Source organism: Narcine bancroftii, chromosome 5, assembly GCF_036971445.1.
Source record: "Narcine bancroftii isolate sNarBan1 chromosome 5, sNarBan1.hap1, whole genome shotgun sequence".
NCBI classification, from domain to species: domain Eukaryota; kingdom Metazoa; phylum Chordata; class Chondrichthyes; order Torpediniformes; family Narcinidae; genus Narcine; species Narcine bancroftii.
Window position 1 is genome coordinate 209,657,124 of NC_091473.1, and position 144,179 is coordinate 209,801,302.

The 144,179-nt window shown below is 45.5% G+C and overlaps 1 protein-coding gene and 1 long non-coding RNA gene across 2 annotated transcripts; both read left to right on the top strand.

Moving 5' to 3' along the window:
* Positions 1 to 9,473: 9,473 nt before the first annotated feature.
* On the top strand, positions 9,474 to 19,103 carry LOC138762903 (uncharacterized). The gene is made up of 3 exons (XR_011357231.1): positions 9,474 to 9,562; positions 16,422 to 16,492; positions 18,770 to 19,103. It is a non-coding gene; the product is annotated as an uncharacterized lncRNA (long non-coding RNA).
* A 10,422-nt stretch (positions 19,104 to 29,525) lies between these two features.
* On the top strand, positions 29,526 to 71,651 carry LOC138765502 (uncharacterized). Its single transcript, XM_069942531.1, has 5 exons — positions 29,526 to 29,676; positions 67,728 to 67,986; positions 69,755 to 69,759; positions 70,435 to 70,556; positions 71,415 to 71,651. The coding sequence occupies exons 1-5, from the start codon at positions 29,526 to 29,528 to the stop codon at positions 71,649 to 71,651; spliced, it is 774 nt and encodes a 257-aa protein (XP_069798632.1).
* Positions 71,652 to 144,179: the final 72,528 nt, after the last annotated feature.

Consider the following 144,179-nt stretch of genomic DNA (forward strand, 5'->3'; position numbering starts at 1 on the left):
AATTGGGTGCAATTGGGCGGCACGGACTCGTGGGCTGAAATGGTCTGTTGCCGCGTTGAATGTCTAGATTTTTAAAAAATTATAAAGGTGAGGGGAGGCAGGAAGAAGGGGCATGGGGAGGAGCTTAGGTCAACAGCCAAGAGGTCACAGGTGGGGCAGGGGGGCAGGTGAGAAAAGCTGGGAATTGATTGGGGAGGGGTGGGTGGGTTAATCCTGTGAATGCAGAGCTGGAGGAAAGCAGACAGAGGCATAGAGAACGAGAGAGATGGTGGGGTGGTGGCAGGGGGAGAACATCAGCTGGAGAGGGCCCAGACGGAACAAAAGGCATTGTTCCTCCAATATGCGGACAGTCTCGGCTGGGCAGTTCATGAGCTCTCCTTGCGAAACCCCCTGCTGCACTGAGATCATTGGTGATGTGGACTCATCCGTTTGGAACAGTCACACAAGCCAAAGGGTTAAGGCCAACTGTACAGAAGCAGGATTGAAGGCTCTTGCCAGTTGCTGGCCGGGACCAGGGCGGTTAGCCGTCAAGCTAAACAAAAGCAAATGATCTGGTCATATCCCTGAGTGCACTCCCACATCCAAACAAGAAATCCTGTTTCTGAAACAAAAACAAAACCAATACAGAGAGGAGTCATATGACATAGTGTGAGCGGGTTTTTTCATCATGTATTTTGGCCATGAGCATTCCTGACAGAGAGCGGGAAGAAACACGCCTTGCTTTTGTTCTACCTGGAACAAATCCAAGAGAGATTGTTCCAGAAAAGAGAGAAAATGAACGATTGTTCTCAGTGTGTGTGTCTGTAGGTATTTATATGCGTCTGTCTGTGTGTGGGTGTGTATGTTTTTGTATGTATACATGTGTAGATGTATATGTGCGGATATTATGCGTGTGTTTGTGTACGTGAGTAGTCATATGTGTGTCTGTGTGTTGCCTGTGTGTATGTGTGTGTGTGTTTGTGTGTATGTCTGTGCGCGTGCATGTGAGTGAGTGTGTATGTGTTCATATGGCTGTATGTCTGTGTGCATGTGTGAGTGAGTGTGTATGTCTATGTGTTTGTATGTCCATGTGTGTGTTTGTGTGTATGTCTGTGTGCATGTGTGTGAGTGAGTGTGTATGTGTGTGTGTGTGTGTGTGTGTGTGTGTATGGGGGTGAATGTGTGTGTGTGAGTGAGTGTGTGTGTGGGTGTGTGTGAATGTGTGTGTGTGTGTGTGTGTGTGTGTGTATGTCTGTATGTGTATGCCTATGTGTGTGAGTGAGTGTGTATGTCTGTGTTTGTAGGTCTGAATGTGTGTGCTCTCTCTCTCTCTCTCTCTCTCTCTCTGCCTGCAGACTCAGAACTGACGGAAACAGAAGCAGATATAGACATCTGTGACACTGAGCTTCCTGAAAAAACAACTTCACTCTCTCCATCCTCTTCCCAGCCTTAACACTTTACTTACCACTGAGCTTTCCCCTTGAATCCGCAGGCTGCTGAACCAATCCATCCATCTTACCTCCTCATTCCTCGTCAACTCTTCTATTGCTGGTATATATGAAGGGAACAACCTTTAACCTCTCCCTTGCCTCTCCTCCCCCAGCATCAAGCCCTGCTGTACCCCTTGGCTGATGGACCGATGCTCCACTGGGAAGACAGTCAGGTACTTCCACCTGAGCTCAAGGTCTGGTCCTGATGGGGAATAATTGGGTCAGCATGCTCACCCTGGCTCCACCCTGCCCATGGTTTTTGAATCTCCTGAGGTTCCCTCTTTCCGTGCCAACTCTTGCTAGGAAGGACAGGGGGTGTTTCTACAGTGGAGAGGTACTGAGACTCGGGATCCAGTCGAGGGACAACTGATCCTCATATCCCTGAGTGCACTCCCACATCCAAACAAGAAATCCTGTTTCTGAAACAAAAACAAAACCAATACAGAGAGGAGTCATGGCACAGTCTGAGCGGTATTGTCCAGTGCATTTTGGCTGGGAGCTGGTGAAGGCAGGTCCCCAAGAGCTCTCCTCCCAACCTCCATGGTCAGACGCAGGATGACCTGACGTTATTGGACGATGCAGGAAGTGTGCCAGGCCAGAAGGCTGAGGGAAATGATGAGGTAGTGAGGGGTTTGGGAGAGTTCAGGAGAGGGAGAGGGTGAAAGGGAAAAGGAGAAAGGAAAGAGGGAAGTATAGAGAGGGAAAAAGATCTAGGGAGAGGGAGAGAGGGAGGAGGATAATGGGGAGAAAGTGGAGAAAGGGAATGGAGAGGGTGAACAAGAGGAGGGAGAGAGAGAGAGAGAAAGGAAGGGAGTGAGAGAGAGATAGAGAGTGTGAACAAAGGGAGGGAGAGAGGGGGGAGAAAGGGGAGGTGGTGAGAAATGGAGAGGAACATTGAGAGATCAGAAGAGAGAAATGAAGAGACAGAAAATGAGAGAGAGAAGGAATGGAGGGATGGAGGGAGATACAGAGAGAAAGAGGGAGTGGGAAAGAGTGAGATAGAGAGAGAGAAAATGTTCTGAAAATAATTGTGGTGGGAGAGTTTAGGGGAGATGTTGAAGGGAAGGCATTTCAAATCCCAGCTTCTGGAGGTGATCACCATTGTTGGGTCAGATTAATGAGCGGACTGAGGAGAATCTGATTAAGTGGAAGCCAGTGACAGGGGAAAGGCTCAGAAGTTGCTGACCAGAAAATAAGACCTATGTATCTATAGCGACTTTCAGGATTCCCCAAAGTATTTCATTCAGAGTCAAGGTGTGCAGCCAAAGTTGTAAAGCGTGGGGGTTGGGGAGGGGGAAGGTGGGGGATGTCAACACAGGAGAATTCATCAAAGAATGTTTCTGATAAAAGGTTCAAGATGGAGGAGAGAGATGGAATGGAAGAGAGATAGACAGAATGGAGCAAGAGAAGCTTCATAGAGCAAGCAGGGAACAGCTGTGGAAGAGAGGGAAGGAGAGCAGGAAGAGAGAAGGGAACAGGGTTTGGATGGAGCCCAGGGCTGCAGTTCCCACAGATGCTGTGGGATGAGCAGTCCTGGCAGCAGTAACAAAGAGTCCAGTGTGGGCGTCAGGATGCAGCAGAGCTGTGGCTTGACTTGGCAGGACTGAAAGCAGATGCAGCTGTGTCCTGTGACCCTGCATTCTGCTAGCTGGGGACAAGCCAGCTCCTCACTGCTTGAATGAGGCACCAGGACCAGGCCAGCGTGCCACAATGAAGGAAGCAGTCAGCCACTTCATCGAATACCCTTAGGCAGGGAGCGACAGGTCCTGATGCGCCTTGCAGCTGGAAAAACCCCTCCCTCCTCCGCCGACACCCAGAAGTTGGGTCCACTGCGGTTACTCAGCCTGCCTACCCCACTACCAACGCCCAGACCCACCATCTCCACCACTGAGAAAGGCCACCCCAGGTTACACACCCGCTTCTTCATCATCTCTGTGCTGAAATCTTGGATCAAGGTTTATTGATTTTAGGGCAGTTGGGAAATAACTTCTAAATTCAAACTCAAGTTTAGTGTCGAGTGCGCTGAGACACAGTGGAGATGTTAATTCTGCATGTTCGCCACTGAGTCTATCCATAGAGACATGGGACACAGAGAGAGAGAGAGAGAGAGAGAGAGAGAGAGAGAGAGAGAGAGAGAGAGAGAGAAGAGAGAGAGAGAGAGAGAGAGAGAGAGAGAGAAAGGGAGAGAGGAAGATGGAGGGAGGGAGAGAGTGAGAGATGGGGAGAGTGTGAGGGAGGGGAGAGCGTGGAGGGGAGAGAGAGATGGGAGAGTGTGAGGAGGGGGAGAGAGAGGGAGAAAGATGGGGAGAGTGCAAGGAAGGGTAAAGAATGAAGGAGAAGGCAAAATGGGGAGAGTGTGAGGAAGGGGAAAGAGTGGAGGGGAGGGAGAGAAAGAGAGAACAGTTACTCTGCAGCAAGGACAACTTTCTTTTACTGGTGTGAAGTTCATTCAGGAGTTTGATTGGAGCAGGATAGAAGGATAAGGCTGAACACAGGTAAATCGGATAAGGTCAGGTAGACACCTTGATCAGCATTGATGAGTTGGGCCAAATGAACTGCTCCTGTGCAGTGTAACTATGACTGGATAGCTCACTGCAGGCTGGTCTGATGCAGGGTGGCCTGCAGGGAACTGGGCGAGCTCTGAGAGAACCTTATTCTACGGGCTACACTAGAAGTTAACAGTGGCCATGCCCATCCACTCAGGGTGGGCCCCAGCCACCAATGAAGACACTGCCCCAAACACTCCTCTTCCTCAGCTGGGGACCTCTCCAACCCATCAGAGGTCAGGTGGGCACTACGACTGTGGAGAAACAAGCTCATGTTGAACTGATTTCATCTGGCATCTTGGGCACTGAGGTTTGCCAGCATCTCCCGCTTGCCCACAGGACAACTGAAGAATCTGTTTGCCCTGCGTCCAGTCTCATCTCCCAGCTGAGTAGAGGAGACTGGCACTGACTGATCAGGGTAAAGGGAACTCCCTGATAAAGAGATGCTTCTCATAAAATAATGTTCCCTAAATACTAGCCATCAAGAAGAGTTACATTTTACTAGAAGATTGAGAACAGAATCAGGATTTATTGCCATGAACAAGTCACGAGATTTGTTGTTTTGTGGCAGCATCACCGTACAAACATTTATATAGACCACCTTGTAAAATAAATAAAAATAGCACAAGAAAAAGTCAAAATAAAGTAGTGCCAGTGGTTCATTGTTCATTCAGGAATCTGAAGGCAGTTGGAATATGACACCTCTGTGGTGGTACACCACTGGCCTACTTCAGGGGGCAACCTCTGTACCTGCAGGAGTGTAAGGGGACAGGACAACACCAGGCCGGCTGTCAATCAGTTGGCCTGAATGGATCAAGCCCCACCCAGTCGGGTGTCAATCACCCTCCAGGATATAAGCCTGCGCTGGCCTCCCGAGGCCTCACTCAGAGTTGTTGCAGCCACAGCCAGCCTGGCTCTGTGGAAATCCTTGTGGATTAAAGCCTGTTGTACAGTCTTTATCTTTGTGGGTGTCTGATTCTGGCTAACAGTTCACCACAACTTCCATCCCCCATACAGAGGGTCTCAAAGCCCTTTGTTTCTTTCTTGACAAGAGACCTAACCAGCCCCCCTCCACCACCACCACCCTCCTCGGTCTGGCAGAACTTGTTCTCACTCTTAATAACATCTCCTTTAACATCCCACTCTCTCCAAATCAAAGGAGTAGCTATGGGTACCTGCATGGGCCCTAGCTGCGCCTGCCTGTTTGTGGGGTTTGTGGAGCGATCCACACTGCAAGCACATACAGGCAAGACCCCTCAACCCTTCCTCTGATATATCAATGACTACATCGCGGTTGCCTCATGCACCCGTGCCCTCGTCAACTTCATTCACTTTGCTTCTAACTCCCACCCTGGTCTCAAATTCACCTGGTCCATCTCCAGAGACACTCTCCCCTTTCTTGATCTCTCTGTTTGATCTCAGGAGACAAGCTTTCCACAGACAGATTTTACAATCCCACTAACTCCCACAACTACACTCCATCACACCCAGTCCCCTGCAAGGTTTCTATTCCCTTCTACCAATTTCTCCATCTCCACCACATCTGTTCCCAAGATGAGATCTTCCAGTCCAAATCATCTGAAATGTCCTCCTTCTTCCATAAACGTCGCTTCTCCATACCACCATCAACTCAGCCCTCACCCGCGTTTCCTCAATTTCACGCTCATCTGCCCCAGCCCCATCTGCCCCCAGACACAACAAAAACAGGATTCCCCTTGTCCTCACCTACCACTCTATCAGCCTCTGCATCCAACACTGTAATACATAGGTCGGCCTAATGTCGAGGGCTGAAGGGCCTGAATTGTGCTAAAACGCTCTATGTTCTATGCAATTTCCGCCACCTACATCATGATCCCATCTTCTCCTCTCCTCCCCTCTCTGCCTTCCATAGGGTCGCACCCTCCAAGACTCTCTTGTCCACTCATCTCTCCCCACCCATCACCCCCTTGGTGCCACACGTGCCCACACCTCCTCCCTCACCACTGTTCAGGGCCCCAGGCAGTCTTTCCAGGTGAAGAACATGAGGGGGCAGCACAGTTGGTGTAGTGGGTAGTGCAACACAGTTAAAACGCCAGAGATCCGGACTAGGGTTCAAATCCTGTGCTGTCTGTAAGGAGTTTGTACGTCCTCCCCGTGTCTGCATGGGTTTTCCCCGGGACATCCAGTTTCTTCCCATCGTTCAAAACGTACAGACGATTGAAGGTCAATTAGATATAATTGGGTGGCACGGGCTATTGGGCCGAAATGGCCTGTTACCGTGCTGTATGTCTAAATTTAAATTTAAGATTCACTTGTGCATCCATGGGAGTCATATGCTGCATCCAGTGCTCCCTTCTTGGCCTTCTCTACATCGGAAAGACTGGGCATAGACTGGGAGATTGCTTCACTGAGCACCTTCGTTCAGTCTGCACCAGTGGCAGGGATCTGCCAAAGGCCAACCACTCCGATAATCATATGTCTGGCCATGGCCTCATTTACTATCCCACCAAGACCACCCGTAAATTTTCCATCTGGGCACTCTCCAGCCGGATGGCATTAATATTGACCTCTAGTTTCTGGTAGCTTGCTCTCCATTCTCCTTCCCTTCCGCTGTCTTCTTTCCCTCAAATCTCCACCCCTTCTCTCTCTATTCACAGAGCCATCCCTCCTCCTCCTCCTCCTTGCTGGTGTGCCTTCCCTTCCTTATCCACATATTACCTTCTGCCTGCGGGACTTGTGGTAAACCACTGTCTGTATATTTAACTGTCTGGACACACCCATTGGCTGACTGTACCTGTGGCCCCTCCCACAGACTCCTGAATAAAGTTGCCTGTTGCAAAGCCCCCTCCCCAGTTCAGGACAGTCGACCAGCATGGATGTGCCTCCATTCTATTGCTAATAAAAGCCTGTCTGTTTTACATAACTTCAGTCTTTTGGAGTTATTGATGGTGCATCAATTTAATTCGCAATATATTTTTTGACAATGGGCCAGATCCTGAAGCTAGAGAAGTTGGAATCGACCCTCAATCACCTGAAGCCTCCACCAACTTCGAACTCTGGCTGTGCTGCTTCGGAGCGTTCCTGCATCATCTGCCATTGTCCGATCAGAGGATGACAAGCTGCAGTTACTATACTCCCAGGTAGGGGCCCGTTATACTCAATGATCAGGAATGCTGCGTCGTACCCAGAGGTGATGAACATTCTGAAAGGCCAGTACCTGAAGAAGGTAAATGAGGTCTATGTGAGACACCTCCTGGCCACTCGAAAACAGCAACCCGGGGAATCGAGCGCTGAGTACAACTCTCGGACGGGCCTGTGTGTGATGGCCGCATAGAACACGGAGGACCGGATTAGAGATGTGTTCGTCACAGGCATCAGGTCCCACTATATCTGTCAGAGACCATTGGAGCAAGGTGAGCTCAATTTGAAGAGGACGGTTGAACTGCTTCCCCAGTTCAGGGAAGGACTGTTCTCCTCCCCCTGCCCCTCCCCACCATTTTGTTCAGGCGCCTGCCAACATTTTCTCATACATTGATGAAGGGCTCAACCCCGAAACGTCGGTTATGTATCTTTATCTTTGCTATATGAAGGACACTGTTTGATCAGCTGAGTTTCTCCAGCAATGTGTTCTTACTTCAACCACAGTGCCTGCAGAATTTTGTGTTTTAATCGTGCAGACAGGTCTATTTGTGATCTTCATGCAGATTATGATTAGGGTACCAGGTGAGGTTCAAAACCCAATAGCATTTAAAACAGACTTATAGTCAGAATACATACATGACATCACATACGACCCTGAGATTCTTTTTTCCTGTGGGCCGGGCAGAATTACCACTAATGGGCAGTGTAAAACATGTAAACAAATAAAGAACTGTAAACAGATAATGAATGTAAACAATGTAATAGAGAGAGAACAAAAAAAATCAATGAAGTGCTCAAGTAAGAGTCCTTATATGGGTCTCTGATTGAGTTTATTGTTGAGGAGTCTGACGGTGGAGGGTAGCAGCTGTTCCTGAACCTGGTGGTGTGGGTCTTGTGGCACCGATACTTCTTTCCTGACAGCAGCAGTGAGAACAGAGCGTGTGCTGGGTGGTGAGGGTCTTTGATGATCGCTGCTGCTCTCCAACAGCAGCATTCCCTGTAGATGTTCTCAATAGTGGGGAGGGTTTTGCCTGTGACGTTCTGGGCTGTGTCCACTAACTATTGGAGGGCTTTACACTCAGGGGTATTGGTGTCCCAATACCAGACTGTGCTGCAGCCAGTTAGCACACTTGCCACCACATCTCTGTAGAAATTTGCTAGGGTTTCTGGTGTCATACCGGTCCTCCGCAAACTCCTGAGGAAGTAGAGGTGCTGACATGCTTTCTTCATGATGCCATTAGTGTGTTGGGTCCAGGAAAGATCCTCCAAGATAGTGACTCCCAAGAACCTAAATGCTCCCCCTCTCCACCTCTGATTCCCCCAATGATCACTCAATTGTGAACCTCTGGCTTTCCTTTCCTGAAGTCAACAATCAGCTCCTTAGTTTTGGTGACATTCAGTGTAAGGTTGTTGTTGGGGCACCATTCAGCCAAGTTTTCAATCTCCATCCTGTACGCTGACTCATCCCCTTCCTTTCTACAACCCACTACCGTGGTATCGTCAGCAAATATTTAGATGGTGTTATTGTACCAAGCCACACAGTCGTAGGTGTAAAGTGAGTAGAGCAGAGGGCTAAGAACGCAGCCCTGAAGAGGAGGAGAAGTTCTTACCAATCCTCACTGATTGTAGTCTGGAGGTGAGGAAATCCATGATCCAATTACATATGGGATGTTAACTCCCAGGCCTTGGAATTTGCTGATCAGTTTTGAGGGGATGATGGTGTTAAATGCCAAACGATAGTCGATAAAGAGCATCCTGATGAATGCATCTTTGCTGTCCAGGTGTTCCAGAGCTTTCTATAGAACTGGTGAGATGGCATCTGCCATAGACCTGTTACTATGATAGGTGAACTGGAACGTATCTACGTCACCGCTCAGACAGGAGCTGATATACTTCATCACCAGCCTTTCAAAACACTTCATCACTGTTGATGTAAGTACTACTGGTCGATAGTCATTAAGGCAGGTTACTACAGTTTTCTTGGGCACCGGTATGGTTGACGCCTGTTCGAAACAGGTGGGTACCACGCCCTGCTGGAGTGAGATGTTGAAGATATCCATGAATACCTCGATAGGTTGGTCAGCGCAGATCTTTAATACTCGGCCAGGTACTCCATCCGGGCCAGATGCTTTCCTTGGATTCACTCTCCTGAAGGCAGCAGGCATGTCATCCTCAGATACGGACAGGATGGGATTGTCATGGGACGTGGAGGTGCGGAGCCTTGTTCTTCACTGTTACTGTCGTCAAAAAAACTCCCACTTGTCCATCAGTATACTTCTGTCATTGGTCACTTGACATGTCCACAATAGTGATGCGCTACTCCAACCTTCCTACCATTGGTCATCCTACATGCCCATTATTGTGTCAGCTCTCCCACCCATCCATGGATCAACCTCTGGGACCCTGCCCTCCTGTGATCTTTAGAAAGTGAGCAAACCATTCATTTCCCTTCTGGCTGATTCCTGATTGCAAGAGAAACTGGACTTCCTTGACATCAATCCCAGTGTGTTTTTTTTCCATTACTAAAATTCCTGATTGTGAAAGGCACATTGTATATGATTCACAAATGAAACCTCCCCATCATGTACTTCCTCTGGGAGCCGTGCCAGTCAGAAGGAGCTCGATCCACGTCAAAGCTGCGGAGACGCAGATCTGTGAAGGGCTCTGTTCTCCTCTCTGCCTTGTCAATGGACCTTTCCTGTTGCTCTGTCGGACTGCCAGCCTTGACAGAGTTCAATTTTTAAAAAATAACATTCATCCAGTTGTGAACCACTTGGAAAATAAAGTGTCTTTGGAGGCAGTGCAGAGGAGGTTCACCAGGTTGATTCTGGAAATGAGGGTGTTATCTTCTGAGTAGGGATTGATTAGACTGGGACTATACTCATTGGCTGAGAAGGGATCTTAGAGAAACATATACAATTATGAATTGAATAGATTTATAGTTCACTATTGATTTGCAGTTATTTATTTGTTTACATGTGTATACTGTGTACAGTTTTTTTTTGCACTACCAATTAGTGGTGATTCTGCCACGCCCGCAGGTAAAGGAATCTCAGGGTTGTATGTGATGTCATGTATGTACTCTGGCAATGAATCTGAATGGATAAGATAGATGTTAGCAGATTGTTTCCACTGGCCAGTGAGACTAGAACTAGAGGCAGCACGATTGGTGTGGTGGTTAGCGCAACATCTTTACAGCACCAACGATTGGGTGTGGGGTACGAATCCCGCGCGGAGCTTGTACGTTCTCCCTGTGCCTGCGTGGGTTTTCCTCAGGGGGGGGTTCTGGTTTCCTCCTCCCATTCAAAAACGTACCGGGGGTGTCGGTTAATGGGGCATAAATTGGGCGGCATAGTGTCAACATTATTTAAATTTTAAATTTAAACTAGGGGACAGGGGTTCAAGATTCAAGGTGTAGATTGAGGACGGAGGAGGAACTGCTTCTCCCAGAAAGGAGTGAGTCTGTGGAAATCTCTGCCCAAGGAAGCAGGAGAGGCTGCCTCATTAAATGTATTTTTGAAAAATTGGGAAATTAAGGTTATAGGGAAAAGGTAGGTACGTAGAGCTGAGACATGGCACAGTTGGCCTAGTTGTCAGTGCTATGACTTTACAGCGCCAGCGATCGGGACCGGGGTTTGAATCCAGCGCTGTCTATAAGGACTTTGCACATTCTCCCCATGTCTCCGTGGGTTTTCCCCGGGAGCTCCAGTTTCCACCCACTGTACAAAAAAGCGTACCGAGGTGTAGGTTAATTGGGTGTAATTGGCCGGCATGGACTCGTGGACCGAAATGACCTGTTACCTTGCTGTATGTCTACATTTTAAATTTTAATTAAAAAAATACCCGGCACTGGATCATGAAGAACTGGAGCGCGAGAATGACAAGGGGTGCCTGCTGTGGCCAAGATCAGGAGCACCAGTCTAGGCAGTCTTCCAGTCAATGTGAGTCCAATTTCCGGTCTTTCAACATGTACCTTTGCTGTACAAAGTCTGGCCAAAGTAGGTCAAGCTGAGCTTAATCTGAACAAACATTGGTATGGCCAGGCCTAGCAACAAGAAAGCTTTCTACATGGGAAATAAAAAAACCCTTTAGTGTGCACTTCTTGTTTGTTTTTCATTTGCAAAAAAAAATGTCTTCCTGGCAGTGATGACTGCCGATTCACATCTCAAAATATTTAGTCACTGCTCCCAATTGTGAAGGAAGTGTGTTGGAAAAGGCTTCTTTTTATTCTGTTTTTTTTTGCCAGTGCTTGTGGGTTGGATAATGAAACAGGAGCCTCTTTTGTTGGGCTTCTGATGAAGTTTCCGGATGCCAGGTTTCTACCATTACTGATGACTAAGAGAGCTGTCAATGTCATGGCACTGAGAGAGCCTCTGGTTAATGAGCGCCAAGTCCAAAAATTGGAGCTCAGCTCTTAACCCCTGACTTGCCAAGGTGTGCGCATGTCTTGTTCGCTTGTAATAGAGATGGCGGTGCATAAAGGGGTAGGAAACAACACAGGACAGAACATGATTCTTCTCCACGCTGCCCCCTTGATCAATCTTCCAGACATGCAATTTCCATGCCCTGTCCCTGCGGACTCCTGCTCATTGGGCCATGCTGCACTGAGCAGGCCTTTCAGCCCATCTTGTTCATGCTGCTCTCATTTCTCTGAATTTAGGCATGTTCTCTTGAATCCTTCCTATCCAGATATCTGTCCATTGAATGCTGTAGTTGTGCCAGACTCTATAGCAGCTCGTTCCAGATACGCACACCCCTGTGAGAAAGTTGATCCTCAGCGTCGCTCTTAAATCTCTCCTCTCTCACCCTGCAAAACGTCTGTGAGCATTTACTTTATCCATGCCCCCACTCACCCCAATGCATGTATAAGCCTCTGTCAGATCACCCCTCATTCTCTTTCACTCTAGGGAATAAAGTCCGTGCCTATCCGCCCTCTTCCTATATATCACCCCTCCAGTCCAAGCAACATCCTGGTGAATCACCTTGGCACCGCTCCCAGTTTATTGATGTCCTTCTGTTGCTGGGTGACCAGAACTGCACACTGTACTCCAAGTGTGGCCTCACCGACACCTTGAACAGATGTATCATGAGGTTCCAAATTTTGTGCCAATGGCCCGCACAATGAAGGCCAATGTGTCAAACACTGCCTCCGTCGCCCTGTATGTCCGTATCGCCTTTCTCAGGGAATTATGCACCAGTACCACTAGGTCTCTTTCTTCGACCACACATTCCAGGTCTCTACCATTTACTGTGTAAGTCCGGCCCTAGTTTGACTTAGCACAATGCAAGACCCTTTCATGGGTTACCAGTGAATCTCTCACCAACATCCTCTCAAGCTGATTACAACAAATTGAAGGATTTAAAAAAACACACCTCCAAATTGTCCTTTCCAACAGAAAAACATATCTGTAGGAACAGGTCAGTGGCTGGGGATCCTGGAGGGAATGACTCACCTCTAGTTGCCCCAAGGCTTTCCACCATCAGCAAGGCGCAGGCGATGGAACATTCTCTTTTTTTCACGGATCAGCCCAGATCTCCGGAAACGCCAGACACCCCTGAGAGTTGGCCTTGTCCACCACCGGCGTGTGTTTGTACAGTCGACTTTGCAGCCCGGCATCTCCCGATCCCTGAACCACCCCCACCCCACCACCACCCACAACCAGTAAGAAGGACAAAGAGCAACAAGTGCAAGAGAACACTACCACCTGCAGGTTCTCCTCCAAGCAACGCATCAGTCAAGTAAAGAAACTCGTCACCGTCGCTAGCTCTGAACCTTGGTAGGCCCTCCCCAACAGTGCAGTGGGTCCTCCTCCATCGGGACTGAATCAGCTCAGTAATGCAGCACACGGCCACCTTCTCGAGGGCCGGCGGCAATGAGTTTGGCTCTAATGTGTCTCACAGAAGCCTAATGTTCTAGTTGGAAAAAATACTTAACGTCACTGAAAACATGTTTCTCTCACATAAAGCACTGAACCTGTTGTCTCAGAACGAACTGAGGGTTTCCACTGCAAAGCAGAAAGCAAATACTGAAAATCTGAAAGAAAAACAGTAGCATAGTTGGGGTAGCGGTTAGCGCAATGCTCTTACAGCACCAGTGATCAGTACCGGGGTTCGAATCCCGTGCTGTTTGTAAGGAGTTTGTACGGTCTCCTTGTATCTGTGTGGGTTTTCCCCGGGGGCTTTGGTATCCTCCCACCCTTCAAAACGTACCAGGGGTGTAGGTTAATTGGGTGTAAATTGGGCAGAACAAACTCAATGGGGCAAAATGACCGGTTACTGTGTTGTATGTCTCAATTAAAATTTTTTAAATTAAATATGCTAGAAATATTCAGCAGACCAGGCAGCATCTGTGGAGAGAGAATCAGTTAATATTTCAGATCCAAGACCTTTTACCCTTAATAAACATTCTGACTACTTACTTTCCTGGCTGTTTATGGGGAGGGGAGAGCTACAGACAGAAAGAATTTTCTTGATTGACTTCATTCCACTAAAACAGCTTCCACTGGGTGCTTTTCCTTTCTTTAGGACTTCAGAGCCACTATTCCCCATTTTTCCAAAAGTTATGTAGTCTGGAATATTTAATTTGTCCATTTTTCCAAAAGTTATGTAGTATGGAATATTTAATTTGTGGCCTTGTTCACTTTACACGCCACATGAGCACACACTTAGGGGACACTGGGAATCGGGATCAGAAGCAGGCCATTCGGCCCTTGTACCTGCTCTGCTGGCCAATAAGACCAGAGCTAATTTCTACTTACTTTCCTCAGTCTCCTGACCATTTGTACGAGGCATGGGCAGGAGTACACCACCTGGCCTGTCGAGCCTGCTCCGCCATTCAAGAAGGTCGCGGCTGATCTGGCTGCGGACTTACCTTCACCGACCTGCTGGTTCCCTGAGGCTGTTTATTCCCCAACTGTTCAAAATCTATCCATGCCTTAAATCCATTTGATGAGGCTTCTTCCTTGAGCAGAGAATACCACAGATTCACTGTTCTCTGGGAGAAATAGCTCATCCCCAAATCTGGAGGTGATGTCCCCTGGTTCTAGTCTCACCTGTCAGTGGAAACAGGCTCCCCGGTTCTATGCTAAATTTCTTTCCTTTTCAGTCTTTCTTATTTGTTTTTATAATAAATACAGTAAAGGGAACAAAACAGAAGATACAATATCACATATGTGTATAAATCAAGATAAAACTTCAAACAGGATAAACTCGGTCCCACCTCCACAGCACTGGGTGAAAATGAAAAAAATAATCAAAAGTATTGTATAAAAAAAACCCCTCAACTAATAAAAAAAACTAACAAAATCCATCTGAGCAGTTTGTCCTGAGGGTTACATATATTTTGTAGCTTTTGATTCAAACTGTGAGTCAAAAAAACAAAGGTAAGACTATATCTCATTTGGAAGAGTGAGTGCTTCTAATTACATTAAAAAACTTTTACATCAAATGAAAATAAGGCTTAAAAAGTCACCATGTATCTTTAAATTTCACCGATGGATCAAATATGTATCTATTTTTTTCTAAACTTAAACAGGACATGAGAGAACCATTGAAAGTCTTTACATTTGATTAGGACGGCTTTTCTAGCCAACAATGTAGAGAAGGCCACAACCTGTAGCCCAGGTACAGGCAAACTCCCGATGACTGGGTCAAGAATCCTGAAGAGAGCAGTTACTGGATCATAGCTCCACCTGGAGTATAGATGAAAAGATTTCTTTCCAATAGTTTCTGTGCTATATTTTGATAAGATTCTTCCCCATCCTTCTAAACTCCATTGAGTGTATTCCCAGGCTATTCAGGTTCATGAGATCAGGAGTTGCCGGGCTGCAAAGTTGACTGTACATACACGCGCCAGTGATGGACAAGGCCAACTCTCAGGGCTATCTGGTGCTTCCAGAGAGCTGCGCTGATCCACGAAAAATGGAGAGCGTTCCATCTCCTGCGCCTTGCTAATGGTGGAAAGCCTTGGGCAACTGGAGGTGAGTCATTCCCTCCAGGATCCCCAGCCACTGACCTGTTCCTACAGATATGTTTTTCTGATGGAAAGGACAATTTGGAGGTGTGTTTTTTTAAATCCTTCAATTTGTTGTAATCAGCTTGAAAGGATGTTGGTGAGAGATTCACTGGTAACCCATGAAAGAGTCTTGCATTGTGCTAAATCAAACTAGGGCCGGACTTACACAGTAAATGGTAGAGACCTGGAGTGTGTGGTCGAAGAAAGAGACCTAGTGGTACTGGTGTATAATTCCCTGAGAATGGCGATGCAGACGTACAGGGCGAACGAGGCAGTGTTTGACACATTGGCCTCCATTGGCACAAAATTTGGGACTCATGACACATCTGATCAAGGTGTCAGTGAGGCCACACTTGGAGCTCGGTGTGCAGTTCCTGTCACCCAGCAACAGAAGGACATCAATAAACTGGGAGCGGTGACGAGGAGCTAATCTCTACAACTCTAGAATCAAGGTGGTGAACCTCCTCAGCAGCAGCTCCAAAACCAGTATGTCCTTCCCTCCAGTAAGAAGACTAGAGCCACATGCAGTACTCCAGGTATTGCCCCACCAGTTGTAGCAGAACCTCCCCTCTCTTAAATTCATTCTCTCTAGCAGTGAGGGCCAACATCTCATTGAAATTCTTGACTGCCAGCAGCACCTTCATGGGCTTACCGGATGAAAATAACCCACCGACAAGAACTGAAACGACCTCAATCAGTACTTTTGCAGTAGGCTCATTGTATTCTTGGCAGATAAAAGGGAAACCATGTCTACATGTCCCCAAAATAGTCCGCTGCTTTGACTCCAGTGCATTCTGAGTGCGGACAGAGGAGAACATGTGCATATAAATATATTTACTGTAAATATTTGTAACTGCAGCAAAGTCAGTCATGCACGAGGCTGTACATTTCCTCCAGCGTATCTGAAGTCCTGAAGCACTTGTGCTTCCTGTTTTAACCAGACTTCTCTCCAAGATTTAGGCCGTTCGACTTTGTTATACACTGCAACCACTCCCACCTGAGGAAAAGGATCCCTGATCACTTCAGTGAGCTGTGCTAATGAGTTTCTCATAATTTTTAGACCAGCATTTTTCCCTGGCTTTGGAGATCTCCCCATACCCATTTTGTTAGGAGATGGGTGCTGGTGGAAGAGGGATGTTTTGTGAGCGAGAGATACCCCCGGACTGAGACCTAATGGAGCAGCAGGCCATGCACAAATGCCTGCTATTTGCAATGGGATATTTGTGTTCCTTGCACTGACCCTGTTTTTAGTTTCTGCGCTTGTTTTTTCAGGGTCAGGCACAATGACAAACTCAATCACCAGCCAACCAGGGCAGAGTGTGGAGAATCGCCTTGGAAATGAGGTCAGTTTGAAGCTCACTTTGAAACCAGCTCTCTGCAATTTATTCCACAGAGTTTGACAAACACTTTTGCCACAGATCTTGTATCTTTTCTCTTTCTCTCTCTGAAGGCTTGGGCCATTCAGAACTTTTGTTCTGGAGATGGGATCAAGCCTTGGTGGCTCGGTCAGATTAATAGTTCATATCCATGTATCAAGCTCACAGGATTCACGGGGATGACTTTCAATGAGGTAACCTTCCCCAAAGGCAGGGATCAACACACAGACTTGTTGTCACCAGGGGAATTCCCTTTGTCATAAATGTACAGTTGATCTTCTTTGCATTGTGGGAATAGATACAGTAAGCAATGAACCTGATCCCTCCTCTCTGCATTTGTGCCAGCAGCTCAATTGTTAGAGCTTTCTGGAATGCTACTGGGCCACTACACCAGGTATTCCCAGTTACCACCTGTAGCTGCCTGTACTAGTTTCTTAGCCTGCACACACACACACACACACACACACACACACACACACACACACACACACACACACACACACACGTGCGAGACACACGAGACACGTGTGTGCACAAACACACACAAGCACAGACACATGTGCCCACACACATACAAACATACATGCAAACAAATACACGACACACACATCTCACACACATACACACACACAAGATACACACATGTGCGAGACATACAATACGCATGCACACACTCACACACAGACACATACGCATGCACACACATGCATGTACACAAACATACGGATGCACAAAGACAACATGCACACGGACAACATGCACACATGAGACACACACATGCACGCAAGCACAGACACCTATGGACACACGATATACACACATCTCAGACGTGCGTGCACGCACACAAACACACACACACACACACACACACACACACACACACACACACACACACACACACACACACACACACACACACACACACACACACACACACACACACACACACACACACACACTGGAAAATGAAGTGCCCAGGAACACAGAGCTCTGGAGAAAGTAGTAATCCCAGCTAAGTCCACCACCGGCTCCGACCTCTCATCCATTACAGACATCTACATGAGGCGCTGCATCTGCATCAGGAATGTAGCCAGCATTATAAAGGGCCTCACCACCCTGGTCACAACTTCTTATTTCCACCTTCAGGTCAAAGTTCAGAAGCCTTCAGGTTCCAGAACAGTTTTATCCAACAGCTCTCAGCAGTTTTAACCTCCTCGTGCTACCCTAACTCTAACCAAAAATTAATCTGGGCCCACCAATAGAACTGTCTGTACTATTGAAACATTACTTTTTCTTGGATCTAACTGCAACCGTGATTATATTTCTCCATCTCTCCTTTTATATAAATTCTCTCCTTTCTGCCATGACATAATGTGGTGAAGTAATGCATCCTGTTGGTGTATTTTACGTCCTGTGTGGCTACAATCTTGGAATTTTGCTGAACTCTCATCTGCAATGCTTTCCTCTTTTGTTGACAAAGACAAGTCTTGCTGCTGTGGGTAAATAATCGTGTACTGACCTCCCTCTGCAGGAGAAGTTGGGAACACAAGGTAAAACTCGGCTGCAGAAAAATACCAAGGAGCAAAATTCAGACCAAAACCCAACACCATTTCACCATGTCGCCCTTTGTCCGATTGTTGTTGAAGCAGAATTGGTCCCAACTTGTTAACACACACACACACACACACACAGACACACACATGCGCGGACACACACGTACATACACATACACATGCGCATGCACATGCACATGCACACACACACATAAGCATAGATAAACACACACATGTGCATTCAGACACACACATAAGCACACACAAGCACAGACACATGCACACACACACGTACACACGCACACACACATGCACACACAGACATGAACACATACATAGATGCATATGGACAACGTGCACTCATGCAGGCACTCCCAAACACACACACATGCACATGTATAAATAAACATACACATACATATACACATGCACACAAACAATAACACACAAACACACATACATGCACACATACACACACATAGGCACAGATATGCACACACAGATACCCACGCACACATATAGACACACACAGACAACATACACACATGCAGGCACACACAAAACACACACACATGCACACATGCACATAAATTCATGCACACACATACATAAACATACACATACAAATGCACCCTCATCACCCTCATTTTGGCCCAAGCCCGAAATGTTGGTGACCCTTTACTTCCCACAGATGTCGCGCGACCCTTTCAGAGGTATTGCACTGGGAGAAGCGAGTACGAGATCCCAGAATTGTAAAAGGCCCATCATGTGTAACACTATGCCATGGAAGAAACCAGCATCATAAGTGACGCCATCATGCCAGGTGAAACCTCTTCTCGCTGCTCTTTTCAGGTAGAAGGGCACTGAATCCTGAAGTCCAGCACCTCTGAGTTTTTAATCCCAAACCTACTGGCTCTTCAACCTCCCCATCCTACCCAAACCTTCCCATAAATTACTCCAAGATCAACAAAAGCCCTGTCTTCACCACATGGTTAGTGCAACTGTGACTTCTATAGTCATTTGTTTCTTGTGGCACTTCACCTATCTGTGTGGCTGCAGCAAGGAAGAATGTCAGTGCATCTGTCCACTGTACTTCTGTATATGATAATAAAGTCTCATCATCTTCAATCCAAGCTTCCCCTTCAACTCTTTTGGTCCCCTCCTGTTACAACCCCCTTCTCACACCCCCCCCCCCCCCCCCCAATTCTCTGCAAGCAGTGGTTTCCATTTTCGAACAACAGAGTGACACAGTTGCTGTCATTGTACAAACTTCACTGGAATGCTTTGCACCGAGGCTTCAAGGGAGCGGGGCCACTAAATGCAGTTCGCCAATGTGCTGAACCTCCCCACATCATGCAGGAAGGGGTGACCTGACAAAGGGCCCAAGCCCGAAATGTTGGTGACCCTTTACTTCCCACAGATGTCGCGCGACCTGCTGGGTTTCTCGTCTGCAGATTTCCTTGTTTAACGGGGTCATTGAACAGTTGTCTTGGTGCTGGAGCATGGTAAACAGTGGCTTTGTTGTGGAAAAGGTTTGTGTAGCCTTCTCTGATGCCACTGCCACTGGGAACCTGGATGGGTGGCCTGAGCTGTTTATAGCCACCCCGAGGGAGCTCCACCCTTCCATTCCCTGCTTCTTGCCGCTAAACCAATGGTTATCAACCTTTTACTTCCCACGCACTTACCACTTTAAGTTATTCCTATGCCATCGGGGCTCTGTGATTAGTAAGGGGTTGCTAAAGGTGGGATGTGGGTGGGAAGAAAATGTTTGAAAACCACTGTTTTAATCATCCCTCTTTGACTTGTTCTGTGCACAGTTTCAGAACTCCAAAGGAAATGGGCCGATGACCATTTTTCTCAAGTAAGATATTTCAAAAACAATTTTGTCTGGAGCAATGAATCTCAACCTTCCCTTCCCACTCACATCCCACCTTAAGTCAGGGTCAGCGGCAAGGGGGAGGGCATCTGCGGGCATTGCCCCCCAGCGAGGTGCTGTGCCCCTCCAATGTGGATGTGGCCATCGCTCGCCAGACCCTCCCCACCCCCTCTGGCGTCACTAGCATTTAGTGACACTTGACACCATAAAAGCTGCACCCTCGACACTTACATTGGAGAGGAGTGGATGAAGAGTGAGTTTATGAGCATTGCATTGCACCCCTCCCCCAACACACTAATGCCCCCCCTAACATTAATTGTGGTGCCAACCCTGCCTTAATCACTGATACCTATGGCATAGGTATTACTTAAAGTTAGATGTGAGTGGAAAGAAACAGTTTAAAAACCACTGATCTAAATCAAAGGCCTGTCGTTAAAGCCAGTTGGCATGACCATCCCTGGATGAAGGACTAGTTGCAAAGCGAACCCACCAGCACAAGGGGAGCACTGTTTGTGTCCAGCAGTGAGAGTAGGCCACACTTTCGGGGATGAAGATGATGGGCAATGCTCCAAGTGTCTGAGGTTTGGTTACGGAGCTGATATCCTGTGCATGGCAAGTGGCAGTTCTTCCCTGCCAACACACAGGCAGAACCTCAGTGTTGCTCCATTCAAGAGGCTAACTCCTTTCAAAGGAAGGGACTGTGGGGGCTTTTGTTCTTGAAACAGGGCACCAGCAGAATTAACTTGGGCATCAAATCAACGGAAGGAGAAATCTGACTCCTCTGTGTCCGAAGTGAACACAACTTCTGTTGTGTTGGGGATGAATCGCTCCACATCTGACTTCCTACGTGATTGGTGCTGAGGTGGGCATGGGGTGGGAGAAGTAAAAACACAGTGCTGGAGAAACTCAACAGTGTCCTTTATATGGCGAAGGTAAAAAAATACAGAACTGACATTTCGGGCTGGAGCCCTTTATCAAGGTATGGAAAAATGTCGGCAGGTTGTCTGAGCCAAAGAGTGGCAGGGAGGTGGGTGTGGTAGACCACTGTTGTGCTGCTGGCTGGACACACCTCTTGAGTCCGACCCTACCCATAGCCCCTTGAATGTTCCCCTTTCTCTTTGCTTCAATCAGTTGATGAAGTTGCAGGTAGAACATGTTTGAACCGTGGCTATGCTGCTTCGAAAATTTTTTGGCAGTGGCCACAGTTGGAGGCTAACCAACTGAGACAACTCCTCTCGCGTGTCGGGCCCCAAGTGTTTCCGATGATCAGTAACACCAGCTCGTACCAAGCAGCTATGGAGACCCTCAAGACCCAGTATCGCAGGAAGGTTAATGAGGTCAGCAACCTGGTGAGTCGACTGCCGAGTATCTGCGGGCCTTCTGGATCCTGTGTAGGACGTGTGACTGTAAGGCTGTGTCAGACGCCCAGAATGCAGAAGACCTCGTCAGAAATGCATACGTGGCCGGTATCCGCTCCAGGTACATACAGCAACGACTATTGGAGCAAAAGGTTCTCAATTTGCAAAAGGTGGTTGAATGTACAGAGACACTGGAGGTTGCCCTCCAGAACTCAGATGACTACTCAGCCACTTGGGCGCTGCGGGCGCTGCTATCCTGCTATCCTGGGACGGGGTGTCGTCCCGCCCCTTGAGTAACTGGTCCCCTACACTATCCCACTATTCTAGTGATCTGACCTCAGCCGCCATTGTGCAAGATCTCTCCAAATGCTACTTTTGTAGGCAGGGTCAGCATCTGAGGAAACGCTGCCCTCCCAAGGGTGCTGTGTACTCCAGGTGCCGGAAAAAAGGGGCATTACACCGAAGTTTGGCAGTCCAAACCATCCGCAAAATCTAGCAGCGCAGTGTGCAGACAGTCCCCACTCCGGGCAGCACAATCAGCGCCATCTTCCCTGCACTCCAGTGACGCGAATCATGTGGGCTGCCATTTTGGTCTACACGCCAAACGTTGTCTTCCCAGGCATAAGATACTTCAAGGGGCCAAAGGCAGCCATCTCAGGTGTGGGAGCACCCATCAGACTTGGACAATGAATCGATACTGGCCTCCATCATCCTGAACCGGGGCCCCGCACAAACTTGTCGTCCAGGTAAATGGGCATGGTATCAACTGTTTATTCGATAGCGGGAGTACAGAAAGCTTTATTCATCCCGATACCACTAAACGACTGTCCCTTAAAGTGCGACCCGCCAAACACAGGATATTACTCTCATCCACTCATACACAGCAGACACCCTGGGGTCCTGTGTCGTGACCCTCACTGTTGGAGGCATAGTGTACAAATGCTTCAAACTGCTCGTTATGCCACAACTCTGTGCCTCCTTGCTACTGAGGCTAGATTTCTAATGCCAAGTTCAGAAAGTGACTGCAATTCGATGGGCCCTTCCCCCACTTACTATCTGCAACGAACAGTTCACAGACAGCTCCCTGCAGGCAAAGTGTGGTCTCTTGACCCTCAAGGTCGACCCCCTACACCTGGCCACTGTTGTTGCGAACAGTGTACCAACTCCACACTCCACCACCATCCCACCTGACCTAACAAATGATTAACAGATCCATCTCACAAGCTTCTCAGCACACTACGGTGGCCCCCAACCATTGCCACGTCGCTCGCCTGCGGAAGAGGAGACCCCCTGATAGACTTCACCTGTAAAATGTATATATGTATAGTTGTTTCACCTTTTATTTCTCACCCTGCAGGACTCGCGTGGTAAATCACAATTGTGCCATGATTGGCTGCCGCTGGCTGAGCCTGCCTCCTGAGACCGACCCTACCTGTAGCCCCTTGCATGTTCCCCTTTCTCGTTGTTTCGGTCAGTCGATGAGGTTGATGGCAGTTCCTGTCTTTAGCTAATAAAAGCCTGGTGGTTCATCAGTGTAGTCGTAAAGGCAGGGGGTGGTAGGTGGAGAAGGGAGAGAGGGGGTCAGCAGAATGTGACGCACATGAAATCTTTAACTTTTGTCTACTGTAAGGCAGACAGAGAGTCGCCACTTTGTCCAGCACCCCTCACAGAAACCCATAGCACTTGGTGTTCCGAGGTGGTTTCCCCTCCATGTACTCACCAGTCCTGAGCCGGCTTAGCTTCTGAGATCAGATGATCCCAGGAGTATTCAGGCCATTAGGTTGGCAGAAACCAGAAAAGTCAATATTAATGCCATCTGCCCGGAGAATGCTCAGACAGATCAGGTGTCGTTCCTCCAATTTTTGGGATTAGTACACAAGGCCATGGACAGACATGTGAGTACCGGGAGTGGGACACAGTACTGATATGGCAGGGAGAACCAGCTGCAGATCACAGGGTTGCAATGAGGGAGCGGTGACAAGCTAGAAAGAGGGCGTGTTGGGCGGATGGACTGACACAGTCTGTTTCATGCATTGATGGATTCATGTGACATCATGAAGCCAGGATGACAGAGCTGGGGCTTTTCTCTTTGGAGCCACGAAGGAAGAAGGGTGACAATAGAAGTGTATAAGTTTCTGAGGGGCTTAGATAGGGTGGACAGCCAGCTCCTTTTTCTTGGGACAACAGTAGCAAACACCAGAGGGCATGTTTAAGGTGAGTGGAGGAAAGTTTAGGGGAGATGTTGGAGTTAAGTTTTGTTTACACCTAGAGTGGTGGGTGCCTGGAATGCATTGCCAGGGATGGTGGAGGCTGGTGCAACAGGGGCATTCAGTGGACAGGCTCATGGATGTAAGAAAAATAGAAGGTTATGGATGTGAGGTAGGGTCAGATTAGATTGTGAAGTAGGTGCCCATAGGTTGGCCCAACATTGTGGGCTGAAGGGCCTGTGATGTGCTGTGATGTTCTACAATCTTTGATCCACAAGAAGAAATTCCTCTCCAGGAAAGCACAAGAGGGTGGGACCAGGAGTGGTTCACCTGACCTCTCGAGCCTGCCATGCCTTTCAATGTGCATTGAATTGTGTATCATCAAATGCACAGGGATACAGCAAGAAATCTTGTTCTGTGTGCTATCCAGACAAGCCCACCTTTCCTTACGTACAGGCAACAATGCAAAAATAAGACAAAATCTGGTGTCATAGGGAGAAGTATGGTTAAAGCAAACAGTGCAAGGGGCATGATGTTTGAGCTCAAGGCATCATCTTCAACCAATGAGAGGTCATTTCAAGAGCCTGATAACAGCAGGTAAGAAACTACCCTTGAACATGCCGCTTGTGTTTTCATGTATCTTTAGCATGATGTGGGGAGGGGGGGGGGGTGGGAAGAAGCGGGTGTGATCGGGTTGGGACGGGATTTTCTGAGGCAGTGGATGAGGGAGTGGAGTTTGATGGAAGGGAGCTGCATTCTCTGGAATTTCCTGGGGTCTCGGGCAGAGCAGTTCCTATCCAACCTGCATCTATCCAGACAAGACAAGAGAAGAGGGACGTGGGTGTTGGGGGGGAGGGGCCTTATAGAGAGTGGAGGGGTGTGGGGGTCAGAGGGGGTTAGAGAGAGAGGAAGGGGTGAGGGGAGCATGAGAGGGTCACAGAGAGAGGGAAGGTGTAGGGGTGGAGGGGGTTACAGAGAGAAGGAGGAGTGTGGGGGCTGGAGGGGGGTTACAGAGAGGGAGGGGTGTGGGGGCTGGAGGGGGGTTACAGAGAGAGGGAGGGGTGTGGGGGCTGGAGGGGGGTTACAGAGTGGGAGGGGTGTAGGGATGGAGGGGGTTACAGACAGAGGGAGGGATGTGGGGGATAGAGGGGGTTACAGAGAGAGGGTGGGTGTGGGGAGCTTGAGAGGGTCACAGAGAGAGGGGGGGCGCGGGGAGCTTGAGAGAGAGAGGGAGGGGGTTGCAGAGGGGTGAGATTACCGAGAGGGATGGGTGGAGCTTTTATCTGCCACCGCATTTTGCTATCAGTGTTTCTGCCTTGAGCGCTGTCTCACTGGGATCTTGTGATGTGTCTGGGGATAGCCCAGAGGAACCCAAGCTGCTGCTACCAAACCCCAGTTTTGTTCCTCTCCAGAGCCTCCAGGGTTCAGGTGACACTCTCCATCGGCTCAGCTCTGATTGCCTTGCAAGATTCAAAAGACGTGAGAACGCCACAGTAAAATGCTCTGAAGCTCAGTGATGAAAGCTCATGACTCCCTACTGCTACATTATTCAGTTTCTGTTATTTATAACAACCAATAAACAGCCATGGATATAGCATAGAAAGTGCACAACCATTGCACTGAAACAGGCCATTCGTCCCACAATGCCTGTGCTGAACAAAAGGCCTAAATTAAACTGAAACTCTTCTGCCTCTAGATGAGACATTTCAAAGTTCAAGTGTTCAACAGTCAGATTTATTGACATCACATACAGTCCTGAGATTCTTTTTCCTGCAGGCCAGGCAGAATTACCAATTATCGGTCATGCAAAATCTATACTTTAGAAAGGATAGGCCTACAAAAGAGATAAATATATCTTGTACAAAGAAAGAAATGCCATACAGAAAATAAATATTCAGCAATACAAATATGCAAAGTCAGAGGCCTTAAACAAATCCCTGCTTGAGTTTGTCCTCGAGGAGTCTGATGGTGGAGGGGGAACAGCTGTTCCTGAACCTGGTGGGTGCGAGTTGTGGCACCGAGACCTCTTTCCTGATGGCAGCCGCGGGAACAGAGCGTGCGTTGGGTGGTGAGGGTCCTTGATGATGGCTGCTGCCCTCCGACGGCAGCATTCCCCCGTAGATGTTCTCAATGGTGGGCCTATGATGTCTTGGGCCATGTTCACGACCTTCTGCAGGGCTTTATGTTCTGGGTTATTGGTGTTCCCCATGCCAGTTTTTACAAGGGGTGTCTAAAAGCTCTCGGCCTTACATCCAAGCCCCTCATTATAAACCCAACATTTCTTTAATCTTCTTATTTTTTGTAATCGATCTCAACTCTTTATTGTTCTGTCTACTGAGGTCAACCAAGTCCATTCTCTGATGCTAAGAGTTCATCATGTAAGTACATCTCTGAGCTATACTGTGTGATCCAGGGTACAATCTTACACTTGTCCTACAGTGAAACTCCATCTGACCCTTCGTTAAATTGATTGGCACCTCAAGCATGTGCTGGTCCCACACTGCCCAACCAATCTTTGTGCCAGCAACAAACCCAGATACATGACCCCTTGTTGCCTTATTTATATCATAAATATCGTGAGTAACTGGGACTCCAGCACACCACTCGCCACTGCTTTTGTTGGCAGATAAGATTTTTGGGTGGGCTAGGACTCAGAGCAGCAAAAGAGAGAGTGGAGAGCCACAGCACCTCACTGCAGAGTCTCACCCACACAGGGAATAGCAAATCATTGGTAGCGAACTTTACGCCTCTTTTTTCATAATCAAACATTTTGTCACTCTGCTTCTGGTCTCCTCCCATTGTTCACAACGTACCGGGGGGGGTGTAGGTTAACTGGGTGTAAATTGGGTGGCACCGACTCATGGCCCAAAATGGCCTGTTACCGTGCTGTATGTTTAAATTTAAATATGTAAAGCTAAATCTTCTCCATGTAAAAGTGGACTTGAATTTCCATCGAGCCTCCAACAACCTTAGAGCTTCCGGGCCTTCTGTGCTTTCCAGTGACTGCTGGAACATGGAGATGTCACCCACTAATCCATGCATAGCAAGCTCCCCCAAAAACTCAGGCTGTGATTCCTTTTTTGTCAATGAGGCTGATGGAGTAACCTTGGACCCCACTGAATGGCATTAAAGGTTAATCTGTTAGGAAGAGAGAAGCAGGGCAGAGAGGAGCCTGTACAGAGCAGTCATCGTAAATGCTGTCGATATAAATTCGAGCCACAGTCCCCTTCTACTCGTTGCAGAGTGGGACCTCTTGTGAAGCCACCATTCAGGTGGCTGGGAGGGAGTCAACGGCATGATTTCTGCTCCTGCACATCATCAAATTGGAAGGGAATAACTGGGAGACAGGGTTGGGATATGTGTGTGCCCTGGCAATGTTTCCAGGGGCTGAATCGTGCCTGTGTACATTGCCAAGTTCAGCTTGACTGGCCCACTTCCCTCTCCTGCCTGCTACATCTGCACTGTTCAGGCAGATACTTAAAGGCACCACAAAATAGAATGCAAACCAGGAGGATCTGTTGAAATTTATGTCACATTATACCTGGTACAGGAAGAAGGCATAATTCCACCAACTCGAACATACAAACAGTTGTATAAAGTGGAAGAGCAAACACACAATGAGTCTACAGAATCCATCTGCATCAAAAGGCAGCCAACATACTAAAGGGCCCATCATATCCTAGACGCACGCTCTTATCTCTCCGCTCATCGGGGAGAAAGCTCAAGAGTGCAAAAGGGCGTAGCAACAGGCTTAAAGTGAGGAAAGATCAATCAGCACCAAGCAAGGGCAGCATGGGGTTCACTCAGGAGTCCGATGGCTGCAGGCAAGAAAATGTCTTTAAGCCTGTTGGTGTGCCCTTTCACACTCTCGAGCCTTCTCCCCAATGGAAGGAGGGAGAAGAGAGTGTGCCCGAGGTGTGAAGGATCCTTCAGTGTGTCGGCTCCCTTCCACAGGAGTGGGTGATGCAGGTGGAGTCTGTGAAGGGGAAGGGAAGTTTGCGAGATGTTCTGAGCGGCCTTCACCACTGACTGTAGCTTGAGCAAAGCAGATCCCATCCCACGTTGTGACACATCCAGTAAGAGAGGTTCATTTTGGTAGTTCAGACAGATCCTTTGGTAGTCCTGGAGCAGTTTATGGTTAGGGTTTAGGTAGTAAGGGGAAGTTGAAGACTCTGATAGCTGTTCCTGAACCTGGAGGTGCTGGTCTTCAGGCTTCTGTACCTTCTGTCACATCAAGTCACCTTTATTTATTGTTCATACCATGCTCGCATGGTAAAGACAAATAGCGTCTGTCTAAAGGTAGCAGTAAGATCAGATTGTGACCAGGGTGATGGGGGTCCTTTATGATGTTGGCCGCCTTCTTGAGGCAGCGACTCACATAGATGTCTGCGATGGTGGGAGGTCGGTCCCCATGATGGACTTAGCAAGGTTTGCTATCTTCTGTGTTCCAATTTTCCAAAGCAGGCTGTAATACAACCAGTTGGTGTAATTAATCAATTAATCAATGACACACTGAATCTCCTCAGAATTCTGAGAGAGTGAAGGTTCTGGTGTGCCTTCACGGTTTCCTCAATGCGCTGGCTTCAGTCAAACATGGAGTCCCAGGAACCTGTCCACCAAAACATGAGGGTGGTCTTTCGGCCTCCCCTTCCCAAAGCCCAAAATGAACTCCTGGGTCTTGCTGACGTTGTATTTCTTCAAGGCGTCCTTGGGTTATCCTGGTCATCTCTTCACCTGGCGGAGTTTGGAGCAGAGGGTTTGTTTCAGAGATCTGGTATCAGGCACGCAGGCAACATAACCTGCCCATCATGGCCACTGAGTGGGACTGAGGCCTCAGTGCTGGGGATGTGGACCTGCCAGAGGGCGTTCCTGCCAATCCATTTAGACAAAGGATTTCATGTATGTTACATTCTAAATGTAGTATTACACGACAATAATGTTACCTTCCTCTTTAACTTGGTATGTCAGAGACATCTCTGCAGCGCCATTCAGTCACGACCACTAGAGTGCTTGCTGGATAAGTGGCCAGTTGTCTTATTTCCTTGCTCACCAAATAGCAATAATCCAGGGCTGCTCCACTGTCTGTAAGAGGCTCTGGTATGTCACAGAAGGCATGATGTTGATCTATAGTACTGTAGCACAGTTGGTAGAGCCACTGCCTCAAAAACAAGAGGCCGAGGTTCAATCCTGACCTTGGGTATTGTCTGTGAAGTTTTTATAGGGGTGTCACGCTGTTACAGTGTCAGCAATTGGGACCGGGATTCAAAACCCACGCGTTCTCCCCGTGTCTGCATGGGTTTTACCTGGGAGCTCCGGTTTCCTCCCACCGTTCAAAATATACCAGGGGTGTAGGTCAATCGGGTGTAAATTGGGCATCACGGACTCATGGGCCAAAATGGCCTGTTACCATGCTGTAAGTCTAAATTTTTTTTAAAAATCAAAATTTACATTAGTTTCCCCATGCTCTTACACACACGCTCGCTCTCTCTTCTTTTTTCCAATCTTCCTCCTTCATCTGCTGGTAGCAATAATGGGAGTGTGAGTCACCCAGTTGCTATGTATTTCTGTCTGGAAGCTGCCGGAACAGCTGGCTGAAGAATTCAGTGAAGCTGCTGTTGGAACACACAGCATTCACTGAAGTCTGTCCAAGAGTCTGCTGCCAGTGGGAGGCAGCGCCAGGAGACTGGGAATGATTCATCACAGGAGCTCTAAACAGTTAAGGAGCCTCTGTACCCAGCATGCCCGGACACCTAGCATTCGTGCCAAGCAGACACATCAGCATTAACTTGTTGGGTTCTAGTGTTTGCTGCATCACTGGTTTCTGGAGGCTATTGCACCTCATTGTGCGGCGAGGGGGAGGAAACAGGATGGCAGGAACCTCTGCAGCAGAGGCCTGGTAGGGCAGATGCAAGCCTGCCAATAGCGTTGCATGAATCAAGTCAGGAAGTGATGTCGTGAGTGGGTAGTAGTTGGCCAGGTTGCCCACTTCCAGTCTGAGTACGGAACATGTACTCAGACATGTGGGAACAGGACAGATCTTCCGCTGGCCCAAGATGGTCAGACGTTTCTGTACGGCGAGTCCTTGTTCTATGGGGGATCCCAGCCGAGGGTGCCTCAGTGCAGAGCCGCTGCACTCATACAACAGCCTCAACAGCCGGTAAGGTCCCCCCTCCCCCACACTGACTGAGTCACAGAACATTCATTCCCAAACTTTCAGCAACACCCGTTAAGAAAATGTAATTAAAAAGTAAAAAACAAACTTTCTTGTTTTTTTACATTTAACTCACTGGAAACTCTCAGTCAAAAATTAAAGACATTGAAACTAACTTAAATAATATGAAAGCAGCACTCTTTCTCTTTCTAAGCTCCACCTCTGTCCTTCCTGAATCACCAGTACCCTGCAATTTTGAGCCCCTGGCCCCTTCTTAACCCAGTTTCCTTCATACTGCCATATCCCCATCACATGGGCCTATCTATGCGCCAAGTTCATCCGCCTTACTTCTCTCCCTCCCCTTCTCCTCCGTACTAAATTTCCTCTCTTCACCCTCCATACCAACTTCTAACTCTCACCTGTCCCTTTCCTGCAAAGGAGCCCACCTCCACCCCCCACCCATCAGTGTACCACTAGCAAACCTGCTTGCCAGGATGTTGGACTCTCTGTGTTTCAAGGATAATCTGTTCCTCTTGAAAAGGTCCCAATGACCCAAAAACCTGAATCCATGCTCCCTGCACCAGCTCCTCAGTGTAGTGTTCAGAATAGGTTCGACGGGTTCAAAGAGAGTCAAGGCTGGATACGTGTTATGAACAAACAGTGGTCTTTATTTACACAGAGGGGTATTCACAAAAAAGGGCACACACGGACAGACTGACATACACAGCACACAGTCATGGTATACTGAGAGACAAGGGTTTAACTTGTTCTGCACCCACCACCCACAGGCACGGTATACCGAGAAATGAGGGTTTAACTTCTTAAGCACCCACCACCCACAGTCACGGTATACCGAGAAATGGGGGTTCAGCACCCACCACCCGCAGGCATGATATACTGAGAAACAAGGGTTTAACTTCTTCAGCACCCACCACCCACAGGCACAGTATACCGAGAAACAAGGGTTTAACTTCTTCAGTACCCACCACCCACAGGCATGGTATACCAAGAAACAAAGATTTAACATGTGACTACTTCTTTGTATCAATTTAAAGTCCATGTGTCAATATTGGATTTTCTGAGACTGAACTTTGAACTGCCTTTCCAGAAATGTGCCTGAGCTGTAGTAGCTTGGAATATTACACACACACACACACACACACACACACACACACACACACACACACACACGCACACACAAGTATATTGACACATAATTTGGGGTTAAGTAGATATGTTTAGACAAATTAGGTAAGGTGTTATAATAGTGTTAATTAATAATATTATTTTAAATATAACACATTCTTGACTAATTCTATTGCTGCTGTCTGGGACATAATAATTTACTCTGTTTATCCCCCCCCCCCCCCATGATTTTAAATACCTCTTTCAAATCTCTCCTCAGTCTTCTATGCTCCAGGGATTAAGTCCTAACCTGTTTAACCTTTCCCTGTAATTCAATTCCTGAAGTCCGGGCAATATCCTAGTAAATCTTCTCTGCACTCTTTCTATCTTATTGATATCTTTCCTGTAGTTAAGTGACCAAAACTGCACACAATACTGACCTCACCAATGTCTTATATAAGTTTACCATAACATCCCAGCTCCTATAATCAATACTTTGATTTATGAAGGCCAATATGCCAAAAGCTCACTTTACAATCCTATCCACCGGTGATGTCACTTTCAGGGAATTATGTTTCTCTATTCCCAGATCCCTTTGTCCTACCACACTTCTCAGTGCCCTACCATTCACCATGCATGTCCTTTCTTGGTTTGTCCTTCCAAAATGCAACACCTCTCCTTTGTCTGCATTAAATTCCATCTGCTATTTTTCAGCCCACTTTTTCATCTGATCCAGATCCCTCTGAAAGCTTTGAAAACTTTCTTTGCTGTCCATAACATGTCCAATCAGTGTAATCTGCAAACTTTCCAATCCAATTTACCACATTATCATCCAGATATAGATGACGAACAGCAATGGTCCCAGCACTGATCCCTGAGGCACACCACTAGTCACAGGACTCCAGTCTGAGAAGCCATCCTCCACCACTACTCTCTGGCTTCTCGCATCAAGCCATTGTCGAATCCAGTTCACTTCACCATGAATACATAGCATCTAAACCTTTCTGACTAACCTCCCATGTGGGACCTTATCAAAGGCCTTACTAAAGTCCACATGGACAACATCCACAGCCTTTCCTTCATCAACTTTTCTGGTGACCTCCTCGAAAAACTCTGTAAGATTGGCTAAACGTGACCTACCATGCACAAAGCCATGTTGGCTATCTAAATAATTGTATATCGAATCTCAGAACACCTTCCAATAATTTACCTACAACTGAAGTCAGGCTCACCAGCCTATAATTTCTGTGGTTACTTTTGGAGCCTTTTTAAACAACAGAACAATGTGAACTACCCTCCAATGCTCTGGCATGACACTCGTGGCTAAGGACATTTTAAGTATTTCTGCCAGAGCCCCTGCAATTTCTACACCAGCCTTCCTCAAGCTTCAAGAGAATATCTTGTCAGGCCCTGGGGATTTATCCACCTTTATTTGCTTTAAGACAGTATGCACCTCCTCCTCTTTAATCTGTAGAGGTTCCATGACCAAAGTGCTTGTTTTCCTTACTTCCCACAACTCTGTGACCTTTTCCTGAGTGAATACTGATGATAAAACAAACATTTAAGACCTCTCTCATCTCATTTGTCTCCATACAAAGCCGACTACTCTGATCTTCAAGGGGACTAATTTTGCCCTTTACTATCCTTTTGCTGTTAATATACCTGTAGAAACCCTTAGGACTTTTCTCCACATTGTCTGCCAAAGCAACCTCATATCATCTTTCAGCCTTCCTGATTTCTTTCTTAAGGTTTTCCTTGCATTTTTTATACTCCTCAAGTACCTCATTTGCTCTATTTTGCCTATACCTGTAATATACACCTCTTTTCTTCTAAACCAGATCTCCAATGTCCCTCGAAAACCAAGGTTCCCGATGCCTACTAACTTTGCCTTTAATCCTGACAGGAACATACAAACTCTGTACTTTCAAAATTTCACCATTGAAAGTCCTCCACTTACCTCGCACATCCTTGGTCAAAAACAATTATCCCAATCCACACATTCTAAATCCTTTCTCATTTCCTCACAATTGGCCTTTCTCCAATTTAGAATCTCAACCCAAGGCCCAGACCTATCTTTCTCCATAATTAGCTTGAAACTAATGGCATTATGATCACTGGACCCAAAATATTCCCCTACACAAACTTCTGTCACCTGTCCAGTCTTGTCCCTAATAGGAGATCCAGTATTGCACTCTCTCTAGTTGGTACCTCTATATATTGATTTAGAAAACTTTCCTGAACACATCACAAATTCCAGGCTTTCAGCCCTTTTACAGTATAGGAGTCCCAGTTAATATGTAGAAAATTTAGATCTCCTACTATCACAACTGCTATGTTTCCTGCAGTGTCTGTTATCACTCTATAGATTTTATCCTCCAATTCTTGTTGACTATTAGACACTTTATAATGCAATCCCATAAGGGTGGACATACCTTTCCCGTTCCTAAGCTCCACCACATAGCCTCAGTAGACAAGCCCTCTGGTCTGTCCTGTCTGAGCATAGCTGGGATATTTTCTCTGGCAAGTTATGCCATTCCTCCTCCTTTCATTACCCACCCCCACCCCCTGTTCTATCACGTCTAAAGCAACGGAAGCCTGGAACATCGAGCTGCCAGTCCTGTCCCTCCTGCAACCAAGTTTTGCTAATTGTCACAATATCATAATTCCACATGCCTATCCACCCTCTAAGCTCGTCTGCTTTTCCTCCAATATTCCTTACATTGAAATAGATGGACCTGAGAACATTTCCACCAAGTTCAACCCATTGACTTGTAATGGTGCATGTAATTTTCAAATAATCTTTTCCCTCCTCCATTCCTCTCTTTCTTCGTCTGGTTCCCCTCCCCCTGCAAATCTAGTTTTAAATCCACCGGAGCAGCACTAGCAAACCTTCCTGCAAGGATATTAGTCCCCTCCAGTTCAAGTGTAAACCGTCCCTTGGGAACAGGTCCCAACTTCTCTGGAAGAAAGCCCAATGATCCAGAAACCTGAAGTCCTCCCTTCTAAATCATGTCTTTAGCAACGTGTTAAGCTGCATTCTCCTTCTATCTCTAACCTCACTAGCTTGTGGCACAAGTAACAATCCTGAGATGACCTGGCGACCATCTCCCTGAACTCTCCTTGCATGACCTTCTCATCCTTCCTACTGACATCATTGGTACCTATATGAACCATGTCTTCTGGCTGCTCACCCTCCCTCCTGAGAATGCCATGAACTCGATCTATCTTGGACTCTGGCATCAGGGAGGCAACATACCATCCGGGATATTCGATATCTTCCACAGAACCTCTTATCTGTCCCCCTAACTATGGAATCCCCATCACTACAGTTTGCCTCTTCTCCTCCCTTCCCTTCTTAGCCACAAGACCAGACTCTGTGCCAGAAACCTGATCTCCGTGGCTTGTCCCTGGAAGGTCATCATCCCCCCCAACAGTATCCAAAATGGAGTACACTTGTTATTGAAGGGGACCGGCATGGGGTTGCCCTGCACTGCCTGCCTGGCCCCTTTCCTTCTCCGGGCACGAGGTTGCCCTGCACTGCCTGCCTGGCCTCTTTCCTTCTCCTGACTGTCACCCATCTATCTTTATTCTGCCTGATAGGTGTGTTAGTGTCCTTGGAACTCCTATCTATCACCTCCATATCTCTCAAATGATCTGGAGTTCATCCAGCTCCAGCTCTCTGTCTCCTGCCAATCAGCCAGTGCTCTACCCATGCTGGTATCCTTTCTGTAATTCTATGAGCTCTATCTTGTTCAGCAGCCCCATATGTGGCACCTTGTTGAAAGCCTTTAGGAGGTTCAAGTGCACAACATCCACTGCATCTCCCCAGTTTGATATCTCCTCAAAAAATTGTAGAAGGTTTGTCAGGCATAATTTTCCTTTAATGAAGCCATGCTGACTTGGACCTATCTTGTGATGTAATTGATTCCAACATCTTCCCGACCACCAACGTCAGACTAATAAGTCTCTAGTTTCCTTTCTGCTGTATCCTTATCTTCTTAAACAGCAGTGTCATTCATGATTCTCCAGTCCTTGGAACCATGCCAGAATCCATTGATTCCTGGAGGATAATTGCCAAACCTTCCACAATCTCTGCATCAACCTCCTACACAAGCTGTTGAGTTTCTCCAGCATGTCTGTGCATGACAACAGGAGTACCTGCTCAGATTTTGTGCTTTAGACTCAGTGCTGAAATATGTACCCAGGTCCTTTGAACTCAGAATTTTACCTTAATGTACGATACCATTCGATTGTCACCTTTCTGAAGGGGAAAATTAACTTGGGCAATAATGGCTCTGCGTTGGAGCTTTTTTTTTAGGGGGGGTAAAATAATGATAGATTATGTTCTAACTGAAAGGCAGGATAGGCTCAAGGAGCTGAATAGCATCCTCTGGTTCCAATTAGGAGAAGTGAGGATTCTGTGTTCACCCAGAGTCCCAGCCACCACTAATGTTAGCTCCTCATTGACTCTCAGACCAGCAACTCCTCCATTCCCCTCCCCCCACCTCGATCATATCCAATCCAGTCATTGCCCCACAGCATCTTTGCTTTCTGCTTAATCCGGCTTGGAATTCCTTCCCTAAACCTCATTATTCTCCTTAACACAAAATGGTGCCCTGAGAAAGCCTTTGGTTGCCAGCTGCATTGTCTCTGCGTGCAACTTGGTGGCACGTTTTATTGGAATCCAGTCCCTGTCATATTTTACTATCGTAAGACAACCAGATAATTCCAAGATTTGGAACCTTCCTAACGGGAACTCTGTTGGTGTGGTGCAACAGTGAAGGACTCTGGGTAGGCCAACAGGCCAGATTTCTTGGTTGGACGTCATTATCCAGAAGAATGTTAGTTAAATTGCACTGACTTGTAAATCTATGGAGCTCTCCCACTCCATGACAAATTCTGATACTTCAAAGGAAAAGAAATGACTTCTAACATCTTCATTATGAATTGCTCCCTGGACATTTTAAACACATTCTCTGGGCACAATGAGCTTCTGTCCTTCCACACATTGATGTCACAGAGTTAAGCAGTGTGGTCATCAGCCCTTCAGGAATAGTTGCTAACCAACAACTGTCAGAGTCTTGAACAATAGGCTCATTCAAAGACTCGTTTAAGGACTCATATGGCCCGTTATTTGTTATTTGATACATCTGCATTTGCAACTGTCAGTTTGTTTACAGTTCCTGATGAATTCAGTTTGCAGTTAGCAGACAGAAGTTACTGAGCCTAGCCCACAGATAAAGAAAGAATCTCAGGATTGTATGTATGTACTCTGACAATAAATTTGAACTTTGAATTTCACCCCAACTTGTCCATGCCCAAGTTGTTCACCTAAACTTGTCCGATTTGACCCATATCCCTGTTGAAACACCATTTGTTTTCTTGCACAAACGGCAACTGTGAATATTTATGATTGAATTATCTTTGATATTGACTATCTCTTTATGTACTGGAGTAATTTAATGTTCAGTGTTGGAGTTGTTTTTTCAAGTCAATTTTATTGTCATCTGATTGTACAAGTACAACCTGATAAAAGAGTGTTCTCCGGTCCTTGGAGCAAAAACATGCAGATACCCAACCAGGCATAACACACATACAGACAAATAGTACATGTGCAGGTCAAGTATTCATATATAACAATAAATAAATATTGTTTTGTACAAATGAAAACTTTGGATGATTCATGTGAGCAGTTCCTTGGGTCGTTCAGCATTCTCACTGCCCGAGGGAAGAAGCTGTTCCTCAGCCTGGTGGTGCTGGCTCTGATTCTCCTGTACCTCTTCCCCGACGGAAGCAGCTGAAAGATGCTGAGTGCAGGGTGAAAGGAGTCCTCAATGATTTTGGGTGCCCTCTTCAGACTACGATCCCAGTAGACCATGTCGATGGGGTGGGGGGGCGGGGGGAGAGACTCCAGTGATCCTCTCTGCCACTCTTATGGTCCAGTAGATTGACCTCCAATCCATTTCTCTGCGCAACTGTGCCACAGGAATCTCAGTAGAGCTCCTGTAGAATTTTGACATAATGCTGGGAATATTCTTTTATTGCAGAAGTACCAGTTTGGCTGTAAGTGAGAATTGTGGTGCATATGTACATTTGTATGTAACTGTATGACAATAAACACATTCTCATGAACTAGCCATGTACCTCTCAAAGTGACTTTTAAATGTTGTGATTGTACCTTCCTCTCCCATTGAATCCAGCAGCTGATTCCATCTATCCACTATTGTTAAGATGTTGTCTCTCAGTTCCCTTTCAATCTTTCCCCTTCACTGTAAATCTATGCCCCTCTAGTTTTAGATTCCCCCTGTCCTTGGGTAAAAAGCCAATGACTTTTATTTAACTAGGATTTTATAAATCTCCAGAAAGCCGCCCCTTAGCCTCTTGTGCTGTGAGCAGAAAAATAATCCCAGCCCTTCCCTCCTCTCCTTGTAACACAGACCCACCAGTCCCAGTAATGGGAATTATTCTCTACCCTTTTCATGTTGACAATGAAACTAAATATGGGAGCAGGAGCAGGCCATTTGGGCCTTCAACCCTAATTCTGCATTCAATACAATCATAGATGATGCTCCATCTCCATTCCTAGAAAAGGCTGGTACAATCAAACATTCAAAAGACATAGGAATAGTTGCAGGAATGTTAGAAAAATAGAGGGTGGGAAGGGTTAGATTGTTGAGGAGTAGGTTTACATAGGTCATCACATCGTGGGCAGAAGGACCTGTACTGTGCTGGAATGTTCTAAGTTCCATGTTGTAAAAGGATTAACGTAGTGGCACGGTGGATAGAGGCACCGCCTCACAGCATCGGAGACCCAGTCTCGATCCCAACCTCGGGCGCTGCCAGTGTGGAGTCTGCACATTCTCCCCATGACCATTTGGGTCTCCTCCCACAACCCGAAGTCCTTGCACTAAACTGGCACAGCTTAACATTACAACAGGGCCCAGGGACAGAATGATCTCTGCCCTTGAGTCCTGGTTTGTTTCCCAGTCTGTATGGCATAAGGATGTTATTCTGTGGCATGAATCCCTCTGAGAACCACGGGACGTCTGGGGACCTGGTCACAAACAGAGCCATTATGCGGGGGTCCAAAGGGAGTTTGATGAACAGTATGTTTTCTGTTTTAATGTGTGAAAATACTTTTTATTTAATTAAACAAAAGCACTGAAGCCATTAAGATCCTAATTAGTTTGTGTTGGATTAGTATTTTCCTTTTCACATTGAATTCTCGTTAATTGTTTCCTCTGTGCCTTTATCGGCACCTTGAGAATTACCTCCATTTATCGTATCTCTGACCAAGCATGAAGAAGGCTAGTAGCAAAGCTGGTGATAAGGCACGAACTGGGGACAGACCATGGTGAGGAGAACAGAGTTCTGGGCCCTGCATCTTTAGGCCCTGCTCTGTGGGAAGTAATGAGGCCTGTATACCAAAGGGGTGCAATCCCATATGACACTGGGAAATCCCTAAGAGACTCCCAGCAATGATGAAAATTACCAGTGACCTTGTACAAGTGAGGACACAACGTGTTGCTATCCTTTCATGCGAACAGTGCTTCATCTTCTGACTGGGCACCCTTCAACCGGATGGCATTACATAGATTTCTCTGCCCTCCCCTACTTCTTTCCCCATCACTTTCCCCAAGCTCTCTCTCTTCCTTCCTTGCCTCCTTTCACACTGACATAATAAATTCTTACCTTGTCCCTTATCATATCCAATTAACATCTTTTTGTTGGCTTGGACTCCTTCCCTAGCCATCATTGTCTGTATTCTGAGATTTCCTGTTTCTTGCTCATTCTACTTATTCCTTGAAGAAGGGCTCAGGCTCAATATGTTGGCAATATATCTTTGTCTTCTATGGACGCTAAAAGAACAGCTATCCTTTGGAGTTCATCCCAGGAATGAACAGTGTCAAACACAGAAGAGTACAGCCTTCTCAGCCCATGATGTCTACACCGAGCAGGACTCCCTAATTAAACTAATTCTCTTTGGCCTGTGTAAGAGCCATAAGGTCATTACTTTACCTGTTGTTTGGCCATGGGCGAGAGCAGTGTCCCGAGGCCCGTGGGCTTCTTCCCATGTGATGCATGAGTGCGTTCTGCCACTGCTTAATTGGCAGCCGGCACTGTAGCGTGGCCAGCACATGCACGGTTGGCTTGGTGGCAGTGGCTTCAGCTGGGGCCAGCATGTCCACCACCATGGCAAAACAAAATGAAATTACTGGTTTCTTAATGAGGCAACAAGGTTTCCCTTCCTTACCCAAGAAGGAGATTCAAGTTTTTAAATGGAAATCCACTTCTGTATCAATCTTTCATTAGATCTACTGAATATAATATTGAAAGTAAGAATAAAAGCACCAGAGATCGTCTTCATTACCTAGAAAAGTACACTGGAGAACAGCCAAAGGGAATGGTGAGGAATTGCCTACATATGGACCCAAAAAGGGGTTTCACCCCAACGAAGGCACTACTACAAGATCATTATGTAAAAGAGTATGAAATTGCCAAGGCCTATACCGTAAATGGTTATATGGTTATATGGAGGACCATCGCCTTCCCAAGATCGTGTTATATGGCGAGCTCTCCACTGGCCACCGTGACAGAGGTGCACCAAAGAAAAGGTACAAGGACTGCCTAAAGAAATCTCTTGGTGCCTGCCACATTGACCACCGCCAGTGGGCTGATATCGCCTCAAACCGTGCATCTTGGCGCCTCACAGTTTGGCGGGCAGCAACCTCCTTTAAAGAAGACCGCAGAGCCCACCTCACTGACAAAAGGCAAAGGAGGAAAAACCCAACACCCAACCCCAACCAATCAATTTTCCCCTGCAGCCGCTCCAACCGTGTCTGCCTGTCCCGCATCGGACTTGTCAGCCACAAACGAGCCTGCAGCTGACGTGGACTTTTACCCCCTCCATAAATCTTTGTCCGCGTAGCCAAGCCAAAGAAGAAGAAAGAAGAATATAGATAAGATTCTTTCATGGTCTCAGTAAAATCGTAGGATGCAAAGGCCTTACAAGTATACACCCTCTTTTTACGATTGCTGAAATGCCATGGAAGATATTAGCCACGTAAGTGAGCTTAACTTCGCCTCTAATATGTTAAATCATCACCAGCAAATTGACTTTTAATTTGAATGATTTGTGGAGAATAAGAGTTTGAAAACTTCAGACAAAATATGGAAAGGAAGCTACCTTTGAACATATTGTGGAGTTCCTTGAACGGCACGTGTGGATCGCAACTGCACCAGTATTTGGGAATATCAAGGACACTCCGAAAGCAAGTGAAGATGTAAACAAGTTCAAGCCACAGCCTAGTCCAAAAATGAGAAAGAGTACTTTTGCCACTAATTACCAGTTGGAAGTCAGGAAAAGGATGAAGTAGCTGAAGAAAAGGGGAGTTTGCCTGCTGAGAAAAAAACCTGTCTGTCCTGTAAAGATGAGCCTACTTTGGAAAAGTGCACACAATTAGAAAAGAAGTCACGTGATGAGAAAATTGCTTTCCTAAAGGAAAACGGAATATGTTTTAGCTGCCCCTGTGGTGGGCACATTAGTAAAAACTGGAAGAAGCGACTCGCCTGTGATATATGCAATCGGAAGCATCCTAGAATTCTGCACTATTCACCAAAGGAACAAAAGAACTGGAAAATGAGCAAACAGAAACAAAGGAAGCATGCCACAGTGTTATAGCTTCGGATCAGACAAGTGGTGTTACTGGGGCCAGTAAAGATAACCACAAACTCTGCCTGTACAAGTCAAGGCCAAGGACAGTTATGCAACAGTACATACACACACATTTCTTGACCCAGGCAGTACTTTGCATGGTGGGACTGATGAACAATCTTAATCTTCAAGGAAGAAAGTCGAAGATTATATTTAAATCCATGGGACAAGAAAAAGTTGTTGAAACCACCATTGTTTCAGGATTAGAGGTTGCTGGATTGGATAGAAAGAAATTTTGTGATCTTCCAATTTTTATACACTCAGAAGACTATGCCTGTGGATGAAGAAAACATCCCACATAATGGCAATGACCAACAGTTTTCTTACGCGTGGGACATTTATCTACATGAAATTAATTCTGACGTAGAGATGCTGATTGGTTCAAATGAACCAAAGCCTTTGGAACCTTATGAGACCTTATGCTGTTAGAACTAGACTTAGATGGACAGTTAATGAACCTTTAGAATGAAATAATTATATTGCTCAGGTACAGTTGGAGACAAGAGTCAACAGGATTTTGGTTGTGTAAGTTGTGGGAATAGCAAAAGACTAAATAAGAAATTAGCTTCTGAAGAAAACAGATCAATGTGAAAATAAATCAAAGGGATCTATAACAATACTGAAGGAATTATTTTCATTGGGAATGGATGAAAATGAAGTATTAGAAGATGTTGCAAATCCTGCTGGTGATTATGCCTGTGTAATTAATTGAGAGGCAGGACTTGAACAAAAGACTGAGAACAAATTTAAAAGAAGTTTTTGTAGCTCAGAGATTGCAGCAGACAAGGTCAATGAAGAAATCTTGCAACATGTAAAATTGGCCAATGCAGAAAACTCCAATAATGGAATAAAGGAACATGTAACTGACAATTTAGTGCAATTGCATTCAGAGAACAAAATAATGAAAAAGGACTTGGAAATATTAGATAACCACAAAAACCAGATTTAAACTTTGTACTTGGAAATGAAACTGGATTTCAAAAGGATGAGAATGAATCCAATGATTTTTCAGTTTTGGAAGTGACTGAGGGAAAGGTCCAGAGAGAGGTTGACAGGAATAATAGTTAATTGTTCATTATACTGATATAGTGTGCACTTATTTTTCTCGATGATGTTCATTATGATCATTATAGCCATAGTGTTTCAGGGGCCAGTGTAAGAGCCATAAGCTCATTAACTTAAGCCGCTTTCAGGTGCTTGGACGCAGATAATGCGCCGGCAGAGCCAGCTGGGGGAATGCAGTTGGGACGTTCAGGTGGCCGCGGAGAAGATGCCTTTCTGTCACCTGAACGCGCCAGCTGAAGGACAGCCGTGCCCGAGCGAACGCCAGCTCCTTTGGTCTGTGGCCGTAGTCCCACTGCTGCTTTCGGGTGCAACGGGGGATTCTTGGAGCTGGAGATTATACCTACAGGAGGAGGGTTAGGTAAGTGCTCCTCCTGGCCGGGTTCTCCACTTACAGGTGGCCTCCCGACAGCTGTAAATGGGTAGAATATGCGGCTTTACATCGGGGTATTTTGACCACCTGAAAGTGCCTTTTCCCGTTGTTTGGCCACAGGTGCCAGCAGGTTCCATGGCCCCCCTTCCCGTGCGACACATGCGCGCGGCCCAGCACTGCCGAAGGAGTCCCACCGTGGCCAGCACACCCAAAGGTGCACATGTGCTGTAGCCTGGGTCAACACGCACGCGCGCACACTGGGTTCAGGGCCAGTGGTATGCATACGTGCCGAGGGCTCAGTGGTTGGTACACGCCTGGCAGTTCGACGGCATTGACAAGGAGGAGGGAGAGTTAGGGGGTCTATCATTTCTATTGACCAGTTTCACTACCATTTAATTGTCAGTTCAATATCTTTTAGGCCTCATTAAATGTATTGTTGTTAAGATTAAAGGATTTAAAATATCACTGAATTTGTGTTAGAAATTGTTGGAAACGCCTAATTTAGCCTCCAAGCAGCCTGTTCATGATCCATAGCCCCTTTCCCCCATTCACATTTCCGATTTCTTGTCAGAGTACGGACATATAGCCCTGAGGCTCTTTTCCTGTGGGTCAGGCAGAATTACCACTAATTGGTGCTGTAAAAAATAAACTACACATATAAACAAATAAGAACTTTCAACCTGTGGTTCTCTTTCCACTCACATCCCACTTTAAGTAAATCCCTATGCTGTAGGTGCTCTGTGATTAGTAAAGGATTGCTTAAGGTGGGATGTGGGTGGAAAGATAAAAAAAATTGAAAACCACTGTTTTAATCATTCCTCATTGGCTCGTTATGTGCACGGTTTCAGAACTCCAAAATATTTCACTAACAATTGGGTCTAGAGCATAGGGATTGCTTAAAGTGGTATGTGAGTGGGAAGAAAAAGATTGAGAACCTCTGCCTTAAACAGATAACAAATGTAAACAAACTGACTGTGCAATTTCGAGACAATAGAAAAATCAGTAAAATGCACAAGTAGGAGTCATTAAATAAGTCCCTGATTGAGTTTGTCATTGAGGAGTCTGATGGTGGAGGGGTAGCAGCTGTTCCTGAACCTGGTGGTGCAAGTCTTGTGGCACCGACACCTCTTTCCTGATGGCACCAGCGAGAACAGAGCGTGTGCTGGGTGGTGAGGGTCTTTGATGATTGCTGCTGCTCTCTGATGGCAGGGTTCCCCTTTAGATGTTCTTGACAGTGGGGAGGATTTTGCCTGTGACATCCTGGGCTGTGTCCACTACCTTTCGGGGTATTGGTGTCCTATACCAGAGCATGATGCAGCCAGTCAGCACACTTTCTACACTTGATCTTAGCCAACAGGCCAACAAGCGATGGTCAGTACACTTTTCACCAATATTGAACATGGAAGAGTAGGTGTTCTGTAGAAATTTGCCAGCATTTCCGATGTCATACTAAACCTCAGCAAACTCTTGAGGAAGTAGAGGTGCTGATGTGCTTTCTTCATGATGCCATTAGTGTGTTGGGTAGACAGGAAACCCTTCAAATTGCTGATGGAAGAGGCATCCCATCAATACGGAGCAAGGCTCTGTGCAGGTTCAGTTGATTTCTATGTGTCCAGTTTCATGATTGGCTGCGGCTCGACAGGACAGGGCAACCTGCAAAATGGGAAGGGTGTTGACGGGTGCGCGCAAGGACAAATGACTGGAAGGGCTGCAGAGATTAGGGGGAGTAAGCTTGTTGGCATCGCTGCACTGGGAAAAGGCACAGACCTAGCGACTCCTTTGGTGAGGATGGAAACAAAGCATCTTCTCGCCCAATTCTTACACTTGGAATTTCAGACAAGATGTTGAAGCCTCACAGCTTCCAGTTAATGAGCCGAACAAGGGTATCCAGGGAGGTGTTGATCCCAGATAGTGGAACATACCCCTCTGGGTTGGTAGTGAGCACTCGGGCATGGAGCTCAGCTCAGTAGTGGGGGAAGTGCCATTCCATTCATGGTACCACCTTTGGGCAAGATGTTAAATTGAGACTTCATTTGTCCTCTCGTTAGATGTGTACGACAGCACATGGAAAGGGTAGTGACAGGGCAGCATCACAGCCTGGATTTGGGAACTCGAATGCCCAGGAATGCAGAAGTCCGCAGAAAGTAGTAAACCCAGCCAAGGTCCATCATGGGGTCCACTGAATGCATCTATCTGAGGAGCTGCATCAAGAAGGCAGCAAGCATCATAAAGGACCCCCTTCACCCTGGTCACTACCTCTTCTCCCTGCTACCTTCAGGCAGAAGGTACAAAAGCCTGAAGACCAGAACCTTTAGGTTCAAGAACAGTTTTATCCAACAGTTATCAGGCTCTTGAACCTCCCCTCGTTACACTGATCATGGACTGCTCCGACACCACAAAAGGACTCTCTGCACTATTACGTTATTATTTTTCTTGCTCAACTGTACCTAAAAACATTTATCATCATTTGTTTTGCATATATTTGTCTCTTTTAATTCAATTAAGTAGACCAGTAGTTCTCAACCTTTTTCTTTCCACTCACATCCCACTTTAAGTATTCCCTACACCTTACGTGCTCTGTGATTAGTAAGGGGTTGCCTAAGGTGGTATATGAGTGGAAAGGAAAAAGGTTGAGAACCACCGAAGTAGACCATTGTACTTGGTATTTCATTGTTTTAGTAGTTATTGCGAAGGTACTTGTTCAGATGTAGCAAGTAAGAATTTTACATTTTTAAATTTAAATTCTAAATTTAGACATTCAGCATGATAACAGGTTCTTTTCGCCCATGCCACCCGATTCACACCCACTTAACCTACAACTCCCCCAGTACGAGGGGAGGACCCCAGTCCCAACCACTGGCGATGTAACAGTGTTGCACTAATCACTAAATCAACCATGCTGCCACAGTGCAAGTGTTGGTGTAAATGTACGTCGTACAATGTATAAGATGTAAACTCATTCTAATTCTCATATTATGGCACTGTTCAGGTCATTGTCATTTCTTCAGCCATCAACACTGAAACAGATTATCTGGTAACCATAACTACTGTTTCACGTATAGAATTTAAATATAAAAAATATTCCAAGTGTATTAAACAATCACTGAGCTTTATTTTTTTTGAATGCCAACTTTTTTTCAAGTATCAAACACCGAACTGTTGTTGAGTACTTGGTTTTTTATTCTTGCTGGGGATCTGCAAGGCCAACGTTTGAAGCCCGTTCCGAATTGCCCCTGAGAGACAGGGTGAGCCACTTCCTTGACCTGTGGCAGCCCATCTGGTGAAGGGAGCTCACAGGAGCTGTGAGGGAGGGTGTTCCAACTCAGGGTGATATATTCAGGATGAAACTGCAGGTGGTGATGTTCCTGTGTACTCAGTGTCCTTGTTCTTGGTGACAGGGGGCATAGGTCTGGGATGTGCTATTGCACCTATAGGGTATGTGAGTGGAAAGAGAAAGGTTGAAAACCAATGTGCTATTTGGATGGGCCTGTGGGAGTTACTGATGTGCATTTCACCATGCATAGCGTGCGGTGGGACCATTGGGATGGGTATGAATATTTAAGATGGTGTGTGTGTGGTTACAGCTAAATGAGCTTCACAGCATAGAAATGGGCCCTTCGGCCCAATTCATTCTCGCCAGCCAAGTTGTCTTCCTAAGATAGTTCCATAACACAATAGCGGCAATGCTGTCTCTAAAGAGTCTGAAAGTTCTCACTGTGTCTACATGGATTTTCTCCAGGTGATCTGGTTTCCAACCAGCCTCCAAAAATGTATGGAGTTTATAGGTTAATTGGTCTATGGGCTTGGGCTCGTGGGCCAGAAGGGCCTGTTACTGTGCTGCATCTCTAAATTTAAATGTAACAAAAACATAAACGTGCCTGTGTTTGGCCCAGATCCCTCTAAACCTTTCCTTTCCGCCTCCCTGTTTAAATATCTCTTAAATATGACAAGTGTCCCCACTTCTACCCCTTCTCTGGCAGCTCCCCCACCCACTCCCTCTGTGTGAAAATGGTGCCCCTCAGGTTCATTTGAAATCTTTCCTCTCTGGAAATGTTGGTGAGACCACACTGTAATCTTGTGCCCAGTTCTGGTCTCTCAGGTGTAGTAGGTTTGACATCGTTAAGGTGGAAAGGGTGGAGTAAAGATCCACAAGAATGTGACCAGGACAGCTAAGCTTAAATTATTGGATGAAGCTGGATAGGCTGGGATTTTTCTCCTTGGAGTCTTATCGATTTTAATAAAATCAGATTTCAGGTTTATTGTCAGAATTACGACTAATTGGCAGTGCAAAAAAAACTGTACACAGCTTACACCTGTAAACAAATAAAGAACTGTAAACAGATAACGAATGTAAACAAACTGACTGTGCAATACAGAGAGAATAAAGAAAATCAGTAAAGTGCACATGTAAGAGTCCTTAAATGAGTCCCTGATTGAGTTTGTGGTTGAGGAGTTTGATGGTGAAGGGGTAGCAGTTGTTCCTGAATATGGTGGTGAGAGTCTTGTGGCACCGATACCTCTTTCCTGATGGCAGCAGCGAGAACAGAGCGTGTGCTGTGTGGTGTGGATCATTGATAATTGCTGCTGCTCTGTGACCGTAGCCTTCCCTGTAGATGTTCTCGATAGTGGGAGGGTTTTGCCTGTGATATCCTGAGATGTGTTCAATAGCTTTTAGAGGACTTTACATTCAGGAGTATTGGTGTCCCCATACCAGACTGTGATGCAGCCGGTCAGCACACTTCCCACCACACATCTGTAGAAATTTGCCAGGGTTTCCGATGTCAAACCAAACCTCTGCAAACTCCTGAGAAAGTAGAGGTGCTGACGTGCTTTCTTCACGATGCCATTAGTGTGTTGGGTCCAGGAAAGCTCCTCCGAGATAGTGACTCCCAAGAACCTAAATTTGCTCACCCTCTCCTCCTAAGAGGCGGATGTAAATAGTTCTTGTCTTTATCCTGGGGTAGGGGAGTCTGAATCTAGAGGACAAAGATTTAAGGGAGAGGGGAAAGGTTTAAAAGGCATTAGAGGGTTAGTGCCCTGATGTCCTGAGTCTGGGACCTCCTAGAGTCACATCATCTCCTTCCAGGTGGAGAACAACTCCAACCATTGATGGCACGCATGCTCAGGTGCTGCACTGAGTCGAGGACTGGACTCTCATTCCACCTCCGCAGTTCAGAGTGTGATTATGTCCACAATGTAATGGGAGCACTGCAGCTGGTGTGGACCCATGAAGAGCTGGGAGTGGAGACACAGCGCTCCCTTGGGGTCCAACCACCCTGTCTAATTGTTGTCTGCTCCATACAGGTTTTAAACGGCCATTAAAGGAACTGATGGTGGTTCATTTTAAAATCCCACGACCACGGGGTTTGCGCCCAAAATGCCAGAGCCTATGATTGGCAGCAGCCATGTGGGGTTGCAGACTCCAAGGAAGTGGAGGACTGGTGCAGGGCACCAGAAAATGGGGAGACCACCCCTTTGTCTGAGAAAGAGAAGCAGAGGAGATGACCCACAGGGCAGTAAGCACAGCGGAGGACTCAGTGAGGGTTCTGCGACTGAAGAACACACACAGGTGGTGGGCTTGAGGCAACAAACCCATGGCTGTTGGAGACTGGTTCAAAACTGGCTGAAGGTGTACCAGGTCTCAGAACCAGGATGTGAGAGGGGGCCAAGGGCGCTGAAGGGTTCCTAATCGTATCCAAGGTTCATATCTGGAGTTCGGGTCGTTGGTGGTTTGGACTGGACTCTGTGTGGCTGTGGAGGCTGTGGAAGCACTGGAGGCGAATCCATGGACACTCGGTGACTCTGGGGTGAACTCTCCTTTGCTTCTCTTTCTCTGACTGTAAGGCACTTCAGGCAATTTCTGCCAGTGGTGAATCTGACTGCCTTACAGCAGGCAAAAGACAGTTTTGGGTAATATGGCACTGTTTTTAATTACATTGTCACGCCCACGATACGGTGGCGCTGCGAAAAGGAAAATGTCTGAACCGAGCTGAGAGAACCAGTAACTGACTCTTTATTCAAACAGACTGCGCTACAAAAGCAATGCTGCGAGACATCCACCCACCCTCCCCCCCGCACCCGCCATGCTGGCTCACGGGAGTGAAGTCATGGCACAGTCTCAGGAGCGGCGCTCGCTCCCCGCAGTCCACTGTTTAACCCTGGCACTCCTCCTCAGTGAAGTGTGTGCTGTGGTGATTCGGCCCCTTGAATACGGGGCCGTACCAGACCGCTATAACAATCACCCCAGAATCGCAAACAGTTCTCACAGTCTTTGTTTTAGAGTCCTTTGGAGGATGGCGACATTGCTGCAACCGAGGGGCAGAGAAAGGTTCCATGCCGTCTAAGTGGGCCCATTTCCAATGGTCCATAGCGAACATGTCCTATCTATCCCCAACGTCCAGAGTAAAACCTACTCCATTCCTCTTAAGCACTTTAAAAGGTTCATTGTAAGGGAATTGTAAAGGGGTTCTTGACTGGCCCCTCCTGTCAAAAATGAAATCCACAGTTTTTGAATCTTCTGGGGTGTGGCAGGGTGGCGTACCGTGTGTTGTAGTAGGGATTGAGCTTGGGTTGGCTCTGCTGTCCCTTAAATGCTGCAGGACATCCATGACATTGAGTTGAGGTTCAGTGGAGCTAAAATGGAGGTCACTTGGAATGGCGAGCGGCATCCCGTAGACTATCTCAGCCGATGAGGTGGGGTGGCCTTCTTTGGGTGCTGTGCAGATGCCGAGCAGGACCCTTGAGAGTTCGTCCGTCCAGTTCGGGCCCTGGAGTTGAGCTTTCAGAGATGCTTTCAAATGGCAGTGAAAGTGCTCCACCAGTCCGTTCGCTTGAGGGTGGTAGGCAGTTGTATGGTGTAACTGGTGACCACAGAATTTTGATAGTGTTGACCCACAGGGAGGAGGTGAACTGGGCTCCTCGGTTGGAGGTAATGTGTAAGGGGATGCATGCAAGTCTCTGTGTCACAGGGTGGCATAGGGACTGCCTCTGGCCAGCGTGTGAAACAGTCGATCACAGTGAACAGGTACCTCATCCCTTGGCTGAGTTGCAGTGGTCCTAGCATGTCCACGAGGATATGGTGGAATCTGTTTTCCATAGGGTGGAAGGGTTGTAACAGTGCCTTGGTGTGTCACTGGATTTTGGCACGTTGACATTGTACACAGGTTTTTGCCCAGAGAGATTCTTTGCGGCGTATTCCGTGCTATACGAAGCCATCTGAGATGAGGCAGACCGTTGTTGATCTGATAGAGGGCTGCGAAAGTCCATGCACTTGGTTGAACACCTGGTGGGAAGGATGGGTCTTGGGTGGCCAGTGGACATATCGCAGTGGTCCTCCTGGTTCAGGGGCGAACCCCTGTACCTGCGGTCCTGTGATGGCCATGTGGTAGGCCTGCATGTCTGCATCGATGGCCTGGTCCCTGCTTAGTTGGGTCATGTTGGAGATTGTGGGCATGAGAGTGCTTCTGCTACTACATTGGACGTCCCTGCAGTGTGTCGGATGTCTGTAGTAAACTCTGAGATATAGGAAAGGTGGTGTTGCCGTCTGATCGACCATGGGTCCGAGATCTTCCCCAGCATTTGCACCAGTGGTTTGTGGTCTGTGTGGGCCAAGAAGGTGGCTTCAGACAGTGCTGTTTTGGTTGTGTTGGAGTGCTTCCGTGGCCCAGGTGAAAGTCTTCTCGCCCCTTTTGAGGAGGTGGGATAGTAGTTGCATGATGGCTACTGCTCCTGGGAGGAAGCGATGGTAAAAGTTCACCATACCTACGAATTCCTGCAGTCCCATGAGAGAGGTTGGTTTGGGAAAACTGCAGATGGCTTTTACCTTGACAGGCAGTGGTGTGGCTCCTGTGCTGGTAATATGATGTCCCAGGATATTGATGGTGTCCAAACCAAACTGGCATTTAGCTGGGTTGATCATTAACCCATGAGCCTGAAGCTTGGTGAAGAGCTGCTGAAGGTGTTCCTTGTGTGTTCCTGCATTGGGGCTGGCGATGAGAATATCATCTAGATAAGATGAATATTCTCTCCAGGTCCTGATTCACCAAGTCCATAAGGCACTGGAACATCTGGGCTGCGTTTTTTAGGCCAAAAGGCATACACACAAATTCGAAAAATCCGAGCAGAATAATGATGGCAATGTTTGGGATGTCATTGGGGTGCACTGGGATCTGATGATATCTTTTAACCAAATTGACTTTAGAGAAGATCCAAGTTCCCCAGAGTCAAGCAGTGAAATCTTGCACGTGTGGTATTGAATACTGGTCTGGAACTGTAGTGTCATTTAACCATTGGTAGTCTCCACAAGGGCGCCACCCTCCAGGGTTCTTGGGGGCCATGTGTAGGGGGGAGGCCCAAGGACTGTTCGAGCAGCAGACGATACCCAACTCCTCCATGGTTGCAAACTCGGTTTTGGCCCGGAGGAGCTTATCCTGGGGAAGTTGTCTTGCCCTCGCGTAAACTGGTGGTCCGGTGGTCTCAATGAAGTGCTGCACATCGTGTGCAGGTTCCACGTCATGGATATTCGGGGCTAGCAGTGACAGGAAATTGGCCATTAGGTAAGTGTACTCATTCCGGTTGGAGGCGTGGACTCACATCAGCTGGAAATTTTGTTGGTGTACAGTGAAGTGAAAAGCCTGGAAGGTTGCTGCATTCACTAGGCGGAACCTGGTCAAATCCACCAGCAGTTCGTTGGCCCACAGAAAGTCTGCCCCTAGGAGGGCCTGACCCATGGAGGTGACTGTGCATTCCCATTGCAATACTGTGTCCTTGGTGAGGATAGTCACCAGTTAAGATTCTGTTGCTGAGGATCTAGAACCGTTGGCTGCCTTGGGGGTTGTTTCTCTACTTGAAGAATGTGGGCAGTATGAGGCTGATCTCAGGACCAGTGTCTACGAGGAAAAGTTGCCCAGTCTTCAGGTCCCGTAGATACAGGCCATTAATGATGGCTGGCTTGCTCGTTTCCCAGCGTCCGGTCAGGTGTGAATCTGTGGAAATTACGGGAGGGATGCAACATCAGGCATTGCGGACCCATCAACGGTGGTAGTAGCAGTAACCAGTAGCCTTATCGGGATGGTCACCGCGCTGCATCTGTACCGCTGCCACGGCTGCTGGAGAGGGGGACTGAGTAGTCCCTGCCATTGTGGTAGCACCCACCCCACAAATAGGCTGGACGTGGATTGAGTCCGGCTGAGGGGTTCGGAAAAGCCAGACCACTTCCTTGACCATGAGGTGCAGTTGAGCAAAGTCCATATTGGAGGTGGCTGAGGCAACGTGGACTGGCAACTTCAACAAGAATAGGGGTTCAAACAGGAAAAATCTGCTAATGCCACTAGCTCCTGCATAAGGTCGGAGGAGTTGTGGTCCCCTAGGCCCTGTGAGTTAAGTACACGAATGGCCCATTCGTGCTGGCTGAGTTCGAAAGAGTCGAGTAAGATCCGACGAAAGAGGGTATACGTGTTCCATGGGTGGCTGGTTCACAAAAGAGCTGACTCTTGCTGCTGTGACTGAGTCCAGGGTGCTGACAATGTCCCAGCCAGAATTTAGTGTCTTCAGCCGTTATGTCTTTTAACATGAAGTATGCCTCAGCTAGTTGCAGACAGCTGTGTGGCTGGTTGGCCTAAAATGGCGGCAAGTGGATGCCCACAGTGTTCACCACCATAGCCGGGGCAGGAGCAGAAATGGTCGTGACTGTAGCAGGTTCATCGCCAGCAGCTTCAGGAGCCGCTGAAAAACCGGTAGGGTCCATGCTGCTGCGTGCTCGGTAGGTCTCAAACCATTGAAACCTATGCAGGGTCACCACTGTAGTGTTGTAGCGCCCACAATATGGTGGCGCTGAGAAAAGAAAAGAACACGTCTGCACCGAGCTGAGTGAACCAGAAACGGATTCTTTATTCAAACAGACTGCGCTACAAAAGCAACACTGCAAACCACCCCACCCCCTCCCTCCACACTGGCTCTCCAGAGTGACGTCAGCGCACAATCTCAGGAGCGGTGCTCGCTCCTGCAGTCCGCTCTTTAATCCTGGTGCTTCTCCTCAGTGTGGAGGTGGTCTCTGCGCTGTTGTGTGTAAGCTGTGTGCTGTGGCGATTGTGTACGGGGCTGGACTGTACACTGAATCTTGAATCAACTGGTCCTGGCCAATAATGAGCAAGTGCCACATGACATCACCTGGATTGGGTGGGTTTTAGATAATCCCTGCCCTTTGTAAATGGAACGTAACCTGTGGCCCTTCCCAACACAACCCCCTCACGCTGGCTGTGCCAAGCCTCAATGCACCCCTCAGCACACACTCCTGGAGTCTGGAATGTGCCAGTCGGCTGAATCTCCTCACCGACATCTCCATGTGTTGGAAGACCAGCAAGTTTCAGGCAGATGAAAGGGTTGTGTGTTGGTCTTCCAGCATTTCTGGATGTCTGTATCTGCCTGTGTCCCCGGGAATAGCCCGTAGATCAGAGTCCTCTGTCATTCTGGGACAGGTGAGGTGGTGAATCCAGATCAGCCGTGATCTTACTGAAGGGTGGACCAGGCTCGACGGGCTAGATGGCCGACTCCTGCTCCTGTTTTTTACATCCTTGTGTGACAGGGACTGGAGGGCTCGAGTTTTCAAGGCTGGATGGGCTGTTTCTTTTTGGCCTGGAGCAAGGAGAGTGTGAGGTGAAATCCTGAGGGACGTGGATAATGTGAATGGCTACAGGGTTACAGAGTCTCAAGCCAGAGTGCATTGGTTTAAAGTGAGAGGTGAAAGATTTCAAAGTGACCTGAGGGTCAACTTTTCACACAGAGGGTGGTGGGTGTGTGGAAAGAGCTGTCTGAGGAAGAGGTGGCTACAATCATGGCATTTAAGGGACATTTGGATGTGGGTAGGAAAAATTTGGAGGGATCTGAGACAAATGCAAGCAAATGGAGTTATCTCAGCATGGATGAGTTGGGCAAAGGGCCTGCTTCTGTACAGAAAGACACTCTAACTTTAAATATATCCTTACCTCAGAAAAAGAAACCAAAATAATTTGGCAGGTGCAAACTCACACACTGTGATAATCACACTCCGCATCATCTTAAAAAGTCTGGAATCCCAAATGCATGCGAAAGCTCTGCTCAGTCTTGTGTACAAATACCCCTCAGGGATGCACATTCCTGCACGCCAGCAATGTAATTTACTTGCACTGGTCTCTCCTCCCTCCTCACGGAAATGCACCACCTCACTCTGGTCTGGATGTTCTGAGTCTGCCCAAGTCACCATCCATGTCCGAGGCTGGAACTCATCAACACAGCCTGGGAAACCAGGTCCCAGGTGTGAGAGTGATGACCCTCCAGTGAACCCCACTGCACCATTCACCCCAGTCCACAAAATAATCATTCACCTCTTTTCTAGAAGAGCGCTCCACCTCTGATACTAGGCCCCTTGGCGGAGGAGACACTGAGCGAAATGGACCTGCCAATCCACCTTTTCTGCAAGTGAAGTGTATATAAAGCAGAGGAAAGCTGGTTTGAGTGTTCTATGTAAAAGGGGGTTAATCTTAGTTTCAAAGATCCATGATAACTGTGTAATCCCACTGATATTTTTCACATGTCCTATTATCTCCTCCTTTACAATAGCCTCTTATATTCTCCAGAACCTTGTGTTAGACTAATTGGTCTGCAGTTTCCTGTTTTCTCCTTGCTATCAAAAGCAGAATCAGAATTTATTGTCATGAACAAGTCATGAAATTTGGTGTTTTGCAGCAGTATCACAGTGTAAACATTCATATTATAACCATCTTACAACATTACTATATATTTTAAAAAAACAATAACAGTGCAGTGTCTTTAGTTCATTGATCATTCAGGAATCTGATGGCAGTGGGGAAGAAGCTGTCCTTGTGCTCATCTTTGGGCTCCTGTACCTTTTCCCTGATGGTAGCAGACTGGAAGGGGCATAGCCTAGGTGGTGGTTGGTCTTTGAGGATAGAGGCTGTTTTTTGAAGACATGGCCTCATGCAGATGTCCTCGATGGAGTGAAGTCTAGTGCCTGTGATGTTGCAGGCTGAGTTAACAACCCTCAGGAATTTACTCTTGTCCTGATAGTTGGGTCCTGCATACCAGGCAGTGATGCAACCAGCCAGAATGTTCTCCACATACACCTGTAGAAGTCTACAAGAGTCTTCAGTGACATACCGAATCTCCTCAGACATCTCACAAAGTATAGCCACTGGCGAGCCTTCTTCATGATCGCATCAACGTAGAGGCTCCAGGACAGATCCTCTTGACCCTCTCCATTACTGAGCCCTCGATGAAGACTGGGTCATGTTCCCCTAAACTTCCTTCTGAAGTCCACAATCATCTCCTTGGTTTTGCTGACGTTGAGCACAAGGTTGTTGTTGTTACACCATTCAACGAGCAGATCTATCTCCCTCCTGTACACTTTCTCATTGCTGTTTGTGATTCTGATGACAATTGTGGGGTCATCGGCAAACTTGTAGATAGCATTGGAATTATGCCTGGCCACACAGTCATGGCTGTATAGAGCAGTGGGCTAAGTGCACATCCTTGGGGTGCGCCTGTGTTGGCAATCGGTGAGGAGGAGACGTTGTTTCCAGTTTGTACTGACTGTGGTCTTCCGATGAGAAAGTCAAGGATCCAGTTGCAGAGGGGGGTACAGAGGACCAGAGTTTGTAGCTTCTTGACCCAGACTAAGGGAATAATGGTATTGAAGGCCGAGCTGCAGTCGATGAAGAGCAGCCGTACGTATGAATTGCTGTTTTTGAGGTGATCCAAAGCTGAGTGGAGAGCCAGCAATATAATATCTGCTGTGGAGTGATTGTGATGATAGGTGAATTGCAGTGGGTCCAGATCTTTACTTAGATACGTATTAATTTTGGCCATGACCAGCCTCTCAAGGCATCTCATCACAGTAGAAGATGGTGCTACTGGGCGGTAGTCGTTGAGGCAGCTCATACCACTCTTCTTGGAAACTGGGATGACTGATGCCCTTTTGAAGCTGATGGTAACCTCTGACAATGAGAGGTTGAAAATGTCTATGAACACTCCTGCCAGTTGGTCGGTGCAGATTTTCAGTACTCTGCCATGTACGCCATAAAGGGTAACGTTATCCAACCTCTAGTCTGCAGGGACTGCTCCAGAAACGGCATGAACAGTTCTCAACCATTTCTCACCTAAACTACACCTTCACACAGCGCAGATTAGCAATAAATAAACCCACATGCTATTCGTGGGTGCTGGAGGCTGGCCCGATCTCCCCCTCCCAGGACATCGGCAATATTCTTGTTTAGTTTCGGTGGTAACAGATTGGAGGATATTTTTCTGTAGTCTAACCCTAACCCCTCCCCCTTCCATCACACTCCCTATCCCCACACCCACACCCCTATACCCACACCCTCCCCGTCACACCCACACCCTCCCCCTCACACCCACCCTTCCCCTCACATGCACCCCTTCCCCTCACACCCACCCTTCACACCCACCCCCTCCCCTCACATCCACCCTTCACATCCACCCACCTCACATCCACCTCCTTCAAATCCACCCCCTCACATACCCACCCCTCACATTCACCCCCTCACATCCACCCCTCAAATCCACCCCCCTCACATACCCACCCCTCATATCCACCCCCTCACATCCACCCCCCTCACACCCCCTCCCCTCACACCCACCCCTTCCCCTCACATCCACCCCTTCACATCCACCCACCTCACATCCACCCCCTCTCATCCACCCCCTCACACCGATTCCCTCACACCCACCCCCTCCCCTCACATCCACCACCTTCACTTCCACCCCCCTCACATCCACCACCCTCACACCCATTCTCTCACACCCACCCCCTCCTCTCACCCCCTCACACCCATCCCCCTCCTATCACATCTACCTCTCTCTAACCATCCTCCACCATACATAACTACCCATTTGCACATCCCCAACCAGGGTGCTTGCTGTTGGGAGGGCATGGAACTGCTTGTCAGCGTCACCGGCACCTGCACCAGCCCATCAGTGCCTGCACCAGACTCCCTCCTAATGGCCGTGATCACATTGTCTTGGGCAGCATGGTGAAGAGTGCTCCTCCTCCTAAACTGCTGAAGCTGTTCACACACCACAGATACTCAGCCATTAATGACCAGAACTGGTCATTAATGCCGGTGCATTTCGGCAAATGGAAATAAAGGAAGGGGTGGTGAGGAGAGCAGGAAGAAATAGAACAAGAGGGGGAATCAGAGTGAAAATGAGAAAAAGGGAGAGAGGGTGAGAGATGGAATGAATGAGAGAGAGGAAATGAGTGATAGAAAATAGAGAGGGATAGATAGAAGGAGAATGAGAGGGGAATGAGAGATAGAGAGAAAAACATACTGAAAGAGGGAGAGAGAGGGATGGAGACAGTGATAGAGTGTGGCTAAAGGAGAGAAAGAGCGATGGAGGCAGGAAAGGAAGACAAACAGAGCAGACTTAGGAGTGTGGGGATGAGGAACTGATAGGGAGAGAGGGTTGTAGGGTCTGGATGGATTAGTGAGAAAGGAGGGGTGTAGGGCTCGAGAGGGGCATGAGGGGTGTGAGGTTGCTGGTGGTTACGGAGAGGGGTTTAGATTTGGAAGGGGTACAGAGATTGAGGGGTGTAAGCTTGGAAGGGTTGAGAGAATGAGGGGCGTAGGTTCCAAGGGGTAACAGAATGAGAGGTGTACATTCAGGGGATTAACAATGATTGAGGGATGTAGGTTCAGAGGGGTAACAGAAGGAGGGGTGGATGTTTGGAGTGGTTAACAGACAATGAGGGATGTAGGTTCGGAGGGGTAATAGAGAATGGGGGTGTAGGTATGGAGGGGTAACAGAGAATGAAGGAGTAGGTTCAGAGGGGTAATAGAATGAGGGGATTAGATTTGGAGGGGTAACAGAGAAAGAGGGGTGCACATAAGGAGGGGTAACAGAATGAGGGGTATAGGTTTGGATAAGTAATAGAGAATGAGAGCTGTAGGTTTGGAGGGGAAACAGAATGAGGGGTGTACATTTGGAAGAGTAACAGAATGAGGGGAATAGATTTGGAGGGGTATCAGAATGAGGGATGTAGGTTCGGAGGGGTAACAGAATGAGGGGTGTAGGTTCGGAGGAGTAAGAGAATGAGGGGCGTAGGTTCGGAGGTGTTACAGAGAATGAGGGGTGTAGGTTTGGGGGGTAACAGAATGAGGGCTGTAGGTTTGGAGGGGTAACAGAATGAGGGGCGTAATTTTGGGGCGTAACAGAATGAGGGGTGTAGGTTCGCGGAGTAAGAGAATGATGGGCATAGATTCGGGGTGTAATAGAATGAGGGGTGTAGGTTTGAAGGGGTAACAGAATGAGGGATGTAGGATCAGAGGGGTAACAGAATGAGGGCTGTAGGTTTGGAGGGGTAACAGAATGAGTGGAGAGGTTTGGAGGGGTAAAGGAATGAGGGCTGTAGGTTTGGAGAGGTAACAGAATGAGGCCCATAGGTTTGGAAGGGTAACAGAATGAGGGGTGGTTTGGTGGGTAACGGAATGAGGGGTGTAGGTTTGGAGGGGTAATAGAATGAGGGCTGTAGGTTTGGAGGGGTAACAGAATGAGCGGTGTAGGTTTGGTGGGTAACAGACTGAGGGCTGTTGGTTTGGAGCCGTAACAGAGCTTTGTGGGAGCATGGGTTGGAGTTGTATGAATCGTGGTCCCTCCTGTGGAGGGATTCATGTTATTGAATTGTCCTATCTGAGATGCTGGATCTGACAGGTGGGGGCATGAAGTCCCACCTCTGACCTGAACCCTTCCTTTAGTGTGTGTTGGGTGGGGAGTGGATGTACCTCCTGCTGAGGGAATCCAAGGGTTCGATGCTTGCCCAAACGATTGACAATCTGTTGCCAGCACATGGGGTTCACCAGATTGCATGGGTTGTCCTTAGCAGAGGTCAACCTCTGGCACGGCATCTCTTCCGGACTCAGTTCCTACACCGGGCCAGGGAATGATATTATGACATTCCCAATGGCTCATCCAAGGGAAACCTTTTCTGTGATATCCCAGAAATCATGCCTAGTCACTGAGGGTTCTATCTCTCACCATCACCCAGCAGACACTAACCTTGGGCAGTTCCCAGGACTGCTCTCCAACCAAGGTCTAGTGAGAGGTCAACGATCTGTAGCTTCATGGATATTGCCCAGCCTTGAGAATTTTCTGCTCTTATTTCAAATTCCAGCATTATGGGCTTTATTTTTTTAACTCATATTTTACCAGGTATGAGAGGGTTAAATCCAAGCCAAAGATTTTCTGGTGTGGTTAAATTACAATATCATTGCGGGCATTAATACTGGAGCAGCTCTGAGGCTGCAAGGTGCCCCAAGTGACCTGTCACCCAGACCCCATGGGACCAACCTTCAGCAGGGTTTATCTCTCACCAGAGGTGGACCACCGGTGACTTCAGGCGTTGTTCAGCTGGCCTGTGCAACGCTGGACGTTCCAAACTCCAAGTCCATGCACTGGTGGGGAGGTGGGGGGGGAGGGTGGTGGGAGGCGGGAGAGAGACACTCCACAGTGAAAGTGCAATTTCTCTGAATGGGTGTAGCTTTCACCATGGAGCAGGCCTCACAGCAGACAATCGAGCCCGTGATCACAGCAGTGCCAAGTCTCACAAGGCTCCTGGAGCCGCTCAGCACCTTGTGCTTCTGATGCCAAAGATTCTCGTATCAGTCTGATCAGAAAATAAACACAAGTAGGAATGATGGTAGCCCAATGGCTTGCCTGTGAGCTGTTCAGTTCAATGGTAAATGTTCCTTTGTTGTGATTGGAAATATAACTGCTTTGGAATTGAAGTCTCAAGCTTGGGAGAGAGAAGAATGAAGCAGATCTGCTTGATATCAGAAATACAGTATATTACCCATTCAAATGATCGGCAAGGACTTTCCCTGAAGGAAAACATTTCCTCACAAGACCTGCCCTCAGCCATTGTTCTTTCTATCTGCTCAAAGATGGCAGCATTTGTAGACATTACCTATTCTCATAAGCTCTTTCAAGCTGTTGATCAATTAACACTTCACCAGCCCCCCCGCCCCCCCCACCACTGAAACAATTTGGCACGATGGTGCGACTAAGGAACTTGGTCCCACTCTCCCAATCCACCCGAAGCTTCAATTACTCTGCCCCGCGTCTCCCCCTCCCCTCCCCCAACACCATCAGGTTCCCGCTTAACCTCTGTGCACTTCTCATCTCCAGCATTCGACGCAGGTAAGGCCTGGAGGTTAACCATAGTTCTGGCACTCCTGCAACACAGGAGCTGCAATGAAAGCCCTGGAAACATTTTTTTTTATTTGAAGCACCTTAAACCCTGAAGGAAATACAGATTTGGAGGGACAGACAGAGCAGTTGGACTTGGCCACAGTTCTTCCCCTTCTCTCTCTGAAGTCTTCATTAGCCACTGTAATGTGACCACATCATGCAAAATACAGCAGTGACTGAATATGAGCTGAGGAAGTGGTTGTTACTGGCAAATGATCCAGTGAGGCGTGCATTTCAACTGTCTCGTCTGGGAAACTCTTTCTTGGCGAAGCCCCTTGATCACAGTTCCATGAAGGAGATGAAGAATTTATAAATTGTGGCTCTTTCCAAGTGTGGGTGCTTTCAAAACGTAGGAAACGTAGCAGCCGATTCGACCCCCAGCCACGATTGGACAGCGTGCACTGGGGTTTTGATTTCCAGACAAATCTGGCAGGGACACTGGGTACATTCCCTCACTTTCCTTGAAATAGTTCCACTACTCTTTTTGGCATCAAACCTGAAAAGGTGAAAAGGGATCTCAGCTGATCGTGTGACGGTCCTTCGGCCATCTGTGGGAACTAGATCCTGAAACTTTAATTTTTTAAATAAAAGTTTAGACACACAGCATGGTAACAGGCCTTTCCGACACACAAGGCTGTGCAGCCCAGTTACACCCAATCGACTTAAACCCACCCCGCCACCCCGGTACGTTTTGAACAGTGGGAGGAAACTTGGAGGAAATCCACACAGACACAGGGAAAATGTATAAACTCCTTACAGACATCGCGGGATTTGAACCCAGGTTGCTGGCACTCCAACAAGTGTTGCACGAACTGCTCTGCTAACTGTACCGCCCTGAATGAAAGGGATAGGCAAACAAAGGTGAGATCATTTAGCACCAGGTTCACCTTTAGTTCCCTCCCCATTGCGACCGGACTCCTGAACAATCCTCTTATTTGTAAAATAACTTTGCCCTTGCTTCACTCTAATGAAGTGGTTCTCAACCTTTTTCTTTCCACTCGCATACCACCTTAAATAATCCCTATGCCATCAGTGCTCTGGGATTAGTAGGGAATTGCTTAAGGTGGGATGTGAGGGGAGGGGGAATAAAAGGTTGCGAACCACTGTTCTAGACCCAATTGTTACTGAAATATTTTGCCTGAGAAAAATTGTCATTGGCTCATTTCCTTTGGAGTTCTGAAACCGTGCACATAACGAGTCAATGAGGGACGATTAAAGTAGTGGTTTTCAAACTTTTTCTTTTCACCCACATCCCACCTTAAGCAATCCCTTACAAATCACAGAGCACTGATGGCATCGAGATTACTTCAGGTGGTATGTAAGTGGAAAGCAAAAGGTTAAAAACGTCTGCTCTAATGATCTCTTTCTCTGTAATGCTGCATTCTGTAATGTTTTGCTTGCTGCACTTATATATGGGTTGACTTGCTGGATAGCATGCAAAATGAACCTTTTCACTGCATCTCAGTACTCAGAACTTGCATTATCCAATGATCAATGATTGGTTCTCAATAGAGTGCAATAACCTCATAACAAAAGTGTCTATATTTAAAAACTACCTCAATGACAGTAGGGGTTGCTTGAGAATCCCCAAAGTACAATAAAGTCCTTTTCTTGCTATGCAATAACAGTGATGAGAAAACTCAATAGGTCAGGCAGCATCCTTCGAAAGTGAAAGGCAGTTGACATTTCAGGCTTGCATCCTTCTTCAAGATTGTGGACTTTCACCTTTCAACTTTTTTGCTGTATTCCTGCAGGCATCACAAACCCATCTCACCCGCCCATTCATCATTTTAGAGCTATTCGTGGGGGATTATGCATGATGCTAATCAAAAGCTGCTAACCTGTGGCCTATTAGACCACCCCTTTTTTTAAAAATATACAAACTTTATTTAAAACTACAAAATACACACTTCTTCTTTGGCTTGGCTTCGCGGACGAAGATTTATGGAGGGGGTAAATGTCCACGTCAGCTGCAGGCTCGTTTGTGGCTGACAAGTCTGATGCGGGACAGGCAGACACGGTTGCAGCGGCTGCAGGGGAAAATTGGTTGGTTGGGGTTGGGTGTTGGGTTTTTCCTCCTTTGCCTTTTGTCAGTGAGGTGGGCTCTGCGGTCTTCTTTAAAGGAGGTTGCTGCCCGCCAAACTGTGAGGTGCCAAGATGCACGGTTTGAGGCGATATCAGCCCACTGGCGGTGGTCAATGTGGCAGGCACCAAGAGATTTCTTTAGGCAGTCCTTGTACCTTTTCTTTGGTGCACCTCTGTCACGGTGGCCAGTGGAGAGCTCGCCATATAACACGATCTTGGGAAGGCGATGGTCCTCCACACTGAGCTACAACTAAAAACCACCTTTAACTTGTGACAGAGAACTGTGAGAAGCAGTAATCACGACCGCCTCTCTATTACACAATATTACACATCAAATTAAAACACGATTTTTAATCATCTACCACCCCATGGGGAGGGGGGGGGATGAGGAACCGGTCCCAGAACTTGACTACTGTGGTGCGCTGTTAGACAGAATCAGACACACACAAGGTAAAGACTGAACAACAGGCTTTAATCCACAAAAACCTCCACAGAGCCAGGCTGGCTGTGGCTGCAACAACTCAGTGTGAGGCCTTGGGAGGCCGGCATAGGCTTATATCCCAGAGGGTGATTTGCATGAAGGAGGAAAACCTGCTCCACCAGGGCTTCGGCCTTGTGTGTCCGTACGTGCTTACGCAGAAGCACCGGTCCCGGGGACGTGAGCCATACTGGGAGTGACAGTCCGGTCGCTGACCTCTTGGGGAATGAGAACAGGTGTTTGTGAGGGGTCTTGTTGGTAGCCGTGCACAGCAGTGACCGAATGGCATGGAGCGCCTCGGGCAGGGCATCCTGCCAGTACTCATTGGCCCACCCTTTTGACCTGAGAGCCAGGAGGACTGCCTTCCAGACCACCCCATTCTTGCGTTCCATTTGCCCGTTGCCTCTTGGGTTATAGCTTGTCGTGCGACTGGTCACGATACCCCTCACCATCAGGTACTGGCACAGCTCGTCGCTCATGAAACTAGACCCCCGGTCGCTGTGGATGAAGGCAGGGTAGCCAAACATGGTGAAGATCTGCTCCAGGGCCCTGATAACAGTGGCCATGGAGGTGTCTGGACAAAGGATGGCGAAAGGGAAGTGTGAGTACTCGTCCACTACCGTGAGGAAGTAGACGTTTCGGTTCGTGGAAGGCAGGGGTCCTTTGAAGTCCATGCCAAGATGCTCAAAAGGCCGAGTAGCCTTTACAATGTGGGCCTAGGGGGGGGGGGGTGCGGAAGAAGCGGGGTTTACACTCTACATAGACCTGACAGGCCTCGGTCATGTCCCTGACGTCCCTGATGGTATACGGCAGATTTCGGGACTTAACTTCAGCCTGTCCATTCCCCCGGGGGTTGTAGCGAGTAGTCCTGCTGGACATAGCTCGTCACTCATAAATGATGAGCCCCAGTCGCTATAAATATAGCTGGGATACCTGAACAGGGTGAAAATGGAGTCTAGGGCCTTTATGACTGATGAAGTGGTCGTGTCTGGACATGGAATGGTGAACGGGAAGCAGGAGTCCTGACAAAATGCAGAGGCACAGCTTCCTCTGGATAAGGCATCTGGAGGGTCATTAAGGGCTCTTGGCTGATAGGCAATGTCATAATTGTAGATGGAGAGCTCGATCCCCCACCGAACAACCTTGTCATTTTTGATTTTGACCCTCTTGACATTATTGAACATGAATGTGACAAGAGCCCTGGTCAGTGAGGAACATAAATCTCCTACCAGTCAGGTAGTGTCTCCAGTGCCTCACAGCTCCTACCATGGCTTGAGTTTCCTTTGCCACAGATGGGTTCTGAAGCTCGTGGCCTTGTAACGTCCGAGAAAAAAGTACACCTGGTTGAGGGTAGTGACCAGGGCTACATCCGAAGTGTCGCTTTTTACTTGGAAAGGTATATTCTCGTCCACTGCGTGCATGGTGGCTTTCACATTGTGGTTCTAGAGGTAGTTAAAAATCATTTGGGCTTTAGCCGAGAGGGGGAAATTAGTGGATTTTAAGAGAGGGTGAACCTTATCAGTGTATTGAGGGATCCACTGAGTGTAATATGAGAAAAACCCCAGGCATCTCCTCAAACCCTTTGTGGTCCTGGGAATGGGGAGCTCTAACAGGGGGCGCATCCTATCGGGATCGGGGCCAATGATGTCATTCTCCACCACGTAGCCAAGGATAGCCGGCCGTTTAGTCCTGAACATGCACTTATCAGAGTTATAAGTGAGGTTCAGGGCTTTCACTGCATGTAGAAAACTATGGAGGTTGGTGTTATGGTCTTCCAAGATATGGCCACAGATGGTGACATTATCGAGGTAGGGGAAGGTAGCCTTCAACCCATACTCAGTCCATCTGCCTCTGGAAGATAGAAACCCCATTAGTGATACTGAAAGGGACCCTCTGGAATTGATAGAGATGACTGTTAGCCTCAAATGCCGTATATGGACAATCCTAGGAATGGATTGGCAGCTGGTGATAAGCAGTTTTCAGGTCGATGGTCAAATAGACCCAATACTGTGCAAAATCATTTACCATGTCTGAAATTTGAGTGAGGGGCTATGCGTCCAGGTGTGTGTACCGATTAATAGTTTGCTTATAGTCAATTACTAGCCTGGACTTGTTTTCCCCTTTTACCACTACCACTTGCGTTCTCCACGGGCTGATGCTAGGTTCAATGTTACCTTAATTGAGCAGATATTGTTTCTCAGACTTTATAAAATCTCGGACTACTGTGCTGTACCTCCTGCTCTTGGTAGCAATGGGTTTGCAGTCTGAGGACAGATTCGGGAAGATAGGTGAGGGGGTGGGGTCGATATTCAGTGTGGAGAAGCTGTATGTGGGTTCTGATTTTAGGGGCCCTCTGTTCCGAACTGTTACAGGGGGAAGGGACCAGAATACTCCAAGGTCAACTTTTAAAGTGACACAGGAAGTCCAGACCCAACAGCAACGGGGCACACAATTCATCCAGCACATCTAGGCAAATCTTACAGAAATCCCCCCCTTCAAACAACAGATGTACTATACAATGTTGTTGAATACGTGTAGAATGCGAATGAGATGTGAGAAATATGCGATAATTAGAAGGATACATCTTTAAGTTGTATTTTTGCACAGTCCATGGGTCTATGAAATTTTCAGTAGAGCCGGTATCGATTAGGCATTTAATGGAATGTCCATTTACCTTCACTGTCACTATGGAGTTGCTGAGATAGTGAAGTCTGTCCTGATCTAGGACCATCGAGGCTAGGTCCCCGGAGACTCCATGCTCCTTACTTGAGTGCCCCCACTCTGGGTTTCCCTGCATGGGTAAGATGGCGTTGACCTCATGGTGTGGCAATATGGCCACCCTCCTTCCTCCTCCGAGACTGAAGGCGCCGAGTTTGGGTTGTGGCAAGATTGCACCATTCCCTCACCGCCACTCTCCATCAGCATGTAATGCAGCAAGTGGGTTTAGGTGAATTTGTGGCAGACGGCTTGGGGCTGGAATCGGATCCAGGCGTGGTGCAGGCTGCGGACTTCCCTGGGCTTCCCCTCGCACAGCAAATCCTCGCCCAATGCCATTTCTTGCTACAGCTGCAACACACTGAGTATTTTGCTGGGCAACGAGATCGGGGATGCTGGCTCTTACCGGAGAAAAAGGACTCCATAGCATGGGAAGCAGCAGTCGTTAGGGCTGGGGTCGTGGGAGCAGCCGGTCCTTGGAAGGGGTCACCTGGGTGAGCGAGTTCATTGGCTTTGAGGTCATTGTTCTTGAGCTTGGACTGTTCCAACAATTTAGCCAATTCAACGTGGCTAGCCAGGTCCTTACCCAGTTCGAGCAGTCACTACCTCATGTACCTTGAATGGGCTCCAGTCACTGCCTCATGTACCTTGAGCGAACTAGACTGTCCCGGATCTGTTCTTCCTCATGAACGTGACCCTTAGCCGCTTTGTACCTGCACTTCTTGGAGATTGTCCACAGATCCAGCAGGTAATCATCGATGGATTCTACTGGCCGCTGGCGAAGTAGAGCTGATGTGATGGATGCGATGTAGTCGCTGCCTCGCTAGGGCCTTGTTTTGTGACTTCAGGTATTGAGCATTCAGTGCCCCAATGGCAGCTTCATATGTAGTGCAGTCCCTGATGACTGCATACACTTTTGTTCCTACCCTCGAAACGAGTGCGGACCTCTTGAGTTCATCGGTGTAGAAGACATCTCTGGTCACCTTCAGGTAGGCCTAGAAGCAGTCTAGCCAGTACGTGAACTCCTCAGCCGTGTCGGGGGACAGAGGGTCTTTTAGCAGCATACCTGGCATAAGTAGCACTTCCATCGTTAGGGAATAAGCTACAAAATTGTAGCATAAATAGAAGGTCTCACGAGTGGAGAGAGAACAAACGCTTTTATTAGCTTATAACTATGGGTAGGGTTTCATACTAGTCTTCAGAAGGGTTCTAGGTTTAGGCAGGAAACCAGGGTTATATGTGAGCAGGTGGGGACGGAGTCGGGAGGCAGGGCCAGCCATCAGCGCAACCCCCTACCAGTGAATCCCGGTTCTCTGCAGAGTGGTCACATGATTCGCCAGGACCTCTGAGATGCAGGGAATGTATTGCTTGAAGAATACCAATACTGCTAAGATTGCTATGGTCCTTGCTCCTTGCTATTGATGTCCCTTTTGCTCATTCACGAGCTACTGGTAAACATTACAATGCTGGGCTGAAATTTTAGCAAGAGACCTCTAACACATTGCCTTTAGGTTCTGGGAGTTTCCATGAATGTTGACGCTTTCTTAGTGAAAACTGAGAATGTGTCCTCACAGACTTCCTACACTGGACCACCAGGTCTGTCCAAATCTATTGAATTTGTTCCTCTTTTCGCTCTGACTGATCACGGAGATGGGAACAACTGCTGCTGGATTTTTATTCCGTACATTTTGGTAAAAAAGGCTCCCCAGTGTTCTGAAGCAGAGAGCGAGCCAGTGCAGATGTGGGTGCAAGGAAGGTAGTACAAAGACTGCCCGTGCAAGAGAGGGTTAATACCTCTGCAAGGGATGTCCTGTGGCACAAAGAGGCAGATCCATATTGGGGAACAGACTTGTTCAACTGCTCTCCATCCAGGCCAGTGAACACCATACTAGGTCAGCCCCATCACCACGCTCAACCATTAGACCATAAGATATAGGATCAGAAACAGGCCATTCAGACCATTCACGAGCTGATCCATTCTCCCACTCAACCCCACACTCCGGTCTTCTCCCCATAAACTTTGATGCCCTGGCTAAACAATCTACCTATCAATCTCTACCTTAAATACACCCAATAACCCGGCCTCCACAACCGCCTGTGGCAACAAATTCCACAGATTGACCACCCTCTGGCTAAAGAAATTTCTCTGCATCTCTGTTCTAAGTGGGCACCCTTCAATCCTGAAGTTGTGCCCTCTTGTCCTAGTCTCCCCCTCTGTGGGGAACAACCTTTCTACATCTATCCTGTCCATGCCTTTCAACATTCAAAATGTTTCAATGAAATCCCTCCCCTCATTCTCCTAAATTCCAATGAGTACAGGCCAAGAGCCGTCAATGCTCTTCATATGAGAACATTTTCATTCCTGGAATCATCCATGTGAACCTCCTCTAAGCCCTCTCGAACATCAACACATTCTTTGTTAAATTCTTGCTCTGTCATTCCATAGGATAATGGCTGATCTGATCCAGGTCCTCAACTCTTCCTCAATGCCAGTTGCCCAGAGCCCTCAGTCCCACAAAGCAGTGCCTTCTCCACACCATGCACCTTACAACTGAAAGGCAGACAGAGATTCGTCACTGGGCTCTTCCCTCCATCCACAAACCATGGAACATTACAGCACAGAAATAGGCCATTTGACCCTTTAAGTCTGTGCTTTATTTTGCCTAGCCCCACCCAGTCCATAGCCCTCCATACCCCTCCTATTCATGTACCTGTCCAAATTCTGCTTAAATGTTAAAATTGAGCCTGCATCCATCACATCAGCTGGCAGCATGTTCCACACTCCCACCGCTCTGTGAAGAAGATCCCCCTCATGTTCCCTCTAAACCTTTCCCCTTTCACCCTTAACCCATGTGCTCTGATTTGTATCTCACCTACCCTCAGTGGAAAAAGCCTGTATACATTTACTCTGTCTATCCCCCTCATAATTTTAAATACCTCTATCAAATCTCCCCTCATTCTTCAACACTCCAGGGAATAAAGTCCTAACCTGTTTAACCTTTCCCTGTAACTCAGTTCCTGAAGTCTGGGCAACATCCTAGTCAGTGTTCTCTGCACTCTTTCTATCTTATTAATATTTTTCCTGTAATTTGGTGACCAAAACTAATTCTCATGAAACTAATGCACATAATTCTCCAAATTTGGCCTCACCAATGTCTTACACAACTTTCCCATAACATCCCAACTCTTATATTCAAGACAGTACATCTCCAATTGTCCAAAATCAGATTCTCCAAAATCCTTAGCAGCAGACCTTGGTCTCCGGGCACCCAGCAGCAGCGGACCTCGGGCCTCCAGTGCTGACAGCAGCGGACATCAGCACCCGGCAGCGGCAGACCTTGGGCCTCCAGTGCCAGCAACAGTGGACCTCAGACACCCGGCAGCAGCAGATCTTGGGCTCCAGACACCCAGAAGCAACGAACCTCGGGCTCCCAGCGGCAATGGGGACCTCAAGCTCCTGGGCAGGAGCTGGACCCTTGGGCTCCAGACACAAGCGAGGCCTTGGTAGGGAAGTGTCGGTCTCCAGCTGTGGCCAATATTTTTTTGGTGAGAATTAAACTTTATTTTAATGCTTTAAAAGCCTTAGCTTGTTGTTTTTTGTGGTTTAAATACTGCTACAAGTGAATTTGCTATTGCTACTGGGCTATTTTTTTTTAAATGACAAGTTCTCCGAGAAAATGGGCCGGGACCCAATCATTTCAGATAATTGGAGTTGTACTATACTTTGATTTCTGAAGGCCAGTATGCCAAAAACTCTCTTTACTACCTATCTACATTATGTATTCCCAGATCCCTCTATTTTTCTGCACTCCTCAGTGCCCGACCATTTACCATGTATGCCCTTTCTTGGTTTGTCCTTCCAGAATGCAACATTTTACATTTGCATTCAACTCCATCTGCCATTTTCAGCCCATTTTTCCAGTTGGTCCAGATTTCTCTGCAAGCTTTGAAAATCTTCTTTCCTGTCCACAACATCTCCAATCTTAGTGCCATCTGCAAACTTACTAATCCAATTTACCACATTATCATCCAGATCATTGATATAGACAACAAACAGCAATGGTCCCAGCATTGATCCCTGAGGCACACCACTAGTCACAGGCCTCCAGTCTGAGAAGCAACCATCCACCACCACTCAGGCTTCTCCCATCCAGCCAATATCAAATCCAATTTACTACCCCATCATGAATACCAAGCATCTGAAGTCATTATCCGCTTACAGTTCTTTATTTACATGTATACACTGTGTACAGTTGTTCTTTGCACTACCAATTAGTAGTAATTCTGCCGCACCTGCAGAAATAAGAACCTCAGGGTTGTAATGTACTCTGACAATAAATCATAAATCTGAAGTCTAACCTCCCTTGTTTAAAGGCCTTACTAAAGTCTATATAGATGTCAGCCACAGATTTTCCTTCATCAACTTTCCTGGTAACTTCCTCAAAAATTCTGTAAAGGTTGGTTAAACTCTTTCTACCATGCAGAAAGTTAGGTTGACTATCCCTAATCAGTCCCTGGCTAACCAAATAATTGTATATCCAATCTCTTGGAACACATTCCGATAATTTACCTTCCACCAACCGGCCTGTAATTTCCAACGTTCATTTTGGAGCCTTTTTTCAACAACGGAACAACATGAGCTACCATCCAATCCTCTGGCACCACATCCGTGGCTAAGGACATTTTAAATATTTCTACCAGAGCCCCTGTAATTTCTACTCTTGCCTCCCTCAAGGCCTAAGGAAATATCTTGTCAGGCCTTGGGGATTTATCCACCCTTAATTGCTTTAAGATGGCAAGCACCTCCTCTTCTTTAATCTGTACAGGTTCCATGACTCACTGCTTGTTTTCCTTATGGCTTTTTGCCTATTCATTTCCTGAATGAATACTGATCCATTAAAAAATCCATTTAAGATCTTCTCCATCTCTTTTGGCTCCATACAAAACCGACCATTCAGATTTTCAAGGGGACCATGTTGTTTTTTACTCTCCCTTTGCTCTTAATATACCTTTGGATTTCAGATTGATTGTCAGAGTACATACATTACACAGAAACCCTTAGGATTTTCCTTCACATTGTTTGCCAAAACAACCTCGTGTCTTAGCCTTTCTGATTTCTTTCTTGAAGTTTTTTTTTGCATTTTTCATACTCCTCATTTGCTCCACATTGCCTATTCCTGTAATACACCTTTCTTCTTCTGAACCAGTTTCCCAATATCCATCAAAAACCAAGGTTCCCTATGCCTTCTAACCTTTCCTTTAATCCTGACAGGATCTGTACTTTCAAAATTAAATCTTTGAACGACTCTCCCTTCCTCTCACATCCTTGCCCAGAAGCAACTTATCCTAATCCACGGATTCTAGATCCATTCTCATTTCCTCAAAATTGGCCTTTCTCCAATTTAGAATCTCATTCCCCAATAGGAGATCCAGTATTGCACTCTCTCTAGTTGGTACCTCTATATATTGATCTAGAAAACTTTCCTGAACACATTTGACAAACTCCAAGCCATCCAGCCCTTTTACAGTATGGGAGTCCTAGTCAATATGTGGAAAATTAAATCCCTGACTATCACAACATTATGTTTCCTGCAGCTGTCTGCTATCTCTACAGATTTGCTCTCCCAATTCTCGTTGACTCTTGGGCGGTCTATAATACAACCCCATGTGGCTGGTCATACCTTTCCCATTCCTCAGCTCCACCCATATAGCCTCAGTAGACGAGCCCTCTGGTCTCTCCTGCCTGAGCACAGCTGTGATATCTTCCCTGATGAGCAATGCCACCCTTCCTCCATCTCCATTGTTCTAGCACATCTAAAGCAATGGAAGCCCGGAACATTGCGTTGCCAGTCCTGCCCGTCCTGCAACCAGGGTTACATTAATGGATACAAAGTCACAACCTAGCCCAAGATACCTGTGACAAGATTTTCCTTCTTTGAACTATTTATGTAGCAGATGGCCACAGCAGAGCCTTGAGCACCAGTGCCAAGGGGCCTTCCATGGGCTTGGAACCAATTCTAGGGAAGACCACTGCTGAAACAGGCCCCAAACACCACCTAGTATCAGGGTATCTCGTGAGGAATCTCTGTTGGTTCTTATGCTCCATATCCTTCCTAATCCCACATCCCCATCTAGTCTCTAGAATATTTTATTGCTCATTCTTTCATCCGTTTGTTCAAATGTTAACATGATATCTGCTTCCATCTTTGACATTACCCTTTCCCATGACCTTGTGATTTCCCCCCCCCCACCCCACCACCCCCACCCCAGCCCCTTTCACTGACCTGAGGCAGGGTCATTGACAGCCTGGTGACCCTGTTTCTCCCAGGTGCTGTCACTGAGCTGGCTCCTCACTCAGATGACAATGGTTAGTCCGACCCTAACTGTGACACTCGATTCCCAGTGACAATGAAGTCATGAAAATTGTCTCTAAATTGCAAAAGTATTTTCAAGGAAATTGCTGCTGAGATACTCAAAAAAATATCTGTTGAAATTTACTGAGCTGATTAACACGCTCAACATTCAACGCAAGCACTTGGCGAGGGAAATCAGGATTGATTCGGATTCAAGATTTAAAATAAATCTATTGTCAGTGTAATAAAACAGTGTCCTATTACATGAAATGTATTTGTGCCTGGTGAAAAGACAGACAGATTTGCCACTGGCAGGAATGGCATAAGTGGCTCTTACAGTCAGACTTATATCAGAGAGAGGGTAAAAAGAAAGTCCCGCCAAAGTTACCAAGTGTTCGTAGATTTTCCTCCAGCATTTCTGCAACCTCTACATGCCCACAGAGTCCAGTCCAAACCATTGGCGATCTGAACCTCCAACCCTCAGCATCTCCTCGCATCCCAGTTCCGATACCCGATACCCCTCCAGCCAGTTTGAACCAATCTCCAGTAGTCCGCACCCTGGCGTGAGTCTCCCGACAGCAGTCTCCAGCAGCCCACGGCTTCCACAGGTTCGTCGCCTCGAGTCGCCAGCAGCCCGCTGCAATCACTGGTCCCTCAGCCGCCGAGCCCCCTCACTGGTCCGCTGCCATGGTCACCGTCCCCGTGGGTCACCTCCTCCACATCTCCTCCCCAGACGGGGGTGATCTTACTCTGGCGCCCTGCTCCGGTCCTCCACTTCCCCTGAGTGTGCAGCCCCTCATGGCTGCTGCCGATTAATAGGCACCGCCATCTTGGGCAAAGGTCCCGGAGTCACGGGATTTCAAATGAAACCACTGTCTGCTCCCTCAACGGGTTGTTCAAAACCCAAGCGGAGCCAACGGCAGTCGACTGGGTGGCTCCACATCTCCGCTCCCTCGCTCCCCATAGGTCCGCATCAGCGGCAGTGCTGCCACAACAGCAGATCAAGCACAACCAGATGATATACATCAGTGAATTGAAAATGTCTGTCTTCCAATAGTTCTTTAATTTTTAAAAATTTTTCACACTATGAACTATATTGACCAAAATACACACAAACATTTCCCTCTTGAATATACACAGTGTCATTTTCTCCCCTTTTCCCCCCTCCCTTCCCTCCCTCCTTCCCACCCCCCTCCCCACCCACTAAACATTTAACATATACAATACATTAAACCCATTAAACAATGTCATCACACAATGAAAATAAACAAGAAAATTGTGTCATCTACTTTTACACACTGGGTCAGTTCATTTCGTCTTCTCATTCTGTCATTTTAGGTGGTGGAGGTCTGCAGTAGGTCCTCTCTGTTGTGTTCCATGTACAGTTCCCAAATTTGTTCAAATACTGTGATGTATTTCTTAAATTAGATGTTATTTTTTCCAAAGGAATATATTTATTCATTTCTATGTACCATTGGTGTATTCTCAGGCTATCTTCTGATTTCCAGGTTGACATTATACATTTTTTTGCTACAGCTAAGGCTATCATAATAAATCTTTTTTGTGCTTCATCCAAATCAAGGCCAAATTCTTTACTTCTTATATTACTTAGAAGAAAGATCTCTGGATATTTTGGTATGTTATTTTTTGTGATTTTATTTAATACCTGATTTAGATCTTCCCAAAATTTTTCCACTTTCTCACATGCCCAAATTGCATGTACTGTTGTTCCCGTTTCCTTTTTACCGTGAAAACATCTTTCTGGTACTGTTGGGTCCCATTTATTTAACTTTTGGGGCGTGGTGTATAGCCTGTGTAAGCAATTATATTGTATCATGCGTAACCTCATGTTTATTGTATTTCTCATAGTTCCGGAGCATAGCTTTTTCCATGTTTCATTCTTTATCTTTATGTTTAGACTTTGTTCCCACTTTTGTTTGGGTTTACAGCTTATTTCATCGTTCTCTTTCTCTTGCAGTTTGATGTACATGTTTGTTATAAATCTTTTAATTATCATTGTGTCTGTAATTACATATTCAAAACTGCTTCCTTCTGGTAACCTCAGCCTGCTTCCCAATTTGTCCTTCAAGTAAGTTTTCAGTTGGTGGTATGCAAACATTGTACCGTGAGTTATACCATATTTGTACTTCATTTGTTCAAAAGATAAATTATTTCCCAAAAATCAATTTTATTTTCTTTTGATCCCTTTTCTCTCATTTTCTAAAGGAAAGATTATCTATTGTGAAAGGGATTAGTTGATTTTGCGTCAATATTAATTTTGGTAGTTGGTAATTTGTTTTTTTTCCTTTCTACGTGAATCTTTTTCCAAATGTTGAGCAGATGAACTTCTATATTGAACTATATTGCACCAGTTTTTCATCCCACTTATATGTTCAGGTACTTTCTCCCCTATTTTATCTAGCTCTAAACTGGTCCAATCTGGTTTTTCCCTTGTTTGATAAAAATCTGATATGTATATTAATTGTGCTGCTCTATAATAATTCTTAAAGTTTGGTAGCTGTAAGCCCCCTTGTTTGTACCATTCTGTTAATTTATCTAGTGCTATCCTCGGTTTTCCCCCTTTCCATAAGAATTTGCTTATTATTTTCTTTAGCTCATTGAAGAATTTCTCTGTTAAGTGAATTGGTAACAATTGAAATAGGTATTGTATCCTTGGGAAGATATTCATTTTAATGCAATTTTCCCTACCTATTAGTGTTAGTGGTAAATCTTTCTAATGTTCTAAGTCATCTTGTAATTTCTTCATTAATGGCTGATAATTTAATTTGTATAGATGGCCTAGATTATTATCTAGTTGAATACCTAAGTATCGGATTGCTTGTGTTTGCCATTTAAATGGTGATTCTTTCTTAAACTTTGTGTGAAATCCGCATTATTCATTGGCATCGCTTCACTTTTATTTGCGTTGATCTTGTAATCCGATACTTCTCCATATCCCTTCAATTTCTTAGGTAATTCTTTTATTGATAATTCTGGTTCTGTTAAGTATACTATGACGTCATCTGCAAATAGACTGATTTTATATTTCTTCTCTTTTGTTTTTATCCCTCTTATTTTATTTTCTGTTGTTATCAGTTCTGCTAAGGGTTCTATACCTAACATGAACAGTGAGGCAGATAGTAGACATCCCTGTCTAGTTGACCTGCTTAATATCCATTTACTGTCACCTTCGCCAATGGTCTCTTATATAATGCTTTAATCCAATTAATATATTTCTCTGGTAGGTTGAACCTCTGTAGTACTTTGAATAAATAATTCCATTTTACTCTGTCAAAGGCTTTCTCTGCGTCTAAGGCAACCGCCACTGTTGGCGTCTTGTTTCCTTGAACTGCATGGATTAAGTTAATGAAACTTATAAATATTGTCCGTTGTTTGTCTTTTCTTAATAAATCCAGTTTGATCTACTATTTTTGGTACACAGTCGGCCAATCTGTTTGCTAATAGTTTAGCTATTATCTTATAATCTGAGTTGAGTCAAGATATTGGTCTATACGATGCTGGTGTTAGTGGATCTTTCCCCGTCTTTGGTATTACTATAATTATTGCTGTTTTGCATGAATCTGACATGTTTTGTGTTTCTTCAATCTGGTTCATTACTTCCAGGAGATGAGGAATTAATAAGTCTTTAAATGTTTTATAGAATTCTATTAGGAGTCTGTCCTCTTCCGGCATTTTATTGTTCGGTAGTTTTTTTAATATCTCCTGAATTTCCTCTATTTCAAATGATTTTATCAATTTGTTTTGCTCCTCTTCTTGCAATTTCTGTAGTTCAATTTTAGCTAGAAACTCATCTATTTTGACTTCTTTCCCTTCATTCTCCATTCTATATAATTGCTCATAGAATTCCTTGAAGTTTTCATTGATCTCCGTTGGGTTATATGTAATTTCTTTGTCCTTTTTCCTTGATGCCAATACCATTCTTTTAGTTTGTTCTGTCTTAAGCTGCCAAGCTAGTATTTTGTGCGTTTTTTCCCCTAGCTCATAATACTTCTGCTTTGTCTTCATTATATTCTTCTCCACCTTGTACATTTGTAGTGTTTCATAATTTATTTTCTTGTCTGCCAATTCTCCTCTTTTTGTTGTATCTTCCCTCGTTGCTAGTTCTTTTTCTGTACTTGCTATTTCCCTTTCCAGCTGTTCTATTTCCCGATTGTAGTCCTTCTTCATCTTAATTATATAACTTATTATCTGCCCTCTGATGAACACTTTCAGTGCATCCCATAGTATAAATTTATCTTTCACTGATTGTCTTCCAATATTAAATGCATCCGACTGACTGGCTCAAAGAAATTCCTGACCTTCGCTGCATTGACATTGATCGGAATTATTTGACTCCAGGATTCTGTGAAAGTTAAGAAGAAACAGAAGGAGTGGGCCATCCAGCCTCAGGTGCGTGCAGCTCCATAGCGAAAACCTTCTTCACCATTTTGGTGGGACCCTGGTGAAACTAATATATAAAGTCCACAAAGTGTTAGATTGGGGAAGGGAAAAGTTAATGAAGGGGAGAGGTGAAGGGTGCTCTTGTGTCGTGCCAGAGCAGAGGAGAGGAGGAGATTTAATAGAGATGGCAAATTATGCAGGGTTTTGATAAAATAAAGAGGAGTTAGGGCTATTGGTAAAACGGCACTCATGTTAAGATGTTATCAAGACAACAGGATGTGGAATTGGCCTGGAGAGATGGAGGATACAGATTCCACATTTTATGCAATAGCTTTATGCGTGCCAGTTTATCAAATGCTGCATAGCTCGGTTCGACAACAACACCATTTACAAATTTGCTGACAATACCACTGTAGTCGGCTGAATAACAAAGGGGTGATGAGTCAGCATACTAGAGGGAGATTGAAAACCTTGCTGAATGATGTACTAACATCAACTTCCCACTCAATGTCACCAAAACCAAGGAGCTGATTGTAGACTTTAGGAAAGGAAAGCCAGAGGTGTACAATCCAGTGATCTTTGGGGGAATCAGAGGTGGGGAGGGGGAACAAATATAAGTTCCTGGGAGTCACTCTCTCAAAGGATCTTTCCTGGACACAACACGCCAATGGCACCGTGAAGAAAGCGCGTCAACACCTCTACTTCCTCGGGAGTTTGCGGAGGTTTGGCATGACATTAAAAACCCTGACAAATTTCTACAGATGTGTGGTGGCCGGCTGCATCACGGTCTGATATGGGGACACCAATGCCCCCGATTGAAAAGTCCTGCAAAAAGTAGTGGACACAACCCAGGAGATTATGGACTTAGAAGTTAGTGCTACTGGGAGGCAGCCCACACTACTCTTCTTGGGCTCCGGGATGATTGATGTCCTTTTGAAGCAGGTGGGAACCTCTGACTGCCACAATGAGAGGTTAAAAATGTCCATGAACACTCTGGCTAGTTAGTTGGTGTAGATTTTCAGTACCCTGCCAGGTATGCCGTCAGGGCCTGAAGCCTTTCAAGGGTTTGTCCTCTTGAATGATATTCTGATGTCATCCTCCGAGACAGATATCACAGGGTCCTCAGCCTTTTCAAGGATTCTAGTAGGCACTGTTTGGTTCTTCTTCTCAAAGCCAGCATGGAAGGTTTCAGCTTATTGGGTAATGAAGCATCACAGCCATCTAGGTGTTCACCCTCACTTTGTAGGCTGTAATGGCCTGCACTATCTGCCATAGCTGGCGCCTATCCGTCTCTATCTCTAGTTTCCTCCGGAATTGCCACTTTGCTTGAGATGGCCTTCCGCAGGTCTCGCCTGAACTTCTTGTAGATATCTAGATTCATGACCTTAAATGCCCTCAGCAGTTTGCAAATCCTCTGCTTCATCCAGGGCTTCTTGTTGGGAAACACACAGTATGTGACGCGTGGGCACACACTCATCCACACAGATCTTTTTGAAGTCGGTGACACCTGTTGCATATTCATTCAAGTCTATGGATGAGTTCTTGAATATGTTACTGTGGTAACTGTATGATTTCATGGAAACTGTACAGTACTATGGTAACTACAGTACTGTGGTAACTGTACAGTACTGGGGTCAAGTCAAGTCATCTTTATTTATTGTTCATACCATGTTTGCATGGTTACAGCGAGATAGCATTTCTCCAGGACCATGGAACAGATTTACATAAATATTTTAAAATATAAGGTAACTGCACAAGACCATGGAAATTGTACAGTACTGTGGTAAATATATAACTGTACAGTGCTGTGACAGTAACTGTATGATATGGGAGGAACTCTATGATACCATGGTAATTGCACAATATTGTAACTGTACGATATTGTGGTAACTGTACAGTACCATTGTAATTGTTTGGTGCCATGGTAACTGTACAATTCCGTGGTAAATGCCTCTCTTCCCACTACTTCCTTGAATGTCAAAGTTACATCTCCTTGCTTCTCATCTTTCAGATTCTTTCAGGATCAAACAATATTTCAAGAAGCTCCTGGTTGCAAATCATCCAATCAAAGAGCTTGGTTGAGCTGACACAGTGCCTTTCCCCTTGTTGACTATTTACAACCTTCATCCCCATTAGAGCAACACACACAATGCTGGAGGAACTCAGCAGATTAGGCAGCATCCATGGAAGGAGAAAGACATTTGTTCCGAAACAGTAGCCCCTTTCACACTTGGGTCCCACTAAATTGGTCATTCAGTGTCCTGGGATAGGAATGGGGTTTGGCTTTTCACACTTGACCACTCCTAACTGGGACACTGAACGCTTTCACACTTGCAAGGAGCCATCCCTGGGGTTAGGACTGTTCTGCCTTCTACCGGGAATGTCACGATGCATCAAGCGATGGTGGACCTGCCCTAAAACCTGATCAGTGTATTAGGATCTTATATTTGAACAAAATTAATCATGCCTAATTATAACATAATTAAGCTTTCTGTACAGCACAGTTTGAGCCCTTCAGCCCTTGTTGTTGTGCCGACCTATATAAACCTTTATGAGGGACCATGGGAAAGTGCAAGCAATAAATAGCAATAGCAGACAATTTTTAAACAGGATGGGAAAGTCAGAATCACTTTAGCGCTCAATTTATATAGCATGGGATAGTTGGTAGCACTATTGCGTACAATTTATAAATACCCGTGGGAAAAAGCGATGGCGGTCCTACCCTCCCAGAATTCCATGAGGCAGAGAAAGGGCTGTATGCCCAGCTGCATACATGGAGCATTTATGGAGGGGTTTCTCTGCTGCATGGTATTCTGGGAAGTCAGATCCGCTTTTTTCCCACGGTCTTTATAAATTGGGCACTATACCAATTTTTCCACGCTGTTTAAAAATTGTCTGCTATTGCTTTTTATTGGTATTTATTTCCTCTCTCTCTCTCTTTCTCTCTCTCTCTCTCTCTCTCTCTCTCTCTCTCCCCTCCCCCCACCCCCACTGCGACTTTCCCACGGGGAAAGTTAATATCTTCATTTTAATTTTTTCTTCCATCACGTTCCTGCACTCACACAAAATCTTGGGTCATTTCAATCCCACAATGTAATTACCCGTTTAACACTTGCCTGATTACATCGTCGGCGTCTGCAGACGCCGGGGATTGTACAAGGGTCAAGGCCGTCAATTCCCAGTGTGAGATGATTTCATCTGACGCCAGCGTTGATCTGATTGTCCGTTAATTCCTGGGATCACTTTCAAGTGTGAAAGGGGATACTATCTTTACCTTCTACAGTTGTTGCCTGACTCGTTGAGTTCTTCCAGCAACTTGCATGCTGCTCTGGTTTTTCAACATCAGTCATCTCTACTGTTTTATTCTCAGACTTTCATGCCTGCCTGCAAAATGGGTTATGACAGAGGATAGTGGCGGGGAAGAGTTAGAGTGTTGGGTGCTTCACAGGGCAGACACAGGTCTGACAGACCGAGTGGACAGAATGCTTGGAAGAGTTGTTGGACAACTCAACATATGTCTGTACTAGATCCACTTACATGCAATAAATAAGGAGTGCATTGAAGCATATTGGGGGGAGTTTGGTGGAGGTGACTGTTGGCACCCAATACCCTCTGTCCCAAGACCCCAGGAGTCGAGCACCCCCTGTCCTGAGGCCCCTGGTCTCCAGCATCCCTTGTCCCCTTCTGTCCCAAGACCCCTGGTCTCCAGCATCCCCTCTCTCCTGTCCTGAGACCCTAGGTCTCCAGCACCTCCTAGCCCAAGATCCCTGGTCTCCAGCACCTGCCCATTCCTGTCACCCCTAGTCTCCAGCACCACCTGTCCCCTCCTGTCCCAAGACCCCAGTCCCCAGCACTCCCTGTCCCATCATGTCCCAAGACCCCTGGTCTCCAGGATCTCCTGTAACCTCCTGTCTCAAGACTCCAGGTCTCCAGCACCCCCTGTCCCTTCCTGTCACAAGACCCTTGGTCTCCAGCACTCCCTGTCCCATCAAGTCCTGAGACCCCTAGTCTCCAGCATCCCCTATCCTATCATGTCCTGGGACCCCTGGTCCCCTTCTGTCCTGAGAGCCCTGGTCTCCAGCAACCCTGAACCACATTGGCACTCAAAGGGAGAACTCTCACTATCAAAATTCTCTTTGGACTGAAATCTCTCCCTGACACCCCCAACTCTTTCGATCTCCCCAGCCCTATCCACTTCTTTGTACACCTCCACCCCAACACCCCTCCCTCTCCAACCCCCCTCCATTCTCACACCTCTCCCTCTCTGACCCCCTCTACCCCAATCCCCTCCCTCCCTGACACCTTCCATCCCCATAACCCTCTTTCTCTCTGACCCCTCCCTCCCCAAACCCCTCCACCCCTACACCCCTCCCTCTCTAACCCCCTCCACCCCTCACTCTCTCTGTGACCACCTCCACCCGCACACCCCTCCCTCCTCCTGTCCCCTCCCAGCCCCTATACCCCTCCCTCTCTCTGAAACCCCCTCCATCCCTATCACTGAAATTTCCCCTCGGTTAATGATACCCTAATCACACAACTCTCTGTATCCCCCTCTAATCACACACCCTCTCCCTGAAACCCCCTCCAATCATCCACCCTTCCTCTGTAACTCTCTCCAACACCCCTCCCTACCTATAATCCCCTTCACACCATACTTCTTCCTCTCAGTAACTCCCCCTCCAAAGCAACAACCATCCATCTCTCTGCAACCCCCTCCAATCATTCGCACCCCCCCTCTCTCGAACCTCCTCCAACCATATACTCTTCCTCTGTGACCCCTCCAGACATCAGTCAGGACGAGTGATGTCCCTCAGACACTCTGGTCTCCAAACAAACACTGACAAGCAAGCGCAGAACACGTGGATGTGACATCAGCTGCTTCCATTCCACCGATCATCAATAACACTGATCATTCATTCCAGGGCCAACAAGAAGTAGGTCAGACCCTCTCCCTGGACCTGGCCTAGCAACAGCGACTGATTTAAATGCCACTTTGCATCAGGTGACATATTTTATATGGCTAAGTAGTGGTGTTATTTGGTGGCAGGGGGGTGGTGAGAATCTGGAAGTCATTGCAAGAATTGAGGGAAGAAGCAGGATAGACCTCGGAAGAAGATGGAAGAGGAAACCTGCTGTGATCCCCGTATAAGACTGGTTTAGGTCAAAAGCAATTTCAAATCGATGAAAGTTGTTTCAAGGATTTCTTGCTAATGATTATATTCGATGTAATTCATGTCACGTCTCCTTCATTAGGATCGTTGTAAGGTTTACAGGTTCTTGGTTGGAATGCAGAACAGTTTGCAGCTGGCATTGTCACCGAGGGTGACTTACCCGCCATGAACCTCCATGCGTCGCCGTCACACTTCCCCCTCCCTCCAATGGAACACACAAACGCGCATGCTTATATTGTGCTCTGACACTGGTGCTGCAGGTGGGCAATGCCCCCTCTTGGCACCGGCCTTGAGGACATGGTCATAGGTTACTATATATACAGTGTGTTTCAAACAATATAATTTTGATATAAAATTTAAACCATATTGCGAAAACAACAAATGCAAACAGATGATCACCTTAGTTATTTTATTAAATAAAAATTCTAACATGAAATTTTTTTTTTACCTATATAAATCCAGCTATTTCAACATAAATCAATGATGATCTGCTCTAGCCCTTTTTCCTATTCGATGATTTATCATTCTGCATTGTACAGTCTTCTTCCATTGCTCTATATTGTTTTCTATTCTTCCTCAGAAGTTCTCCATCCATCTTCCATTTAAATTTACTTCCTTTTTTGGTATCTTTCATATTCAAAATTTGTTAATGGCATTATTTCACTTTTATCCATATTTATTTTTTAGCCTGATATTCTTTCATATTTTTCCAGTGTTCCTTGTAATCTTTCCAAAGATTTATCTGGTTCTGATAGGTACAATAGCACATCGTTGGTGAATACACTGATTTAGTGTTCTTCTTGCCCGACTTTGAAGCCCTTTATATCCGGATCCCATTTTATTATTTCTGCCAGTGGTTCAATCACTAAAATAAAAAGTGCTGGGGACAGGGGACATCCCTGTCTACTCAATCCACTCAAGGGGAACACCGCCAAAGTCCGATTATTGGTTATTATTTTAGCTTGTGGTTTATGGTATAAAGTTTTTATCCAATTTATAAATGTTCTGCCTATACCAAATTTTTCCAGTGTTTTAAATAAAAAGGGCCATTCCAAATGGTCAAATGCTTTTTCTGCCTCTAGGGACACTGTAATACTTGGATTTTATTCAGATTTAGCCATCTCTTTAAGATAACAGACCATTTCGGCCCATGAGCCCATGCCTCCCAATTTATACCCATTAACCTATACCCCTGGTACGTTTTGAATGGTGGGAGGAAACCAGAGACCCTGGGGAAAGCCCATGCAAACACAGGGAGAAAGTACTAACTCCTTACAGACAGCACGGGATTCGAACCCCCATCCCGGTCGCTGGTGCTGTAAACCGCTGCGCCAACTGTGTTGGACCAAACTCAGTGAATGTTTGCTGGAGGTAACAGATTGCCGAAAGATCTTTGAGAAAAGTAAGTGGAAAGCACTTGTACACTGGTACCTTGCCCTTGTCAAAGGAACTAAATGGAAAATGAACAGCTAGTTGCCTTCAACACAGCAGAGCAGAGCAGAAAGGGAACTGCTCATGGAGAAAAGTGGAACACAGGGACCTCAAAACATCAGCTGTGGACTAATGTTAGCATGATTTATATTAATGGTTTAGATTTTGGAATCAAATATGTAATTCTGATCTGCAGAGACAGCTTTGAGAGCGTCATGGCAACGAGTGACACGGGGATATCAATAACCTTGCAGAATGCACTTTTCACTGGCAAACGAACTTGAATGCACATGAACAGGAAGTATTGCAATTCTCTTAGGAAATATAAGGAGACCTAAGGTAAGTTTTACAGAGAGTGGTGGGTGTCTGGAATTGGTTGCCGGGGGTGGTGGTGGAGGCTGGTGCAATGGGGACATTTAAAAGACTCTTAGACAAGGAACATAGATGCAGGCAAAATAGAGGGTTATGCATATGAGGACGGGAAGGTTTAGTTTGTTGAGTAGGTTTATATAGGCTGGTACAACATTGAGGGTCAAATGGCCTGTCCTGTGCTGTAATGCTCTATGTTCTATTACTTGGAAAGGAAGAATCTCAAGGGGCTGGAGACCTGCGAGGAATAGTGAAGAGTTAAAAGGGGGAGGGGAATGTTGGATGCAGGGTGTGTGATGTTTCTTTTATTGTAATAAAGGAACATGGGTTTATTTGTATTAATTATATTTTATTAATAACTCACGACCTTGTGGGACATCCATTTTGCATTTCCGATGCCCTCTAGTGGTCATGAAGATCATTCACTCCCAATCATCACCCCTTTCCTTAAGATGTTCAACATGACACATTAATACAGTATTCATTTCAATTTAAAGTTCAACATAGACCTAAACACAAACATCAGCAGCACAAACTTTTTAAGTGTGCATTTCTTTTTCTTTTAGAGATTCAGCCTGTCAGGAGATTTGATAGCGTGTGGATCTTCTCAACACAGGTGCTTGTGTCGGCTCTGCTGGTCGACTACTATCTAGCATTGGTGGTGTTTCCTCTGTTGCTGTGCAGGCTGGATCTTCTGCATTTGTCTGCTCTTGCAGTGTCTCTTGCATTTTCAGCAGGCTCTTTTGATTCCTTCTCAGTATTTGACCATCCTCTGTAGGATCTTGGATTTACTTCCTCCAGATGAGTGGCCTTTTTGTCCCAAGTGTTGGAATCTCTGAGTCTCACTGTGACATGTTGTGCCAGTGGCCCTAATCTTCTTGCTGACTAGTCATAGCTTACTTTTTGTTTACCTTGCAATCACTTATGTTTCTTTTTGACATCGCTGTTCTTGTTTGGGTCTGCAGAGTAGGGAAATGAGGTGCGTAGTCCACGTCCTATCAGAAGCTCAGTGGGTGACATGCCACGTTCAAGTGGTGAAGCTCTGTAACTCAACAGAGCTTGATACAGATCTGAGCCACTGTCTAATGCTTTCTTGAGCAACTGTTTAACTATGTGAACTTTCTCTGCTTTACTGTTTGACTGTGGATACAGAGGACTTGAAATCACATGTCAAACTCATACTCTTCTGCAAAGTTCTGGAATTCTCAACAGCTGTAGCATGATCCATTGTCACTGTAGACAATTTGAGGAATTTCACATCTTGCAAAGATTGATTTCATATATTTGATCACACAAGCAGCAGACATAATAGGAAGCAGCGCAATCTCCGGATAGTTCAATAGATCATCAATAACCAGCAAATAATTCTTTCCATCCATATGGAACAGATCAGTCCCAACTTTCTGCCATGGTTCTGCTGGTATGTCAGTTATGATCATGGATCCCTTTGTCTGCCCTGCGTGATGTTTCAAACAGGTCTCACAGCTTGAAACCATTCTATCAATGTTAGCATTTATCCCTGGCCAATAAACAGCAGTTCAGGCCCTCCTCTTGCATTTTTTAAATTCCAAGGTGCTCCCATGCACCCTTTTCAGCATCTTGTCACAGTGATTGAGGAATGATAATTCTGTTCTGTCTGAGTAGAAGCCCATTGACAACACTCAGCTCAGCTCTGATGTTGCAGTATGGCTGACATTTACCTGTAGGCCATCCTTCATTCAGATTCTTGATCTGTGGAACTGTGTCCTTTGTTTCAGCTGCAATCTGCTTGGATTTCATGTCAGATACTGGAGAAGATTCAGTGATCAGATTCATGAGTAGATTCACATCTGTCTCTGTGGAACTCTCATTGTATGCTTCACTCTGCACCATTTCCCTGGATCAGTCAATGCAATCAGTTTCTCTGGTGTGTTCACTAATTCAAAGTCATAAATTTGTAGCTTCAGCATCAGTCTTTGGATTCGAAGCAACATCTCACTAAGAATTTTCTTGATTATGGCTATTAATAGGTTGTGGTCTATCTCTGCCACGAATGGTGGTAGACCATATACATAACTGTGGAATTTCTCGTCCATAAATCAGACCTAGAAACTCTTCTCCCACAGCCTGAAGTAGTATAGAACCTATTCCGTCTTTTAATGCGTTCATAGATATTTTTGTCCTTCTAATTGCTCAAAGAATGTCAAAAAGCACCATTTCTGTAGTTAGAATGGTCTTCAGTCATCTTCATTCTTCCTCATGATCAGCCGTCCACTTGAATTCACATTTGTCCTGTAACAACTTCCTTAGGTACATTGCTTTGGAAGATAGGTTTGGTATGAATTTACCAATAGAATTAATCATTCACACAACTCCTTTTCATCAGTGGGTCTGGGCATCTCTTGAATTGCTTTCACCTTGTTCTTGTCTGGCTCCACACCTTCCTCTGACAGTTTATCTCCCAGAAAGGTGATTTCTTTTCTGTCATTTTGCTCTGGATTTTTTTTTGAATACTCTGTTTTAATTTTGTGGTCAAACAAGGGTCAAGAATTAACCATTACAGATACACAGAATGAAATGCAAAAAAATCGATGTCCATATCTCCAAATGGCCTAATCCCTCCTCCCTTCCCCCCAAGTCCCCAAGATAGAAAATAGAAAGTGAATAAAAGAGATAGAAACAGGAAAACAGGAACCGTCCAGATCCGGGATCCGTTTCAGAGGATCTCATTCTTTTTCTTGCCTGAATCTCAAATAAGGGATGTAAAACTCAGAAACAGAAAAAGTATCTTAAATATTCAACTGCATACTGCACATATGGCCATCATACTTGCGAAAAATGTGTTATGCTTCTTCCCTAAATTGTAAGTAATTTTCTCCAGGGGAACGGAATGATGCATTTCCACATTCCGGCAGGCTCTGTCCAGAGGGGAATCAGATTTCCAAGTCACCACAATACACTTCCAATGCAATTTTAAGAAATTCTAATTGGTACTTGGACAGCCTCATTTTAGATCTAATGTCCATAGTATTTCTTGAGAAACAATTCTGGACTTTGTGACAATTGTTTCCCAATAATATGATCAGATAAAATTCTTAAATTTTCCCAAACGATTTCACTTTAGAACATGACCAGGTGGAATGTAAAAAGGTTCCCATTTCTTCCCCACATCTAAAACACATATCCAATGTTTTAGTATTTAATTTTTGCAACATCTGCGGGGTAAGATATAGCTGATGCAAAAAATTGTATTGCACCAGTTTATATCTTACATCAATTGTATTGGTCACGCAGTCCTGACATAAATTGGGCCAGGTCTTATCACTAATACTAATATTCAAGTCTGATTCCCATCTTTGTTTTGATTTATATAACCCTCGTTAGAAATGCCGATTGAATTGGAATCTCCATTTCACTGCACTCTGGTAACATCATGATCGGTCCTAATTCATCTCTGAAAAAAGCTCTTAATTGAAAGTAGCAGAAGATTGTATTATAAAGAATATTATTTTTATTTTTTAACTGTTCAAATTACATTAGTTGCCCTTGCTCATAACAATCTTCCACATATCTGACCCCTTTACAGGACCATGAATGTAGAATTTTATTATCTATTATTAAAGGAATTAATCTATTTTGAGTCAAGGGCATTTTTGGAGTTATTTTTCCTTCTGATCCAATTAAGTTATTCATTTGTACCAAATATTCAAAATTTACTTTGTTAATGATGCTTCCTTTCCACCAGAAATAAATTTAGTATCCTGTTTATATACAAGATTTCCACCCATGAAGGCTTGTCTCTTCCATCCAAGAGGGAAGTGACAAATTTCATCTGGGCCGCCCAGTAGTAATATTTAAAATTTGGCCGTTGCAACCCCCCCCCCCCCCAATTTGGTATTTCCAAGTAAATTTTTCCATAGAGACTCTGGCTAACTTACCTTTCCAAAGAAACTTCCTAATTAACATTCAAATTTTGAAAACATATTTCTGTGGTAATGGTATTGTAAGTCTGAAAAAGGTATTGTCTGCATGAAAATATATTCATTTTAATACAATTAACTCTTCTGGTCAAAGTTATCGGAAGAGTTATCCATTTATTTAAGTCTTCCTCAACTTTTCAAGTATTATCTGTTTTGATCCCCAAATACTTAATCCCATTCTTCAGCCATCTAAATTGCATATTACTTTGACATTTTGTATAATCCCCATCAGTTAATGGCATAATCTCACTCTTATCCCAATTTATTTGTACTCAAAAACCCTCCCATAATCTTCCAGTTGAGTTGTAAGTGCAACTTTTGGAAAGAAATTCTCAGGTTCTGTCAGATATATTAATACATCATCTGCAAACAGACTAATCTTATGTTCATCTTGGTCAGTCCTGAACCCCTTAATGTCTGGATCCTGTCGAATAATTTCCACCAAAGTTTCTATAGTCAATATGAAAAGAGCAGGAGATAGTGGACATCTGGACAGTGGGAATGTTGATTCGTCACAGCTCTGGCCTTAGGTTCATTATATAGGACTCAAACCCAGTTTATAAAATTTTGACCTAATTTTGCTGTTTCACTTTAATCCATACTTCTGGATGCATTGCAGCACTTTGATGAGCCTCTTGTTGTGTTGCTCCTGCGTGGATTCCCTATAGGATCATGTCATCCATATACCTTATTTCTGCCTCTATGATGTGCTCCATTGTCCTGTGGAACACTTCAGGAGCTGACAAAATTCCAAAAGGCATCCTCAGGAGTATCGGCCAGGAGTACAGTATTTTGTGTTATCTTCATGCAGTTTTAATGGTTAGAAGCCCTGGGATGCATCCAATTTAATGAAAAACTTTGCACTGGCCATCTCGTTTGTAATTTCATCCCTGGTTGGAATCTGATCATGTTCCCTCTTTATACTGTCGTTCAAGTCTTTTGAGTCCATGCACATGCGTAGGTCACTTTTCTTTGAATTCACCCATTCTGTGGACTCCTCCACTTTCTTTATGACCCCTAGTAATGCCATTCAGTCAAGTTCCTGCTTGAGCTTTTCTTTTAGTGGTGCTGGAACCTGCACTATTGACTGTGCGTCCTCCTTTAACTGTATCTTATAGGGTGGATGGTAGAGCTCCAACCTCTTGAAGATGTCTGGAAATAGATCCAGTATTTTCTCTCTGCTGTTCCATGCATCGGCACTGTTAATGAATACACAGTCTTGATTAGGCCTAAGTTTTCACATTCTTTGTCACCAAGCAGAGTCAGGGAAGAAGTCCTTCCAAGTGAGGGAACATTTCACTTGTGGATCTGCATGGGGTCATCTACTACACCTGGTGCTCCCACTGTGGTCTCCTCTACATCAGAGTGACTGGACGCAGACTGGAGATTGCTTTGTTGAGCACCTCAGCTCTGTCTACCACAATAGAGTGGATCTCCCAGTGGCCACCCATTTCCTTACTGATGTATCTGTCCATGGTCTCATGTACTGCCAAACTGAGACCACCCATAAACTGGAGGAACTGCACCTCTTCTTCTGACTGGGCACCCTCCAACCGATGGTATTAAGATTAACCTCTGCCTTTTGTTAAAACCCCCACCCCCACCAACTTCTTCCCCCATCGTCTCTCCATTCCCTGTCTCCTTTCGCACAGACATGATAAATTCTACCTAGTCCCTTATCACACACAATTAACACTTCTTGTGGTCTAGATTCCTCCCCCATTCTTTGAATTCCTGATCTATCCACCTTCTGCCTTTCCTGATTTTTCCTTGAAGAAGGACTCAGGCTTGAAACGTCGGTGATAAATCTTCGTCTCCTATAGATGCTGAAAGGCCCAGCTGGGTTCCTCCAGCATTTTGATGTGTTTACTCCATTTCTCAGGCAGACAACTGTGCATGGAGATGATGAACAGGCACCTGGGGGAAGCACTGGACGGGCTGGAATGAACAAAGGTGAGATAACTGGGGCACTGCAGGATTCCTGTTGACCAGAAGCCAACACCCACTCCCCACTCCCACCACCAACAGTGCCGCAGGTAATGGGGTGCAAGTGCAACCCCAGCACCACTCAGCCTCGCCCCACCCCTCCCCCTCACGAAGGCCGTCCCCTTCAGTCAAGCCCTTGGCTAATGGGCCTTCAGCATGGAGCAGCAGAAACAGGAGTTGGTTGCACAGTGGTCTCTGTGAAGGGGATTGACAAACGTATAGGAACCGGAATCTCACAGGAGGAAACACAGAACACTACAGCACAGTACAGGCCCTTTGGCCCTCAATGTTGTGCTGGCCCATAAATTCCTTAAAAAATACAAAACCCTTCCTATCTCATAACCCTCTATTTTCCTTTCGGCCATGTATCTATCTAAGAGTCTCTTAAATGCCTCGAATGTTTCAGCCTCCGCCACCATCCCCGGCAAAGGCATGTTACAACTCTCTGTGTAAAAAAAACCGCCCTTCCCTCCCTTCACTTTGTACACATGTCCTCTTGTGTTTGTATTCCTGCCCTGGGAAACAGGCCGTCATAATTTTGTAGTCCTCTATTAAGTCTCCTCTCATCCTCCTACGCTCCAAAGAGAAATGTTCCCTCTCTGCTAACCTTGCCTCATAAGACTTTTTTTTTCCAATCCAGGCAACATCCTGATAAATTTCCTCTGCACCCTCTCCATAGCTCCAACATTCTTCCTAATGAGGTGACCAGAACTGAACACAATACTCTAAGTGTGGTCTTACCAGAGATTTGTAGAGTTGTAACATTACCTCTCTACTCCTGAACTCAATCCCCATATTAATAAAGCCCAGCATCCCACTGGCCTTTTTAACTATCTCATCAACCTGCAGCATCTCGAGGGATGTATGGATTTGGACCCCAAGGTCCCTCTGTTCATCCACACTCCTAAGTAACCGACCATTAACCCTGTACTCAACCTCTGGTTTGTCCTTCCAAAATGCATCACCTCACATTTATCTGGATTTAACTCCATCCTCCACTTTTCTGCTCACCTCTGCACCCTGACTATATCCTTTTGTAACCTACGACAAACTTCAGCACCATCCACAACTCCTCCAATCTATATATTATCCACAAACTTACTGACCCATCCTTCCATCTCTTCATCCAGGTCATTTATAAAAATCACAAAGAGCAGGGGTCCCAGAACAGATCCTTGTGGATCTCCACGTTGTGACAATTCGTGATGTAGTTTCAGCATCATTGAATTCTGAGACCAGGCTCTCAACCAAATCCGAAGCAAGTCCAAAAGTAAGAATGGCTGTTTGCCTGAGGCCTGTGGATTTTAGCCTTGCCTCCCATTCCTATGCAGAATAACTCTGCCTTGACCTGTTGCTCCGAGCTCATCTTCACCACCATCCCAGGCAGTTGGATTCTGGTAAATTATGGTGGGTGCCAGAGGCTGGGACAATATTCCTGACATTTCAAAGACTCTTAGACACATGAATGTAAGAAAAATAGAAGGTTATGGGTGTGAAGTGGGAAGGGTCAGATTGTTGTGGAGTAGGTTTAGATAGGTCAGTACAACATCGTGGGCTGAAGTGCCTGTACTGTGCTGGAATGTTCCATGTTCTACATTCTTGAGCCTCCCCTTCAGATGCTGTGATTGTAGTAAAAACTCACCAAAATGCCAGAGGAACTCAGCTGGTCTTTTCAACATCCATAGGGGACAAAGATATATCACTGACGTTTCACGCCTGAGCCCTTCTTCTAAGAATAAGCAGAATAAGACAGAAGCAGGAAATCTCAGAAAAGGCCCTTATATAGTGAAATAAAAAGTGATTGTGACAGATATTCTCCATCTTTAAATTGCTTAACTCACCTCCATAAAAGGTCTGAAGACGGATTGACTGGCCGAAATTGCTCCATCTTCCATCCGCTGGGGTGGGGGGTAGACTCAGAGGTGAAATGAAGTTGCTCCACCTCCTCTGTAAAAGGAATGCCCCTGAATGCGGCTCCAAGGGGAGGGCTAATGACATCACGTTGACACCGTCAGCCCATGACCCAGGAGCGTAAATTTTAAAAAACCCATATGGTTAATAGAGGCTATTACATTGTGCGGGAGATCTGCCCAAGTCCTGAGAGCTTGCACTGATCTCCACCAGCGCTCTTACCTGCTCTTCAGTCACCATTTTCAGTATAGGCCGCATTCCCTTCTTGGCACGTGTTTGACATCATGGTGGCAGACGGCGCTACTGCACCACTCACCCCACCTCCTTCAGCTGTGGAAGCCAGCTTCTGACTCAGCTCTGCATAAAGGAACCGCGGCCTTTTTAGAGAATTTATTGAAAAACAATTAAAAATGTACTTTGAAGTAAATACGGAATCAGTGGAAGATAAGTTTATACTATGGGACGCAATGAAAGCATTCATTAGAGGGCAAATAATAAGTTATGCAACCAAGATGAAGAAGGACTATAATCAGGAAACAGAGCAGTTGGAAAGGGAAATAATAAACATAGAAAAAAAATTAGCAATAAAGGAAGATACAACCAAAAGAAGAGAATTGGCGGATAAAAAAATAAAATATGAAACATTACAAACATATAAGGTGGAGAAGAATATAATGAAGACAAAACAGAAATATTATGAAGTAGGGGAAAAAACACACAAAATCCTAGCATGGCAGCTTAAGACAGAGCAAACTAAGAAAATGGTATTGGCAACAAGGAAAAAAGACAAACAAATTACATATAATCCAAAAGAAATTAAGGAAAACTTCAGAGAATTCTATGAACAATTATACCGAACCGAAAACGAAGGGAAAGAAGGGAAAATAGATGAATTTTTGACTAAAATTGAACTACCAAAACTACAAATAGAGGAACAAAATAAATTAACAGAACCATTTGGAACAGTAGAAATACAAGAGATAATAAAAAATTTACCAAATAATAAGACACCAGGAGAGGATGGACTCCCAATAGAATTCTACAAAACATTTAAAGACCTAATAATACCGCCCCTCCTGGATGTAATCAACCAGATTGATGAGACACAAAACTTACCAGATTCATGTAAAACAGCAATAATTACAGTGATACTAAAACAAGGGAAAGATCCAATCTCACCAGCGTCATATAGACCAATATCTCTGCTAAACACAGATTATAAGATAATAGCTAAACTATTAGCGAACAGATTAGCAGAACAGGTACCGAAAATGGTAAATTTAGACCAAACTGGATTTATCAAAAAAAGACGCACAACAGACAATATTTGTAAATTTATTAACTTAATTCATGCAGTAGAAGGAAATAAAGCACCGGCAGTAGCAGTTGCTTTAGACGCAGAGAAGGCCTTCGACAGAGTAGAATGGAATTACTTGTTCAAAGTATTGCAAAAATTCAGTTTACCGGAGAAGTATATTAATTGGATTAAAGCATTATATAAGGGACCGTTAGCGAAAGTGACAGTAAATGGACAGGTATCAAAGCAATTTAACTTAAGCAGGTCAACGCGGCAGGGATGCCCACTATCACCATTATTGTTTGCGCTAGCTATAGAACCACTAGCAGAATCGATAAGAAGAGATAATAATATAAAAGGAATAAAAATAAAAGACAGGGAATATAAAATCAGTCTGTTTGCAGATGATGTGATAGTGTACTTAACAGAACCAGAACTATCAATAAAAGAACTATATAAGAAATTGAAGGAATATGGAGAAGTGTCGGGATACAAGATAAACGTAAATAAAAGTGAAGCAATGCCTATGAATAACGCGGATTTCTCAAAATTTAAGGAGGAATCCCCATTCAGATGGCAAACGCAGGCAATAAGATACCTAGGTGTGCAAATAAACAAAAATCTAGGCCAATTATATAAACTCAATTACAATCCACTAATGAAAAAATTACAGGACGATTTAGAGCATTGGAAAGAGCTACCACTAACACTGATAGGAAGGATAAACTGTATTAAAATGAACATTTTTCCAAGGATACTATACTTATTTCAGACATTGCCAATACAACTGACAGAAAAATTCTTCAAAGAGTTAAAGAAAATAATAAGGAGATTTTTATGGAGAGGGGGGAAACCGAGGATAGCACTAGACAAATTAACAGAATGGTATAAACAAGGAGGCTTACAACTGCCAAACTTCAAAAATTATTATAGAGCCGCACAATTAAGGTACCTATCAGATTTTTATCAAACAAGGGAAAAACCAGACTGGACGAGACTAGAATTAGATAAAATAGGGGAAAAGATACCTGAACACATATTATATAAATGGGACGAAAAATTGGTACAACATAGAACTTCTCCAGTATTACACCATCTCCTCAATATATGGAAGAAGATTCATGTAGAAAGAAATAAAATAAATTACCAAATACCAAAACTAATATTGACGCAAAATAAGCTACTCCCTTTTACAATAGACAACCTTGCCTTTAGAAAATGGGAAAAAAAAGGGATTAAAAGAATAGAAAATTGTTTTTCAGGAAGTAGATTCTTATCCTTTGAACAAATGAGAGATAAGTACAATATAACGGGAGATACAGCGCTGGCATATTACCAACTGAGATCCTACTTGAAAGATAAATTAGGAAGCAACTTGAGTTTACCAGAGGGAAGTAACCTTGAATATGTGATTACAGATACAATGTTAATCAAAAGATTTATAAAAAATATGTATATTAAACTGCAAGAAAAGGAAAATGAGGAAACAAATGGTAAAACTAAACAAAAATGGGAACAAGATTTAAATATAAAGATAAAAAAGGAAACATGGGAGAAGTTTTGCTCTGGAACGATGAGAAATACAATAAATACGAGGCTGCGTATGATACAATATAATTGGTTACACAGACTATACATTACACCGCAAAAGTTAAATAAATGGGACCCAACAGTATCTGATAGATGTTTTCGATGTAAAAAAGAAAGGGGAACAACAATTCATGCAATCTGGACATGTGAGAGAGTAGAAAAATTTTGGGATGATCTCAATCAGATATTAAATAAAATAACAGAAAACAATATACCAAAGAATCCAGAGATCTTTCTCCTAAGTAACATAAAAAATAAAGAATTTGGAATTGACTTGGAGGATGCACAAAAAAGATTTGTTAAGATAGCCCTAGCCGTAGCAAAAAAATGTATTATGTCAACCTGGAAATTGGAAGATAATTTGAAAATACAACAATGGTATATAGAAATGAATAAATGTATTCCATTAGAAAAAATAACATATAGTTTAAGAAATAATATTGAAATATTCGAACAAGTATGGGAGCCTTACATTAAATACAATAGCGAAAACCTACCGGGAACAAACATTACCTAAGTTGATGGAAGGAGAAGAAAAGAAAAGAATGGACTCAGTAGAATTTCTGGTGTATTTTTGTTGAATGACAACATTGTCTAACTGAATTAATGCAACCTAGATTGTATAACTAAAATGGATGAGAGGGGGGGGGATGGGGGGGTGGCTTGGGAGGAGGGAGGGGGGAGGGAGAAAAAGTCACTGTAAATGTGTGGAAAAGAAAAAGTGTATATCATGGCTATTGTGATTTATGGTGTGAAAAATAAAAAATTTAAAAAAAAAAAAAAGGAACCACGGCCTTATAGGTCGTCACCATAAAAGGTAAATTTGTCTTTTTTTTTAACTTGAACCGGGCTATAATGCGGGGTAAAGTCTCAGAATTCAAACAATAGGAGAGGAATCCAGGCCATCAAAAGGCATTAATTGCATATGATAGGAGAACGAGGTAAGAATTTATCATGTTTAATGGGACTAACTGCAGAGCTCAAGAAACACATCTTCGAGGGAAGAGTCAACTACCAACTGGTTTTTATTTTAAACAATCACATATCACATAAAGGGGAGTGATGTAAGTGCCTCACAAAGGGGAGTGATGTCAGCGCCTCTGTGATAGTACAGACCTATCACCAATGTATATAGTTACAGTATCTAGAGTGTAGTGACTGTGCTTACAGCGATTGGCTGAGAGCTTAGCCACGCCTATTGTCTGGGCCTTAAAGGGTGTGTCCCTAGCCAGGTAGGATCATTCCGGACTGGTCAGCCACCTGTGAAGAGCTCCTGTCTTTTGCTAATAAAAGACTTGGTTTGGATCAACAAGTCTTTGGTTCTTTTGACGAGCTCTACAATTTTATTGGCAAAAAATAATTTTTTTTAAAAGGGATGGAGCGTCTGACTCAGCCAGAAAAACTTGACATCGACCCACAGTCAGCTACAGCCTTCAAAGCCTTTAAGTTCTGGCTGATGAACTTTGATAACTTCCTAAGGCTCATTGAGGTGGAGGAGGATAACCAGTGTCTAACAGCATTGCTGTCTATGGTGTCCTTGAGAGTCTACGAGAACATCCAGGATGAGACCACTTAAAGGTACTGAAAGAACCCAGCCATAAAGGTACTGAAAGAACTGTACGATCAACCAATGAACAGAGTTCATGCCCGGCTCGTGCTTGCGCCGAGGAAGCAACAGCCCGGTGAGTCCAGCAGGGCATATTTACAAGTAGTCAAGGCGTTGGGCAAGGTCTGTAACTGTGTGGACAAAACTGCTGCCGAGATCACAAATGATCTCGTCCGGGATGCCTATGTGGCTGGGCTCCGATCGAACGAAGTGAGGCTGCGCTTGCTCGAACAAGGGGTAGAAAAACTAGAGGACGTGGCCCGGATTGCAATCACAATGGAGGATGCAGCCCTAAAGACAAACGAGCTCTCTAGGGATTGGACCTCACGTTCTGATGTGAGTAGAGTGCCCTTCTACCCTACCACCCCCCGAGATACTGACGGCCTGTCGGCTGCTACTACACTGCCCCCTGCGAACCCAAAATGTTATTTCTGCGGGAGGGACAAGCACAGCAGGTCCCAGTGCACAGCAAGAAAAGCCAGGTGCCAGAAGTGCCTTAAAAACGGCCACTTTGCTGCAGTCTGTAGGTCTAAAATGGCCACCGGCAAACACAGTGCCTCGTGCCCAACACAGTGCCCAACCGCCACTATCCCATTCAAACTCTTCTTCCCCAGAGCTCTCGTCCAATGAGAGTGAGGGCTCCCCTGCACGGCAACGCCTGAGGTCACGGAGATGCCGAACCCGGAAGGGGCAGCCCACCCTCGCAACCATGATGTTGGCCCGTCTCTCGCCCCCGTGCGGAACACTTGACCCGGCCTCGGTCCCAACTGTAGAGCCCGCTATTGCCACGGCCACGACCACCCCCGGGTCCGACGCTACCACTGCTCCTGCTACTGCCACCGCCACAGCCAACCCCGGAGACGACGCTACCGCTACAGCTGCTCGCTCCCCTGCTGCCGCTGCCCACGCCGCCACCGGTGCGGCCACCGCGACCGACCAGGTACTCGCCCTAGCGTCCATTGCTGACGACTGCTGGGGCCCAACCGCCGCGACCGACCACCTACCCACCGCCAACCACAAGCAACAACCCCCACTACTTACCGTTCATCCGCCGACGCCGCCTCAACAGCACTTCTGGGAGTACCTCCAACCTGCTCCTCCAGCGCTGACTGCGTCTATGTCGTCATCCCGTTGCGTGACGTCAACACGCGGAACTCCCCTGTCAACAGGATTAGTGGCTGCTTCTATAACACTAAATCAGCAATGCTCTCATCCTCTCACTAAAGCAATGGATCTGATTAAAGTGCATGGACACTACACCAATTGTTTATTTGACTCTGGGTCAACTGACAGTTTTATCCAGCCAGATCTGGCCCGCCAGCACTCTTCGCAAACCTCACCCCTGTCTGGAAGCCTGTTGCCACCAAAAGTCGGCAATATAGTTACAAAAACAGGCAATTCATTAGGAGTGAGGTGTATAGATTGCTGGATGAGGGCATCATCGAACCTAGTTCAAGTCCCTGGAAAGCCCAGGTGGTGGTTGTCAAGAACGGGGAAAAGCTACGGATGGTGGTCGACTATAGCAAGACCATTAACCGTTTCATGCTCCTGGATGCATACCCCCTGCCACACATCACGGATGTGGTGAACCAGATCGCCCAATACTGCATATTCTCCACCATTGACCTACGTTCGGCCTACCACCAGCTCCCGATCCACTGTGAGGACCGACCATTCACGGCCTTCAAAGCGAATGGGCGGCTGTATCAATTTCTCAGGGTACCATTCGGGGTCAAGAATGGTGTCGCAGTCTTCCAGCGGGAAATGGTCCGGATGGTGGATCAGAACGGGCTAACCGCTACCTTCCTATATCTGGACAATGTCACCATCTCCGGCCACAACGCGCAGGACCACGACGCCAATCTTGACAAATTTCTTAAAACTGCTGGTCGGCTGAACCTGACCTACAATCTTGACAAGTGTGTCTTCCGGACCACACGACTCGCGATTCTAGGTTGCGTGGTGGAGAATGGGGTAGTGATGCCAGATCCTGGCCGCATGCATCCACTAATGGACTTACCCCCACCCCCCCATACCCAGAAAGCGCTCAAACGCTGCCTGGGCTTTTTCTCATATTACGCACAATGGGTTCCACAGTACGCCGACAAGGCGCGTCCTCTTATCAAGACCACCTCCTTTCCCCTCTCGACCGAAGCAAGACCGGCTTTTGATCGAAAAAAATCCGACATCGCCGCTGCAACGCTGCATGCGATCGATGAGTCTGTCCCATTTCAAGTCGAGAGCAATGCATCCGACTTTGCCCTGGCAGCCACCTTGAACCAGGCCAGTCGATCTGTAGCCTTCTTCACCAGAACCCTCCAGGGTCCAGAGAGTAGACACTCCTTGGTCGAGAAGGAGGCCCAGGCCATAATTGAAGCGATGCGTCATTGGAGAAATTACCTCGCTGGGAGGCGCTTTACACTGTTGACTGATCAACGCGCGGTCTCCTTCATGTTCAGCAACACCCAGTGAGGTAAGATAAAAAAATTACAAAATCGCCAGATGGAGAATTGAACTCTCCACCTTTAACTATGACATCCTGTACCGGCCTGGTGAGCTCAATGACCTGCCTGACGCGCTCTCCAGGGGGACGTGCGCCAGCGTACAGATGGACAGACTACAGAAACTCCATGAGGCGCTCTGTCATCCAGGGGTCACTAGGTTTGCCCACTTTGTGAAGGCGCGCCGCAGTCGAGGAGGTTTGCTCCATTACCTGAGCCTGTTCGGTGTGCGCTGAATGCAAGCCCCACTTCTTCCATCCGGGGAACTCCCACATTATCAAAGCCACCCGCCCCTTCGAGCGTCTTAGCGTAGACTTTAAGGGGCCCCTACCGTCGACCAACCATAATAACTACATCCTTACGGCCATCAACGAGTACTCCCACTTCCCGTTCGCTGTGCCCTGCCCAGATACCACCGCCACCTCAGTGATACAGGCCCTTCACAGTATTTTCGCCATTTTTGGGTACCCCAATTCCATCCACAGTGATAGGGGGTCCTCATTCATGAGCACAGAGCTGCAACAGTACCTTCTGGAGTGTGGTATCACTTCAAGCAGGACCATCAGCTATAACCCACGCGGTAACGGCCAGGTCGAGAGGGAGAATGCCACCATCTGGAGAGCAGTTACACTGGCTCTCCGGTCTAAAGGTCTCCCCACCTCTCAATGGCAGCAGGTTCTCACTAGTGCCTTACACTCCATCCGCTCCCTCCTATGTACCACAACAAATGCCACCCCCCACAAAAGGATGTTCCTTTTCCCAAGGAAATCCGAATCAGGAACCACTTGTACTGGCATGGCTCACCATCCCTGGCCCCGTCCTTTTGCGACGCCACGTCCGGCACTCCAAGAATGAACCCTTGGTCGACCGAGTGACTCTACTCCACGTGAACCCGCATTACGCCTACGTTGAGTTCCCATACGGGCGGGAGGACACTGTTTCGGTGTGAGACCTAGCTCAGGACGCGGTAGGCCCGCATTACACCTACGTTGAGTTCCCAGACGGGCGGGAGGACACTGTTTCGGTGCGGGACCTAGCTCAGGACGCGGTAGGCCCGCATTACGCCTACGTTGAGTTCCCAGATGGGCGGGAGGACACTGTTTCGGTGCGGGACCTAGCTCAGGACGCGGTAGGCCCCAACCCAACCTTCCCCAACTTTTTATTCCCCAAGCCCCATGCCGGAGCAGAAGGACCAACAGCATCCCAACGAGCCGGGCCACCCTGCCAACAACACGGCTGGGGAATTGAGCAAAGGAGCGATTGCACCCGACGAGCCTGCTGGCGACACCACTCCAGCGACCCCAATCCTGACACCACGGCGGTCACGCCGGATGGTCAGATGCCCTGACCGCTACAGTCCTTAACCTATCCCTTCCGTTCATTCTCTCCCTCGTTTTTTTTTCCTTCCCTTCTCCCTCTTCAGCCCTTCCACCCCAGGGTCAGTTCTCCAAGGAGTGAATGTGATAGTACAGACCTATCACCAATGTATATAGTTACAGTATCTAGAGTGTAATGACTGTGCTTACAGTGATTGGCTGAGAGCTTAGCCACGCCTCCACACCTACTGTCTGGGCCTTAAAGGGTTGTGTCCCTAGCCAGGTCGGATCATTCTGGACTGGTCGGCCACCTGTGAAGAGCTCCTGTCTTTTGCTAATAAAAGCCTTGGTTTGGATCAACAAGTCTTTGGTTCTTTCGACGAGCTCTACAGCCTCACAAAGGGGAGTGATGTCAGTGCACTGCAGAGTCATTGTCTCTCTGGCAACATGCCAGCAGAGAAGCAACATTCTTCATCAACCCACTCAGGTCTGCAAACATGGGCTTCTGGGCAAAGAAGGGGAATCCGCACCATTCTGTGCTGGCCACTCAGTGCAGCGATTCTGCCTATCCAGCTGTTCTGCCACTAGGTCTGCCACATCACCCCGCCCCCCCCAAGAATCGTTGCACGGCTGCAATGTCATAACTTTGGGGATTTTAGGAGGGCATCCCCGGTTCTTCGGAGATGAGACATGCACAGGTTCAGCAGTGTCCATGTGTGCAGGCTTCAGTCTGTCTTGTATAAAAAAGTTCTGGTCGACCATCAATGTCCAATGGCACCGTAGATCCATTGTGCTGCAATACTTTATAAAGCCCATCATAAGGTTTCTGCAGGAGTGTAGCGTGGAATGGACGTTGAACAAAGACGTAAGAAGTAGAGTCGAGAGCAGCAGGAATGTGTGTAGGCAGTGATCCATGACAAGTTGCTGGAACTGGAGCCAGGCAACCCATCTTGCTTCTTAGTTTTTGTAATTCCTCTGTAACTGAGGATCTATCTTTGGCTGGAGAAGGAATGATGTCTGCCGGTATTAGGAGTGGAGCGTCGTAAACTAATTCCCCTGAAGAGATCTGCAGGTCATTCTTAGGTGCTGTTCTAATACCCAACAGCATCCATGGTAACTCATCTGCCCACTGAGGCCCGTTAAGTCTTGCCTGCAAGGCTTGTTTCAGATGCTGGTGGAAACATTCCACTAGCCCATTAGCCTGTGGGTGGTACATCGTAATATGGTGCAATTGCGTACCACAAAGTCTCGCCAGCTTTGCCCACAAGGTTGAAGTAAACTCAATTCCCCTGTCAGAGGTTAGATGAACTGGTATTCCGAATCAAGCAACCCAGGATGAGAGGAAAGTCTGAGTACACGGTTCAGCCGTGATGTCCATTATTGGTGTAGCTTCCAGCCAGCGGGTAAAATGGTCAACCATTGTCTGGACACGGGCAATGGGCCCACAATGTCTATGTGTACATGCTGAAATCTTTGAGTCGTAGATGGAAATTGTTAAATCAGTGCTCGGGTGTGCCTTTGGACCTTAGCTGCCTGGCAGGAGAGGCATATTTGTGCCCAGTGAATGACCTGCTTCCTTAACCCGTGCCAGACATATCTTGAGGACATAAGCTTGACGGTTGTGCAGACAGATGGATGGGACAGGCCGTGAATCTGGTCAAAAAGTTTCCTCTGCCAAGACAGTGGGATGATTGGTCATGGGTGGCCAGTTGAAGTATCACAAAGTATGCTCACCTGGTCGGAGCCCAATGGAACATCGGCTAAGAGCAGGTCCATAATAGCTGTACAGAAAGCTTGTACCTCCTGGTCTTCTTGTTGGGCTATTGCGAGAGCCCAGAGATCCAGCCCTCCTGTAATTGAATTGACCTCTGCCCTGGACAGGCATCAGCTACAACATTGTCTTTACTGGACAAATGCCGCACATCAGAGGTAAATTCAAAAATAGAGGCTAGATGCCTCTATTTTTTTTTGAATATTTTATTTATTCAACATATATAATGTCAAAAATTAAGAACATTACAGCATAAGTACGGTACAATCCTTTATCCAGATTTTTCCAGATTTCAGAAAGCCAGATTTAAGCCCACCGCTTTCCAGTCGCACTGCTGCTTCGCCTGCCAGACTCACGCTGCCAGTCTCTCCCCCTCACTCGCCTGACTCGCACTGCCATCTCTCTCCCCACTTGCCGGATTTTGGAGCTTTCCAGATTTTAGATGTCTGGATAAAGGATTGTGTACCTATAATAAAATATCAACAAATATATGCTGAAAGTCTATTTATAAAAACTAAAATACTAAAATCTAAAAACTAAAAAAACTACAAACTACAAAAAAACCCTATTAATTCCCCTCCAACTAATCTATTCCCAAAATTAAAATATAAGATATTTAATTATCAAACGATTACAAGTAATTAAGTTGGATTGCGTCAGCTGATGCTCAAAAACATCATAAAGTAATTCTATTTTTAGGGAAAACTTCACTGTTCAAGAAATAAATTAATAAAATCATAATTTTAATTTCATTATTTTTCCCTACGGACCCCAAATTTGCAAAAATAAAGAATATTTATCCCTTACACAAATTCTGCCAAATGTTGATCTATTACCATGTCCAAATCTCGTTCCCATCTTTCCTTTGATTTAAACAAACCTACTTTAAGTGTCTGTTCTTGTAATAATATGCAATTGAAATACAATTTTTAGTCATTTCATCAACCATGATTTGTTCCAAATTTGAAAGATCTTTTAAAATCATTTCCAATCCTAATTTCTCTCTTGAATAAGCCCTCAATTGAAAATAACAAAATAATGTATTGTAAGGTATAACATATTTAATCATTAATTGATCAAAAGATATCAATCACTTATTATCAAATCAATCCCCCAAATTAGAGATTCCCTTTTGATACCAAATATTTAAAAAAGGATTATCTTTTGAAAAAAACAATAAAGGATTAATGATTGGTGTTTTTAATGAAAGAATATATCCATCAATTTCTACATTAACTTTATTCTAAATGTTCAATAAATGTGTTAGTATTGGAGCTTCCTTATCTATTACATTGGATTTAAACTCCTCCTTTATCTTGTCCTATCTTATTTAGTTCAATATCCACCCATGATGGTTTAATTTTAACGAACATAAAAACTAAATATCTTAATTGTGCTGCTCTGTTATAATTCTTAAAATTGGGAAGTTGTAATCCTCGTTCATATTTCCATTGTTAATTTTTCTAATGACTTTCTTGCCATCTTCCCTTTCCAAATAAATTTTCTAACCTGTTTATTTGTAAAAAAAATTTTGAGGTAGAGATCTAGGTAAAGTTTGTAATAAATATTGAAGTCGTGGAAAAATCAGGCTGAAACCCAGTTTCGTCTTTGTTGCATAACGGCAGAGGACATGAAATTTTGGCACACCGTAGCTGCGTTGGACGCTGCTACAGCATCTAGAGTAAGTGAATTTGTTGCCAATCCCCCAAGTACACCAGGTTCCGTCAATTTCTCCTGGACATGCTGCAGTTGACTAGACATGAGCGCGGCATGCGGCTTTTAAATATGGAGGGACTGAGTGACAGGAATCCATCTGAGCTAATGAATGAGATGTTCGCATTGGCTGATGGTCATTCTCATTGCTTACTTTTTGAAACTCTATTCTTGTCCAAACTCCTGGGTCGTGTCGCCATACCAATCGCTAACATGCCGTCCCCATGACATAGTGCGGGAGGCTGACAGGCTCCACCATACTCCAATGAGAGTCTGCTCATATACAGCCTGTTTTCACAGTAGATACATCTCCCATGCCCTACGAGCCTCCTGTGTCCACAGTTCAGACAAAGGAGGAACGCGAGAATGGTGTTTTTACCATCGGCGTTGGGGAAAAAATGCCCATAAATGTGTCCAGCCATGTAGCTATTACAGAAAAAAAGTCGGGAAACAAAAAAGTCAGCTGCCAGTAGTGGCATCAGCAGTTGGCACAAGTTCCACCCTACTGTATCTTCAAGATGAAGCTGGGTAAACACAAGTTTCTTGTAGACATGGGTGCTGAGATTAGTTTGCTCCTGCCAATCTATTTTGAAAAAACACATAAACAACAACAAACATCAAATGGGACTACCATTCCCAGCTTTAGAACACAACACGTCACGATTGGGATAGGAGGTGCGACATTCCATTGGAATTGCATCTTGGCTTCTGTTGCACAGCCCATTTTGGGTGCAGATTTTTAAAGGTCCCATGACTTGCTAGTAGACATGAAGCAGAGGAAATTGGTTCATGCCACCATTTTTAAAACATACCCGCTGGTATGCAACAAAGGGAGAGTTTCCCATCTCAGGGTGCATAGCCTGCACAAAGATGCCTATGCTGCCCTACTCAACGAATTCCATGGTATTCTCTCCCCTAATTTCAATACCTCCAAAACTGTCCATGGTGTGTCCCATTACATAGACCTTCTCCGTATATCAATTAAATTAAAATCTTTCATTAAAAATAACAATGTTTTAGCTGCCTTTGATTTCACTATATGTCTTGAAGACTTATACAATACAGGTTTTAACCAAATTTATAAAACATTTTCGTGTACATTCACTAAACTTAAAAAAGTATCGTATAAATTTCTGATCATCTAAATTTGGTGTATAAATATTCAATAAAGTCCATTCTTCAGAAAATATTTGACAATTTACTATAAGATACTTTTCTGCCGGATCTGTAATTACATCTTGGATTTTAACTGGTAAATATTTTAAAAATAAATTTGCCACTCCCTTTGCTTTAGAATTAAATGTAGAAAAAGCTACCTGGCCACCCCAATCTCTTTTCATTTTTAAATGTTCACATTCAGTTAAATGAGTCTCTTGTAAAAAAGCCATATCTATTCCTAATTTCTTGATATATGATAATACCTTCTTTCTTTTTATGGGTCTATTAATCTCATTAACGTTAAAACTTAATACCTTAACTATTTTACCCATTATTTTCCAAATTATTAATGTACATTCTTGTCCAGGAAGAATTCCCATAAATTAAATTGGTCTGAGATGTTATCTTCTGCAATCCAAAAAAACTGAACGTATTCAAAATAAAATTATCATGTAAAAGTATTAAATTAAAAAACAAAAAAATAAGAAACTCTCCCTCACCAAAATGCTAGAAAGACCAGCATTACCACCCTCCATTTTACAGATTGTGGTTAAACCACGAAAATCCATGTAGTATTCAGAAACTAACCAACACAACCCCCGACTCCCAGGGAAAAAGAAAAAAAAAGTATAGAAAGAGGAGAACATACTCCCCATTTGAATAAATAATTTCACAAGTCCTCTTGTGGTAGGTGAGCCATGGGCAGATCTTCGGCCTGAATATAATTGTTGAAGAAGACATTCTGCTGATCTGGAATAAAAACTTTCAAAGTTGCTGCATATTGCAACACACTTCTATAACCTTTATTATATAAAGCCTTCTTAACCAGATTAAACTCCTTCCTCCTCTTCAAAAGAGCTTGACTCAGATCTGGATTAAAAAAAAAAAAATTAAAAAAAAGAGAGGAGTCACGTGATGGAGTAGTGGCCGGACGGTGAACTCCAGCCCTCTCCAGAAAAGTCGGGAAAAACAAAGGAAAACACAAAGGCACAGAAATAAAAGTTAAAGAAAAGTGAGTACAAAGGTGGAAAGAAGATGGCGACAAAAAAAGAAAAATAGAAATCAACGGTAAGAAGAGAGGAAGAGAAGACAACGGAGGAAAAAGGAGAAGGCCTTACCTGTTCGAAGAGGCCCGCGGCGAAGAGAGAAACCCGCTCCCTCAGGTCGGTAGAAATTGGACTACAAAAATGGCTCGCTGAGCCGAGTAAAAGTGCGCAACCGCGCATGCGCATGAAAAAAAACACACCGACGGGAGGGGGGACCAGCTGGGGAGTCGATCTCCACAGCCGGCAACGACAGCTGCAGAACACCTGCAGCAAGAAGAGAACACAGAAGACAATGGAAACAAGAAAGAAGAGAAGAAAAGGGCAACAAAGAAACAACAGATGGCCAACCCAGAGGAAGAAGAAGAGGAAGAGGAAGAGGAAGAGTACAGTGAAATAGAAGAAGGGAAAGTCAAGATAAAGGATATACTTTCTCTTATTAAAGGATACATGGAGTCATTTAAAGAATGGCAAGCGCAGGAATTTAATGATTTAAGAAGAAGAATAAACAACACAGAAGAGAAAATGAATAAAATAGATATTACCTTAACAGAAATGGGAAAGAAAATGGACAAGATGGAAGAGCGGGCAGTAGCAGCAGAAATGAAGGTAGAGGACTTAAAAAAGAAATTAGAGGAATCTAATAAAAAAGCGATAGAGACACAAGAACTGTTAGCTCAAAAAATAGATATAATGGAAAATTATAACAGAAGAAATAACATAAAGATAGTGGGCCTTAAGGAAGATGAAGAAGGCAAGAATATGAGGGAGTTTATAAAAGATTGGATCCCTAGGATCCTAGGATGTCCAGAACTACAGCAAGAAATGGAAATAGAAAAGGCACATAGAGCATTGGCCTCTAAACCACAACCACAACAAAAACCAAGATCTATTTTAGTAAAATTCTTAAGATATACTACAAGAGAAAAGGTACTGGAGAAGACAATGGAAAAAGTAAGAGAGGGCAACAAGCCACTGGAGTATAAAGGGCAAAAAATCTTCATTTACCCAGATATAAGTTTAAAACTCCTAAAGAAGAGAAAGGAGTTCAATACAGCAAAGGCGATTTTATGGAAGAAAGGGTATAAATTTATACTAAAGCATCCAGCTGAATTGAAAATATTTATTCCAGGACAACAAAACAGACTATTCTCGGATCCAGAAGAAGCACGAAAATTTGCAGAACAATTACAAAATAGACTGAGGGATGAAGACGTGTAATGAGAGTAAAAATGATCACGATTGATATGTATGTGGGCAAAGAGGTATAAGAGTGTATAGGTATAATGTGCATACGTGAATGTATCTGTACTTAGAGGAAAATATAGATAGTATAGACAAGAATTAATAAGGGAAGGTAATGGAATAGAGAGAATAAGGAGGGAATTAAAAGAGTGACCTTTGTTACATATGAAAAGTGAAATCTTTTCTGGGGGGGGCTGGGTGGGGGGGAATAGCGGTCACTGCAAAATCAGTTGACGCTTGCGAGTGAATTCGCAAACCCAAATGGAGAGGGGAGATGTGGTTGTCCGACAAGGGATAAAGGACAACTCAGGAGGGGAAGGGGAGATTGGGGATAAAGAAGGTATAAATAGGAGAATAAGGAAAATGTTTGATGTTTTAGGAATGTTGTCTTATAAAGAGTTGAAAATAAGAAAACAGAAATGGAAAAGGAGGAAAGGTAATGATGGAAAAACGGAAAGGGAAGATAAACAAAGTATAAAATGGCTACGTTGAACTATATGACTTTAAATATTAATGGAATACATAACCAAATTAAAAGGAAGAAACTACTAAATTTACTGAAAAAAGAAAAAATTGATATAGCATTTGTCCAAGAAACACACTTAACTGAATTAGAGCACAAGAAATTAAAGAGAGATTGGGTAGGACATGTAACAGCAGCATCGTATAATTCAAAAGCAAGAGGAGTGGCTATATTAATTAGTAAAAATGTGCCATTTAAAATAGAAGAGGAAATAATAGATCCAGCAGGGAGATATGTAATGATAAAATGTCAGATATATTCGGAGTTTTGGAATCTACTTAATGTATATTCACCTAACGAAGAAGATGAAAAGTTTATGCAAGATATCTTTTTGAAGGTAGCTAATACGCAAGGGAACATACTAATAGGTGGGGATTTCAACCTGAATTTGGATTCAAATATGGATAAAACTGGGAAAAAAATTAACAGAAAGAACAAAGTAACCAAATTTATAATTAAATCAATGCAAGAAATGCAACTTTTGGATATATGGAGGAAACAAAACCCAAAAGAAAAGGAATATTCATATTACTCGGCTAGACATAAAACATACTCAAGAATAGACCTATTTTTGTTATCAGCTAGTATGCAGGATAGAGTAAGAAAAACAGAATATAAAGCTAGAATACTATCGGACCATTCACCCTTAATATTGACAGTAAAGCTAGAGGACATCCCTCCAAGAATGTATAGATGGAGATTAAACCCCATGCTACTTAAAAGGCAGGATTTTAGAGAATTTATTGAAAAACAATTAAAAATGTATTTTGAAATAAATACGGAATCAGTGGAAGATAAGTTTATACTATGGGATGCAATGAAAGCATTCATTAGAGGGCAAATAATAAGTTATGTAACCAAGATGAAGAAGGACTATAATCAGGAAACAGAGCAGTTGGAAAGGGAAATAGTAAATATAGAAAAAAAATTAGCAATGAAGGAAGATACAACTAAAAGAAGAGAATTGGCGGATAAAAAAATAAAATATGAAACATTACAAACATATAAGGTAGAGAAGAATATAATGAAGACAAAACAGAAATATTATGAACTGGGTGAAAAAACGCACAAAATCCTAGCATGGTAGCTTAAGACAGAACAAGCTAAGAAAATGGTATTGGCATCAAGGAAAAAAGACAAACAAATTACATATAATCCAAAAGAAATTAAGGAAAACTTTAGAGAATTCTATGAACAATTATACCGAACTGAAAACGAAGGGAAAGAAGGGAAAATAGATGAATTTTTGACTAAAATTGAACTACCAAAACTACAAATAGAGGAACAAAATAAATTAACAGAACCATTTGGAACAGTAGAAATACAAGAGATAATAAAAAAATTACCAAATAATAAGACACCAGGAGAGGATGGATTTCCAATAGAATTCTACAAAACATTTAAAGACTTATTAATTCCGCCCCTCCTGGATGTAATCAACCAGATTGATGAAACACAAAGCTTACCAGATTCATGTAAAACAGCAATAATTACAGTAATACTAAAACAAGGGAAAGATCCACTCTCACCAGCGTCATATAGACCAATATCTTTGCTAAACACAGATTATAAGATAATAGCTAAACTATTAGCAAACAGATTAGCAGAGCAGGTACCGAAAATGGTAAATTTAGACCAAACTGGATTTATCAAAAAAAGACGCACAACAGACAATATTTGTAAATTTATTAACTTAATTCATGCAGTAGAAGGAAATAAAGCACCTGCAGTAGCAGTTGCTTTAGACACAGAGAAGGCCTTCGACAGAGTAGAATGGAATTATTTGTTCAAAGTATTGCAAAAATTCAGTTTACCGGAGAAGTATATTAATTGGATTAAAGCATTATATAAGGGACCGTTAGCGAAAGTGACAGTAAATGGACATGTATCAAAGCAATTTAACTTAAGCAGGTCAACGCGGCAGGGATACCCACTATCACCTTTATTGTTTGCGTTAGCTATAGAACCACTAGCAGAATTGATAAGAATAGATAATAATATAAAAGGAATAAAAATAAAAGACAAGGAATATAAAATCAGTCTATTTGCGGATGATGTTATAGTGTACTTAACAGAACCAGAACTATCAATAAAAGAATTATATAAGAAATTGAAGGAATATGGAGAAGTGTCAGGTTACAAGATAAACGTAAATAAAAGTGAAGCAATGCCTATGAATAATGCGGATTTCTCAAAATTTAAGAAGGAATCTCCATTTAGATGGCAAATGCAGGCAATAAGATACCTAGGTGTGCAAATAAACAAAAATCTCGGCCAATTATATAAACTCAATTATTATCCACTAATGAAAAAATTACAGGACGATTTAGAGCATTGGAAAGATTTACCACTAACACTAATAGGAAGGATAAACTGTATTAAAATGAACATTTTTCCAAGGATATTATACTTATTTCAGGCATTGCCAATACAACTGACAGAAAAATTCTTCAAAGAGTTAAAGAAAATAATAAGGAAATTTTTATGGAGAGGGGGGAAACCGAGGATAGCACTAGATAAATTAACAGAATGGTATAAACAAGGAAGCTTACAATTGCCAAACTTTAAAAATTATTATAGAGCCGCACAATTAAGATACCTATCAGATTTTTATCAAACAAGGGAAAAATCAGACTGGACGAGATTAGAATTAGATAAAATAGGGGAAAAGATACCTGAACACATATTATATAAATGGGATGAAAAATTGGTACAACATAGAACTTCTCCAGTATTACATCATCTCCTCAATATTTGGAAGAAGATTCATGTAGAAAGAAATAAAACAAATTATCAATTACCAAAACTAATATTGACGCAAAATAAGTTACTCCCTTTTACAATAGATAACCTTTCCTTTAGAGAATGGGAAAAAAAAGGGATTAAAAGAATAGAAAATTGTTTTTCAGGAAGTAGATTCTTATCCTTTGAACAAATGAGAGATAAGTACAATATAACTGGAGATACAGCGCTGGCATATTACCAACTGAGATCCTACTTGAAGGATAAATTAGGAAGCAATTTGAGTTTGCCAGAGGGAAGTAACCTTGAATATGTGATTACAGATACAATGTTAATCAAAAGATTTATAACAAATATGTATATTAAACTGCAAGAAAAGGAGAATGAGGAAACAAATGGTAAAACTAAACAAAAATGGGAACAAGATTTAAATATAAAGATAAAAAAGGAAACATGGGAGAAATTATGTTCTGGAACAATGAGAAATACAATAAATACGAGGCTACGTATGATACAATATAACTGGTTACACAGACTATACATTACACCTCAAAAGTTAAATAAATGGGACCCAACAGTATCTGGATTAAAAAAAAGATCTTATCACCCTCGTAATTCAAAGGTCCATGTTCTTTAGCTCTTCTCATTGCCAATCCAAGTCTCTATCTTGGTAGTTTAAAAATCTGATCAATATAGGGTGAGGTCTTTGATTTGGTCCCAGTTTTGGTCAGAGAACTCAATGGGCTCTCTCAATTAAAATTTTCTCTTCAAAGTTTTCTCCTCCAAATATTTGTGGTATCCAGTCTTTAAAAAAAAACGAATGACATCTTGACCTTCTTTATTTTCAGACATTCCAACAATTTTAAGATTATTCCTTTTACTATAATTTTCCAAAATATCAACCTTCTCCAACAATTTTTCATTTATAGAAACCAAAGCAGTAACAGCGTCCTCATTAATATTTGTTCTTCATAATTATCCTGAATTCTTTCTTCTAATTTATCAATCCTTTGTGAAACATTATTTATTGATTTAGTTAAATTAATTTTAACTTCTTGTATTTCTCCAGTTAAAAATTTAAAATTATTCTCCATTGCAATTGCAAGATTATCAATTTTAGCCCAATTTTATCCATTTTTTTCTTAACTTTGCCTTGCCTTGAAATTCTTCTGTAGTTGTAAATTCATCTTCACTTGTAAAATCACTAGCATCATCTTCCATACCAGGTAAGTCTTCTTCTTTTTGCAGACCTGAAGTGCTGGACTGGCCCTTTAAGAAGGGTGAAGATTTTTTGATCCACAGCACACATGCATGAGGAGTCGCATGTTTTCAGGACGGTACCATCTTTGCGGAGAGCTGCAGGGATGGCTCCGTGAGACGGTCCCTCTCCAGGGCTGTCTCCTGCGGGTCCGGAAAGAACTCCAACTGCTGGCTTTGTTAAAGAGGTAGGCCCAGGTTCTTTTTTTATCCTCGGTTCATATCTTTCTTTCGGTGTAGTTTTTGGATTTTTTTCTTTTATTGGTTATCAGTATTTTAAAAAGACTTTAACTTTAATAGTAAAAACTTTACTTAATTAGCACTATTATTATTAAAATCCCTGAGAGTCATAAGGGAGTGCTGCGTTCCATACTGCATCATGTGACCTCCCCCGACTAGATGCCTCTGTTGACACGTTGACCAGGGATCCATAATCCTGGCAAGGGCAAACATTAGAGGCTTATGGTCAGTAAACATAGCAAAATGCCTGCCCTCAAGAAAATATCTGAAATGTTTGATGGCCAGATAAAGCCCTAACAGCTAATGGTCGAAAACGCTGTACTTTAATTCGGGTGGGCGTAGGTGGCAGCTGAACAACCATCAGGGGTTGCCAGTGACCGCTGATTTTCTGTTCTAAAACCACCGTCTGAAATGAGCACAAGCAGGGCGTGCGTATGGGGGATGGGTCAACATGGTTACCTTTGAAAGTGCCTCTTTTGCTTTGTCAAATCCTTCTGTGGCCTTTGAGGTCTAGAGCAGTTTTTTAGGTTTGCTGGTGAGGACGTGGAACAAGGGCTTCATGATCCTGGCAGCTGCTGGGATGAACCTGTTACGAAAGTTAACCATTCTCAGGAATTTGTGTAGCCCTTTAACTGTAGTGGGCTTTGGGAAGGTCCGAATGGCTGATACTTTGTCTGGAAGTGGGGTTGCACCTGCATTCGAATTCCTGTGTCCCAAAAAGTCAATTGTGTGTTTGCCAAATGCACTCTATGCAAGGTTGATAGAAAGGCCCAAATCCTGAAGCTTCTGGAACAATTGTCATAGGTATTGCCTGTGCTCTTGTGTTGACTTGCTGGTCACTAAGATGTCATTGAGGTAGACAAAAAGGAAAGGCAAATCTCTCGTGATGGCATCCATTAAACGATGGAATATCTGAGCCGTCTTCTTAAGGCTGAAAAGCATCCTCAGAAACTCAAATAGACCTACGGCTCCTAGAACGCTTCCACCAGCGTTGTCTCCGCTCCATCCTCAACATCCATTGGAGCGCTTTCATCCCTAACGTCGAAGTACTCGAGATGGCAGAGGTCGACAGCATCGAGTCCACGCTGCTGAAGATCCAGCTGCACTGGATGGGTCACGTCTCCAGAATGGAGGACCATCGCCTTCCCAAGATTGTGTTATATGGCGAGCTCTCCACTGGCCACCGTGACAGAGGTGCACCAAAGAAAAGGTACAAGGACTGCCTAAAGAAATCTCTTGGTGCCTGCCACATTGACCACCGCCAGTGGGCTGATATCGCCTCAAACCGTGCATCTTGGCGCCTCGCAGTTTGGCGGGCAGCAACCTCCTTTGAAGAAGACCGCAGAGCCCACCTCACTGACAAAAGGCAAAGGAGGAAAAACCCAACACCCAACCCCAACCAACCAATTTTCCCCTGCAGCCGCTGCAACCGTGTCTGCCTGTCCCGCATCGGACTTGTCAGCCACAAACGAGCCTGCAGCTGACGTGGACTTTTACCCCCTCCATAAATCTTCGTCCGCAAAGCCAAGCCAAAGAAATATATTAAGTCAACCTTCGAGAAGATACGTTTGCTATGGAGGTTGGCGGTGAAATTTTGAATGTGTGGTATTGGATACCTATCTGGCACAGTTGCATTGTTGAGGCGTTGGTAATCTCCGCAAGGTCTTAGGCTGCCGGATGCTTTGGGCACGATATGGAGTGATGATGCCGAAGGACTATCGGACCTTTGGTTGATGCCTAGTTCCTCCATAGTTTTGAACTCTTTTTTGGTCTATAGTAGCCAGTCAGGGAGAAGTCTGTGTGCCTTAGAATGTAGGGGAGGGCCAGTTGTGGTTAAGTAGTATTGAACTCCATGACATGGAGAGACTAAATGGAAATCTGGTGTAAGTACTTCAGGAAACTCTGCTAATAAGTTCACAATATCATCAGTGGCGAGTGTTTGCACACGTAGCAATGTTGCCAGCCGATAACCTGAAGAAAGTGGGCATGTGTGGAATGTGGTGGCGTCAACCAAACGGCACCCTTTCACGTCTACCAACAAGTCATGTGCCCTCAGAAATGGCCGTCTGTGTGGTGGTACACCACTGGCTTTCTGCAGGGGAAAACCTCTGTACCTGCAGAAGAGATTGAGGACAAGACAACACCTGGCCGGCTATCAATAAGCCGACCTGAATAGATCAAGCCTCACCTAGTCCGGTGTCAATCACCTTCCGGAATATAAGCCTGAGCCGGCCCTTCGAAGACACTCTCAGAGTTTACAGCAGCTCTCCTCACAGATGGCTCTGTGGAAGTTTATGTCGAATAAAGCCTGTTGTATAGTCTTCTGGTTTTGTGTGTTTGCTTCTGACCAACAGTGCACCACAGTTTGGTAATGCAAGCATTTTATTCCTCAGTTCTGAAGGCCTTCTGTCCTCCAAATCATTGAGGTGGAGTAAGCGTGTGCCTCTTTCCAGGTAGGTCCTGATGAAAGTCGCGAGGAGGTGTACCTTAAAAGCACTGTATTGATCCTCCTTGGTGGGTTGTTGATAAAATCATCTACCTTGGCAGCAGAAACTTCATCTAATGAGGTGACTACATGCCAGAATTTGGTGGCTTCATTTGTTCTGTTCCTAATGTGGGCCTGAGCCTCAGCCTGCTAGAACCATGGACGTGGTCTGTGAGGCCAGAAGATGGGCAGTTTCCCAGCCACTGCGTGTAGTGCAGTAGTGGCATCCATTCTGCAGGCTCTCCCACTATGTTTCACTGTTTGGGCTGAAAAGACGTTGAGCACATGTCAGGGTCACCAATTAAGTAGGACTAACTGCAGAACTCAAGAAACACAGGTTACCAGAGGAGAGTTAACGACCAATTGTTTTTATGTTAAACAATCGTGCACCTCATAAAGGGGAGTAATGTCAATGCTTCATAAAGGGGAATGATGTCAGCGCGCCACATAAAGGGGAGTGATGTCAGCGTCTAATAAAGGAGAGTGATGTCAGCATGCCTCATAAAGGGAAGTGATGTCAGAGCCACACAAAGGGGAGTGATGTCAGCAAGCTTCATAAAGGGGAGTGTTATCAACACCTCATAAAGGGGAGTGATGTCAGCGCACTTCATAAAGGGGAGTGATGTCAGAGCCTCATAAAGGGGAGTGATGTCAGCGCGTTTCATAAAGGGGAGTGATGTCAGTGCCTCATAAAGGGAAGTGATGTCAGCGCCTCATAAAGGGGAGTGATGTCAGTGCCCAATAAAGGGAAGTGATGTCAGCGCCTCATAAAGGGGAGTGATGTCAGCACACTTCATAAAGGGGAGTGATGTCAGTGCCTCGCAAAGGGGAGTGATGTCAGCGCTCCTCATAAAGGGGAGTGATGTCAGTGCCTTATAATGGGGAGTGAAGTTTGCATGCTGTAGTCATTGTATCTCTGGCAATATGCCAGCAGGGAAGCAACATGCTCCATCAACTCACACGGGTCTGCAAACCCGGGCTTCTGGGCAAAGAAGGAGGGCTTGTATCATTCTGTGCTGGCCACTCGCTGCGGCGATTCTGCCTGTCCAGCTGTGCGGCCGCTCAGTGCGAACTGAGACGGGGAAGGGAAAGACAGTGGCCGGTGGTGGAGTTAATGGGGGAAGAAGTGAGGGGAAAGTGGTGTTTGAATAAAATCCAGAGTAGTTGATGTTAATGCCATCTGGTTGGAGGGTGCGCAGTCAGAAGGTAAGGTGCTGATCCTCCAATATTGTCTACACTACACTATTGCTAAATCACTTCTTTTGCAGGAAAATAACCATGAATATTGATTATCCTTTTTTTTGTACATATTGTCTCTTTTTAATTCAATTTAGTATTGTACTTCTATTTGTAGTTTATATTTTTGTTACAAAGTACCTGTTCAGTGCAGCAAGTAAAAATTTTGGTGCATGTGTACAGTACGTTATCCAATGTGTATGAGAATAAACTGTTTGTCATCATCATTCCACCCTCACATTTACATCTTAAAGCTTATAGATGTACAGGAGAGAGGAAGACTGAACGGAGAATGAGAACCATGTCAAGAGGAGTGGACAGTACGTGCCAGACATCTGGTTCAGGTAGAAAGTTTCCGGCTGGTTACATCACCGAACCAGGAGCTGCTGCCTCACAGCTTCAGAGCCAGATTTGAAACTGACCAATGGCGTCCTCCATGGGGATTTTGTACGTTCTCCCGGTGATCTGCATGAGTTCCCCTACCCCCCACAATGTTTCCCAAAGTTCCCTCTCTCATCCCTGACCTGGGGGTCAGTGGGAAAATTCCCTTCATTCCTGACCTGAGGGTCAGTGGGTTAATCCCCCGCATCTCTGACCTGCATATCATTGAGCTAATCCACCTCATCCCTAACTGGTGGGATATTCCCCCTCATCCCTACCTGTGGATGAGGAATAATCCCCCTCATCCCTGACCTGAGGGTCGATGCGTTAATCCCCCTCATCCCTGACTTGTAGATTGTTGGGTTAATCCTCCTCATCCCTGACATGTGGATCGGTGGGTTAATCCTCCTCATCACTGATCTGAGAGTCGGTGGGTTAATCCCCCTCATCCCTGACCTGTGGGTTGGTAGGTTAATCCCCCTCATCCCTGTTAACCCCCTCATCCCTGACCTGTGGATCGGTGGTTACTCCTCCTCATCCCTGACCTGTGGGTTGGAGGGTTAATCCCCCTCATCCCTGACATGTGGGTTGGTGGGTTAATATCCCTGACCTGTGGATCAATGGGTTAATCCTCTTCATCCCTGACCTGTGGTCGGTGGGTTAATCCCCCTCATCCCTGACCTGAGGGTTGGTGGGTTAATCCACCTCATCCCTGACGTGTGGATCAGTGGGTTAATCCCCCTCATCCCTAACCTGAGAGTTGGTGGGTTAATCCCCCTAATCCCCGACCTGAGGGTCCGTGGGTTAATCTCCCTCATCCCTGACCTGTGGGTTGGTGGGTTAATCCCCCTCATCCCTGACCTATGGATTGGTGGGTTATTCCCCCTCATCCCTGACCTAAGGGTCGATGGTTTAATTTCCCTATTCCCTGACCTCTGGATCGGTTGGTTAATCCTCCTCATCCCTATCCTGAGTGTCTCTTGGTTAATCTCCCTCATCCCTGACCTGTGGATCGGTGGGTTAATCCTCCTCATCGATGATCTGAGGGTCAGTGGGTTATTCCACCTCATTTTTGACCTGTGGGTTGGTGGGTTAATCCTCCTCATCCCTGACCTGAGGGTCGGTGGGTTAATCCCCCTCATCCCTGACCTGTGGGTTGGTGGGTTAATCCTCCTCATCCCTAACCTGAGGGTTGGTGGGTTAATCCCCATCATCCCTGACCTGTGGATCGGTGGGTTAATTCCCCTCATCCCTGACCTGTGGGTTGGTGGGTTAATCCACCTCATTTTTGACCTGTGGGTTGGTGGGTTAATCCCCCTCATCCCTGACCTGTGGGTCAGTGGGTTAATTCGCTGTAAATTGTCTGTTCCTGTTCTCTATGACCAGATGGGAGAGGTCAAGGAAGGAAAGTTCAGATAGTCATCTCCTACTTCCTGCAAATTTAGCTTGGTTTTCTGCTGCCCTGATTGCTCTGCAAAACATAATTTTATATTCTTGAATGTTTTAATAATTTAATGAAATTGATGTCTTTCAAAAGTAAAATTATTTTTTTTATTTTTGATGATTTGTCTCTACAGACGTTTTGTAAGGAAGGACCTTTAAAAACAGATGTGGAGCCTCCTGGATTGACAGTACATAAAGGCTTACCTTCTGCCTTGCCTTCTGTGAGGAGGGTCCTTGGTTCTTGCCTTCAGTCCAGTCACTTGGCGTTTTCAAATTGCAACAGCCAGGTATCTGTTAAATTGCCAATCTGGCAACTTAAGGGGGTTTCTGCCCCTGTTATGACGTGGTGAGTTATGCATCCCCTGTTCCCTGTGTCCTTTCTGTTTAACTTTCCAAAGTAACCAGGCAAGCCATTTCCCCTTTCATATAGGCAGTAGAGGACACCCCGGGTAAGTTTTACTGGGTTCCCTGACCACCTTCAAGGTAGGTCTGGGACCTGGATAGATTTTGACCAGACTTGCCCAGTTCAGCCCTTTCAAATAACCCTGTACCTGAGTCTTCAACCTAGTAAATTCCCTGGTTAACCCCATTTTACAGGGCAATTTGAAAGGGGGCTGGGATGGTGCAGCTGATCAGACACCTCCAGGTCAGAGGGGAGTTCCTCTCAGTGGGTTCTTTGCACCTACCCAGGTGAGTGCAGACAGGTGGGCAGTGCCAGTGGACACTGGACTGATCCATCTGGAACCTGATCTGTTGAGTTCTTTCCAGCATTCTGCTGTTCTGCTGCCAGGTGTTTCCTCAGATCTTCTCTCATTAGCAGGTTATGTTGTAGAGTCTTTGCGGGGGTGGTGGGGGGGGGGGGGGAAGGAGGGGGCAGGGCAATCACCGTGGCAGTTTTGATCCATGGCCTGGTGCTTGTTCAGCTGGTTACCCGGGCTTCTGCACTCTCAGAATGAAGGTCGGGACTGAGGTTTGAATCCCATGCTGTCTGTATGAAGTTTGTACGTTCTCCCTGTTTCTGTGTGGGTTTTCCATGGGGGCTCCGGTTTCCTCCCACCCTTTGAAACATACCAGGGGTGTAGGTTAATGGGTGTAAATTGGGTGGCACAGACTCGTGGGCCGAAATGGCCTGTCACCGCGCTGTATGTCCAAATTAAATTTTAAAATAAATTTAAATTAATTTTTCTATGCGGCTCATGTGGGCTTTACCATGTATTGACTTACATTGTGGCCTCTGTGATGTTTGTTTTTTAACGAGCAATGCATGGACTGGCCAGTCGAAACCTACCTGACCTTCTCTGACCCCTCCCCGGATTTCCCAATAAAGGCTGGCGTGCCGGCCTTGCCCCCTCTTGCTCCTGTACCTGGAACCTGGCCAAGTCGTGTATCAGTAATGCTCAGGCTTTTGGTAATTAAAGCCTTTTAATCACTCCATCATGTCAATGTGATTATTGTGGGCACCACAGTTAGATAATCTGAGCCTAACCTTTACCTAGCTAACTTTTTTATGACCTTTTGTAGAGCATTCCTGCTATAGAAAACCATGAGCAATGGGCAGGAATGAAGTGACTACCATAAAACACCACTAAGGCACAGTTAGCACAACCCAGTTACAGCGCCAGTGACCCAGGTCTGAATCCCGCGCTGTCTGTAAGGAGTTTGTACATTCTCCCCATGTCTGCATGGGCTTTCCCCGGGGGATCCGGTTTCACCCCCCCCCCCCACCCCCACCATTCAAAACATACTAGGGGTTATAGGCCAATTAAATGTAATTGGTTAGCATGGGCTCATGGGCTGAAAAGGCCTGTTATGTCTACATTTAAATTGTAAACATCTCTACAACTTCATTACAATACATTCGTCATTTTCCAGCTCAGCTACACACTGACATCTGGTGGACAAGTGGAATTGTGCAGGTTAGGGCGCATCTGCCCAGTCCCCAATAACTCTCTGCTCTGGCCTCCCCTCCTCCTCTCACACCTGCCACAGAGCGGAGAGTTATTGGGGACTGGGCAGATGCTGGGAGCAGGTAACCAAATACCTGAGAAAGGAAGAGGTTCTGAAGGAGATGGTTGGGAAGGTGAAGTCGTTCCCAACCTGGGTCTCGATTGCTGGTACTGTAACAGTGTGGCATTAACCACTATGCCCACCAATATTGAGCTGCCTTTTACAACCCTCCGTGGGTAAAATATCAGAATGGAAGCACAAACCAGGAGCATGTTAAAAATAAATTTAGGTCTAACATGGTTAGAACCTACACAGTGAAGGGTCCAGATGTGGGACCTGTAGAGCAGAGGGATCTGGGAGTACAGGTACACAAAGAAGCATCACATGTACATAGCGTGGTCAGAAAGACTTTCTGCACGTTGACCTTCACCTGAGTACAGAAGTTGCGAGATCATGCTGCAGTTTTATAAGATCTTGGTGAGGTCCAATTTGGTTCAGTTTTGGTCACTCAGCTACAGGAAAGATGTTGTCAAGAAAGAGATGATGCAGAGAAGATTTACAAGGATGCTGCCAGGACTCGGCGGTCAAGCAGGCTGAGGCTTTATTCCTTGGTCTTGTAGAGGTGTAGAAAATAATTTGTAGAACAGATTTGGTGAAGGCAGGGAGTTGTTTGTCCAGAGTAGGTGAATCGGAAACCAGAGGACAGAATTTTAAGGTGAGGAGGACCTGAGGGGCAACGTTTTTACACAGAGGGTGGTGAGTTTATCGAGTGGAGTTCCAGATGAGGTTAGCGTGGTACTATTGCAACATTTAAAAGATTGGATGGTTACATGGATAGGATGGATTTAGAGGGACATGGGCCAAATGCAGGCACGTGGAACTAGTGTGGGTGGGACATTTTAGTCAGCGTGGACCAGTTGGATCTGTTTCCACGCTGTATGCTCTATGATAAATTTAGATACTGACTTGAAGAGGTGGGTTTGAGCAGGGAGATGAGTGCTGGGATTCGAGGTGTGGTCTCCTTTGACAGAGTTAGGTAGTGAGCAGCCACTGATCTGGGACAGCCTCCTGCTTTGATGGATCAATGAGCCCACCCCACCTCTCCCTCTCCACACACGCACTTGCGCGCACACACACACACACACACACACACACAGCTAAATGCACACACGCATGGGCACTCTCTCACACACAGGCACACACATACTCATGCACACACACAGACATGTATGCAGACATATCTCACATACATATGCACACACCCACACTGCAGCATTCGAGGTTGTGCTATGTTAAGGAATTGATGGTGAAGTGAGCTATCAGGAGGAGTTCCAGCTCACAAAGGTTATCAATTCTTGCCTCAGGGCTTCACTGCACTACCCAGCCTCAAAGACTTCATTCCATCTGCAAGGCACAGGTCAGGAGTGTGAAGTAACTACCAAGATCAGTGCAGTTCCAACAGCACTGCAGAAGATTGGCACTACTGAAGGCTTTTTTTTTTAATTTTTTATTTTTCACACCATAAATCACGTTAGCCATGATATACACTTTTTCTTTTTCACACATATACAGTGACTTTTTCTCCCCCCACCTCCCTCCTCCCAAGCCACCCCCCCACCCCCCCCCTCTCATCCATTTTAGGTATACAATCTAGGTTGCATTAAGCCAGTCAGACAATGTTGTCATTCAACAAAAATACACCAGAAATTCTACTGAGTCCATTCTTTTCTTCTCTTCTCCTTCCATCAACTTAGGTAATGTTTGTTCCCGGTAGGTTTTCGAATTGTATTTAATGTAAGGCTCCCATACTTGTTCGAATATTTCAATATTATTTCTTAAACTATATGTTATTTTTTCTAATGGAATACATTTATTCATTTCTATATACCATTGTTGTATTTTCAAATTATCTTCCAATTTCCAGGATGACATAATACATTTTTTTGCTACGGCTAGGGCTATCTTAACAAATCTTTTTTGTGCATCCTCCAAGTCAATTCCAAATTCTTTATTTTTTATGTTACTTAGGAGAAAGATCTCTGGATTCTTTGGTATATTGTTTTCTGTTATTTTATTTAATATCTGATTGAGATCATCCCAAAATTTTTCTACTCTCTCACATGTCCAGATTGCATGAATTGTTGTTCCCCTTTCTTTTTTACATCGAAAACATCTATCAGATACTGTTGGGTCCCATTTATTTAACTTTTGCGGTGTAATGTATAGTCTGTGTAACCAATTATATTGTATCATACGTAGCCTCGTATTTATTGTATTTCTCATCGTTCCAGAACATAATTTCTCCCATGTTTCCTTTTTTATCTTTATATTTAAATCTTGTTCCCATTTTTGTTTAGTTTTACCATTTGTTTCCTCATTCTCCTTTTCTTGCAGTTTAATATACATATTTGTTATAAATCTTTTGATTAACATTGTATCTGTAATCACATATTCAAGGTTACTTCCCTCTGGTAAACTCAAATTGCTTCCTAATTTATCTTTCAAGTAGGATCTCAGTTGGTAATATGCCAGCGCTGTATCTCCAGTTATATTGTACTTATCTCTCATTTGTTCAAAGGATAAGAATCTACTTCCTGAAAAACAATTTTCTATTCTTTTAATCCCTTTTTTTTCCCATTTTCTAAAGGAAAGGTTGTCTATTGTAAAAGGGAGTAGCTTATTTTGCGTCAATATTAGTTTTGGTAATTGATAATTTGTTTTATTTCTTTCTACATGAATCTTTTTCCAAATATTGAGGAGATGGTGTAATACTGGAGAAGTTCTATGTTGTACCAATTTTTCATCCCATTTATATAATATGTTCAGGTATCTTTTCCCCTATTTTATCTAATTCTAATCTCGTCCAGTCTGGTTTTTCCCTTGTTTGATAAAAATCTGATAGGTATCTTAATTGTGCGGCTCTATAATAATTTTTGAAGTTTGGCAATTGTAAGCCTCCTTGTTTATACCATTCTGTTAATTTATCTAGTGCTATCCTCGGTTTCCCCCCTCTCCATAAAAATTTCCTTATTATTTTCTTTAACTCTTTGAAGAATTTTTCTGTCAGTTGTATTGGCAATGCCTGAAATAAGTATAGTATCCTTGGAAAAATGTTAATTTTAATACAGTTTATCCTTCCTATCAGTGTTAGTGGTAGCTCTTTCCAATGCTCTAAATCGTCCTGTAATTTTTTCATTAGTGGATTGTAATTGAGTTTATATAATTGGCCTAGATTTTTGTTTATTTGTACACCTAGGTATCTTATTGCCTGCATTTGCCATCTGAATGGGGATTCCTTCTTAAATTTTGAGAAATCAGCGTTATTGATAGGCATTGCTTCACTTTTATTTACGTTTATCTTGTATCCCGACACTTCTCCATATTCCTTCAATTTCTTATATAATTCTTTTATTGATAGTTCTGGTTCTGTTAAGTACACTATCACATCATCCGCAAATAGACTGATTTTATATTCCCTGTCTTTTATTTTTATTCCTTTTATATTATTATCTATTCTTATCAATTCTGTTAGTGGTTCTATAGCTAGCGCAAACAATAACGGTGATAGTGGGCATCCCTGCCGCGTTGACCTGCTTAAGTTAAATTGCTTTGATACATGTCCATTTACTGTCACTTTCGCTAACGGTCCCTTATATAATGCTTTAATCCAATTAATATACTTCTCTGGTAAACTGAATTTTTGCAATACTTTGAACAAATAATTCCATTCTACTCTGTCAAAGGCCTTCTCTGCGTCTAAAGCAACTGCTACTGTAGGTGCTTTATTCCCTTCTACTGCATGAATTAAGTTAATAAATTTACAAATATTGTCTGTTGTGCGTCTTTTTTTGATAAATCCAGTTTGGTCTAGATTTACCATTTTCGGTACATACTCTGCTAATCTGTTTGCTAATAATTTAGCTATTATCTTATAATCTGTGTTAAGTAAAGATATTGGTCTATATGACGCTGGTGAGAGTGGATCTTTCCCTTGCTTTAGTATTACTGTAATTATTGCTGTTTTACATGAATCTGGTAAGCTTTGTGTTTTATCAATCTGGTTGATTACTTCCAGGAGGGGCGGAATTAATAAGTCTTTAAATGTTTTGTAGAATTCTATTGGGAATCCATCCTCTCCTGTATTTCTACTATTCCAAATGGCACTGTTAATTTATTTTGTTCCTCTATTTGTAGTTTTGGTAGTTCAATTTTAGTCAGAAATTCATCTATTTTCCCTTCTTTCCCTTCGTTTTCAGTTCGGTATAATTGTTCATAGAATTCTCTAAAGTTTTCCTTAATTTCTTTTGGATTATATGTAATTTGTTTGTCTTCCTTCCTTGATGCCAATACCATTTTCTTAGCTTGTTCTGTCTTAAGCTGCCATGCTAGGATTTTGTGCGTTTTTTCACCTAGTTCATAATATTTCTGTTTTGTCTTCATTATATTCTTCTCCACCTTATATGTTTGTAGTGTTTCATATTTTATTTTTTTATCTGCCAATTCTCTTCTTTTAGTTGTATCTTCCTTCATTGCTAATTCTTTTTCTATATTTACTATTTCCCTTTCCAACTGCTCTGTTTCCTGATTATAGTCCTTCTTCATCTTCGTTACATAACTTATTATTTGCCCTCTAATGAATGCTTTCATTGCATCCCATAGTATAAACTTATCTTCCATTGATTCTGTATTTATTTCAAAATACATTTTTATTTGTTTTTCAATAAATTCTCTAAAATCCTGCCTTTTAAGTAACATGGGGTTTAATCTCCATCTATACATTCTTGGAGGGATGTCCTCTAACTTTACTGTCAATATTAAGGGTGAATGGTCCGATAGTATTCTAGCTTTATATTCTGTTTTTCTTACTCTATCTTGCATATGAGCTGATAACAAAAATAGGTCTATTCTTGAGTATGTTTTATGTCTAGCCGAGTAATATGAATATTCCTTTTCCTTTTGGTGTTGTTTCCTCCATATATCCAAAAGTTGCATTTCTTCCATCGATTTAATTATAAATTTGGTTACTTTGTTCTTTCTGTTAATTTTTTTCCCAGTTTTGTCCATATTTGAATCCAAATTCAGGTTGAAATCCCCTCCTATTAATGTGTTCCCTTGCGTATCTGCTACCTTCAAAAAGATATCTTGCATAAACTTTTGATCTTCTTCGTTAGGTGAATATACATTGAGTAGATTCCAAAACTCCAAATATATCTGACATTTTATCATTACATATCTCCCTGCTGGATCTATTATTTCCTCTTCTATTTTAAGTGGCACATTTTTACTAATTAATATAGCTACTCCTCTTGCTTTTGAATTATACGATGCTGCAGTTACGTGTCCTACCCAATCTCTCTTTAATTTCTTGTGCTCCAATTCAGTTAAATGTGTTTCTTGCACAAATGCTATATCAATTTTTTCTTTTTTCAGTAAATTTAGCAGTTTCTTCCTTTTAATTTGGTTATGTATTCCATTAATATTTAAAGTCATATAGTTCAACGTAGCCATTTTATACTTTGTTTATCTTCCCTTTCCGTTTCTCCATCATTACCTTTCCTTCTTATCCATTTCTGTTTTCTTGTTTTAAACTCTTTATAAGACAACATTCCTAAAACATCAAACATTTTCCTTATTCTCCTATTTAAAACTTCTTTAGCCCCAATCTCCCCTTCCCCTCCTGAGTTGTCCTTTGTCCCTTGTCGGACAACCACATCTCCCCTCTCCATTTGGATTTGTGAATTCACTCGCAAGCGTCAGCTGATTTTGCAGTGACCGCAACTCCTCCCCACCCAGCCCCCCCCAGAAAAGATTTCACTTTTCATATGTAACAAAGGTCACTCTTTTAGTTCCCTCCTTATTCCCTCTATTCCATTTCCTTCCCTTATTAATTCTTGTCTATACTATCTATATTTTCCTCTAAATATGGATACATTCATGTATGCACATTATACATATACACACATATACCTCTTTACCCACATACATATAAATCGTGGTCATTTTTACTCTTATTACATATCTTCATCTCTCTGGTTGTTTTGTGGTTGTTCTGCAAATTTCCTTGCTTCCTCTGGATCCGAGAATAGTTTTTTTTTCCATAAGATCGTTTTCGATGTATTGAACTCCTTTCTCTTCTTCAGGAGTTCAAAACTTATGTGTCTTTTTAGTTCTCAGTCTTTTGTACTCTCGTTACGCGTCTTCATCCCTCAGTCTATTTTGTAATTGTTCTGCAAATTTTCGAACTGCACACAATACTTCATGAGGTCGAATCAGTCCAGTGGTTCTCAACCTTTTTCTTCCCACTCTCATCCCACTTTGTATTCCCGATGCCATTAATGCTCCATGATTAGTGACGGATTGCTTCAGGTGGAAAGAAAATTGTACCTCATTGACTTGTTATGTGCACCGTTATGTAACTCCAAAGGAAATGGTCCAGTGACGATTTTTCTCAAGCAAAATATTTCAGTAACAATTGGGTCTGGAGCAGTGGTTCTCATCCTTCCCTTCCCACTCACATCCCACCTTAAGCAATCCCTGTGATAGTACAGATTCTATCACCAATGTGTATATGTGCATATGTACAGATGGTAGAATAGGATGACTGTGATTGGCTGAGAGTGTAGCCATACCTACTGGCAGATCTTAAAGGATTGCTCCTAGCCAGACCAGGTCATTCTGGACTGGGTCGACCTACTCGTGATATGCTCCAGTCTTTTAGTTAATAAAATTGTAATGCTCATCGAAAGAATCAAAGACTTGTTGATCCAAACCATGTACACCTTTTATTAACATCAGGAACTGCACTACATATGATGCTGCTATCGAGGCTTTGAAGGCTCGGTACCTGGTCGCAAAACGTAGTCCTAGCGAGGCACCAACTCACTCTACATTGCCAGCGGCCAGGAGAGACCATTAATGACTACTGCTGGATCTGTGGACACTTGCCAAGAAGTGCAGGTAAGAAGTGGTTACTGGCCGTGTTCGTGAAAAAGAACAGATCCAAGACACTAGACGTGAAGGACATGAGGCAGCGACTGCTTGAGTCAGGAAAGAAGGACCTGGCTAGTCATGTTGAACTGGCCAAATTGTTGGAACAGGACAAGCTGGAGAATGATGACCTCAAAGCCAGTGAGCTCGCACACCCAGGTAACCCCTTCCAAGGACTGGCTGCTCCTGCTACCCCAGCCTAACGGCTGCCACTTCCCATGCTAGGGAGTCCTTTTTCTGCAGCAAGAGCCAGCGTCCCCGATCTCATTGCCCGGCTAAAGACTCAGTATGTCCCAGCTGTAGCAAGAAAGGACATTGGGCGAGGGTTTGACCGGGGAAGTCCACGGCCTTCACCACTCCCAAATCAGATTCCAGCCCCAAGCCGTCTGCCCTGAATTTACCCGAACCCACTTTCTGCATTACACACCGATGGAGGGTGGCAGTGAAGGAACAGCATGAAAAGGTTTGGTGTCCATCTTGCCATGACTCAAATTCAAACTCAGCGTCATCATCGTTGGAGGAGAAAGGAGGGTGGCCATCTTGCTGTGCCATGAGGTCGACACTATCTAACCCACGCAGGGCAACCCAAGACAGTGGGGGCCTCGTGAGTGAGGAGTATGGAATTTCTGGGGACCTAACCTCGATGGTCCTAGATCAGGACAGACCTCACCAGCTCAGCAACTCCACAGTTGCAGTGAAGGTAAACGGACATTCCACTAATTGCCTAATCAACACAGGCTCTACTGAAAGCTTCATAGAGTCACGGACCATGCAAAATTACAACTTAAAGATGTATCCTTCTACTTTCCGCATATTTCTCGCATCTCATTCACATTCTACGCATGTTCAACAACATTGTATAATACATCTGTCGTTTGAAGGGGGGGGGGAGGAATTCTGTAAGATTTGCCTGTATGTACTTGATGAATTACGTGGTTTGGTGTTGTTGGGTCTGGATTTCCTGTATCACCTTAAAAGCGTGACCTTGGAGTATTCTGGTCCCCTACCCCCTGTAATGGTTCAGAACAGAGGGCCCCTAAAATCAGAACCCACATGCAGCCTCTCCACACTGAATATTGCCCCCCCCATCTCTCTTCCCGAATCTGTCCTCTGACTGCAAACCCATTTCTACCAAGAGCAGGAGGTACAGCACAGCAGACCGAGATTTCATAGAGTCTGAGAGACAATGTCTGCTCGACTAAGGTATCATTGAACCTAGCACCAGCCCGTGGAGAGCGCAAGTGGTAGTGGTAAAAGGGGAAAACAAGTCCAGGCTAGTAATTGACTATAGCCAAACTATTAATTAGTAATTAATACCCCCCCTCCCTCGAATTTCAGACACGGTGAATGATATTGTGTAGTATTGGGTCTATTCAACCATTGACCTGAAAGCTGCTTATCACCAGCGGCCAATCTGTTCCGAGGAACATCCATATACAGTATTTGAGACTAACGGTCGTCTCTATCAATTCCAGAGGGTCCCTTTCGGTATCATGAAGAGTTTCTATCTTTGAAGGGCAGATGGACAGAATGGTGGATGAGTATGGGTTGAAGGCTACCTTCCCTTACCTCGATAATGTCACCATCTGTGGCTACATCTTGGAAGACCATGACACCAACCTCCAGGGTTTTCACCATGCAGCGAAAACCCTGAACCTCACTTATAACTCTGACAAGTGCTTTTTCAGGTCTAAACGTCTGGCTATCCTTGGCTATGTGGATGTGAATGGCATCATTGACCTTGACCTCGATAGGATGCTCCCCATTCCCAGGACCACAAAGGCTTTGAGGAGATGCCTGGGGTTTTTCTCATATTACACTCAGTGGATCCCTCAATACACTGATAAGGTTCACCCTCTCTTAAAATCCACCAATTTCCCCCTCTCGGCTGAAGCCCAAATAGTTTTTAACTACCTCTGGAACCATAATGTGAAAGCCGCCATGCACGTGGTGGACGAGAATGTACCAAGTGGAAAGCGACGCTTCAGACATTCCTACCCTCAACCTGGTGGGAAGGCCGGTTGCATTTTTTTCTCGGACAATACAAGGCCACGAGTTCTGAAACCCATCGGTGGAAAAGGAGGCTCGAGTCATTGTAGAAGCCGTGAGGTACTGGAGACACTACCTGGCTGGTAGAAATTTACACTCCTCACTGACCAGGGCTCTGTTGCATTCATGTTCAATAATGTTAAGAGGGGAAAAATCAAGAATGACAAGATTGCTAAGTGGAGGATCGAGCTCTCCACCTACAATTATGACATTGCCTATCAGCCAAGAGCCCTTAATGTCCCTCCAGATGCCTTATCCAGAAGAAGCTGTGTCTCTGCACACACTGGCCAACTGTGGTCTCTGCATAATGAGCTCTGCCATCCAGGGGTTACCCGCATGACTCATTTTGTCAAGGCCTGCAATCTGCCCTACTCCATGAAAGATGTCAGGGAAATTACCAGGTCTTGTCAGGTCTGCACGGAGTGCAAGCCACACATTACCGCTCCGCAAAGGCGCACCTGATCAAGTCATCCAGGCCCTTCGAACAGCTCAGTGTTGATTTTAAGGGACCTCTCCCCTCCATGAACGGGAACACTTTCTTCCTCTCTGTCATTGACGAGTAGTCCCACTTCCCGTTCACCATTCCACGTCCAGACACGTCCACTTCATCAGTCATAATAGCCCTAGACTCAATTTTCACCCTGTTCAGATATCTCAGCTATATTCATAACGACCGGGGCTCATAAATTTATATACTTTTAAACATTTAGACATACAGCATGGTAACAGCCATTTTAGCCCACGAATCTGTGCCACCAAATTTACATCGAATTGACCTACACCCATAGTACGTTTCGAACAGTGGGAGGAAACCGGAGTCCCCAGGGAAAACCCATGTAGACACAGGGAGAACGTTCAAACTCCTTACAGACAGCGTGGGATTTGAACCCCAATCCCAATCGCTGGTGCTGTAAAGGTGTGGCGCTAACCCCCACACCAACCGTGCCTCCCGCAATTTCTGCTCTTACGTCATGTGATCTTGTAAAGAGGATGTCACGGTGACTAAAGAGCCAGGATGAACAAGAAACCATGGCCAGACACAGAGGTCCATGCACTACTCAGAGCTTGGGTCAGGTAATAAGATGGGGCTCTCCCGGGCAATCAGGAAGACAAAGTGGGGGCACACACAGATCTACAGACAACTATGCAACACAAAGCACACGTGGCCTGGAATTAAAACCATACAGACCACAAGTCAACCTTGTGGGTCAGTGATAATGACACCTCCCTTCTTGACAGGCTGAACACCTTCTATGTCAGGCTAAATGCAGAAAACAACTTGACACCAAAAAATCCATTCTCTTCCCACCCACCCTCCCCCCCCCCCCCCCCCCACTGAGGAATAGACATCTGGCATAGCTATAACTGAAATGACGTGGGTCCTATCCAGGATGAACCCATACAAAACAGCAGCACCAGATAACATACTTGGTCAGGTTCTGAGAGACTTTGCAGACCAGTTGACTGAGAACCCAATGGACATCTTCACTATCTCACTCCAGCAGTATATTGTCCCTGCAAGATTCAAGGCAACCACTGTCACCCAAGAGAGTGACAGTAGCTGGATGTTGGGCACGGCCAGTTGCCCCAATAATCGCAAGGACAAAGACTGAGGGGAACGATAGGCTTTTCTGTACATAAGACTTGAGCTGGCCCGGATCCAAGCTAGGGAAGTGCCGAGAAGGGAGAGGTGGCCTGGGTCATAGCAGAGGAGTCCAGGGGAGAGTGTCATCAGGGGGTGGGCCAGCCCAAGCCTTTACCAGCCAAGAGTACATACAATCCATACTATTACAATAGACTAAATGACTACCACCCGTAGCAATGACCTCCACGATCAATGAAGTGCTTTGAGTGACTGGTAAAGGAGCACATCAAAGTGCACCTACCAGCGACAATGAATCCATTCCATTTTGCCTATCAGCCAAACTGATCCATAGATGATGCAATAGCCCTGCCCCTCCATTCTGTCCTGAGCCACGGAGGGTATAATGTGTCATACACCAGGCTGTTGTTCATTGACCAGCTTGACGCTTAACATAATCATACTGCAGAAGCTAGTGAATAGCCTGTACTCACTGGGACTCTCTGCAACTGGATCCCAGACTTCTTGATTGAAAGACCATTCTGTCCACATTTGCAGCAAAACCTCAAGCCCAATCACACTGAGCACCGGCGCACCTCAGGGCTACATGCTCAACCTGCTACTGTTCACCCTGCTAACTCACGGCTGTACTGCCAGGTTCAGTGCCAACAGGATCATCAAGTTTGTGGTTGGCACAATGGTAGTTGGTCTCATCGGCAACATTGGCTTCCAGAGAGGAGGTGCAAGAGCAACAACTTGAGTCTCAACGTGGACAAGGAAAAGGAGGTAATTGTGGACTTCAGGAGCATGAAGGACCTCTCTCACTACACATCAGAGGCTCAGTCATAGAGAGTGGGGGGCACCCAGCTGGATAGGACCCACACAGGCTGAGGGCTGCTGCCAACTTGCAGTCGAAGGACCTGAACAGGCTGCGGGTTGGGAACCAGGAATTGAAACTGAGATTCAAGAGAGTGCTGGGGACAAGAGAGCTTCTGAAGGGCCTCAGGCGCTGAGAATTTCCTGATCACATCGGAGGTTTCCATTTAGAGCTCAGATTAAGATGGTTTGTTTGGTGATATGTAATTACACCACTAGGTCACCAGGGGTCATCCTGGTGATCTTGTATATAAAACAGTCCAGAGCTACAATCTAGCCTTCCAGGTTTGTCTTGCAGAGAGATAAGACCTCTTAGTGTACATATTAGCTTATTAAAGCTGTCTTATACTCACATTGCTGTTGTGGTTATTGTCAGTACATTTTGAACTGGAGACTGTGTGGCTGCAGAGACAGCAGGAATGCTGGAGGCAGAATCCACAGACACTCAGTGGCTCTGAAGGGACTCCCTTTTGCTTCTCTTCCTCCTATTGTCAAGGGTGCTGGGCATTGCACATAGCAACACTTTTTACGGCAGGTAAAACCTGAAGTATAGCGTATATATTACATTTTAATGAATTATTACATGGCAATAAAAGGATCCTTTGAACCAGGGTGTCAGACCTGGAGTCAGACACGGAGTCAAGTTGTGAAATGATTGTACCAGTACAACCCGACAAAAATACCGTTCTCTGGTCCATGGTGCAGAACAAGGGCAAACACCCGTACAGACAAAGATACATATACACAGTATGTGCATATATTAAATTAAATGCTAATAAATAGTAGTGTCGGAGAATTATTCTGCGCAGTTCAACGATCATTCAGCATCCTCACTGCCGGTGGGTAGAAGTTGTTCCTCAGCCAGGTGGTGCTGGCTCTGATCCTCCTGTTAGGGGTCCTCAATGATTTTGTGCACCCTTTTCAGACAACGATCCCGGTAGATCATGTCGTTGTGGGGGGAGTCTCCAGTGATCTTCTGGTCCTGTGGATTTACTTCCGATCCATTTCTCTGCAGCAACCGTACCATGCTGTGATACAGCCGGCCAGGACGCTCTCAATAGAGCTCCTCTTGGAGATTGAAATAATGGTGGCCAGTTGCCTTGCCCGCTTCAGTCTTCTCAGGAATTGCAGTTGCAGCTTCCTGACAAGTGAGAAGAATGAACTCCAAAAAACTTGGTCCTCTCCACTCTCTCGACTACAGAGTTGCTGATATGTAGTGGAGTGCGGTCTTTCCTGGTCCTCCTGAAGTCCATGATCATCTCCTTCATCTTGTTCACGTTGAGACTCAGGTTGTTACTCTTACACCATATCGCGAGATTTTCCACCGCTTCTCTGTAGCACAACTCATCGATGTTTTTGCTGATGAGGCCGACTGCTCGCGTCATCTGCAAACTTGTTGACTGTCAGAGCGGAAATGGTCGTTGCAGTTGTGGGTCAGTAGAGTGACAGGAGCGGGCTGAGCACACAGCCCTGAGCTGGGCCAGTGCTTAGCGTGATGGTGCTCGATGATCTGCTGCCAACCAAGATTGACTAGAGTCTTTCCATTAGGAAGACCAGAATCCAGTAACAGAGAGGGGTGTTGAGTCCCAGCAAGAATAGCTTCTACACCAGCCTTTGGGTTATGATCGTATTAATCACTGAGATGAAGTCAAACCACACCAGCCTGATGCATGCCGTGTCATTCTCCAGGTGGGACAGGACAGAGTGGAGGAAGAAGGCTATATAATCATAGGTGAAACAGTTCCGTTTGTATTCAAATTAAAATTAGTCCAGTTTCTCTGGGCGGTTCACTTTAATACTGTTCCATCACCAGAAGCTCGACCTATTTGATAATGCTGGACATTATCATCCATTATCTCAGGCACTGCCAAACTGAGACCATCTGCAAATTGGAGAAACAGCACCTCATATTCCGTCTGGACACCCTCCAACCATATGGCATTAACATTGACTTCTCTTGTTTCCTTAACCACACCCTCCCCATGTCCCGATCCTTCAGCACTGTCTCTCCCTTTCACACCGCCAACCCTCCTAGGAGGCGGGTAAACTTTCCAAGCATGCAATAACCCATTCACACTGGACCATGATTTACCTGGTTCATCTGGATCTCTTGGATCTGGGGGGGTGGGGGGGCACCTCCAGCAGTGACATACTTGCAGGGATGTGAAAGCGTATCGGGAATAAAGAACATATGCGCTCAGTGCAGAAAAGAGCGTGGGAAAATCTACTGCAGTGGGCTTCAGACTGTTCCAACCCCACAGATCAGCTAAACAATAGAGTATAACAACTATTTACATAGCATTGAATTCTTTTAGGTATTACAAGTAATCTTGAGATGATTTAAGACACAAATATCCGCTGACAGCCGCCCTGTGCAATATTACTGTGCAGTTAAATCTCACAGGGTGGCTGGTGGAGCTGTCAGCAGATATCTGTTCTTTCGATCATCCCAAGATTACTTGTAATACTACCAGACTGACGCAGGCACTAACGTCACTAATGGTACCTGGTAGAGCTGGTTGAGCATTCACCCGCCACAGAGTGATTAACGAGTTAACTCAGCGGGATCTGATGCTACTCCCCCACCCCCCACCCCCACCAAGAATCAGAGCCCAGTAGATTTTTTCCCTCTGTCCGGATGGGACCTTTCACGCTGCCAGATTACCTGCTAAGTACCTGCTAAATTGGCCAGTTCAACCTACTTTATTTGGCTGTGTGAAAAAAGTGTCTCTCTTTGCTTTTCCCTCTGTCACCTTTACCTCAGCTCTGCATTCAGAATCAAACCCCCTCCCTCCACCCCCGCCCCCCCCCCCCATCAATCCTCACCTTTCCTCTCTCCTGGCCTCTTCTCCAGATCCAGTCATCACCTTTTGTCTGTTGGTCTCAACTCCTTCCCCTGCTATTTCTTTTATTCAGGCACTACCTGCTTCTTCCCATTCTTTGAGGAAGGGCTTAGGCCCAAAATGTCAGTAATATATCCTTACATCCTGTGGGCGCTGCATGACTGACTTAGTTCCTCCATCATCTCTGTGCTTTCAACGACAACCTCAGCATCTGCAGACTTTCATGTTTCACCTCAGATCTGGACTCAGACCGGGAGTTAGACCAGGAGTAAGACCTGTGCTCAGGCTGGGTATCAGACCAGGAGTCAGGCTGGGTGTCAGACCGGGAGTCAGGACAGGAATCAGACCTGGAGTGAGATTAGGAGTCACACCAGGAGTCTCAACTGTAGTCAGACCAGGAGTCACACCAGGAACTCCTGCCCAACAGCTCTCCTTCACCATTTGTGAAGTCGCTCTGCAGCAAGTCGGAATTACACTGCATGTGTACATTGTACAATGTGTACAACAGCGAACACATTATTATCATTGCTCGTCTTTCTTGTCTCAGTGAAGGCACTGGTCTCGTGTCACCACTTTTAGTTAATTCTTCTTTCTTTGGCTTGGCTTCGCAGACGAAGATTTATGGAGGGGTAAATGTCCACGTCAGCTGCAGGTTCGTTTGTGGCTGACAAGTCCGATGCGGGACAGGCAGACACGGTTGCAGCAGTTGCAGGGGAAAATTTGTTGGATGGGGTTGGGTGTTGGGTTTTTCCTCCTTTGTCTTTTGTCAGTGAGGTGGGCTCTGCGGTCTTCTTCAAAGGAGGTTGCTGCCCGCCGAACTGTGAGGCGCCAAGATGCACGGTTTGAGGCAATATCTGCCCACTGGCGGTGGTCAATGTGGCAGGCACCAAGAGCTTTCTTTAGGCAGTCCTTGTACCTCTTCTTTGGTGCACCTCTGACACGATGGCCAGTGGAGAGCTCGCCATATAACACGATCTTGGGAAGGCGATGGTCCTCCATTCTGGAGACGTGACCTACCCAGCGCAGTTGGATCTTCAACAGCGTGGATTCGATGCTGTCGGCCTCTGCCATCTCGAGTACTTCGATGTTAGGGATGAAGTCGCTCCAATGAATGTTGAGGATGGAGCGGAGACAACGCTGGTGGAAGCGTTCTAGGAGCCGTAGGTGATGCCGGTAGAGGACCCATGATTCGGAGCCGAACAGGAGTGTGGGTATGACAACGGCTCTGTATACGCTTATCTTTGTGAGGTTTTTCAGTTGGTTGTTTTTCCAGACTCTTTTGTGTAGTCTTCCAAAGGCGCTATTTGCCTTGGCGAGTCTGTTGTCTATCTCATTGTCGATCCTTGCATCTGATGAAATGGTGCAGCCAAGATAGGTAAACTGGTTGACCGTTTTGAGTTTTGTGTGCCCGATGGAGATGTGGGGGGAGGGGACTGGTAGTCATGGTGGGGAGCTGGCTGATGGAGGACCTCAGTTTTCTTCAGGCTGACTTCCAGGCCAAACATTTTGGCAGTTTCCGCAAAACAGGACGTCAAGCACTGAAGAGCTGGCTCTGAATGGGCAACTAAAGTGGCATCGTCTGCAAAGAGTAGTTCACAGACAAGTTGCTCTTGTGTCTTGGTGTGAGCTTGCAGGCGCCTCAGATTGAAGAGACTGCCATCTGTGTGGTACCGGATGTAAAAAGCGTCTTCATTGTTGAGGTCTTTCATGGCTTGGTTAACAGTACAGAAAATTCATTTTGAGTATTTTGGGCACAAGACATGAAGGAATCTTGAAGGACACGAAGGATTGTAGTGACCAAGGGGACCGGCAGCTCTCAACAACACCACAGTTAGTTAAGACAAACCTTCTTTCCCGCAACAAAATCATGAAGTCATTGACCTACTTAAACTCAGCCAGCAGCTCACCCTTTTCAGTATTTGTATTGATCTGTGCCTCAGGGTGTCTCAAATCCCTTCATGTCACGCCCTGTTTGGGTAAGGCAGGTGGTAGCCAAACCATGCACAGCAAGGTTTAGCAGGTGAGACACAGCTGGGTGTGAAACTCTCTGGCACTGAGGAAGGCATCAAGGTCATGGAGGGGCTGAACCAGGGGCTTGAGCTGCTGAGTCCACGCACCCTTGAAGCTGGAAGCATTGCTGGCAGCTCTTCAGTCACAGCAGGGAGGATGCGCAGAGGGTGAGATGAGTCCGGAGAGGAAGTGGGTGGGTGGGGACTCCAGAAGAGGGGACAAAAAGAGACGGCTTCATCGAGGGGGAAATGTGGAACCCCCCCCCACCCTGAGTGAGAGAGTGTGCGCACATACATGTATGTTTTTATGTGAGTGAAAAAGTAAATGAGCAGGTGTGTGTGTGTGTGTGTGTGTGTGTGTGTGTGTGTGTTTGCATGTGTGGTGTGGTGTGCGTGATGTGGAGTGAGCATGCGTGCGTGGTGTGTGTATATGTGAATGGTGTGGAGTGAGCATGCGTGCGTGGTGTGTGTGTATGAGTGGTGTGGAGTGAGTGTGCGTGCATGGTGTGTGTGTATGTGAGAGGTGTGTGTACAGTGAGTGAGTGGTATGTGTGCAGTGAGTGAGTGGTATGTGTGCGGTGAGTGAGTGGTATGTGTGCGGTGAGTGAGTGGTATGTGTGCGGTGAGTGAGTGGTATGTGTGCGGTGAGTGAGTGGTATGTGTGCAGTGAGTGAGTGGTGTGTGTGCAGTGAGTGAGTGGTATGTGTGCGGTGAGTGAGTGGTATGTGTGCGGTGAGTGAGTGGTATGTGTGCGGTGAGTGAGTGGTATGTGTGCAGTGAGTGAGTGGTGTGTGCAGTGAGTGAGTGGTGTGTGTGCGGTGAGTGAGTGGTATGTGTGCAGTGAGTGAGTGGTATGTGTGCGGTGAGTGAGTGGTATGTGTGCAGTGAGTGAGTGGTATGTGTGCGGTGAGTGAGTGGTATGTGTGCAGTGAGTGAGTGGTGTGTGCAGTGAGTGAGTGGTATGTGTGCAGTGAGTGAGTGGTATGTGTGCAGTGAGTGAGTGGTGTGTGTGCGGTGAGTGAGTGGTGTGTGTGCAGTGAGTGAGTGGTATGTGTGCGGTGAGTGAGTGGTGTGTGTGAGGTGAGTGAGTGGTATGTGTGCAGTGAGTGAGTGGTATGTGTGCGGTGAGTGAGTGGTATGTGTGCAGTGAGTGAGTGGTATGTATGCGGTGAGTTAGTGGTGTGTGTGCGGTGAGTGAGTGGTATGTGTGCAGTGAGTGAGTAGTATGTGTGCGGTGAGTGAGTGGTATGTGTGCAGTGAGTGAGTGGTATGTGTGCAGTGAGTGAGTGGTATATGTGGAGTGATTGAGTGGTGTGTGTGCGGTGAGTGAATGGTATGTGTGCAGTGAGTGAGTGGTGTGCGTGCAGTGAGTGAGTGGTATGTGTACGGTGAGTGAGTGGTATGTGTGCAGTGAGGGAGTGGTGTGTGTGCGGTGAGTGAGTGGTATGTGTGCAGTGAGTGAGTAGTATGTGTGCGGTGAGTGAGTGGTATGTGTGCTGTGAGTGAGTGGTGTGTGTGCGGTGAGTGAGTGGTATGTGTGCGGTGAGTGAGTGGTGTGTGCGGTGAGAGAGTGGTATGTGTGCGGTGAGTGAGTGGTATGTGTGCGGTGAGTGAGTGGTATGTGTGCAGTGAGTGAGTGGTATGTGTGCAGTGAGTGAGTGGTATGTGTGGAGTGAGTGAGTGGTGTGTGTGCGGTGAGTGAGTGGTAGGTGTGCGGTGAGTGAGTGGTAGGTGTGCAGTGAGTGAGTGGTATGTGTGCAGTGAGTGAGTGGTATGTGTGCAGTGAGTGAGTGGTATGTGTGCAGTGAGTGAGTGGTATGTGTGCAGTGAGTGAGTGTATGTGTGCAGTGAGTGAGTGGTGTGTGTGCGGTGAGTGAGTGGTATGTGTGCGGTGAGTGAGTGGTATGTGTGCGGTGAGTTAGTGGTGTGTGTGCGGTGAGTGAGTGGTATGTGTGCGGTGAGTGAGTGGTATGTGTGCAGTGAGGGAGTGGTATGTGTGCAGTGAGGGAGTGGTATGTGTGCAGTGAGGGAGTGGTATGTGTGCAGTGAGTGAGTGGTGTGTGTGCGGTGAGTGAGTGGTATGTGTGCGGTGAGTGAGTGGTGTGTGCGGTGAGTGAGTGGTATGTGTGCGGTGAGTGAGTGGTATGTGTGCGGTGAGTGATTGGTATGTGTGCAGTGAGTGAGTGGTATGTGTGCAGTGAGTGAGTGGTATGTGTGGAGTGAGTGAGTGGTATGTGTGCGGTGAGTGAGTGGTATGTGTGCGGTGAGTGAGTGGTGTGTGTGCGGTGAGTGAGTGGTGTGTGTGCGGTGAGTGAGTGGTGTGTGTGCGGTGAGTGAGTGGTATGTGTGCGGTGAGTGAGTGGTATGTGTGCGGTGAGTGCGTGGTGTGTGTGCGGTGAGTGAGTGGTGTGTGTGCGGTGAGTGAGTGGTATGTGTGCGGTGAGTGAGTGGTGTGTGTGCGGTGAGTGAGTGGTATGTGTGCGGTGAGTGAGTGGTATGTGTGCGGTGAGTGAGTGGTGTGTGTGCGGTGAGTGAGTGGTATGTGTGCGGTGAGTGAGTGGTATGTGTGCGGTGAGTGAGTGGTATGTGTGCGGTGAGTGAGTGGTATGTGTGCGGTGAGTGAGTGGTATGTGTGCGGTGAGTGAGTGGTATGTGTGCGGTGAGTGAGTGGTATGTGTGCGGTGAGTGAGTGGTATGTGTGCGGTGAGTGGGTGGTATGTGTGCGGTGAGTGAGTGGTATGTGTGCGGTGAGTGAGTGGTATGTGTGCGGTGAGTGAGTGGTATGTGTGCGGTGAGTGAGTGGTATGTGAGCGGTGAGTGAGTGGTATGTGTGCGGTGAGTGAGTGGTGTGTGCGGTGTGGCGTATGTGGAGTCAATGTAGCGTGTGTGGAGTCAGTGGGCGGCGTGTGTGGAGTGAGTGTGATGCGAGTGTGGTGTGTGGAGTGAGTGTGTGGCATGTGTGGAGTGACTGTGTGGCGTGTGTGGATTGTGTGTGGAGTGAGTGTGTGATGTGTGTGGAGTGAGTGTGGTGTGTTTGGAATGAGTTGTTGCAAGTGTGGGGTGTGGCGTGAGTGTGCAGTGAGTGTGTGGTGTGTGTGGAGTGAGTGTGCGGCGTGTGTGGAGTGAGTGTGCGGCGTGTGTGGAGTGAGTGTGCGGCGTGTGTGGAGTAAGTGTGCGGCGTGTGTGGAGTGAGTGTGTGGTGTGTGTGGAGTGAGTGCGGTGTGTGTGGAATGAGGTGTTGCAAGTGTGGTGTGTGGAGTGAGTGTGTCACGTGCGTGGTGTGAGTGTGCGGCGTGTGTGGAGTGAGTGTACGGCGTGTGTGGAGTGAGTGAGTAGTGTGTGTGCGGTCAGTGAGTGGTATGTGTGCGGTGAGTGAGTGGTATGTGTGCGGTGAGTGATTGGTATGTGTGCGGTGAGTGAGTGGTATGTGTGCGGTGAGTGAGTGGTATGTGTGCGGTGAGTGAGTGGTATGTGTGCGGTGAGTGGGTGGTATGTGTGCGGTGAGTGGGTGGTATGTGTGCGGTGAGTGGGTGGTATGTGTGCGGTGAGTGGGTGGTATGTGTGCGGTGAGTGAGTGGTATGTGTGCGGTGAGTGAGTGGTATGTGTGGAGTGAGTGTGGGGTGTGTGTAGAGTGAGTGTGGGGTGTGTGTGGAGTGGGTGTGGGGTGTGTGGAGTCAGTGTGGTGTGTGGAGTGAGTGCAGTGTTTGTGGAATGAGTGTGTCGTGAGTGTGGTGTGTGTAGTGAGTGTGTCGCGTGTGTGGCGTGAGTGTGCGGTGAGTGTGTGGCATGTGTGGCGTGAGTGTGGTGTATGTGGACTGAGTGTGCGGCGTGTGTGGAGTGAGTGTGCGGCGTGTGTGGAGTGAGTGTGCGGCGTGTGTGGAGTGAGTGTGCGGCGTGTGTGGAGTAAGTGTGCGGCGTGTGTGGAGTGAGTGTGTGGTGTGTGTGGAGTGAGTGCGGTGTGTGTGGAATGAGGTGTTGCAAGTGTGGTGTGTGGAGTGAGTGTGTCACGTGTGTGGTGTGAGTGTGCGGCATGTGTGGAGTGAGTGTACGGCGTGTGTGGAGTGAGTGTGTGGTGTGTGTGCTGTGAGTGAGTGGTATGTGTGCGGTGAGTGAGTGGTATGTGTGCGGTGAGTGAGTGGTATGTGTGAGGTGAGTGAGTGGTATGTGTGCGGTGAGTGAGTGGTATGTGTGCGGTGAGTGAGTGGTATGTGTGCGGTGAGTGAGTGGTATGTGTGCGGTGAGTGAGTGGTGTGTGTGCGGTGAGTGAGTGGTGTGTGTGCGGTGAGTGAGTGGTGTGTGTGCGGTGAGTGAGTGGTATGTGTGCGGTGAGTGAGTGGTATGTGTGCGGTGAGTGAGTGGTATGTGTGCGGTGAGTGAGTGGTATGTGTGCGGTGAGTGAGTGGTATGTGTGCGGTGAGTGAGTGGTATGTGTGTGGTGAGTGAGTGGTATGTGTGCGGTGAGTGAGTGGTATGTGTGCGGTGAGTGAGTGGTATGTGTGCGGTGAGTGAGTGGTGTGTGCGGTGTGGCGTATGTGGAGTCAATGTAGCGTGTGTGGAGTCAGTGGGCGGCGTGTGTGGAGTGAGTGTGATGCGAGTGTGGTGTGTGGAGTGAGTGTGTGGCATGTGTGGAGTGACTGTGTGGCGTGTGTGGATTGTGTGTGGAGTGAGTGTGTGATGTGTGTGGAGTGAGTGCGGTGTGTGTGGAATGAGTTGTTGCAAGTGTGGGGTGTGGCGTGAGTGTGCAGTGAGTGTGTGTTGTGTGTGGAGTGAGTGTGGGGTGTGTGTGGAGTGGGTGTGGGGTGTGTGGAGTGAGTGTGGTGTGTGGAGTGAGTGCAGTGTTTGTGGAATGAGTGTGTCGTGAGTGTGGTGTGTGCAGTGAGTGTGTCGCGTGTGTGGCGTGAGTGTGTGGCATGTGTGGAGTGAGTGTGCGGCGTGTGTGGACTGAGTGTGCGGCGTGTGTGGAGTGAGTGTGCGGCGTGTGTGGAGTGGGTGTGGGGTGTGTGTGGAGTGGGTGTGGGGTGTGTGTGGAGTGAGTGAAGTGTGTGTGGAATGAGTGTGTCGCATGTGTGTCGTGAGTGAGCGGCGTGTGTGGAGTGAGTGTGCGGAGTAACAGGACAGCTGCTTCCCAAGCAAGAGCCACCTTGGACATGATGGTTCAAACAGCTTGCTGTCAACATTCGATGACCTCCTCCATGGTCGGCGTAGCAGTAAGCCCAACACCTTTACAGTGCCAGCGATTGAGGTTTGAATCCCGCGCTGTCTGTAAGGTGTTGGCACATTCTCACCGTGTCTGCGTGGGCTTCCTCTGGGTGATCTGATTTCCTCCCACCATTTAAAACGTACCGGGCCCGGGGGGGTGGGGGGGGGTGGCTGGGGGTGGGTATGTAGGTCAATTGGGTGTAATTGGGTGGCACAGGGTTGTGGGAGAAAGGGCCTGTTACCGTGCTGTATGTCTAAATTTAAACTTTTTAAAAAGAATGCCCGGCAGTTACTTGCCCAGGGTATTCCAACAGCAACCCCACAGCAAATTCCATCACCAAGAGAGGTACACCATTGCCTGCATATTCTCCAAGTCATACAATCACCCTAACTTGGAAATCTATCGCTATTCCTTCATCATCTAGGTCTCGGCCTGAAACTCCTTCCTCACCAGCTCTATGTGAACACCTTCACCAGGACTGCAGTGGGTCAAGATGACAGCTCATCACCTTAAGGGCAATAAACATAACACCTTCATAAGATCAAGGAACAGAAGTAGGCCAATCGGCCCATCGGGTCTCTCCACAACTCCACCCTGAGCTAAACCATTCTCACATTTAGTTCCAAGTTTCGGCCTTTTCCCTATATCCCTTGATACCCTGACTAATTAGGTACCTATCAATCTCCCCCAAAGATCATTCCTCTACAGCTGTACGTGGCAACAAATTTCACAAACCCATGACCCTCTGGCTAAAGAAATTTCTCATCCTTTCTGTTTTAAATGGGTTCCTTCTCATTGTGAGACTGTGCCCTCTTGTCCTGGATTCACCCACCAATTCACATCGACTCTGTCCAATCTTTTCAGCATTCAAAATGTTTCTGAGATCCCCTCTCATTCTTCAATGAATGCAGTCCAAGCTGATAAACGTTCCTCATGTTAGCCCTTACATTCAGGAATCATACTGGTAAATCTTCTCTGTTCTGTCTGCAACATTAATCCATCCCTTCTAAGATAAGGGGCCCAAAACTGCACACAACATTCCAATGAGGTCTCGCCCGTGCCCCATAGAGCCTCATCAACATCTCTTTACTCTTATACATTATTCTCCTTGAAACAAATACCAACATAGCATTCGCTTTCTTTTCTGTTGAGCCAACTTGGTGGTTAACCACTATTCAATCCATAATCTAAATAATCAATATATATTGTAAAAAGAAGCAGCCCCAACTTCGACCCCTGCGAAACACCACTAGTAACTGGCAACCAATCAGAAGAGGATCCCTTTATTCCCACCCTTTGCTTTCAGCCAATGCTCCACCCAATCTAATATCTTTCCTGTGATTCCATGAACTCTCATCTTATTATGCAGCCTCTATGTGGCACCTTATTGAAGGCCTTTTGAAAATCCAAATACACAACATCCATAGCCTCCCCCTTGTCCATCCTAACTGAGATTACCTCAAAAAGTTCCAGTAGGTTGGTCAGGCAGGATCTTCCTTTCATGAACCCATGCTGGCCTGGACCTATCATGTCATGCACCTTGAGGTATTTCATAACCTCGTCCTTGAGGATCAACTCCTATAACTTTCCAACTACCAACGTCAGACTCATAGGCCTTATTTCTACCTCATAAACAGCAAACTATATTTCCAACCTTCCAATCCTCGGGAACCACGTCAGAGTCTATTCATTTCTGGAAAATCATTTCCAATGTCTCCACAATCTCCAAAGTCACCTCCATGGGTGCACCTCATCCGGTCCAGGAGACTTATCTATCTTTAGTCCATTCAGTTTACTAAGCAATATCTCTCTAGTAATCCTGACTGTACTTAATTCTATTCCGTGAGGCCTCTGACTATCAGGTATATTGTTATAGTCTTCCTCAGTGAAGACTGATGCAAAATACTCATTTAGTTCCTCTGCCATCTCCTCGTCTCCCATTATAATTTCTCTAGTATCATTTTCTATTGGTCCTATATCTACCCATGTCTCTCTTCCACTCTTTATATATTTTTTAAAAACTCTTAGATTCTCTTGAATGTTATTTTCCGACTTCCTTTCATAATTCATCTTTTCTTTCCTAATGACTTTCTTTGTCTTTTTCTGTATGTTTTTAAAAGTTGCCCAGTCCTCTGTTTTCCCACTAATTTTCACTTCCTTGTCTGCCCTACCTTTTGCTTTTATTTTAGCCTTAACCACTCTTGTTAGCCACATTTGTGCCATTTTTCCATTCATAATTTTTCTTGGAATATATCTATCCTGCACTTTATTTATTTCTTGTAGAAAGATCATCCAATTCTGCTCTGCCGTCCCCCCATCTAGCTTACCTTTCCAGTCAACTTGGCCCAGTTCCTCTCTCACCACACCTGATATCAGCTTCTCCTTTTCAGATTTGAAACTGAACTCTATCATATGATTACAACTTCCTAAGGGTTCCCTAATCACCTCAGGTTCATTACACAGCACCCAATCCAAAACTGCCAATCCCCTGGTGGGCTTATCCACAAGCTGCTCCAAAAGGCTGTCCTGTGGGCATTCTATAAACTCTCTCCTGAGATCCAGAATCTTCCTGACTTTCCCAATCCCCTTTCATGTTAAAATCCCCCATCATTATTCTGTCCCACTTTTTCTATTTCCAGCTGTAACTCATAGTCCATTTCCCAGCTACTGTTTGGGGGCCTGTATATAACTGCTAATAGGTTCTTTTTACCCTTGCCATTTCTGAACTAACCCATAAGGATTCTACTATTTCTGACCTTACGTCCATTCTCTCTCGTGATTTAATATTATTGCTTACCATCAGGGCCACCACCCTCTCTACCTACCTGCCTATCTTTCCTATACACTGTGTCTTTTCTTTGGCTTGGCTTCGCGGACGAAGATTTATGGAGAGGGTAAAAGTCCACGTCAGCTGCAGGCTCATTTGTGGCTGACAAGTCCGATGCGGGACAGGCAGACACGGTTGCAGGGGCTGCAGGGGAAAATTGGTTGGTTGGGGTTGGGTGTTGGGTTTTTCCTCCTTTGCCTTTTGTCAGTGAGGTGGGCTCTGCGGTCTTCTTCAAAGGAGGTTGCTGCCCGCCGAACTGTGAGGCGCCAAGATGCACGGTTTGAGGCGATATCAGCCCACTGGCGGTGGTCAATGTGGCAGGCACCAAGAGATTTCTTTAGGCAGTCCTTGTACCTTTTCTTTGGTGCACCTCTGTCACGGTGGCCAGTGGAGAGCTCGCCATATAACACGATCTTGGGAAGGCGATGGTCCTCCATTCTGGAGACGTGACCCATCCAGCGCAGCTGGATCTTCAGCAGCGTGGACTCGATGCTGTCGACCTCTGCCATCTCGAGTACCTCGACGTTAGGGGTGTGAGCGCTCCAATGGATGTTGAGGATGGAGCGGAGACAACGCTGGTGGAAGCGTTCTAGGAGCCGTAGGTGGTGCCGGTAGAGGACCCATGATTCGGAGCCGAACAGGAGTGTGGGTATGACAACGGCTCTGTATACGCTTATCTTTGTGAGGTTTTTCAGTTGGTTGTTTTTCCAGACTCTTTTGTGTAGTCTTCCAAAGGCGCTATTTGCCTTGGCGAGTCTGTTGTCTATCTCATTGTCGATCCTTGCATCTGATGAAATGGTGCAGCCGAGATAGGTAAACTGGTTGACCGTTTTGAGTTTTGTGTGCCCGATGGAGATGTGGGGGGGCTGGTAGTCATGGTGGGGAGCTGGCTGATGGAGGACCTCAGTTTTCTTCAGGCTGACTTCCAGGCCAAACATTTTGGCAGTTTCCGCAAAGCAGGACGTCAAGCGCTGAAGAGCTGGCTCTGAATGGGCAACTAAAGCGGCATCATTTGCAAAGAGTAGTTCACGGACAAGTTTCTCTTGTGTCTTGGTGTGAGCTTGCAGGCGCCTCAGATTGAAGAGACTGCCATCCATGCGGTACCGGATGTAAACAGCGTCTTCATTGTTGGGGTCTTTCATGGCTTGGTTCAGCATCATGCTGAAGAAGATTGAAAAGAGGGTTGGTGCGAGAACACAGCCTTGCTTCACGCCATTGTTAATGAAAAATACACTGTGTACCCTTGGACATTTAGTTCCCAATCACATCCAACATTAAGCCATGTCTCAGTGATGGCCACAACGTCATATCTTTTAATCTGTAGCTGTACAACAAGCTCATCTACCTTATTCCGATGCTCCGTGCATTTAGGTACAGTCCCTTCAGATCTGTTATTGATTTTGCTGCATTTCTATTGTTCAGCAAATTATCCCGTCTTTTCACCTGTCTGTCCTTTTTGTCTTCTTTGCTGCACCTCATTTTTGACTTTGTTCTATTTGCCTCTTTTTTGACCTTAACACCCTGGCTCCCTTCTACCCTGTTCTCTGCACTCACATTCTGATTAGCCCACTGCTAAACCCTCCCCAATAGCTCTAGCAAACCTGCCTGCCAGGATATTGATCCCCCTCCAGTTCAGGTGCAGCTTGCCCTTTTTGTAGCGGTCCAACCTTCCCCAGAAGACTTCCCAATGATCCAGAAATCAGAACCCCTGCCCCCTGCCCCAACTCGATTTGTCCCTGGTAAGTCGTCCCCCACCAACAGTATCCAAAATGGTATACCGGTTATTGATGGGAATGGCCACAGCGACATCTTGCAAATGAATTAACTGCATTGGTTATTGAATTGAATTGAAGTGAGTTCAAGTCTATCTGACTGTACATGTACAACCAGAAGAAACAGCATTTCTCTGGACCGTGGTGAACTCACATAATACACGGCAATCACATACATACATAAAAATACAATATTTTTTAAAATTTATAAATATTCTGAGTACTCCATTTCGTTTGTAGGAGACCCAAGGTTATAGGATAACCATTCGTCAGTGTCACAGCCTGCAGGAAGAAACTCTTTCCCCAGCCTGGCAACTTTGACTTCAATGCTCCGATACCTCCTTCAAATTGTCATGTACACCAAAGGACAGTGAAAAGCTCAGTTTTGAGCAGTATCCAGGAAAGTCAGCCATAGTTTAGTCTTTGCTATATAAAGTACACGGTTTAAGTTTCTCCAGCATTGCGTTTTTACAGCA

Excerpts from the sequence above, each read along its gene's own strand:
- LOC138765502 (XM_069942531.1), top strand. The coding sequence starts at position 29,526 with ATGTACTCAGACATGTGGGAACAGGACAGATCTTCCGCTGGCCCAAGA. Across the intron at positions 29,677-67,727 it reads TACAACAGCCTCAACAGCCG|CAGCAGACCTTGGTCTCCGG; the intron begins GTAAGGTCCCCC and ends CAAAATCCTTAG. Across the intron at positions 70,557-71,414 it reads ACCTAGTATCAGGGTATCTC|CAGTCTCCAGCAGCCCACGG; the intron begins GTGAGGAATCTC and ends GTCTCCCGACAG.